Source organism: Malaclemys terrapin, chromosome 10 (genome assembly GCF_027887155.1).
Source record: "Malaclemys terrapin pileata isolate rMalTer1 chromosome 10, rMalTer1.hap1, whole genome shotgun sequence".
Classification (NCBI taxonomy): domain Eukaryota; kingdom Metazoa; phylum Chordata; order Testudines; family Emydidae; genus Malaclemys; species Malaclemys terrapin.
The window spans coordinates 75,609,088-75,749,708 of NC_071514.1; the positions used below are offsets into that span (position 1 = coordinate 75,609,088).

The window sequence follows — 140,621 nt, forward strand, 5'->3', positions numbered from 1 at the left end:
ATAGCTGGCTCTTGATAGTTGGGACAACCAGACTTCAAAGGCTGATGGTCAGATGCAGCCACAATGATCAAGACCTTGCTCACCTGAAACTCCTGTGGAAGAAGCGTAATCCTGTTCAGCTCACGGCTGCCAGAGAATCATGGCTGCACTACACCCTGCTTGTTTGTCGGCTCGGAGGAGACGTCAAAATAGACTCATGATACTGCAGTATTCAGGGCCCAGCCAAAGCCAGTACACATGGAATATTAAAGCGGAAGAGAGATCTCTTCAACCTCAGAGCACTTCTGGGGCCAATTCAAGATTTCTAGCAGGGAGAGACAGACAGGCCGGTTCGCTCTCCAAACCACCTTGCCCATCCCTAAAGAAACCCATGCCAATTTTTGTTTGTTGCTTACATAGCTCCTACAGTGGGCTAGGAGACTATAAATAGTCACTCAATAGTTTACACTGTGACCACAAAGGAGCCCAAACTCCATCCTCCAGCAACCCCAAACACATGGAATTCAGGGAGGATAAGTTACCAGCTGAGAAGAGGAGGGGAGAAGAGAAAGAGACAAATGAGTTTGTCTGCACAGACGGGGAAAGGAAATGCCCCTCCCCAAGGCTAATTTCACCCCTTCATTCCTCAGCATTAAGAGTACACTGATAGTCCTGAACATTTACTATGCTGAGGAGAGTAAAGTCCCACTTCAGAACCAATAGGTTTCCCTCTCCCCTTAGCACTGCATGGACCACCCCCTTTTTAAGAGGCTACGTCAGCCCCAAAGGAAGGAACATGGCAATCTTGACACAATTTGTACCAGACTCTGCTCCAGACGGGTCCGAAGTCACAGAAGCTGTAGAGGAAGATGCATTTCAATGGGCAGAACATTGTGAACGCTGGGATTGCTCCCTCTCCCCCCCACCCCAGCATCACCCCCATTCTCGGAGCACCTTTTCCCCACTGAAATCCTTCCCATCTTACCTGCACGGAGTGATTCAGAGATCTGGAGAAATGGCAGAGTCTTGGACAGGTGAGTTCAGGTGTACTGGAGGATTTGAGCGGTCTCTGTTAATCCAGGTATGTCCAGGAACAAAGTGGAGCCTGGTCCTCGCACTGCCCTCTTTCCCGCACCAAAAACTAATGTGAGATTCCAATTAAATTACTGGTGGTCGGGGAGGGGTCTCTGCTGACCCAGATGCGTCCAGTGAAACCTAGAGCTGGTCTGGACTTTCCCAGGTGTGTCCATGTAGGAGGCGAACTGCAGACAGAGTCTCTGATCACCCACTTGTCTCCAGCAGGTGTGAAATAAAGAAACTTCTTACCTGAAGCCTCTTTTCCAACGCTCTCCTTTCCCCTCCCCCATTCAGACACTAAATTAACTTCTTCACTTCAAAGAAACTCTTCAATCAATTAGAGGGGAGCGTGAGCCGGGATTGAATTTCCAAGTAAATATTCCCACTAATGGCTCCCTAGCAGTGACCCGGAAAAGCTGTCTCACCTGCCAGAGGAGTTCACAGAGCTCTCTCTAAACAGGAGACAGGAAGAACGGCCACCAAGATTCCAACTGAGCCAAATGAGACGGCTGAAGCTACCTCCACTTTACATGGTGTCATGTTCACTATGGAGGGAGAGCCCCAAGCTTTCCAGTCAAGAACAGATTCTCCTGTCTCCATCGCTGTCCCTCCTTTTGCACAGATTACTCTACATTTCTCCGTTGGGAACATGGAGCAAGGGAATGAAATCCCACAAAGCCAGGATAGTCTGCCTTCCAGAATTACCCCATGCCTAAAATGACTGGGCATTTCTCCTACTGTTGATTTCCAGTTGGATTTTGCTCAGCTTCTCCAACAGCTACGGTATTAATTTTGCTCTTGTGGATTTGCAGGAAGAATTAAAAAAGCAACTAACACCAGTGTGTCCAACAAGAAAGAACTATTAGTGACTAGAAATGAAGACAAGAGACAGCGGACTCCAGAGCTCATTGGAGAAAGGAGAGCAGAAACTCAGGAGTATGAATAGAGGACCGAGAGCATGGTTGGCTAGAGGAACCAGAAGCTGAGAACAGAGGTCACTGGATTACAGAGGCAAAGGCCTGGGAGCAGTTAGAGGCCAGGGCATGGGTGCAGCTACAGCCCCTGAGGTGTTTGAGACTAGAGATGGGAGACCAAAAAGCAGTAGAGAATGTGGTTTAGGCTGGCTAGGGCCAAAGACCCAGATGCAGCCCAAGTCTATGGGACAGACACATCTGGAGACAAAGGAATGGGAATGTGACCAGGAAAACAAAGCCCGTGGAAACGCTTCAAAATGCTGGGATGGCTATAGCTAAGGAATAGTGTCTTGAGCCTGAGGAACTAGGTCTTTGCACCTTAGGGAGCACAGGAGAGCCTTGGGGGCTGTCTGGTATCAATCTTCACGCTGCTATGATGACGTGCCATAGCTACCTGGACTTCTGGGGCTCCCAGCGTTCTACAGAGGGCTGGGTCCAGGGGCCGGCAGTTCAGGTTTGATTGATTATCATACAAAGAATTGCCCCTTCCTTTTATGGCGAGGGCTGTTCTCAGGGAAAGATGAGGCTCTGCGGTGACTCAGGCTTATATCTCTCAGCTGGCTCCGCTGAGCTAGAGAGTCTCTCCAGAACTGAACACAGGCCTCAGAGCCAGCAAGCAGCTTGAGAGCCTTTCCCCAGAGAGTCCCCAAGTCACGGGGAAGCACAAGGGTCTGTCTGTCTCTTGTAGCCGTCCCTTTCTGAACTGCCACGCCACCCCACCTCCCTTCAGGGTCCCTTCCTGCCAAGCTTTGAATGTGCTTGGGTCACTTCCCTGGAGCTCGGAGAGTGCCCTCGCGCTGGGGCGGAGTTTGAACTGTAACCACATCCCAAGCGGCACACAGCTGAGAGCAACTAATTCAATTACTTCCATTTACCAAATTGCTGCCTCTCCCTCCCCAGCATGGACACCCCACTGCTGACAGACGGATGGCCTTTCTCTGTCTTGCTAACTCCAGGCCACCTCAGAGCAGTACAAGACAGTACCTGCTTAGAGCACCTTCCTCCTCCCCCCATTCCAGTCCAGTTGCCAAGGAACGAATGACAGCCCTCAGCTGACCAGAGGAAGCTGGTCACTTGCCCACTCTGAGCACAGCTGCAGGGCTTCAAACATGCTAGGTGCTAAACAGCCAGGGAACAATTGATCCACCCCATCCGACTAGAGGAAATGTGTGTGGTGGCCTGAGAGGTTGGCACAAGCCAGGTTGTTAATGCAAGAGCTCTCAATTACAGAGATCTCCCCTCCCCATCTCTTGGCCCATTCCCCCGGTTGTTCACCCAACTTGGCTCCCCCACATCTTCCACTGTATTCAGAGCAACATCTGTTTTCCCGGACACCACAGGCACATAGTTGTGCTATCAGCCTCCCAGTATGTCTAAACAATCCACTTCTGGCCATGGGGTGATTAAGGTTGTACCTCATACAGGCTTGGGGAGGGGAGTGAAGGTTGGAGACCATTCCTGGACTAATTAGTCCATAGAATAGTCTCCCAAGGGAAGCATTGGGAGCTTCCTCATCTGGGAGGTTTCCAAGCAGAGAATGAACTTGGGCATGTTCTGTAGCAAAGGATCCCGCAGCAGCAGGAGGAGGAGGGGCCAGGTGCCCTAGTGGATTGTTGCCATTTCCCATGGCTAGGAGGTGGAGAACTTTGAGATTTCACTGATAAAATCAGAACAATGGATGATTTCTTCTTCCCTTCTATGGGCAAATCCCAGAAGCCAGTGCAGCCTGGAGAAGGGAGGAGCTGTAACAGCGCTCCAATGCGGGGAATACATACTATATTCTCTGCAGCCACTAGGTCAGGCCACTGGACTGATTGCAGTTTAGCTCCTTGTTCCCCCTCACGAGCCTTCTCTCTGCTAGGACAGGTGCCTTCTTCAGGCAGGAAGGGATCCCAGCTCTAGCAGAAACAAACCCTGAATGCAGAAGGCAAAGCAAAGGCCAGATAGGTGTGAGAAAACACCAAAGAGCAGAAAGTAACCGCCTCCCAAAGCGGTGGCCCTGAATGACATGGATACAAGTGGGTGGAAGAGACAAGCTTTTGAGCTTTGGTCTCTTCCACCACCAGAAGTTGGGCCAACAGAAGATATAACTTCACCCAGCTGGTCTCCTCTCATGTCCTGGGACCACCATGGCTACAACCACACTGCAATGGATGTAAATACTGAGCATGCACCATACTGCGACACCCTAACTCCACATGGGTGCTTTCAGTCAGCTGAAAGCACAGGGAAGGTGCAGAGAAAGCTCTGCTTTGAAGCCAGTAAATCTTGAAAGCTTGAGGGATCACACTCCACTCATTGGGCTTTGGAACCGGTTGGAGGGCAGTAACTGGGGCACAGGCCTGTATGGATGCTCAGTCACCAGCACATTCTGAAGTAACACTATCCAGGGCAATGCCTGAATGATTAGCCCTGGATTTTGTTTGGATCCTATTATGGGCACTACCATCTCACTCTGAAGCTGCAGTGGGAGTGAATGATCTAATAAAAACTACTGTTAGTTTTCTCGAGAGAGAAATCATCACTGTCATGGGAAGCCTTTGCTGCAGCCACCTGCTGTTTGGAGGAGGATTTGTAACCCGTCATTGCTCCAACGGTGAAGGAGCGATACCTGGTCTCCTTGAGGAGGAATTTGCCTTTCTTTGAAAGGACACAGGCTGAAAGCTGAGCTGGGCAACAGGGAGTCCTGCTAATTGGTGAGGCTTTAGAAACACTAGACAAAAGGAGCAGGAATGGGGGGAACAGAGGGCAAGACAGTCAGGCGGAAGGGGGGGATACAGCAAGAAGGAGGCCATGGCAGACTGGAAAGGACAGAGCTAGGAGAAATGGGTGGGGAAGAGGAGAGAAAAGGAGCAGAGGAAGGAGAGAATGAGAGTGAGTGAGTGAATGTGTGTGTGTGAGAGAGAGAGACTGACTAAGGGGAGTGTGCATGAACTGGCACTGGCCTGTGGGCCTCGCACTTCTCTTAGCAGCCTGTGTCCTATTGACTGGGAGGCCATGGGGGGGGAAGTGAGTCCCCGTGGAGAGTGTCTCTAATACAGGAGGGCCACTGCCAGCCTCCGCATGAAATCTCTGCCATGGCAAAGCCGAGTGCCATAGCATAGGTCTGGTTTGTTGTTAGTGTGGCTACTAGAGAAGTACAGTAGGACACCTGCCAGCAGTGATCCTGCCTCTTCTCCTCTGGCAGAGGCCCTGGCCTCTCCCAGTGCCAAGCACCAGGCTTCAATGGCCCTGTGAGAATGCGTGAGGGGATGCATCTCAAACCTGCTGCTCTTTCAACCCCCTCTGCCCTCCACATGCCACAGAACAGGGAGGGAGAGCAGGCTTCCTACATGAGCTTTTCCACTCTGGAGCCCCACACCACAGTGAGCTTTGGACACCCCACCTAGGCCCCAGCCTGCATCTGAAACCAGCCCACTAAATGCACAAGAGGGGCAGGCCTGAGGAGGGGGGGGGAGGAGGGTGCTGCAGGACAGGACTGAGGTGGATGAGCAGAGCTGGGGCAGAACTTGATGTGCTAGGCATGCAACAGGACTAGAGGAAGAGTTGAGGGGGCAGAGAATTTGCACCCGACTTTCCCTACCACCCTGGCTGCAGCCCCTCACACCACAGCTCTAAGAGGCTTTAAAAGAGAGAGGAGAGGGACAGACCCATGCCCGGCTGTGCCTGCCTCAGAGTCTATCATCAAACCTGCTGCTGTTTCCTTGTCAGTTTCTCTCACATCCTCCTTCTAAGGCTATGTCTACAGCAGCACATCAGCGCTTCAGTGCAGACACTACAGTGACGAGAGGGCGTCTCCCACTGCTGTCGCTGGGTCAATGGAAGAATTCCGTCAACCTAGCACTGTCTACACAGGGTGGTTAGGTCAGCAGAACTACAGCTCTGCGGGGTGTGGATATTTTACATCGGAGCTTTGCCAATGTAAGTTTTCCGTGTAGACCAGCTTGACTCCACCTGATCTTAGTAAATGGCCAAGAGCAGCTGTATGAGGTGTAACGATAGCTACGGGCTGTCCTTGCCCCTATCAAAGGGGTATAGGCAGAACAACGATGGGGCAGATTTCTGTAACATTACCTATCCCCCGAGGGAAAGCAGCTGGCACGGAAGCCAGGCTGGTGTGTGTCCTAGCGGACAATGAGAAAGCGCTCACCCTCCCTGCTTAATGGGTACACTAGACTGTCTCTTCCCACTAACCTGCGAAAGCAAAAAGGCCTGCAGGCTTTTATGGGATTTCTGCCAACTGCAAACAAGGAGGTTACGGGACCACACACCGAGACCCTTGTCCTGGAGCAGACACACAACCAAGTCTAGGTACACGAGTAAACTGGAGCGCTGCCCAGGAGAGATGCAGGCTGCTCAGCCCAGAGCGACAGCATGAAGGACGGGGCTGTTGTCCTGAAATCACAGGCATGGATGCAAGGACCAGAAACCCCAGGCTGGAAAGGGGGCTGGGGGAGGATGTGCAGTGGGAGACCTGCAGGGAACACGGGAGAGGGTTCTCTCAATACAGAGTCTCGCTCCTCAGACAGGAAGGCACACGGAACGTCTGGACCTGCATCCTCTTTTCCCACCATTGCCCATCGGTCCCGACTGACCACGTCCTCCCAATCCGCCTGGAAATCCTCTGGGCGCATGCAATCCTAGCTACTCAGGCTGGTGAGTGGGCGAATCCTGTTCCCGGGAGCCCTGAACCCAGGAGGGCCGTGCGTATGTGTCAGTGAGGGAGTGGGAACTGAGTGTTTCCCCAGGGCACTCGGGGCTAACGCAAGAATTGAGCTCCAGCCCCAAGGCAGAGCAGGAACTGAGCAGCAGCAGCTCTCCCCAGTGCTTAGAGGCAGGAGAGTGAAGCTCTTTCCTCCTCCTCTACCTTTTGGTGGTGTGGGAGGAGACTGGAGACCTGCACCTTGGTTCCAGTCCCTGCTGAGATCCCCGGGGAAGCAGTCGGGGGAGGCTGAGGTGTTTCTTGGCCCTTCCCCTTTGGGCAATAGTCCTGTTGGCCCCAGAGACTGGTATCCCCCTCCCTGCCACCAATGCACCTCAGTCCTGGCCTGAAGCACCCCAGCTCTGCCAGTCTGGACCCCCAGCCCTACTGCTGCTCCTCATGCCTGATCTGCTTCAGCCCCTGCTAATCCAGTCCGGGGGCTCTCCTTAGGACACTGCCAGTTCTGCAAAGCATTTGCAATGGCAGAGACTAAAACAAGACCATCACCCTCCTTAGGCTTTTACAACAGTTCCACAGTTAAACCCAGACCCCAGATCGGATGGAAGTTTAATGCATTAATTCACTGCATCAGGGAGCCCTAGGAAAGATCCTTAACCACTTCCATATCAGATCCAGCGTGGGGCTCTTCTCGAGGGGTCCCTGAATAACAGATAGTCATAGCTCTTGGAGACAGGGAAGCACTCCCAGTTGTGTGTTCTCAGACTGTCTGTAACTGGATCCCCCTCCACCGGATTGTCTGCTTTCAGTCCCGGATCATTTGCAGAGTAAAGCTGAAACATCCCTTCAAAAACCGACTGGGAGGAGGGAGTCCAAATCACTCAGGCATCAGACTTCAAAGCAGGAAACACAGCCAGCAAGGGGAGCTCACCTCCAGCAGCGCTTGGCCAGAGCAGCTCACCCCTGCTGGAGAAGAGCTAAGGCAGCACGAGGCAAAGCAGGCAGGTGTGCAGAAGGACACACACAATACCCAGCAACTTCTCCCCTGTCAGGAGGCAGCTGGTTTGCTCAGAATCACCCGTTAAGCAACTGGGCCAGTTGAAAGCCTCCTAGTCACCTGTTAGCCAGCAGTTTACACGTCACTGGTACCATAGCACCCAGCGACGGGCTGGACATAACAGACATGGGCAGACACCAAACACTCCTGCTTTCCCGGGGAAAGCAATCCAGCTTGGATTGCCTCTCACAGGACGGGCTCGGAAGGATTTATCTACTGAACAAACGTATGGTTCAGATGCAGTTTCCAGTGAAGTGTTAATGTGTACAGAGCTGGGATATACCAGGTACAATGCTAGTGGTCTGTAAGTCATTGAGCGTCTCTCTCTAGGCCTGCGTGTCTAGTGGCTGCCCCACGTGGGAGGAGAGTTCCCTTCTGTAGCTCAGACACCTCTCTCCAGGCTGGCAGCACTCAGGAGGCAGCAAACTCAGCTCTTGGGGCAAGATTGTCTATGCCACAGAGCACCAATGGACTCTCATGGGAGCCATCCAATCCTGTGGCAGTGCCTCTGTACAAGCTCAGTGCCACAGAGCAAAGGCTCAAGGATGCTGGCACCTATGCCTCTCTAGCATTTTTGCTCAGAAGAGACCCGCAGCCCAAGGCAGATGAACCATGGTCGCGATTCCACTGTGGACACCCTGGGCTCCTCCAGTAACCACCTATCTACCCCATTCCCAACAAATGAAACCATTTATAAACCTCTCCCCTCACTTCTCTACCAAGGGAGCTTTTCGCTCACTCTCCTCCAAAGCAGAGGAGGGGTTTACAAGGCCTGCAGTGGATAGCGCTGTCAGTTTAGCTCAGCTGTGCTACTCCCTCTTGGAGGAGGGGAGGAGAACACCAGCTCAGCAGGACGGAGATGAAACACAGTTATAAACAAGCACTGATTAAAAGGCGGGCCAGTGTCATTCCATCAGTAACGCCGCCGCTAACCGTTTTAGAACTGTCACTTCTCCCGTCCCAGATAAGAGGGGTTGGGCTCCAGGCCCATCATCCCTGCATTCCACTCCAGCGGCAACATACTCTCCGCCTCGAGCTGTCTCGGCACTTCAAGGTGCCTCGCCTTCAAACCTCTCACACAAAAGCCCCCAAATTAAAAGCACCGGGAACTCAACCTGAAAATTAATACTGGCATGCATTAGTGATCCTATTAGTTTCTGCCGCAGCAACCGCGCTGCATTCCCAGCCTCGACGACGGAGCGCAGCTGGAACATCGAACTCAGTAATTCTAGTAGGCTCCAAGTATTTATAATGTGTCCATCACCGTAGGATCGAGGCACGGGAGGGGTTGATTCAATGGAATGCACAGAAGGCAGCAAGTCGTAAGTGATGCCTCTTATTCAGTGAGATAAAACCAACTCCAGCTAGGCTAGAGGGGCTGCCACTGTCCTGCCAGATCAAGTGACTGCACCATTCACATCCTGGCCACCCGCGTTTCCTCTCACACTCCCTCCACCTCTGAACTAACTTGCCGGTCTCGAGAAGGAATGGTTCAAAGCCAGGCACATGCAGCGCAGCTGCCCCCACTGCACTCTACCAGCAATCTTGCTTGTCCACAGCACCAAGTCCACGCACCCATCTCTGCCAATGAACCCAGAGTGTGGCCAGGAAACACCTTCTGCTATTCCAGACTGGGACGCCTGCAACATGGCTGTTTGCCAAACACACCTGGGAGACACCTTGTTTCTTGAACAGAAGCAAACTAGCAAATGCGACCAACAACATGGTGTTTGGTTTCGCTCATTTCAATGTTTAATGCATTTGAACAAAGACTTGGAGATCCAACCCTGCATCTGGGATTTCCAGTGAAATTTGCTTTCTGCAGGGGGGTTCAGGAGCAGGGTACAAGCTGCCCCAGAGCTCGGCCAGTGCACTTCATACTCACCTCCTCTCCCTCTTGCTGTCACCGTCCCCCGACATTCCCACTCCACCTGACACAAACCACTCTGCAACGGCTGCTCAAATCCTGCCCTGCAGCCTCCTGTCTATTCCTGACCTATACCACTGGGGGAGACACCTGCTTAGTGTGATGAACCGTGTAGAGGTTTCAATGATGCTCAATAAAAGGACTAAGTTCAGAATAGCCAACAGATTTCATCTGTAACCTTGCAGATGCGAACTCAGGGCATTAATCCCACTGTCACTGAGACCCTCCGGAAAAAAACAAACTATTTTATTGACTTGATCTTCTTCGGCTGTTTCTTCACTTAATTTATTTCTAGCTAATTGTTACAGCCCCTTCATTGGTTGTAAAGCAGATGCTCTGGAAGATAGGAGCACATTGCATCATTAATTGATGGCTCTAATCTCTTTATTTAAAAGGCCAGGTAAGAGAATGATGGGCTGTGGTTAGAGTTGTTTGGGGTTTTAGATACTCCCCCTTTCTCCTTCTCTTAGTGGGTTCCCCCTTCCCTGTGAACTCCAACCAGTGAAGAGAGTTGGGGGAAAGACACCAAAGGTGCCTCACATTTTTTCCCAGGGCACATGAAAAGATGACAGACTAACAGCAGTGGAGAGCGAAGTCTTCTACTTATCCTCAGAACAGGTAGAGAAAAGGCAGTGGCAGTACAGGCTTCCCCACTGCTGCCTCAGCCCTGGCAGAGGGAGAGTAGTTTAGACGCTGTCTACACTGCAAAAAAGTGTTCTTAGCTCTGGTTAGCTCACTTGGGTTAAGAACACACTTTTCTGCAGTGTAGACATACCCTCGGGTCTTGGCTTCTCTGCTGAGAATACTAACAAATGAGCCAATTGTGAGGTGCATCCTTGTCAATGAGGAACATACTTCTCCCACCAGCGCATTTCACTGCCCAACAGCAACCAGGGCGCAATGACCATCTCTACCACCTGCAGACCTAGAGGTGAAAGGAGGCATACTTTAGTCATTACTGATTTACTGATTACACTGCATTAAGCCAAACTGCACTGACACCATTCCTGGGGTACAGCAAGAGCCCAAGGGGAAGGAAATAGGACAGCCGGCCTATTAAGCAGAGACTAAGGAGATGTGTTTAATTGAAAGGGGAGGGGGGAACCTACTAGCCTCTGCTTCTCCCACACTCCTGCTGTCACAAGTATCCACACTGAAGGACCAAGCCACATGGCCTGTCCTCCCACCTGGAGACAAGGAGTCTGTCTGCAGGGGTACTGGTGCACTGAGTAAATGGCAGAGTCCAAGGGGAAATGGTTGTTGGGTCGTCAAAGATGCTTTTTATGTATACTCTGCTACCATGGAGGTGTTTCTGTGGGTGCAGCAAGGCACCCTTTGTTGACATACAAAAATAATAATAAACAGTAATCCCGAATGTGGCAGCTCTGGCTGCCACAGCCCAAGCACGGAAGACAGACCCAGCAGATCTGGGCCCACCTCCATATCCTCCAGAATGGTTTTCTGTTTATGCAGCAGAAGGAACAAGGAGCAAACAAACCCTTCTGGCAAAGAGGAAGAGTCCGCTTTGGCTGTAGAGGGCTGCAAGTAGGTTTTCTGTAAAAGGCCTGTCTTGTGGAACAGCAGTCCAAAGGAAAGACGGTGAGAGAGCCTAGAGAAGGACGGAGCCTAACGCTGAGACGCAGTAATGCCAGCAGGGAGCAGAGAAAGGGAGCCTAATGGGAATTAGAAGAGTTTTAATTTAAAAAGGAATCACAAATAGTAACAATGAGTCTCTTGTTCTGTACAGATTTCTGTGTTCCCTCCAACGTGCAAAGGACAATCCAGAGGTCCAAGCTTAGAGAGCCCCATGGCAACTCTCCCTTTCCCTACGCCAAATGCTATGGCCTCCTGGATGTGACGTGGTGATTGAAGTCATAGCCACTACCCAACAGGAAGTGGTAAATGCCGTCCGAGATCCCAAGAAGGACATGGTCCCCTGTAATACGCCGTGCATAGAAGCCCTTTTGCTCCCACTGAAGTGATGTCCTAAGTAGGATCTATCCCTGTATTCCTTCAATCAGACCCCGGGCATGCGCTCTCCTTCTTCTGCTTAGGCTGGCCTTCCATGGTCACTCTCTCTTGTCCCCCCAGCCCGCGGGCTGGAATACAAGTGTTTCCTCACAGCGATTCAAGTCAACCGGACAAATCAGTTCCCAGGGCATCGATGTTCACATCATGGCTTCCATATGCAGAACCTTCAAGGACTCTGAAATCTGCGAGCTGGTGTCTATCTGTCCATACATCCCAACCAGAAAGGCCCTGTGCAATAATACTGCTGCATGCTCTGCGAAGGGGAAAAGAGAAGGGTAAGAGAACTGGTCTAACCAGTCCTGATTTACCAGTAACAATCATACGGCACAGAGGAAGTGCTAGGACTAGTCCCAGCAAGAGAAACGTCAGTGCAGCGAAACTAAGTTTTAAACTCTCCAGATGGGGAAAGGCAGGAACTACACACCATCACCCCCAGGCATACAATTAACACTCCAGACAAGTATCTGATGGATACAAAGCACCTTAACTCAGAGGAAAATTGCTACATGATCAGAACTATTTGAGAGAGAAGCCAAGGCTGGCAACACGAGGACTCCCTGCAATAAATCCCTTCCATGGCGTTCAGAGCAAAGCTGCCACTGGGCAGGCCAGCAAATAGCACTGAACCAAGTACCAATGTCTAGCGAGAACTTCAGTTTCCAACACAGACAAAAATAAATCCGACACTGAAAGCAGTTGAAGGAGATCCTCTGGGAAATCAGTTTCCAGCCTCTCACAGCTGAGCGTGCAGCAGTAAATGCAGAAGCCTAGACCTACCTTGGCAGAGAAGGGTGTATTCAGGCAGGTTTCTCAGCGCTGTCTGCACCACCTCAAAGTCTCGGCTGCCAAGGCAGTACATGAAAGTGGGGAGGAAGTCAGCAGCAATGCTGGGAACAAAACATAGCACCGTCACTACAATCCCCACTCTTAGCATCAAGGGTGCAAGAAAGAGTCAGAGCCGTACACAGGACAATGCATGGCACATGGCTGACAGAGGAGGAAGCGACTCAGAAGAAGCCTGGCATTCATGGATACCTCCATTTCTCACCTGGGGTTGTTCTGAATTGAGCGCAGAGCCAGGCTGAAGGCCAGATTCCGGCAGGACTCTTCTGAAGAGCTCATCAACTTTTGCAGGTTAGTCTGAGAGGAGACAAGGCTGATCAGCAAGAGATCCCATGGCGACACTGAGAACAAGCCCTTCAGACTCACATTATCACCCGTGCGGCATTGCTCCAGCCCGCCACCCATCTATCTGGCAGGTTAATGGTGAACCAGGGTCACATGCAGTGGATTTCTATCTGTAAGATCAGTCAGTTGTGAATGCTTTAAGCATCCAGAGCGTTTTTTCTCTTGCTCTACACAGGGCAATTGGATCTACATCCATTTCCCTGGTCCCTCATTAAGTTTTTCCTGCAGAACTGTTCCCCTTTCTCTCTAGACTGATATTATGGGGTGACAGGGACCCAGCATAATGAAGAGAAGGAGAGGGGAAGCGTGTGTGTGAGTGTGTGTTCGTGTATGTGTGTGAGCACACGTGTGTAAAATGCTTAGTGCACACACTCATGTGGCAGTTGAAGGCCTAAACTAATTGAGAAGGTAATTCCTCAGAACTGGCCTATCCAGAGACACCATGATAATGACCTGATAAAGCAGAAGAAAGGTAACACCTGAATAAACTGTGCAAGGTAGACTCTGCTGCACGGAATCCCCCATCACAGCAAGTGATCTTCCAATGCAACTTCTGGGCTACATATACTCACAGCAAAAAAGGAGAGAATTTCTGGTCTCCGTCTGGACATCTCATCAATGTCACTCAGCACCTCCAGGATATCTGGGGGGAAAGCCACAGATGGAAAAGGGTAACCTTCCTTCACTGATCCAACCAACACAGTGGAGTCAGCAAAGCCCCAAAAGGAACATCTGTCTCAAACACAAGAGTCCTCTGCTGAGCTATAAAGTCTTTCAACCTGGCATACAAAGCTAAAAGACAGAGATGATGCTTCAAAGAGGATCTTAGAAGGATGCTCTGTACTATGGATCAACACCTCCAGAACTGCCCCAGCAGAGGCCACATTAGCTGCTAGCATTGCTGTCTGTAGCAAGTTTCAGTTCTGGATCAATTTCTATTGTAACAGTGAGTGATCTTTATATAAGGCCTCATATCCCAACATCTTGACAAGCGAATCTGCAAACCATGCACACGCAAGGTTCACTTCCCCTATTTCCAAGTTGGCCAGCAGTGGGCTAACCCCACACAGTAATGTCACAGATCAGGATAGTGAAGAATACTGGATGTAAAGGATATTAAAAGAACCTTAGAGAAGCAAACTGTAGCTCCCTAGGATACTATGCTAACAGCCTGAACTTCTGTGGAGAGCACAAGGGGATTTTTGATAACCAAAAATGGGGGAGCTACATCTCATCCAAAAGACGGCACTTCCAGCAACACTGCACCCCAAATGCAGTGTTGACACACTGGTTCAGTACTGACCCATGGCAAAGTACCACCCAGTGAATCAACCACATCACTTCCCAGAGCACCTAAATTGCCCTGGGAGGTCTCCCATCCAAACACAGAACAGAGTCAACCTTGTTTAGCTCATGAGATGCAACAAGATCACGTTTCATCATAGTGGCTTTAGGAGACTTGCAGCTTCTCTTACAGGGACCACATGGTTTCGAAAACCATAGGCTATGGTTTCAATTCTAGATGAACTTGTCTGGCTGCGGGCGGCTTCCCTGCACAGGGCTCATGGCTGCAAGCCAGCTTCTCCTGTCCCAGCCAAATACCAGTTCAGGTGATTTTTGTCTATATGCTCCCTGTAGTTCTGGTCTAACATTCTCAGGAAGTGTGGCTGGGAGCAGCTACCATGTTCCAGCCAAGGGGAAGTGAGTAGAGTGATTCCTGTCTGTAAAGTCATGAGGTGCTCTGAGAAAGCTGTCCCCACTTACCCTCCACAGCCTGGCCCCTGGAGAGTCTCTTCATGTATGGGGCCATTTCCGCTGAAGTGAGGGGAGTGAAGAGGGACACACTGACCAGGGGCAGAGAGCCGGTGGCTGCTTCATCTGGGACAAAGAGAAATAGTTATCTCCCAGTCATTCTCTGCACATTTAAAATGAAGGCGAATCTGGCATTTCCAGCCAATGGATTACATCACTGCCTACTGTCCCCTTACCATGGCATCTGCTCAGAGAGGGAAGGGAGAGATAACGATCCTTAGCACCTGTAACATCCGCAGAATTTCCTAAGGGACAATCCTATCTGAAGTCGGGATGATGACTATGAGCAGGGAAGGAGCAGATGTATCCTTAGGAGATCTTCCTGAAGAACTAGACTAAAGACATGCAGAGGAGAGCAGACTCCCTAGCTATATATACACACACCTTTGGTGCTGCTATTCCACTGCATTGGGAAGCTCCGAGAGTTATGACAAGTGAAAAGTCAGCATTTACCCCTTCCCAGGAACTGGTTTTACTACTGCTGACCAGTTCCTCACAAGAATGTCTATGAGGACACAGCCTTCACTCTCAGTTCCTTTCCTTCCCCCTTCACTGTTCTATTAGGGCTGGGAGTGCAGAGCTCAGGATTAAGTCCACATAGAAGCAACAGAGCTCCAAAGCATAGCACAGGGGTAGGGCTCACTGATCTAGCCCAAAGAGTTACACACACTCACCATCCTTTTCTTCTGCAGAGCCTCTGTCCAAGACCCCACTCTTACTGGGCAAGCTCAGTCCAGCCAAGAGAGATTTCAGCATGACTAGGTCACTGTTATCTGATGACAGGTCACTAAGGTGAAAGAAAAGGCATCTCTGGCATAAAACAGCAACAATCAGCTCAACATCCGGGTGTGAGGAGAAGGAACAAGCTGAGGGTACATGTATGAATGTGAACGCGTGGGGAAGAGGAGCAAAGTAACTGTGGGGGAAGGAGAATAAAGGATAGAGAAGACAGAATCAAGCAGTGGACAAATAGGTGTCAGCCGACGAGACAGAAAACAGACAGTAGCCAGAACTGCTGAGGCAGCTACGGCAACTCCAGTTCCCTCACTCCAAGGGGGGCCAAAATATATTGTCCCGGGTACTTGCAGATGGGACCCTGTATCCACTAGTCCAAGGGAGAACTCTGCTGCTGCCTGCCTGGAAACGTGCAGTGTCCTAGGTGTGAGAGTTAGGAAACCTAGGTGCTATTCCTGGAGTCTGTGTGAGCTGCAGCCAGTCTCTTAATTGTCCTGTCCCTCATTTTTCCCCATCTGTAAAAGGGACACTATTGCTCGTGTACCTTTTAAAAGCACATGGAAATCTCCAGGGGAAAAGCACTGTAATAAAAGCTAAATAATAACTTTGCTCTTGTTGTTTCCTATCTGGTTAGGAGACTGTGACTCCAGCAATGTATTTATTTTTAAGGTGGACAGCAATCCCAACAGATGGCCCTGTGCCTGTGCATCAGCAAAAACGACTGACTTTGCTGGCAGACAATTAATGCCAGGTAGCTGGGCAGTCACAGATGGGAGGCACCAGAGCAATGGGAATAAGGTCAGAACAGAACACTTACTGGAGCGGGTCAGAATGTTTCTGCAGGAAAGACACAGCTGCCTGGGCATTGCACGTGATGTACTTGTGAATGAACTGGACGAACTTGGTGATGAAGGCAGCCAGATGACGTGAGGACTTCCTGTAATTCTGGAAGGATGGAGGGAAACCACACTTAACCAAAAGCACTAACACCCACTGGAAGCCTGAAAGTCCATGTGTTGTCCTTCCCCTCCCCGTTCATGCACACTGCCATGTATTTGTACAGGCACACACAGTAAACACACATGTAAACTGTGACACACAGCACTCTGAGATACCAACTTCTCTCCCTAGTGGTTGGCTGGCTGTATGTAGTCTGTAAAAGGCAATGTTCTCCTACCAGCAGCAGGCGAATGAAGGAGAGAAGACAATCCCATAGCGCCCCCTGGTGCTCACTCTGGAACACCTGTGGCTGAAGCAGCTCCAGGATCCCCAGGACATGGATGAAGAAAGTCAGGTGGTTCTGTTGTCGAAACTCCTGGAAATTAAGATGTACCCGGCCATGGAGCAGAGCTGCGATCATTGGCAAGTGTCTGAAATGCAAAAGTAAAGCATTAAATTCCAAAGCCCTCCCAGAGCAACTGGGTACCAGAATCAACCGTAAGATATTCAAGCTCATCCCTCTCCTCACCCTCTGCAAGATTTCATGCTCTGATCCCTACGTCCACGACCAGACAAATCCCCCTTCCCACCACATTTCTCTTCTCTGCTGCCCACCTCCAAGGGACTCCTTTACTAGCAGAGGCATCACCTCATTGGGAGAGACAGCCAGCAAATAGCTTGAGTGGGTCTGCTGCCCATATCATGCTCCAGGGCTATAAACAGGTTTGCAGTGGGAATGTCATTCTCGTTCTGGAGCGAGTGCTAATACTGACACAGAGTCCAGCTGAAAAGGCTCCAGCCACAGGTCTGGAGAAGAGAAGGGCCAGAAGGGCAGTACCTAAGCAGAAGGATGGGGTGAGCCACAGCTAGCTTCCTGCAGGCCATGTTGGCATCCCACACACGGCTCTCAGCGGACTTGGAATCGCTGGCTTCTGCGAGCAGGGTGATAAATCTGTGAACCAGGGCATCAAGCTAGAAAGAATCACAGTTAAGAAAACAAAGTTCAGTGGAGGAGCAAGTCTTCAGCCTATTGGTGGGGCTCCAAGTCTCCTTTTAAGTAGGGAGAGGGTTAAAACAAATTAAATTTGATTCTCAGGTAAAACTTGGGATAAGCCATCAACCTTCCAACCAGCAAGGGATCTCAAGGCTGCACATTTCTCCTTCTCAGATAACAAGGTGCCTAACATAATCTGGGAGAATGCAGGCGTGTTAATTAAGCCTTTCACACACAGGAAAAAACCTGCAGTCTTTGTATTGCCGGGGTTTAGACAAGGACAAAATGTTAAAAGTCCAGTGTGTTCTGGAGTTGAGGCAAGCGGAAGGTGGGAGCTCCACATGGGATCACGGTGAAGGCGGCTATAGTCCAAGGCAGTGTGTTCGTTCTTTTTGCCACCTGCCTATCAACTCAGCTCCCATGCTCGTCACATAGACTTAAAGAACGGAGAAGCATACTCTGTTGCCTCTACGTCCCTTTACTCCTTACTTTGCAGGTACTGCTGTCTGCAGCCCCTTCCCTGGTCAGCAGTGTCTCAGGCATGGGCACAAGGAGCTCTGGCAGCTGTAGGTAGATCTGCAGGAGAAGGTCCTGGCAGCGTTTTCCCACTGAGCTGAAAGAGAAAAGAGATGACAATACACGGTTACATCCCTAGGCCCAGGAGAGAGTGCCTGACGCGTATCAGAGGCCTTAATATCCACACTCAGCTCCTCCCCAGCTGCACATACTGACAACCACCACCATGCCGCTGTCTTACTAGCACTGCGCTCTTCAATAGCCTTCTTAGAGCTGCCTGCTTTTCAGAGCAGTTCCATGGAGCTTTTCAGTGAGACTGCCTCCGATTCCCTAGCAGAAAGCACTGCAATTGTAAAGCTGCCACTGGGCATATGGCAACCATCAAGTCCCTCTTAAAATCCCAGAAAGCAGAGTTTCCACACAACATCCGTGTTAAAAATGCAAATCCTACCATCAAAGAGCGAATCCCTCATTTAAAAAGTAATTGTAGTCAAAAGTCATTGTACAAAATGGCCCATTCTGACTCAGCACACCTGCTCTCCACGTGGCTGAGTCGCATCCTGCATCAGCAGGGGGACAGACCAGATAACCTAGAAAAGTCTTTTCCAGCTCTACTATAGAGGAGTCCAGGGTTTAGATCAGCTAGATTTACTGACGTATATGTGCTCTCTTCCTGTTAGCACTGCAGAGGCCATATCGCTACAGAGAGCGGGCTGGGCTCCATTCTGCCTTCAGCACAATCATCAAAACAGTCAGCTCGGTTCCAGCTGCAGAACGGATTACCAGTGACAATGTTCCAGGTAGAGAGAACATCACGCGACTTGCAGGGCTGGCAGCTAGAAACACAATTTTTGATTTGTAAAATGGAGCAATCTGATCTTGAATTATAGAAGAGAGAAATACAGATGCCCATAGTGTCACATTCAGAGTCAAAATGTTTCCAAGCTGACACGAAGGTAACAGATCGGGCAGTTTCTAGAGGCAATCCGAAATGCAGCAATCCTAGCAAAGCAGCCTCGGCAAGTCTCATTTGGGTCACCTGGCTGCCCAAATAGCCACCTAAATAACTGCCAAGCTGCCGTTCGTTTTGGCATCCTCACCTGCTGCCCCATTGCTGGATACAGCCCATCAGATACTCTGTTACTTTTTTAATACTCTCTAGGTCTCCATGACAACAGCTGAGCAACAGGGGTAGCCGTGATTGGATGAGCGTGCAGGAGGCTTCCTCTGTATTCTGGCTTCTGGTTTCCGCCTCAGCCAAGATCAGCTCAACCAAACTGATCAACTCTGATGCCTTTAACTGAAGCACAAACTCCTCTCGACGCTTCTGTAACACAGCACAGACACTCTCAAGGTGAGTCCCCGGGCAAGGGCTGGCTAATAACCTTAGTCACATGCTCTCAAACAGGAAGATAATCTTTTACATGACAAAAACTCCCTTGGTACCTTAAAAATTGCACCATGCCCAGGGCTGGGAAACCAGGCAAAATATAATCCCTCACCCACCCCCAAAAATGAGGGCCTTTGCACCTCCCTTCTGTACCCCAATTTTTCACAATGCATCTATTTCCATCCCTTGGCATCTGGCTAGGAAAGAACTGACAATTCATCCACTACACAAACTGGGACAAAGAGCTCCCCATTGGGGGTGGCTTGCACTCCCCAACCCAAAGGGAGAATTATTCTTTCACTCCATCTGTACTTGCCTGCTGGGCAGTTAGTTCTGCAAAGGTATAGCTATGTGGCTACATTTTCACTAAACTCCTAACAGTCTCTGCAAGAGCTACAACCAGACACTTGTTTTGCTGCAGTAAAAGTTTTACCTCTGGGCAAATTCACATTTATTTGCATCAGTTCTGAACCAAAACTGTGAATCACCATCTCCATATATAACTGTAGCACAGCAGATTACAAATGTGCTGGGGAGCAGGCAGCAAATCTGCTATTCTACCCCTGGGTCCCCCAAAACACCATGGAAAATCAGGCAGTATGAAAAGCACCTTCCCTTCTCCCATCCTGAGAGGGACTGTGCAGGATTTAAACCACTACCTGAGGAGTTCTCTGGTCCCTTCCCTGCCAGATCCGAGGGATGTGAATACAGGCCCACAAGAAATCTAAGGATGCAGTCGGGTCAAACCTGCCAGAAGACAGAAAAATGTCAATGGGTACAAGAGCAAGTTTGAGATTAGAGACGCCATAGCCCTGAGTTGATAGATTCTACAAATCACTAGTGCTTTGGAAGAATACAATATTGGTACCTGAAAGACTCACCTTTGCTCCCGGTTTTTGCAAAGCAGAATCCTGATGCACTGGTGCAGTGTTGTCCAGCTGGACTGGTGAGTGAGGAGAGCCAACAGATATGGGCGAAAAGAGGGCACCTGAGACCCAGAATAACCTTTAGTCTGGAGAGAACAGGGAGAGATGGAAATATGAATCCATTTTAGGACACTTAGGTAGAGGGGGTAGGAGTAGCACAGGAGGGCTCAGATACACTTAGAACAGAGGATACAGATTGTGCATGGAACATGGAAAATGAGGACTAGGGAGGCAGTGAAGCCTAACAGTTAGAGCAAGTGATCAGAAGCCAAGACTGATGGGTTCCAGTCTTGACTCTGGCCCTGCATGTTCCTGGGCAAGTAATCCTCTCCAAACCTCGGTTTGCCCATCTGTAAAATGGCAAGAAAGTCCACAACAGACCTGTGGCTAAGTTAAGTAACTGATATCTGTACAATGCTGAGAGAGCCTGGCAGAAGGGGGCTACAGAAATGCCAAGATTCCAGGATGGCAGTGATATGGAGTGCAAAATCCCACCCAGAGAAGAATTCACTACAGGCCCTCAGAGACAGACTGTCCTGCTCTGGAACTGGCATCACTGTGTATAGCAGTGGGCTCCAACCTTTTTATGCCCAAGATCACTTTTTGAATTTAAGGGCAACCCAGGATCTATCCCGCCCCTTCCCCGAGGGCCCTCCCACTAGGGAGATCCTCTAGGATCGACCATTCGATCGTGATTAACTGGGTGACCACTGCTGTACGGAGTGCTCTTATCAGTGGAGCAGAACAGACCATTTCTCCCACTAGCTAGTCCAGTGGAAGAGACTTGAAGGCTGCGACTCAAGAAAGGGGCTTTTGTTTAAGATTAATTCCTGGCTGAGAGATTCTTACCTTGTTCCAGGAGAACAGCAACTTTTGCTGGAGGTCTGGGCAGCTGCTGATTACTTCAGGGTCCAGCATCTCCAGCCAGTCATTGAGAAGGCCTGAGGAGGGCCCTAGACGAGCAGCTTCAGCACTAAGAGCACAGTACAAATATCAGGAAAGGTGCCACAAAACCAGACAGAGTGACCAATACCAACTACCCCAAGACTTACCTGCTGCTATCCAACTCCTTCTTCACAGGTGTCTCCTCTTTCTCCTGGAGCAGCAGAGAGCTCACCACAGCAATTGGTCTCATGGCAGGGAACCTGGCTGTGGTCTCAATCGTAACCGAGAAGAGGACAGTCAGAAGCTCCTCCAGATAAGGAGAGCGTGTTTCAATCAGACCCTGAAGGACTAACAGAGGGAGAAAGAGAGACTTCTCTCAGAGGCTTTGGGAGGCAGCAGGAAGTTGGTGAGCCAGATGATTGTACCTTTCATGAAGCCAGTTAGTATTGCACTCCCTTAGAGTGAATCTCAGTGGGAGACAAGGCAGTCTTGGAACTGCCCTCTTTCTACAGTAGTTATGGATACTCTACTATTCACTATGGAAGCAGCACCCAGCAGTATGCGGTGTTCCTCAGTTCCTGTCCCTGTCCCAAGCAGCTTATAAACCAATATGACAGAATGCAACAAAAGGAGGTAAAATGAGACAGGAGCAACCTTCCAGTAGGTCAGAACCCTTGATCCAGGAGACCAAAGGCAGTCTCCCCAGCTCTGCACTCCCACCAAGCAGTGGAGCAAGCATGCACATCTCTGTTCTGTCCTCAATACCAATCGCAGTTCCAGAAGGCAGGGCGGAAGGGTAGCCATACCTTTGCTGAGGAGTTCTGGCTCCACATTACACTTCTCTCCAGATTTCAGGGTTGCAATGATGGCTCGTACAGTGGAGCTGATCACATCAGGATCACGACGGAATGCCAGTGCTTCTGCCAGGTGCAGGAACCCACCTCGAACTGCAGGGAATCACAGCATCAGTACCACTAAGCCACACCAGGGTCCTCCTTTAATCAGTCAGCCAGCCGTGCCGTGGCTTCTTTCATACAAACGCTTCACATGACTCCTCTTTCTAAGAGCTTAACATCTGAAACCTGCACACACTAGCACTTTCAGCCCATCAACCCCCCACCCCCCGCACTGAGAGTGCTGGTGCCTGCTTCACAAGCATATATGTCTAGGAGACCCTATGGTCAACCCGAAGGCAGCTAAGTCCAAACCTCAAGCTTGTACTTTCGGCTGTGCTCTCCGGATCCCCCAGCCTTGGAACTCTGGCCAGATGATGGACAGCAAAACAAACAATGGGGTGGAACTGTGTCACCTTGCAGTCTCTTGCCAGTGTTCAATCAAGGACAACTACTTACACATCAGCAACTCTGATTTCCACAGTCCTGAGATTCCCTCCAATCCCACCAGCCTATGCTCTAAGAAGCCATCAGCTGATGGGCCTTCATCGCAAATCATCCTAATGATGAATCGTTTTGGCTGTGTCCTGTCCCTATTAATGCCGCTCGAACAACATGTGGACACGAGCACAACCTAATCTCCCCCTTTCTTTTTCAGTCTGAGGAGTTTCTATATTGCTCACCACATGCTGAAACAATGACAGTCCACCCCATTTCATTCTCAGAAAGGGGGTGGAAAAACAGCCACAATGGACTCAGGATCAGGTTCTGATTTTGACCCTTCTCTGTCCCACTTTGTCCACTCCGGGATGCACACTCTGCTTAATGCCTCTTACCATCACTGATCCTATGCCTTGAAGAGTACTGCACAGCAAAGGACTTGAGCTGAGCATGCAGAGGTCCATCTTCCACAGCAGGATTCTCCAGCCACTGCAGCATCTGCATGAGGACTTTAAAGAAGAGCGAGGAGAAGGCGGTGTCCTGGGGTACGCAGCGCTGGGGAGAGAACACCAAAAATTACAGCTGTAAAGCTAGGGAAGGTGCAGCTGGGAGTCCTGGTGGTGGGCAGTGTTTGTACGAAGGTGACTCACCTGGTACTGGCACAGCTGACGCATCAGTGGGCAGGAGATAAAGTGGTTTCGGTGCATGGCCATCACGAGAGCCCCGCTATGTGGAGAGTTCATCAAGGCTGCCACTGCCTGGAGAAGACGCACTGAAATCCCTGTCACCTGTGTGTTCCCTTGGCGGATGCGAGCCAATTCCTGACCCAGTGCCTGCTGTAACGCCAGGGAGATCGGGCGCGGGTTCGAATTCTGCCAGCGGGGATCCGGGTTCAGTGGGAACAGCTGACAGAATATTGGAAGACAGCAGGCTTGTATGAGAACAAAAACAAAAGGACCATCTGCACAACAACAGTCACTGCCTCAGGGGACTGGTTACATAGGGTTGTTCCCTGAAATGGAGAAATCACACTTGGCTCTGACCGTGTACACTAGAGGGAACCAAACGGTCCCTTCTTTCCAAATATTTTAGGGACCTAGGGAGGAACAGGCAAAGCAGTGTCTACATAGATCAAATAAGACTACTGGTACTAAGACCCTGCATTTACACAGCAACTATTGTCGAAGGATCCACAAGCACTTCAAAAATATTACCAAATTAAGCCTGTAGAGCTACACAGATAGGGAAACTGAGGCACAGAGCAGTTAAGTGACTTGCCCACAAAACTACTAGTGGAAGAACTAGGTCTCAACCTCATGCTCTAACCAGAAGATCTTTCCATCAGTAATTCCATTATCTTTAAAACAGCATGGGCCCCACCACCAAAGACTTATAACTCCCTCCCCCCAAGCACTGTGAAAGCAAGTGGTCAGAGTCAGGCTTAGAATGTAGGTGTTGGTCTGGAAAAGGCACTGCAGCTGTTGGGCCCAGGGATACAGAAGGGGAGCAGCTGCAGACAAACCTATTCTCTAAATGACAGATGCAGTAGCAATACCTGAAGAAACATGCCCGCCAGGTCATCCTCAGGACCTAGGACCCGGATCTGAGTCAAGGCCCGGATCCTGCTCTGTCCTTGTGGGGTCTCAGGACTAGTTTTGGGCTTTGGAGTGTCAGCACTGTCTGCAGGGAGATTAAAGGAACACTGTTATAGGCAAGAGTTACCAATTGGGGCCCAAATGAAGAGATTTGCCCCAGTTTTACAAACCCCAAACCAGTAGAAAGGTAAACAGCAGCCTTTTCTCCTTAGAGCAAACATGAGGAGCTAAACAACATGGAGAAAAATCCAAGGGTAGAATTTGTTGTAATAAAATCCTCCAGAGAAACCAGAATTCCTCTCCTAGCCCAGGAGTGGAGATAAGGAAGTTCTAGCTGGGGCTGGTGTCCATTGGTGGAGCAGTTTGTAGGAAGGGGACTGATCTCCTCTTTCAGCCTGGGAGCAGCCTGAAGGACAACAAAGCAACCCACACTTCAGAAAGACAGACTGGGTCTGGGTCTGACACAGGCTGAGGTGGAGGACTGGTCAGTTCTTTGTTGTGAGAGTGATTAGTGTATGTTGTGCAATACCTCGACGTGTTGGCAGGGAGGTGGTGAGCAGGGAGTGGAAGGTCTGCCCCCCCGTAGCTCCTCTCTCATGCTGAACCTCTACGAGATGAGCCATGTAATCTGAAAAAGAACAAAATATGAAGCTAGATACAAGATGCTACCATGTGGACAGCTCCCATTCTGCAGGGAATTTACACACCCCTCTGCATTCCGAGTAAGCAGAGAAACCCCAGCAAGAACAAACCCTGTTTCCAAGACAACCAGAAATCACCCCCAAACAATCCCCAATCTCTCGCGAGCCAAGCTAGAAAATGCTACACCCTTGAGAAACACATTCCAAGCCTACTCAGACAGGTCCCCATGGACAGCAATGGCTGCTAAGGTGGCCTTGGCAGAGGTCAGGCTATCTTGGCTCCTACAAGGAAGCTGCAAAATGATTCAAGCTAACAAAGGAGGTTTTAAACAGCAGGTCTACAAAGAGACAGATTCCCAGACAGCCTAATCTTAAGATCTTACTCTTGTCCATGATGTTCTGCTCCAGCGTCTGTGGGTCGTGGGACACTGCCTGATCCAGGTACTGCAGGAGTTTACTCATACTGGAGACTGGGATCCCAAAGGACTGAACAAAGAGAAGCAGTTGCTGCGGTTCCAGATCCTGCAATGCTGAAACACACACATGGCCAATCAGAATCCTCAGGTTTCTGAGTCACTCACATATAGGACGACATGTTGGTTAGCAGGTCCATGGGGTTTTGGACATGCCATCAGTAACACCTTTACTAACAGGGCTGCACAGGACCTCAAGCCAACACTGACAGCTGCTTATGGGTTTCTCTTGGCCCTATACAGACTCTGCACATATTTTCCTTCTTATTGCATTCTCCAGTTAATTCACTCCAGGGTTAATTTGATCAAAACCTCAGGAACCAAATCATTTGTATTAAAAATAACTGCCACCCTCTCTGTTGATGGCCGCAGGCAGGAATTATTGAATAATTCAATCACTGGTGAGAGAGAGCGGTCATTTAATTAGTAAGGAAGGGACAAAACCTCTGAATGCAAAGCACAGACGGCAATGAAGAGCCACCTGATGCTAAAAGATGCAGCTATCCGTTATATTATTCAGGGACTGCTACTGACATTGTAAGCGTTATCATGTGCTATGCAAGCTGTGATATGCACTCGCCCGAGTGGTCAGAGGTATGTTTTCAGCAGCTTAATTCAGTCAAAGGACTAGAAATGGATTTGGTTTAAGTAAAAGGAAGATCCTCTAATTCCACATCCTTTGCCCCCTTTAAAATAAATGGTAGGGCTCAATAGTCAAGCTGGCAGTACAATCCTAAGACGACTTTAGAGGCCGAACAGTTCCCTGGCCTGGTGCAAATGCCAAAACCACAGTCAGTGCAAGACAGGCCTGGACAGAGCTCAGAGGTAAGCAGATAGAACAGCCTGCGTTGTGCCAGGGCCCTTGATGATGGAGCGGAGAGCTGCCTAGAGAAGGCTCCCCTCACCCCCCTCAATTGAATGCTGCTGTTTATTCACCTTCCACTTGGATTGAATTGCAGGAGCCTGACGCTAGTTGGCCCCAATCCTTAAATGCTTTATACTAATTTCCATGTACCAGTGCACCCCTCCCCCCGGAAGAGAAAGAGATTGTATGTAGACAACACAGACTAGCATATAAGGGGTAAGTGAAGAGTTTACACCAGTGGTTCTCAACCTCTTTACCATTGTGGGCCGCATATGCAGTTCTCTCTGTGTTATGTGGGCTGCATCCACACAATATATATATACACTACCTGTATGGCCCTGAGGATATCACATGGGCCGCAGCTGTGTGATGATTGGGCCCCCCGCGGCCTGAGAACCACTGGTCTACACACATGTCCCCACTTGGACTGGCTCAAAGTCCGTAAGTCTCTGTTGGAGGGCAGTGGAAGCCCTTTAGCATACAGCCTAGTGAACAAAGGCAAGAGGCCTGTGCTTGGAGCCTCTCTGCTGAAAAGAAAAATTCAAATTTCCTAACAACAGACACGCCCCTCTATCCCTCCACTCATCTCTTGGGCCCCCAACAGAGGTATCTACAGCACCTATGGGATGAAAACTGCTGAGCTCTCAAAAGGAGCTGGGCTAATTTTTCAATGCAGCATTTCCAAATCTTTCATTGGCTTTGGCAACCCCACCCCCAGCACGTATCCCTTGGGCCCCACTCACCTGCATCCACTAGGCGAGGGACCTCCGAGCGGATCATGCGCAGCTTCAGCCAGTCAGGAAGCAGCAGGGCCTCCTCTGAAGTGTCAACAAGAAAGGCAGTGGGGAGGGGCTTCTTCTCTGGGAACCAAATGTCCAGCAAGGCGCAAAAGTCACCTTCCCCTGCATAGCAGAACAGTTACAAAAGTTATTCCACATGCATATTATACATGCTGATATACCCCACCCTTCTCAGCGTAAACCAGGTCACTTCCTTGCTGAGAGCCCACAAACAACCATTCTGTTTCAGCAACAAAAGACAAGCTTAAATTTGGTAAGAGGAATGTGAGTCGTATGCCAAATGGCCTGGCTCTCACGCTACACTGGGGAAGAGAGTTCCCATCAGTATCTTTAAAATTGGCTGCTGCCAATAAAAACAATGTTCAAACATAACCCGCTGAACTGAACAATGGATCTGAAATGTGCCCGACAGCTCCTAGGATATTTTGTGTTACTTGCTGAGCAGAGACAAGGTGCTTAAATCAAATAGAGAAAAAAGTAACATACATTTCTTTGTAATCTTAACAGGCTCGCAACATGTCCAGAAAAACATGTATTTGTAAGCCCTGCTCTCTCTGCCCCGTAAATCTCTGGTTGCTGCACTGAACTGTTGTCTAGTCTAGTATTTAGAATGCAAGCTCTTTGGGGGAGATCCCTCGCAAACAAGGCATGTATCTTGTACACTGCTGGGCACTCCAGTTATAACAAACAGCAACAGAGAAGAATACAGACATTCCTGGCCCCAAAAGGGCTTACAGGCAAAGAGACAGGAATGGAGAAAGGTGGGACACACTGGGATTTGAGCCCAGATAACTTTCAAAGGCCCAAAGGGAGAGCTAGTCAATGGGCACCTCCCTCCCTCTTTGAAACTTCCCACAGCATTTGGAGTGGCTAAAAGAACCCAGATGGGAGGAAGAGAGGACAACAAATAGATGATCATGGCTGGCAGAGTGGAGGGGAAGTGGAAAAAAAACAAGAAGACAGGCAAACTATAAAATCATGAGTGGTATAGAGAAAGTAAACAAGGAAGTGTTATTTACTCCTTCTCATAATACAAGAACAAGGGGCCACCAAGTGAAATTAATAGGTAGCAGGTTTAAAACAAACACAAGGAAGTATTTTTGCACGCAATGCACTGTCAACCTCTGGAACTCCTTGCCAGAGGTTGTTGTGAAGGCCAATACTATAACAGGGTTCAAAAGGGAGCTAGATAGATTCATGGAAGACAGGTCCATCAATGGCTATTAGCCAGGATGGGCAGGAATGGTGTCCCTAGCCTCTGTTTGCCAGAAGCTGGGATTGGGTGACAGGGCATGGAACACTTGATGATAACCTGTCTGTTCATTCCCTTTGGGGCACCTGGCATTGGCCACTGTCAGAGACAGGATACTCGGCTTGATGGACCTTTGGTCTGAGCCAGTATGGCTGTTCTTATATTCTTATGTTAAACTCTACGTCACACTTTTTAGTCCATGCTCCTTGGTTTCACAGCAAGCAGTGAGCTAGACATGACGGAGAGGCAACGAACCAGGGTTGGATGCAAGTTACTTCCACACATATGCCACATAGCCAGGTATTTGGAGCGTCTAGTAAAGATGTAAAAGCAGTATGCAGAATTTTGAAGAGAGGTGGGTTTTGTTATCGGCTTTGATACAGACAGCTGAGGACTCTGCAGGGGGCACCAATCAATATCAGAGATGCCTCACAAGAAGGCAATTCCTCAAGCATAGGGCACAGGTCACTTGCAGGTTTAAACTAGTGTAAATGGTGGATTCTCTGTAACTTGAAGACTTTAAACCATGATTTGAGGAGTTCAGTAACTCAGCCAGAGGCGAGGGGTCTATTTCAGGAGTGAGTAAGGTTCTGTGGCCTGCAAAGTGCGGGAAGTCACACTAGATGATCACAATGGTTCTGACTTTAAAGTCTACGAGTCTAAGTGTCCTGGCTTCCTGAGCAGTGCAGGGTGAGGACCCAACTGCCTCCTTCTCCAGGATGGTAGACGCTGGAGGAAGTTACATCCATGACTCAGAGCAGCGATTCATGTGAATCGGTTTCAATGCACATTACTAACCTTGAGGTGGTCCCAGCGTCAGCAGAATGACCATCGCATGGACCACAAGAATGTGCATGGTGGCTGTTTCCCCACTAGTCCAGCGAAGGAACACCTGATCCTGGGACTCAGACTACAGGAGGGGAAAGCAAAATAAGTAACCATGAAAGAAAGCACAGAAATATGAATGCTAGGAGAGCTAGAGAGACGCAGACAGCCGGAGGGAAGAGAAGGACCCAAAGAAGATAGCGGGAGATGCTTACCCAGCTGTACACCTCCTCCCCTTCCTTGCTCTGGCGCATGCGCTTAACGTAGCAAGAGAAGATGGAGAGCAGAGCAACCAGCACTGCCTCTGACTCAGCAGAGTACGAGAGTTTCGAGAAGAGATGAGACATGATGGTGGAGCGTTCCACTATGAGCCTGGCCACGTCCTGCAGGGAGAAGAGACCTGTGAAAATCTTCACACGGGCTCACACTGGCACTCCTGCTTCACTCCCTAGCCCCCTCCACTTTGATTGCTGGAAAAGCTATTTGCCCACCGGGCCCTACCCTGGATCAGTCCACTGTCCATCTTGCCACATAAGGGCCACGAGGATGTTATGGATGGAACTGCAATCTTTGGATAGGTGCGCAACACTGGAGCAGGTTTAGCACAAATCATCTTCCTTCCTTACAACTGACAATGCCCCCTCTGCTATGGCATATCCCAATTTCCATACACCTATAGCACAGGAAGTGTTACCAGGTTTAAGTCAGGTGGAAGATTTGTCACGGTTGTTAGAGGACTCAGCGATCCCATGATGTTTGTTATATTTTAACAACAATCGTAAGTTAAGACACCAGAGGACGCGCGCGCACAGAGCCTGGAGACCAGCCCAGGAGGCAAAGAACGATTCAATAGATTCTCCATGAGACCCACGCCCCATCACTGAGCAATCACCAAGGCAGAACAGAACCCCGACGAAACGCAAGAAAGTGCTGGCCAGGCTCCCTTTAAAATCTGTGAACAATGAAAGATGCCAAGTACCCAAGATGGCCCAAAGGATATTTTAAAAAATTCAGAACTCCTCTTTGATTACTACAAAATGTACCCGACTTGTCATGTTGTTAATGCCTCACTCCCAGTTTCCCAACATTTATCATATACCTAGGTATTAATGGCAAACACTCTCCAGCTGGGTCCAGAGACTGCGCACTCTATCAGAGTGGGGATTATATATATTTTTTTAAAACCAATCTATAGTCTCAAATTCACCATCCTATTGCGGATGGCTACCCACCTCCGAAAGTCATGTGCAGTCTGACTTCCAATGCGAGACACATGAAAGAAACAAGACACCCCCACGTGTGGCTTGTAAACTCATTAACAGTTTGTACAGGAAGGCTCTGGCTCAGTTATAACAGATCTCTAAGTTATGAGCCTGTGGTCGTTACAGTGCAGGGAGATGTGAGCTACAGTGTTTCCCTGTGATCCCTCAATCCCTTCTCTTACCAGAGAGAGGTCATTGTGCTGCCCCTGATCCTCTATGGGGGCGTGCTGGGATAGGTACACCAAATAAGCACTGATGGTCTGAGGATCGGTCTCCATGTGGATGGCCTGGAACGAGAGGTTTTCCGGTTAGTGATCATTAGACGATAGCAACAAGCAGTAACACGTTAGGGAACATCCCTTATCCCAATATATACACACATCCATTTGGTTCAGTTTAGCATCAATAGGGCAGAGAACACTCTGCCTTCAAAGCAGGCCATTCCTATCCCTGCCCCATCTCCCCAGTACCTCCAGTTGCTCCTAGTCAACTTTACCTGTTGCAAGGCAACAGATGTAGTTGCCCTAACACTGTCAAACAACGGCAGCCTCGGCAGGTCTCTTAGCAGCCACTGGTATCCCTGCAGGAGTTCAGAGTCACCAGAATCTTCCTCCATAGGGTGCTCTTTTTCCTCTCTATCACGCAATCCCCCTTCCGACAGCACCAAGGACAGACCCTGCAGGGAGATGTACAATGGACAAAGCCCATGTATATAAAGCAACAGCTGGGTTAGCATTTTCATACTGAACCATAAACCAAGAATCCCAAAGTGGAAACAGAGCTTCAAATTCCATCCACTAACAACCTGAAGGTGATGTGTATGCATCACAGAAAAAAACATGGACTCCGGGTCACTGGGACCGGCCATTTGTGTTTTAGCAGCAACCAAAAGAACTCTCTACTTAACAGTTACTCCGGGAGAGGTTTCAGACTACTGTACAGCGTCATAACAATCAACATGGAACACAGGCGAGGAGAGTACCTCTCTAGTGTCCTCGTGGTACCATGTATGTTCAGAGAAGTCTGCAGTCAATAGCAGTTTCCCCATTTACATTCTATTGGGAGTACCCCAAGGACAACAACTGATGATTTCCCCAAGAGCCCCAGGATCTGCAGTCCGGATTCTGCACGCATAGGATCTGCACCTTAATCCCAGCTTAAGTGAATATACTCAAAAGGACATAAAAAGAAAAACCAGCTTCCGAACAGAGGTGGTGTTTTAACAGCAAAGAGCAACGATCAAGTTGGTACATTTAGGGAGACCTTGAGGTAGGCCACCCAGCAAGGGTGGCCTCCAATACACATTTTACTGTATTGCACCTGGACAATCTGCTCACTTGGAAGGACAGGACTCTGCAGCCCTGCCTGAGCAAAGGTGATAGCAAAGCGCCAGTGTCATTTGTGAGGTCCAGGAAACAGGAGGGAAGAGTTCAAATGGACAAACGAGGATGGAGCAAGGTTCTTGCCTTTAGCTAAAGCAGAAAATGAGGAACAACAGCCACATTCAAAAGCCCCTCCATGTCCAAGTGCTGTCTGAAGCCATGTAAGTGAGAGACTCTGCCCATCATTCCTGGAAAACCCAAACCAGTTACTGTCTGTTCTTCTTACCTTCATGGCCAGCACTCGGGAGGCCACCTGAGAGGAACTGAGGCGCCGCAGGAAGTAGTCCAGCACCTCACATGTGGTCTGCTCATCAGCTCTGGGGCCCAAGAGCAAGTCCTGTAGGCGCCCAAGCAGCTGCCTCTGCTTCTGCTGTCTCTGGAAAGAGAAGGTATCCGTCCAATGAGATCATATCAGAACCAGGCCACTCAAATACCTGAAGCAACCAACCCAGGAGGCCACTTACCTGGCGTTTCTTGGCACGCTGCTCTTTACTTTCTCCCTCCTCCTCTTCCTCGCCTGAGGCAGATTCATCAGCAGCATCATGCAGTAGGAACTCACAAAGACATTGCACCGGAAGAACATCCAAGGAGCCCTCACTGGACTGAACCAGGTCTGCTAGCCATGGCATTGATTGGGACGAGGCCTAGGGAACAGGACAGATACAATGAAGGGCTGGAAAATCCAGGATCTCCTGCACGTTTACCATTGCACTGACTGGTGAGGGTCTCCCATTAGTTCTCAAGCAGCAGAAAGAAATCCCCCCTGCCCCTCCGGGGGAAGAGAAATAAGCCACTTTTCCTTGCATCTGATTCATCTCCTGCTTTCTGCCCCCACAGGTCCCATAAACCCAGGCTTCAGGCCCCTGCATTACTGGGATACCTCCCTGCAGAAGCTCCCATGCTCCCTCCAAGCTACAGAGAGGCCAATTCCAGTCTCCCACATCCTCAGGAAACCCACCTGCCTCTGAATGATGTTGAGTAGAAAGTCTGGGTGGCGGCTGCGGCAAAGGAGGTGTCCTAAGCGGAGGGACTGATTTAGGCTTTTCACCTGCTCCAGGACATGTGGCGGAGGTCTGCGTGGGGGGCCCCTGCCAGAGAAACAAGGAGGCTTTACACACAGCTAATCCCACCCTCACAGAGATACAGACATGCACTGACTCAACAATGCATAAAACCCACACATGTGACAGAAGGGGTAGGAAGTGGTCCAAATGGAGAGGGCACATCTCATTTGCGTTACACGGCCACCGAATCCTCTCTCACCTCGGCCAGTCACCTCTACCCTACCTTCGCCCACCTGAAGGCCTCTGCTTGGGGCTCTCTTCCGCCAAGTGAGATCTTCAGCCTTGTTTCTTCCTGTCTGAGGATGCCACTACAAGGGTGGGAACTCCCTGATTGTACCAGAATGGAGAAGACGACTCACTGGGGGTCCAGACTGGTGAGCTGGGACAGCAAGAGGCTGCTGCTCTCTGTAATAGTCTGCTTTGTAGATGCAGCAGCCAGATGACCCTCAAATGCAAGAATCTCCTGCTTTTCCCGCTGGGATATTTGGAGCTCACGATTAATCATCTCTGTGCGGGTCTCCTCATCCGTCAGAGTGCAGGGGGGATAGGAGTAATTACTGCGAAGAAGAGGCACAACAATTATTTGACCTTTGGTGCTATAAATTCTGCACTGACCAAAGAGTCCAAATGCCAGACGGCATTTCTTGGTTCAACCAGACAGCATGAAAATACTAATGGACCTTCTGAATGTGGATGAAAAGCCAAGCCCTTTCCAACAAAACATGTCCATGCATCCCTTGCTCTTACAGAGCCTGGCTTCACTGCCCATCAGGGACAGCTGAGGGAGGTGCCCTCGCTCTTTCTAGACTCCGCCACAGCTACTGCCCAGCTAGTTTCACTTCCGTAAGCTTTGTGCCAAACCTTCTCTCCCCCTACCCCTCAGACAGAGAAAGGAAGAAGCCATCAGGTGCAAACTTGGTTCAGAAATCCGCTCTCTTCAGGAGTGGGATGAAATGGAAAGAGCTGAACAACACTCACTTAGTCATGACCATTTCCATGAGCATCTTTAGCGTGGGATACTCCTCCCAGGCAGCCAACCCTGCAACCCAGGAGAAAAGGGCAGTCAGAGGATTAGACACCCAGTCAGGATATTTGCCTAGATGTGTGTGCACGGAGCATACCACACTCCCTCCCCATCCCCCTCAGACTCGTTCCCTCACACAAACAGAACAGGGGCACTCACAACTAGTCCCACTGCTCACACTATGCTCCACCTGATCCAAATTCCTTCTAGACACGCCCCCAACCTGCAGAGCTCTGCTTACGCAGCGCATATGCGTCAGCGTGGAGTCATGCAACAACAACATCTAGCCATCCTCATGTGCATCTTCAGCTGAGACAGCAGAGCCCCCTCTTGTGACACACTTCAGCTGCGCTGGTGCTCTGAGAAGTGCTCATAACTCACCAATGTTTTCAGGGTTGAATGCGGCCACTACCAGGAGGAGAGGCCAAGCCTTCCAGTAGAGGGTAGAGATGGCTAGATTTGGAGGCTGATACCTGAAAAAGCCATTGGCAGAACCAAGTTATTTGTATTCAGAGTTGCCTGTTCTAACCACTAGACCAGTGGTTCTCAACTTATTACACATTGTGGGCCGCATATGTGGCTCACAATGTGTTACCTGGGCTGCAGGGGCCAGGTGGCAGGGAAGCGGGAGCCCGGACCCCGACCCTGGACCCCGTGGGGCTGGCCAGCCAGCAGCCCTGACCCCAGAACCGGTGTGGTGGGTCGGCTGTCCTGACACTGACCCTGCCAGGAGGCGGGGCAACCAGGAACCTGGCGGATCCCTGGTGGGCCTTTATCACACAGCTGAGCCGGGCCACAGTTATGTGCTAACTGGGCCGCATGAGGCCCGCGGGTTGAGAACCGCTGCACTGGACACATTGCTTCTCTGCTTAGTTTTTCGTTGTTTGCATTCAGCATTGTCAGAGTCCTGCAGATATATCAGGTGAATACCCTTCTCAAGTGAGTGTGCACAGAGACCTGGAAGGATCATCTGCAAATACCCACACAGACCAGAGGAAAGTCCCTATCAAGCCCAGTCACTGGGAATCAGCTCCAGGGTACAGATCCCACCCTCTGCTCCCCATAAATTCCCACCAAATCAAGACATTATTACAAGCTTACTCTAGGGAAGGGTTCCAGTACTCTCGGAAACAAGGTGAGCAGGGGCTAGAACTTTGCAACTAAGAGTTTTGCATCTACAAGCCTTACCCTGGGGGAAGCTGGATGTTCTCCGGATGATGATAAGTACACAGATTTAGGACTGCATCAATCAGTTGGATTCTCTCCACCCTCAGGACCTCTACATCTACAGTGGGAAGAGAACAAACAGGTTATAGACATGGGTACTTAGCTGATAGTTAAGGAAACATGCTAATAAGCTGTACTGAAAGGCTAACCTCAAATGATTCTACTATCACAGGCTTTGGGAACAATCATAATGATTATGGAGAAATTAGGATCAGCTCTATAATTAAATATATATTGAGTTTTTCAGCTAAAGATGAGTTTTAAGTTCTTTGATTAGGGAGAACATTTTTCAAACCTAACAAGCACTACACTATTTACTTCTAGGGAACAGGTTTAGAAGAAAATTAGCAGTAAATCCATTCAGTAGTTTAGGAGTTCAGAGACATGAAAAATGCCCTTTTTCAGTCCAGGTCTGCTGTCTAACCCTTCTGGGCCCCTCTAACTTACAAACAACTATTTCAACACTTGAAACAATGCAGCAGTTAGAGCATTAATACCACATTTTCACTGGTGTATCTAACAACAGAGTCTAGTTTTTTCACTTTTTAGACTTGTGTGTTTACTGCTCAATGCCCAGAGTATGCTATGTGCTTTAGAGACATGCTTTAACACCACCCTGAACTCTGCCCCAGACACACTTATAAACAATCAACACATACAGCTCAAATCACATGGTTATATTCGTCTGAGTGACAGCCACACTGACAGAGTTCATAACTACACCTGGTTGGCCAGGTGATTTGTGAAGGAGATCTGTCACAAGTCAATATTGAATATAAGTTGTAAGGCCAAAAGAATACTTTAGTCAATCACCTTAACTCATTTTTTTTAGGGTTTAGAATATTTTTAATTGACTTTTATGCTCTACGTAAGTGTTAAATTACTGACTGTAAAAACGTTCGTTTTCTCTGGGTAATAACGATCGCATTACTTAGCCCTTATACAGCCAGTAATTAGCAAATAATAACCCACTGTGCAGGTGTATTTAGCTCAATTTCGCGGTGGCAGGGAGATGAGTGACTTGCCCAAAGACAGAGAGAGAGCCAGTGGCAGAAAGTTCCTGGCTCCTAGTCGTGTGCTTCAACAACTAGATCAAAACGCTCTTCCCCAGTCTAATGCAGATGGACTTACTAACTGCTCCAACCATTCTGAGGTGTATCGGGGGAGCAGTGGTACACATGCACTGGAGACTCTCTCGGAGCCACGTGGAGGAGAGACAGGAGTGCAACAGGCTACCCGCTCTCAACAGGGCAGGAATTGCTACGTCACCAGATCATTTTCACGCAGCCCTGCGCAGCATTCCTACCGTCTGCTTGCACAGCCGCCGCCCGCTTCACCAAGTGGTCAGCAAGCTCCATGGCGTCGGCAGGGCCGAGGGGTGACCGTGACAAACCAATGACAAGGATCCGCATGAGCGTGTCTTCAAGGATAGGCACCTCCGAGCAGAGGCGCAGGAAGAAGCTGGGAATGAGAAATAGAGAGAAGTCCGTGACCCAGTGCCCAAAGAAAGGGGAACCTTTCCGGATGACAGCCTGGGGCTGAGCTCGTATTGCTTGGACACGGAACCAGTGAGAGCAGAGGAGAGCCACGACAGCCCACGTTAAAGCCACGGAAAATGCTTGCATCCCCCAGCTTAGTCACATACAAGAACAAGCCCCCTTCCAGAACATGGTTTAGTTTGACCCCTGCAATTGAATTTTACAGACTCAGACAGGCAGGCTTCAGCTCCCCAGCACCACACACAATGCAGGCCCATTCTCCCTGCAGCCACAGCACCAACCAGTGTGGGAATGGGGGGAGGAGGAAGAGGGGCAGGGGAAGACTGGAGAAACCCAATCTTCTGTGAGAACCGACAGGGACAATGAAAACCTCAGCAGAGCAGATGTCTCCAACACAGAGGTATAAAACATCCTTATGGGGAGCTTAGTTAAGCACCAGAAATGTCTGATTTCTCCTCTCCTTGCTGCCACAGCTCTGCCCATGGAAACCCAATTGCAGGCGAGGTGCATGCACTTACTTGCGGTCGCTCTCAGGGGGCCAGTTGTCCCATTTGTAGTAGGTCTCTGGCTGCTCTGTGAACAGCACCTTGTGGAGACTGCAGAGAGAAACAATACTAAACTCTTAACTCTCATTGAAACCCAGTGCATCTTTCCCCGGTGTGTGAACTGAGAGCCCTGGAGACCGGAGCGCAATACAATCCACAGAAGAATATACGATACAGGCAGCAGCCAGGTGAGCCTCCCCACACTGCTAACATGCCCCAACCCTGACTCGGAAGGACTCCCTCCTCAGGCAAGAGGAAAGTTCTGCCAAGACTAACCAGGGGAACAGCTAGTACCAATTGCAATGGTGATGGGTGGTGCGATATGCCCGCCATCTTCAGTACTTCCAAGGAGACCCCAATAGCCATCAGGTGGGAACAGATTTCAGTTATTACTGACCTCGGCTGACCTGACTGATCTTTTGGTCCCATTACCAATGCCTCAAACCATCTAATCCCCTGTAGTATACTCTTGCCTGCAAGGGCAGAAAGTCTCGGAGACAGAGCTCTATCTGGTCTCCACTCTACAAGAACATCCCTATCTAGGGACCTTTCCCTCCATTATCAGATCAGATCAAAACACAGGTCCAAAGGGGCTGTTTCCTTGACAGCATAATTGGGATGTGAATACTGTGGAAATACTATCTAAAGCCTTTGGCATTAAAGTTTGTACAGAAGTGCCTGTGAAATCCCGAAGGGAAAGCAAATCCATCTCCCTACCGCTAGGGCAGAGCGTTCCTGCTGCTTGGCTGTTAGGAGGGGAGACACTCCAGTTGCTCTCAGGAGCACACTCACTGTCTCTACATAGCATGTTTAGTAGAGTCAGTGATGTGACTGGGAGTATGGGGGGGGATTTCCAGCGCAGGTTTGCTAGGAACCACTCCATTCAACCGAACCTCATACCAGTGCACGTAGTCCTTCGGAGCCAGTTTGCTGATAGATGGAACCACCGTGTGGAGCCACCAGACAGCATCGCGCTGGATGGCGGCAATCTGGTTCTGGAAGGAACGCAGCACCTCCAAGTCTGAAACAGACATACACTCAGGTCAGGAACTCTGCACGTATTTCACAGCCCCCTGGGAAGCTGGGGGGTGGCTGATATGAACAGCCATCTCACAAGCAGATGACTCCAGGGAGTCAGCAGTGACTAACCTGGAGAGAGGCCCAGCACACTAGACCAGCTAACCATCCGCACCCACCACTCCGAACAGCACACACATTTGGTAGCAGAGGGGGCTTTCTGGCACCACCCTTGGGAACTAGAATAAACCCTGGGACATTTTAGCGGAAAGGCAAGGCTGAGACAAGGACACACACAGGCAGCAGCTTTCCTGTTAGTCCAAATAGTTGGCTCTCAGGTGTTTTACAATTCTCACAGCTGCTCCATCATACAAAAGCCAGGTTTCTGAACTGTCCCCCACATCCCAACTCAGTCCCTCTTTCCCCCTGCTAGTACAGGTCTCCCAGCCACTGTTTTCTATGGCTATTACAAGCACCTCTGCTCTGAGTGATTCTCAGTGTTGACTGTGCATCCTGAGATGCTGGTAGATTTATTAAGATGTGGCCCATCACACCCCAACACCACCAGACAGGATTCTAGGGATCCTCTCCGAGACTCAGCCTCACTACTCCCAGCTGCAATGTTCCCCCGATGTTCTCTACCCCACATGTCCGATGTTCAAAGGAATCCAGGTTAGGAGGCTTACTCTTTTTCTCTCCTTTGTCCCACGCAATCCCAGCCTCCTTCACCTGAGCCGTGATGCCGAGCATCATGGAGACAGCCAGCAGGTCAGTTATGTGCATGACAAACCGCTCCTAAAAAAAGATCACGACAGTTGATATCCCAACTGCATCTGGAGGAGGAGTGCCCATCATCCAAAGGTGCACCCGCTGCCAGAGATGCCTGTAAAATCATGCAGGGTGCAGAGGTAACGCCAAGGGTGCCAATGTGGGGGTATTAGGACAGGAGACAGGCAGGAGGGCTCATAAGTCCAAACAGTGTGGACAGGGAAGAGGGACTGGAACATGGCCACTAAACTGCAAGGAGCAATAGCCAAGCCATACAGACAAGGAGGAAAGGGGATGAAGCATGTCCCCCTGAGCAATGTCATGGAGGAAATAAGCAAGAAAAGAGAGCAGGTAAGCCACATAGAATAGAAGGGAGAGCAAGAAAGCACTGCATGGAGGGGGTTAAGCCATCAGAGAAGCAGAATGCCACAGAGTCCCTCAGGATACCAGTTGGAGTGCTGGGATGAGAAGCAGAGGTGGTATGGCAAGATGAGGTGGTACCTTGAATTCCATGTCTGTATATTGGGCCTCCTTCCGCTCCTGCATGAGCCCCAAGCAGAAAGCCTGGAAGTTGATCTCATGTTTTGTCTGTTTGATGATCTCTCGCAGCAGCGCCCGCGAAGCCCGCAGATAATCATCCTTATTAGTCAGCAGATCCTGGAACACCATGGCCAGGAACTGAGGCCACAAAAGAGAAGCCCTTTAGTGCCCAATATTCAGCACCAACATCCATGGACAGAGACTAGATACATCGAGTCCCTGCTGGCGTTATCGCCACACCGAGGCCTGAATGAATTCACTGGGGAGCTCTAATGGGACAGCCACAGTCACGGGGGGTTTCTCCTGAAGACGACAGCACCAGTGATTACAAAGGCACACACCCAAAGGGTTCGGGAGTCTGACAATGCCCGTGCACGTTTGTTTCAGACAAACACTGTACACAGATTTCCAAACCAAAGGAAATACCCGTGCAGTTGGGGAGACTCCATAAAAATAAAGATCGAGTTCAGCCACTCCCCCCCCGCAGGTATGTACTGATCACACACACAACACCTGCAAGGCCACGGTCCCTACCTTGGGTGCTAGCTCGGAGCTGTGCTGTAGCACTGTGTAGAGAATCTGCATGTTGTTGGGGTTTCTTGCATTTGAAAGTTCATTGAAAATCACAAACTTGACCATGGTGCCCAGGTTGTCCCTGTGAGCATTCAGCAGCTCCCTGCAAGGGGAATCCAGAGTTAGCAGAGCATCCCAGGGACTAGGGATTTCTTACTATTGGGCATACAGTTCTAGTCTCTAAGCTCCCGTAACAAAGACAAGAAGGGAAGACACCATGTCCTCCAGCAGAGAGAAAGGACTGTCTGCCAATCAATCACTCGGTGACACTCAGAACTCCACATGCCCTCAAGAGGGGATGCTGAGAGACTGCATTCAACCAGCCCTCCCTTCCAGTTCTTTAAACAGAAGCTGGGCCCCTTTGAAAACACTGCACTGCATTCAGACTGACACACGCTCCCATTAACTTGCTTACCTGACACACAGCATGTAGTGGTTGAGAAGGACTTTGGGTTTGAGACGGATTTTGATCAGGTTGGAAATGACCTCCATGTCCTCAGAGCCATGTGTGTTGCAGTTCATACAGACTGACATGAGCAAGTCCTGGGCTGGTCTGGTCAGCTACACAATAAGACCAGAAAGAATCAACAACCAACCGCTATCACAGACAAAGTCAGAAATTCCTGGTCCTACTGGCCTGGCCTCCAGACAAGTTACAGTGTAATTACAGCCTCGATCGTCAGGAGAAAATGCCTCCAACACTCTTACCTTTGGGTTCTGCAACCACATCTCAAGCCTCTGAACAGCCATCAGCCGGACCTCTTTATAGCCACAAGTAGCTGTCAGCAGTCGAAGGAGGTTCCTGGAGACGTTATCCATTGGCTGGCGCCGGTTGAGCTGGTCCCGTAGCATGTCCAAGACATACTCTTCCACACTCTCTGCGAGGTCTTCATATCTGAGGCACAATAATCCCATGTTTGCTCACGTCCAAACTCTTCCTTTACCTAGTATCTGCTGAAACACCTCCCACACATAACCAAGCCCTGGAGAGCACAGGCCACTCAACAGCACGGACAACAAACCACTCTGGTCTCCAGGAGTTGGCACAAACCATTCCAACGTCACTGGGCTGTATCTAGGGGAGACTATCTCTCTAGGGTGTGCCATAGGAGAGCTGGTTGGGGGACGCTAGAAGCTTTGCGAGAGTGGTTTCTGGATTAGGAGTCTGCACAGAGAGCTGCAATGCCAAAAGGCTCTGCAATTGGGGAGGGAAGGGGCACTGTACCTGGGCATAAGCTGTCCCTCCTGCTCTGGACTCATCTTCTCCTCTGCAATCAGCAGTTCACTCTGGCTGTCTTCCTCCTCTGCCATGGCAGGGTGGGGGCTGCTCCCTACAGATAGACCAACACACAGTCATGAATGGATGTAACAACTCCTCAGCAACACGCCTTCCAAGAGACCCTTCACTAGCACTGAGGGATTCTGCTTCACGTAGCGACCTGCAACAGCCTCCTCCCCAGAAGTCCTCTTACCAGCGCCCCTGCACTGGTGTTCAGCCACACCTTGTCACTGCTTCCCCCACAATCTTCTAGGTGGACCTTTCAGGGCGTTGCAGTACTTAGAGGAGCACACAAATCCCATCCATTCCTCCTGAAAAGTGACCTTCTTCCCCGGTGGTCCTTGCATCTCTCAAGGGGAGGAGTGGGCACTAGAGAGCAATGAGAGGTGCCCCATCTCACCAAACAGGAGCGTGCTTCCCAAACCGTGTAAGCCCTAACTGGGATCCCCTCTGATGAGCTGTTACTAGACTATCAGGCTAAAAATATCTCTAGGCTCCGATCCTCTTCTCAACCACCTTGGCTCCATTGCCCAGGCACCTCCTTACCTGCACTAAGATCACCTCCACTGCGGCCAACCTCCCCATGTAACAGCATGCTCTTTGGAGGCATCTTTGTACTGAAGGCTGTCTGGATGTTATCCACAAACGTCTTGCAGTGAGGGCTGTCCACCCAGATGCGCTCTCCAAGCGAGTCCTCAATGTAAACCTGCCGGAGGGCAACAAGCAGAGTATAAATGGGAGCAATGCTGACATCTATCCATCTTCGGTACTTACGTGGCCCAGTCACTGAGACACTTGCGCACTTGACAATCTTTCACGTATTTATCCTCCCCACAGCCCTGTAAAGTAGGGCAGGGCTATTATCCCTGTTGCATGATGGGGAACTGAGGCCCAGAGAGACTTGCTCAAGGTCACACAGGGAACTTCTGAGGGGGCAGGGAACTGAATCCAGGTATCCCGAACCCCAGGCTAGTATCCTAACCACTGGGAAATCCTTCTTCCCCAAAACTGTGGGTCTCCCCCGTTTCATAGCTAGATCACTTCAAAATATTTCAGTCAGCTACTGCTGCAGAACTAACAAACCTGGCTCTGTAACTCTAGCAGCAGAATCTCATGCTTTCAGACCCAGAGATCAAGCCCCACAGATGAACCATCCAGGAACAGCACTGCACAAGGATACGCTGGCTCCTGATTGTGCATCTCAGAAGGGAGAATATGAAGGCTAGAGAGAGGCACAGGAGGCAGCAGCATCTCAGTGTTGAATGAAAACCGAGCTGCAGACCTTCGTTTGAGAAACAGGGACTTCATCTCCCACAATCTTCCAACACAGCCACTGGTCCTGTTGCTTATCTGCCCCCACCTCAGACAGCGACCTCCTTTTTTCCAGTCTCCCCACAGCAATAACGCACTCTCCCCTCTACAGCATCACAGAGTAACAGCAACAAGGCCTCTGCTCCTCTCCAATGTCACCTTGCCCTCCCCTACATGGTGACAAGCACAATGACGTTGGCCAGCTCCTCTTGCCCCGCCCACCATGGCATCACCCAGTGGGAGAGCTCTCCCCATAGCTACCATGTACCTTGACAAAGATCTCCGGCCAGTTCTCATCCTCTTCGTAAGCCGCCATAAGAAGATTACAGGCCAAAACGGACACCAGGCTGTTCCCTTTGGCTTTGAAGTTGATGGAGGCATCTCTCCGGAGGAGGCTGCACAGTGCCTGGAAGATGTCAGACAAGAATCAATCCCTCAAAAGATGAAGACAAGGGAACACCTGTGGGTGACACTACAATGTTCGGTAACACTTGAGAGTTGTATAGTCAAAACCTAAAGAGAACCTTAGGCTACTGCCTCTGTATTAGTCAGTGACTAACACTCCTGCAGTAAACTAAGGGGGGGAGGTGCAACACCCTGGCACCCCCTTATTCACCACTATCCTACAATTAGGCTATGTTTAGTACAAAGTATGCCTTGTTAGGTATCAGTCTAAAAGTCTTGATCTACTAGACACTGTCTCGTTGGATTGTATGTGCTATCACTGTATGTGAAGTTACGAGGTTTGGCTCTGTATGTGCTACTGAAACATGTTGTGAGGTAGAGAACACCCACAAGCAGTCTTTCAGGTAGAACAACAGAAAGTCCAAACAACGTTAATGGCTTATTGAGGAAATACACACAAGCACAAGGACTACCCCAGGAACTGTGTACCACAGAAACCTCTCAGAGACAGCACACTACACAACAGGAACTGTTTGACCCAGGTCACAGCAAAAGAGCTTTCCACCAAATTGGAAGAAGATATTAAAGGGGGAAATTATCTCATGGCTGCACCTCACTCTCCCTACAACAACACACCTGAAAGTACCGGAGGAAAAAGTACTGAACTGCAGGGGGAAGTGCTAGTCCCAGGCTAAAGGGATTTCTAGCCTGTGTATAGAAACTTGGTGGAAGGCTTGTATCATCAGTCAGGATGAGAGATTACTGATTCAGACCCTAATACTGCAGACTTAGTTTGTGTTTTGTGCTATTTCTTCTGGTAACCTACTTCGATCTGTTTGCTATCATTTATAATCACTGAAAAGCTATCCTTCTCCAGTTACTAAATCTATTTTATATTTTACCCAAAACACTGTGTGGTGCTTGAAGTGCAGAGAAGATAAATCTCAGCTCAGGAACAAGAGTTGGTGCACATCCACTTTCCTTTGAAGAAGTGGCAGACTGAGTTATAAATTCATACTGGCTGCGTTTTGACCAGGGCAGGATGGTAGAGCTCTGGGGTCTTAGGCTGGGGAGCTGGGAGTATTTTGGCTGTAGCCTCTCTATTGTGGATTCATGAGTGGCTGGCCAGAGCATTCATGAACACAGCTGGGTGTGGTCCCTGCCTGTGGAGGTTGGTATGAGTGCAAGCTTGGAGGGCTTTGCAGTTTGTCACAACGTCACAGTGCAAGAGGGAACCTAGATTGGTGAGACAGAGGGCTCAGCTGTACCTCAGTTCCAGATGGCATCCCCCAGAACCCAGTCACAGTACAGGATTGAGAGAAGGAAGGCACAGAGGAACCCACCATAAAGGTCACAGTTACAGCTGTGTTAATTCAGCCCAATTCCTGGCACCGAGGCAAATGCCACTGTGCTCAGAGGCTCGCAGAGCCAATCCCAGCACTAGTAGGTCAGTGTCGGGAGCCCATGGTGCTCAAAAGTTGACAGCACAGTGAGGTGACATCTCATCACACTTGTTAATCAAAACAAACACAGTCTCACCTCAATAACCCCCTCGGTGGCAAATATATTGGGCTTGATTTTTGCCAGATACATCAGACTCAAGTACAACGTGGGGTCAGGCTTGGCTCTATTCATTTTCAGCTGCTTCGCCGCTCCACACAGCACCCCCTCAATGCGGTCGTCATTGCCTTCTGCCTCAGCTGCTTCAATCTCATCCACCAGCACAGTGGGGACAACTGCAATCACAGACAAACAGCTGTCAATACTGATCCCCATCCAGCAAAGACGGGCCCTGGGAGACTTGAACAGAGTGGAACGGCACCCTGGTTGCTTTTCCCCACCCATGAAAGCTCTGCTGAAGACTCCTGTCCCCTTTTGCTTGTATTCCTTGATCTCTCTCATTTTGGATCGATCTAAGTTACGCAACTTCAGCGTCGACGTACTTAGATCACACTTATCGTGGTGTCTTCACCGTGGTGAGTCAACGGCTGCCACTCCCCCATCGACTGTGCCCGCGCCTCTCACGGCAGTGGAGTACAGGAGTCGACAGGAGAGCAGTCGGGGGTCAATTTATCGCGTCTAGATTAGACGCAATAAATTGATCCCCGCTGAATCAATTGCTGCCTGCCAATTCCGCGGGCAGTGTAGATATACCCTTTGTCTGTCTTTCTTTCTGCTAGAATTTAACCCCATTATTATATCAAACACCAGGGAGCGGAAAAACATTCTACAAAATGACATGCAACATGCAGACCCTCAGAGCTTTCATTAAAATGCACAGTTGCCCCCACCCCCACACATTAGTTACACAACAAAGAGTTAAAGAGCTTTAACATGGGGACAATGACTTCCCAAGGAAGAGACCTTTCAAGTGCTGGTATTGGATATCCACCTGAAGTGAAAAACTAGATGGAGCAGTAGAGAGAGGGAAAAGGAGGAGGGCCAAAAGCAAAACACTATGCCCGGATGAGAGGGGAAGGATGGGAGAGTGTTCAGGAGAGGGAATCCCGCCCGGCACTACAATATCAGGGTGGGAAGCCTGCGGAGAAAGTGTGCCTGCTTTGCACTGAACACAGGAGGATGCTAGCGTTACACTCCCCATGAGCCTTACGCCAACAGTGGCATTACTGGGGAAGCACACGGAATTCCCCAAGCACCAGCATACAGACCCCAGAGAAAAGGTTCCTCAGCTCAAATGCTGCGTAGAAGAGCTGGATGCTACTATACCCCCTCTCACAATCACACAACTCGGAGCAGAAACCAGAATGTTGCTTTACCTTCGATTGGAATCACAGACGGTTCCTTTATGGAGGGTGAAATGGCCCGTTTCTCAGCCACTGCGGCCTCTGCCAGACGTCCCAGGGCACTCAGGGGAGGCGTGGAGCAGAGTTTGGGGCGTTTGGTCAATCCCGTCAGGCTGGATGCACTAGATAAAGCAGCGGACCCCTCCCGTTTACGCTCAGAGGGCAATCCAGCTGGCGCTGGCTTGAGCAGTGTGACAGCAGCTTTAGAATCATTGGTCTGGCCTTTCGACCCCAAGGCAATAAAATCTCCCGGTGGAGGATGAGCTACGAAAGGAAAACAGAAATAAGACCACAAAGTCAGAAGTCTCCATCCCCTCCCTTGAGCCACAAACCCACCCAGTGCTCTGGGCACCCCAGGCCTTAGGACAAAACAATGCAGAGACAAAGCCAAGGCAGATTTCACTTGGAGGCTGGCACCAGGGGGCAGGGCTCACAAGCAGCTGCCAGCCCTACTGGGTGGCCTGGGGGATGGGCACCAACAGCCCCACTGAGCACCAGCCAACTGGCCAGGCTCGGGGCACTATAAGAGCCTCCCCTTCTCCCTCCCAAGTTAGTGGCCAATGGTCCCGCTCAACCCAGGCTACCCTGGGGGGCCAAGGTCTGCCCGACCCCTCTCGCAGCCCTCCACTGCCAGGGGCTGGGACTCACCCGAGGGCTTGGGCACCGCACTGGGACGGCGAACCGTGGCCGGCTTCGGGCGATTCATGCCGACGGGGTCTCCGCGCCGCAGCGTCACCTGCAGGGTCAGGGAGAGGAGACATGGGATGGGCAGGGAGCGAGGCCGTGCCTGATATAGCCTCACCGTCCCCCCGCAGCTAACCCGTCCCCGCCCCCGCGCGCGCCCCTCCGCAAACCCAGCCCCCACCGCTCACCCAATCCCCACCCGTAAACCTGGGCTCCCCACACTCATCCAACCCCCCGGTAACCCTGGCATTTACCGCCCCTCTCCCCCGCTAACACCAGCCCCTCCCCCCCGGTAACCAGCCCCTCCCCCCGCTACTCACCCAGCCCCCCCGTAACCCCGGCATTCACCACCCCCCAACACCGCCCCTCCCCCCGCTACTCACCCAGCCCCCCCGTAACCCCGGCATTCACCGCCCCCCAACACCGCCCCTCCCCCCGCTACTCACCCAGCCCCCCGGTAACCCCGGCATTCACCGCCCCCCAATACCGGCCCCTCCCCCCGCTACTCACCCAGCCCCCCGGTAACCCCGGCATTCACCGCCCCCCAACACCGCCCCTCCCCCCGCTACTCACCCAGCCCCCCGGTAACCCCGGCATTCACCGCCCCCCAATACTGGCCCCTCCCCCCGCTACTCACCCAGCCCCCCCGTAACCCCGGCATTCACCGCCCCCCAATACCGGCCCCTCCCCCCGCTACTCCCCCAGCCCCCCCGTAACCCCGGCATTCACCGCCCCCCAACACCGCCCCTCCCCCCGCTACTCACCCAGCCCCCCGGTAACCCCGGCATTCACCGCCCCCCAACACCGCCCCTCCCCCCGCTACTCACCCTGCCCCCCCGTAACCCCGGCATTCACCGCCCCCCAATACCGGCCCCTCCCCCCGCTACTCCCCCAGCCCCCCCGTAACCCCGGCATTCACCGCCCCCCAACACCGCCCCTCCCCCCGCTACTCACCCAGCCCCCCGGTAACCCCGGCATTCGCCGCCCCCCAACACCGCCCCTCCCCCCGCTACTCCCCCAGCCCCCCGGTAACCCCGGCATTCACCGCCCCCCAACACCGCCCCTCCCCCCGCTACTCCCCCAGCCCCCCCGTAACCCCGGCATTCACCGCCCCCCAACACCGCCCCTCCCCCCGCTACTCCCCCAGCCCCCCCGTAACCCCGGCATTCACCGCCCCCCAACACCGCCCCTCCCCCCGCTACTCCCCCAGCCCCCCCGGTAACCCCGGCATTCACCGCCCCCCAACACCGCCCCTCCCCCCGCTACTCACCCAGCCCCCCCGTAATCCCGGCATTCACCGCCCCCCAACACCGCCCCTCCCCCCGCTACTCCCCCAGCCCCCCCGTAACCCCGGCATTCACCGCCCCCCAACACCGCCCCTCCCCCCGCTACTCCCCCAGCCCCCCCGTAACCCCGGCATTCACCGCCCCCCAACACCGCCCCTCCCCCCGCTACTCACCCAGCCCCCCGGTAACCCCGGCATTCGCCGCCCCCCAATACCGGCCCCTCCCCCCGCTACTCACCCAGCCCCCCGGTAACCCCGGCATTCACCGCCCCCCAACACCGCCCCTCCCCCCGCTACTCACCCTGCCCCCCCGTAACCCCGGCATTCACCGCCCCCCAAATACCGGCCCCTCCCCCCGCTACTCACCCAGCCCCCCCGTAACCCCGGCATTCACCGCCCCCCAATACCGCCCCTCCCCCCGCTACTCACCCAGCCCCCCGGTAACCCCGGCATTCACCGCCCCCCAGCCCCACGCTGCTCCCCGGGGCGGGGGACCCGGGTCGCACCCACCTACCACTCAAAGCCGGGCCCGCTAACACCGGAACCAGAAACTGCTACTGTCGCCCTGTGCTTGACCCGGAACCAAAACGGAGCCTGCCCCGGTCCAACGACTCAAAGGCTCCGGAGGGGGCTGGGCGCCACCTGGTGGCGTGACGGGGGAACGGTACCCGCGCGTCGCCATCCGGCGTCCAGCAACGGGAACTGCATCCGCAGCCACTAACCGTCCCCCAGCCGTCACAAGGGCTGCCCGTAGGTGACACCACCTGACCTACACCTCGCCGGGCCGCGAGCCCAGGCCAGCCCCCACCCGCCAGCTCTGCAGCGCCACCTGGTGGGCAACCGGAGGAACCGCCCCCTGCTGCTGGGCAGCTCCAACCCACGGGACCTGGACGGGGGTCCCCTCCCTGGGCACCCACCTGAGGCTGGGCAGGACAGCAGCCGGGGCCAGGGAGCCCATGCATGGCCCAGCACCAGCTGCACCGCAGCCAGAGCCCGCCCCTGAAATAGTAGGGTTACCATATTTCAACAAGCAAAAAAGAGGACGGGAGGAGCCCCGCCCTAGCCCCGCCCCTGCCCCTCCCACTTCCCGCCCCCCCAGAACCCCCAACCCTCCCCCCGTTCCTTGTCCCCTGACTGCCCCCTCCTGGGACCCCTGCCCCTAACTGCCCCCCAGGACTCCACTCCCTATCTAAGCCTCCTTGCCTCTTGTCCCCTGACTGCCCCAACCCTTATCCACACCCCCACCCCCAGACAGACCCCTGGGACTCCCATGCCCCATCCAACCACTCCCCACCCCCTGACAGCCCCCCCCAGAACTCCCAACCCATCTAAACCCCTCTGCTCCCTGTCCCCTGACTGCTCCGATCCCTCTCCCCACTCCTGCCCCCGGACAGCTCCCCCCCAGAACTCCCAGCCCCCTACCCCCCACTCCTTGTCCCCTGACTGCCCCCTCCTGGGACCCCTGCTCCTAACTGCCCTCCAGAACCCCACCCCCTACCTAAGACTCCCTGTTCCTTGTCCCCTAACTGCCCTCTCCTAAGACCCCCCCCCAACTGCCCCCCAGGACCCTACCCCCTACCTGTACCCTGACTGCCCAAAACTTTCTCCACTCCCCTCCAAAAGCCCCCCCCCGTTTCTTGACTGCCCCCTCCAGAACCTCCCTGGCCCCCTTACCCTGCTGCTCAGAACAGGGTGTTGGGCTCTGTGCCAGCCGGACACATGGCTGAGCTCCCCTGCACAACACAAAACCCGGTCCCTGGCCCTGCACAGGGTTGCCGGAGCGGGCTGCAGGAGGAGGAGCTGCCGGCCGGCTCAGAATGCAGGGAGGGGGGGGTGGGAGGAGGAAGCTGCTCCGGAGTCCAGCCCGGGACTTTCCTGCAGCCCTCCCAGCCGCTCGCTCTGCCGGGGGAGGGGGAAATCCCGGACATTGTGAGTGCTTTACAAATTCCCCCCGGACGCTATTTTTAGCACACAAAAGGAGGACATGTGCGGGTAAATCCGGACGAATGGTAACCCTATGAAATAGTAGACGCATTAGCCACTGTGAGATGCTCAATCCTCAGTCCCCCTCCCAGACGGGGGGCAGGGCAGCCCCGTTGTCCCCAGTTTACAGAGGGGCTAGGGTTACCATACGTCCTCTTTTTCCCGGACATGTCCGGCTTTTCGGCAATCAAACCCCCGTCCCGGGGGAATGGCCAAAAAGCCGAACATGTCCGGGAAAATGGCGGCTCTGCTCCTTCCCGACTCTTCGGCTCTGTTTAAGAGCCGGGCTACCCGAGCGCTACCAGCTTCGGGCAGCCCTGTGCCTCCGGACCCTGCGCCGCTGGAGCCCGGGAGGGGAAGTGCCCGGCTGGGGGCGCAGGGTCCCGAGGCATAGGGGCTGCCCAAAGCCAGAGCGCTACCGGCTTCATGGTTTGCCAGGCAGCCTCCAGACCCTGTGCCCCCGGCTGGGCACTTCCCCTCCCAGGCTCCAGCTGCGCTGGGGAAGCGCCGGCTGGGGGCGCAGGGTCTGGGGGCTGCCTGGCAAACCCTGAAGCTAGTAGCACTGGGGCAGCCCTTTCCCCCTGGCTGGGAGTGGAAGGGAGGAGGGGCGAAGTTAGGGTGGGGAAGGGGCAGAGTTGGGGCGGGGCTAGGGGTGGGGAAATGGGCGGGGCCAGGGCCCGTGGAGGGTCCTCTTTTTTTATTTATGAGCTATGGTAACCCTAAGAGGGGCTCAGCTATGGGGTGGGCCGGGGTGTCATTCCCAGCTCGGGTAGACCTACAGGTGCTAGCTCTGCTCCAGGGAGCGGGCTAAAAATAGCAGTGTGAGGGGGAGGGGGCTTGGGCTCTCCCCGCCTACAATCCCATCCAAGGTCGGGACGTACTCCAGTGGCTAACCAGGCTGTCCTGGCCCTGCTGCTGTTTTTAGTGGGCTAGCATGAGCAGTGCTCTCCCATGTACATCTGCTCCCACGAGGAATTGCGCCTCTCCGCTGCAGAGCAGCCGTGCCCTAAATGACTTACCCAGGATCCCTCAGGGATTGTGTGAGAGCAGGGAAGTGAACCCCCAGTCTGGCCTAGTCTGGCCCCAGTGGGGCTGGCAGGGGAGCTTGCTAGGGTGCATAGCACAGTAGTGCTGAATGAATCTCTTTCTCCCATCATTTCCCCTGCTCTGATTGTGGCACATGTTGCACAGGGTAGAGTCTGTTACATGCAGCCTCAGGCCAGGCAACCCCACTGGCTCAGGGGTTTTATTATTATTGGTATCAAGGTCCTACCAACACCCCTGTCAAGGATCAGGCCCCATTGTGCTGGCACCAGCCAGACCTGCACTAGAGACAGCCCTACCCCAGGGAATGCACCATCTGCATCATGACAACACACAACAGGCAGAGGGGACATACCAAAGGGGGCAGGAGGGGAGGCCACGGGAACAGGGAAGTGAACAGGTCTCCGTCATGGGATGGACACTGCAGGCAGGTAGCGTGTGCAGTGAATGCCAGGACAGACTCACCCTGCCCCGGAAACAACAGCCAGACAGCAGTCACCTCCACTCGCCTTTATTCATCTCAGACAGAGCAGCACCAACAGGAGCGGTCGGGGCCTTTCCCTAACCTCTCCCAGCACCACCACCCAGGTCACAGCCAGACCCGGCTCTGGGCAGCTCTCAGCTTCCTTCTGAAAATCTCACTACTGTCGCTAGCGCTGAGGCTGCTCCCACAGTGTCATGTGGGTCTGGTGGGCCAAGGGGTGGAGACCCAGGACCCCCATGGAGCCCTGTGTACGCTGGCACTGCCAGCAGTGCTTCCTTCCCCAGCCCCCGTGTGCTGCAGTACTGTCTGTGACGCAGGGACATGTGGCTGGAGAAAGGTCAGCGCTGACACAGCCTGCTGGTTGTGCAGCACAGCACCACCCCCACCTCCCAGCATGCTGACGCCATCCGGGATGCACCGTGCCAGCAGGTTGTGAAAGCTGGGGCAGGGGAGACATTGGTGTGCTGGGGTCGGGAGACAGGCGAACAGACTCGCTGACCAGAGCCTCTCACCAGCCCCCCAGAGCCACAGTCCTGGGCATGGGACAGCCGAGTCTTTAAACATAAACCCTGTGTCAAAGGCCAAGGCAGAGAGCATCTTCAGCGGAGCTCGGGGGCATTGGCAGGGCAGAGTTTTTGGCTCTCACTGCCCTGCAGGTGTAGTCCCGTGGGGAAAGGCGAAGGCAGGACAGGGAGAGCTAGGAAAGGCAGGCTGTGCAGGCCGGCTGAGCTCGGGCACGAAGCAGCTGTGGAATCCAGAGACTATGTCCAAACCGATGTGGGCAGGAGGCAGCCCTGAGCTGGGACACAGAGCCAGCCAGCAGTGGCCCAGAGCGGCACCCCGCAGCCGGGGCCTTGGTGTGTGTGCGCACGCACACCCATGCACAGAAGCACACCTCTATCCCCACCCCCCACACAGACACACATGGACGGATGGAGAAGCCTCCAGAGCCCAGCTCCAGCTCAGCCATCCCAGGCGTGTGCGGTGGTCACAACCAGCGGATGGAAAATCCCTGGCTGAGGTTGAGGTTGAGGTCGCTCACAGTGAGAACCTGCAGTAGAGGGAGAAACTCAAGCTCAAAGTGGGACGCGGGGGCCCCATGCAGCACACAGCGCCGGGCTGGGCGCACACCCCCATCACAGCTGGAGCACGCGCCGTGCTGCCCCATGACGTGACAGCCGATGGTCGGGAGGGGGGCAGAACAGACTGGCGCTAAGGGGAGCCCCGAGCTAAGGGGCAGAGCAGGGCAGGGTAATGGGCTAGAACAACCTTCAGCATCTGCATCTGCCCGTTCAGTGAGCACCTCCAAGTGCTGTGCAAACAACGAGCTGAGCTCACAGCTCCGCTGGAGAGGGGCCCATGCAACTAGCCCCCTGGGGCACGGGAATGGAACCCAGGTGTCCTGACTCCCACTGCCCTGCTCTAACCACTAACAGCCCTTCCCCTCTCCCAGTTCCCTCCGCTCGGCGCACAGGCCCAGTGCAGAGCAGGGAGCAGCACCAGGCGCTCTCTGGGTAACTCCCAGACTGGGGGCTCGGAGGGCAGGGCGAGGCCAGCTGCCAATGGGCGGCAGAGGAGGAGGCTGGAGTGCCTGCGCTTCTGCACGGCACAGCCAGAGAGCCTGAGAGCAACAAACTCACGACCGCAGGACAGAGCCGTGACCCTGCCAGAGCAGAGCGTGTGGCTTGGGGAAGGAGCCGGTCGTCGCTGGGCGGGGGAGGGGAATACCAGGCACTGGCGGGGGCTGGGTTACCTGGTTGTCCAGGTAGGAGAAGGGATTCTCTTTGCCGTTGACAGTGACCCTGCTGGGCTTCTCCCGGACCCCATAGACACTCAGCACGTCCACAGTGATGTAGGTGGCTTCCACGTTGGCGTGAAGGACAGTGGAGGTGAAGACGTTCTAGGCGAGATGCCGAAAGGTGGGGCCTGCTGTCGCCCAGACTACGTGGGCACCAGTAGCCACGGCTACAGCACCCGCCCCCACGCCCAAGGGCAGCCCCAGCCCTCCACTGCTCCTGTTGGCCACGGCCTGGCTATCACATAGTCCCCGCCCCCACGTGTGCAATTCCGGCTGCTCTGGCCCCCAGCCCCTCGGGCACTGAGCCCAGCACTCTCCAGCAGAGGGCACCGGCCACAGGCCCCAATCCCAGCTCCCCCGGCTGGCCAGGTCCAGAGACCCGAGTCCACACCATAGCCCCATTCAGGCAGGAGGATGCTGTACCATCTGCACCCCCACAGTGGGCCAGGCAGCTCCAGCTGTCTGGGGCCAGAGCAAGCCTGTGGCTCGGGGGGAGGGGGAGGGGAGGGACACAGCGCATTCCACCCCCGAGACGGGGGCCCCCTACCTGCGTGACATTGAACACCAGGTAGGAGTAGTCACCCCTCTCGAAGGTGTCCAGGCTCTCGCCGTCATCCCAGAAGAGGTCCCCCCAGGCGCTGGCATTCTGGGACAGGGCTGCGATCAGGCGCAGGGGGTTCCCGCTGCTCACCCAGCTGGTGCTCCCGGGTTTCTGGGGTTCAAGAGAGCACCTGCTGAGACCAGGCACTCCGCTGAGGGCTCCAGGTGTAGAGGACCGGGCATGGGGCAGGCCATGGCAGTGAATACACCATGGAGTGGAGACAATGGCCCAGACAGCACGGATCCTGCCCCCGCCCTCCCACCAGTTTGTGCCAAGGGAGGCTCCTCAGGAAAGCTCCTGACCCAGACCCCTTAGGAGCGTCACCTCCTCAGCTGCAGCACGGAGACCAGCCCTGTCAGGGCAGCCTTCCGGTGCTGCAGACGGTCCCAAGCCTCCTGGGCGGGGCGAGCCACTCTCCTGACGTGCCCCGGAGCTGGGCAGCAGGCAGCCAGATGCAGGGATCTGGAGTGTGGGACAAGGGTTATTCCTGTACTCCGGATGCAGCAGGGGGAGCAGCCTCACCTGGGTGGGGAGAATGGCGCCCTCCCGGACGTGCAGGTTGATGTGGTCCAGCGGAGCAGCCATCTTCAGGCTCTCCCCACTGCTGTTCAAAGAGGAGCCCTGCGGAGGCAGCGACAGACACACGGGGTGTGGGCAGCAGGGTGGGCAAGAGGGAGAGGCCGTCTGCCCACGGGTCTGGAGAACCACCCTCCCCACCCCCCGAGGCCACGGGCACCAGCCAGGCCCATATCCACCACACACAGGTGGCAGGGGGAGAGCAGGCCACAGGCCCTGGGACTCATACACAGCACAGGCCATGGGCACTGGCACATCCCACACCCACCACACACAGGGCATGGGGAGCACAGGGCATGGGCACCAATCCAGGGGAGCACAGACACAGTCATGCAGAGGAGGGGGAGCGCAGACCATGGGCACCAGCCCGGGGCTCAGACACACACAGGGCTGGGGGAGCGCAGAGGCCAGAATCCAGAGGCGGAAGCACGGAGGCAGAAGCAGAGGCGCACGGGGCAGAGGCGGGAGCACAGACACACACAGGGCAGGAGGGCATGCTCAGAAACGAGGCTGTGGCCATAACCGTTTCCTGCAGTCTCTGATGGTGGCAATAGTGCCCACCTGCTCGTCTGTGGGTGACTGTCTGGGAAGGACCTTCTCTGACCCTCTGATTCCTGCTCTCCTCAATGGCCAAGCCCAGAGGACAGGACAGGAGGCTATTGTGAGCTTCCATCCCAGGGAAGAGCAGATCGACAGGCAGGGCAGGTTGGAGGTGCACTGGCCACTCCTGCCCCGCTCCCTCCCCACAGCCCACCCCATCCCTTCTGGCACAGAGACCCATGCCTGCTCTGATTTCTGATGCAGACGGCACCCCGGTTGCTTTCACAGGCTGCAGAGCTCTGTCAGGTGAGGGGCCCTTTGCAGCCGGGGTCTCCATACCCCTTGGGTAGGGGAATGCACAAATCCACCTTGTCCCGCCTCCCAGCATGCACTGCTCCTTACCGTGTAGTAATCGTACCACACCCCTCTGGGGAAGTAGCCAATCACAGAGTCCACTCCAGGCTCCAGCACGGGCGTCACCAACAGGCTCTGCCCCCACAGAAACTGCTTGTCAATCGAGTACGTGATCACGTCCTGGGGAAACCTACAACGGGAAGAGGGCACCTCGGAGCTGAGCTGCTGATGCCACTGACCTCTGGGCCCTGCAGTCTGAACTGGACCAGTACCCCCAAACTGGCATTCAAGCCACAGCACAGTCACTTTCCACTTGCTGCCTGCACCTCAGCACCAACGGGGTGGCACCTGCCTGTAGATTAGTGGCACCATGGTCTGTGACTTCATGCCTGCTTGTAGATCCATGGCATCAGCTCTCAGGATCCTGCCTGTGGGTCAGAAGGGAGGGGCCAGGCCCACGCACAGAAAGGAGTGGAGGGGCCCACGGATCAGAGGGTGCCTGCCAGGGGAAGGGAGGCGGGCTGTGCTCCCCTGGGGGAGGGGAAGGAGGCAGGCATGCCCACCAGGAGTCTGGGGGCCATGCCCCCCCGTGGATCACCCGTCGGGCAGGAAACCATCCATAGCTGTAAGAGGAGTTTCTTACTCAAAGAACAAGGCTCGAGCGACGGTGTGGCCCTGCAGGTGTGCCCGGTGGAAGAGCGTGTAGAGGAAGGGCAGCAGGGCGTAGCGCGTCAGCAGCACCTCCTTCATGGCCGTCCGCGCCACCGAGCCGAACGCCACCGGATCCTGGGCCTGGGCAGGCCAGACAACCAGAGTGTAAACAGGCAGGACAGATGGACAAACGGGCTCTACCAAGAGTCTGTCCCAGGGAGCTGCGGAGAACGGACGACCAACACCCCTTGCCCACTCCCAGCAGCAACCATCCCCCTGTCCCCACCTAACAGTGACCTCTCCGTACTGCTCTGGGCCCTTCCCCCATTTGAATGCAGCCCTCTGGGGACAGCATCAGCCCTGGAGCCCCCACAGGTGCTGCCATCCCTTGGAAGGGGCCTCCCTGTTACCTTTTCATTCTGGGTGTTGTGGTTTCGGGAGAAGGGGTAGAAGGCTCCAAGCTGCATCCAGCGGGTGCATAGCTCCTCCGAGGTGGTGCCTGAGAACCCACAGATGTCCGCCCCAACCAGCGGGATCCCAAAGAGATTGAAGCTCAGCACCCCTGCACACACAGAGGCATGGAGTCCAGAAGCAGCCAGGGACACCTGGAGAGGATCTCTCCTGATCCTCCTCGGGACAACACTCAGACCAATGCCCCGTGCTGTTTCCTTGTACAGACTGTGTCACGTACACGCCTGGGGACATGCCTGGGAGGAGGGGCTACATCTCACTCACCACAGGACCAAAAGCTGCCACGATGCCTGCGAGCTGGCAGCCGGCTCCCATCACAGCCAGTCCTGGAGCTGGGAGCAGGCTCCAGACCCTCAGCTGGCCTCCCAGACAGTAACAGGGAAAGGCCCCATCTCAATTACAGGCCAGCAATAAGGTGCAATTTCCCGTGGCTCTTTAATGGAGGAGCCGCTGCCCAGCACGTGGGAAGGGAGGAGCCATCATGACCAGGGAAGACGCAGGCCAGTCTCTGAGGGTGAAGGTTAGTATCTGTGAGAGGCCTGCCTGTTGCCGGGAGAGCCACTCACCTGGGACTGACCAGTACATGTCCTTCCACTTGCTCCTGTTGTCACCGAGCCAGTGTCCCGAGTACCTGCCCTGGCTGGGGAAGGTGGAGCGAGAAATCACAAGCGGGCGTTTCCCTCGGATCTGGATCAAGGCGCTGGAAGACAAGGAGGAGACTTGGGCACCGGGACCAGGCAGGGGCAGCTGTGAGACTCAAAACCAAGGGCATAGCCAATGCAGTGACTCAGGGCAGCAGCCAGCCCCTGCTCCACACCCGGTGCAGCTCTGAGACCCAGCCACAGCTTGGCAAGGCGAGGGAACCCGGATCAGGGGTTCAAACCTCAGCTTGGAGCCATTGCGCTGGGGACAGACCAGCCCCTGCGGGCGGGACGCCTCACGCTGGTGTCTCGGACACAGTTCTGTGGAGCCGTTCATTGACGCGGGGCTTGAACCTGCTCACTGGAGGCGCTGGGCCAACACACGCCCAGCAAGCGCTGGCCATTACCTAGCTGTGGCTTTGGCTTCCATCAGCCCGTAGAGGTTGTGGAGGTTGTAGTGCATGGAGGCGCTCTGCTTCGCCGAGGCACACACGGTCTTTGCAGAGAGGGACCCGCCCAGCACGGCTGATGGGGAGGGAGAGAGGCTGTGAGAAGAAGTGTTGTGCAGCCTGGGAGCCAGCGAACACCTGCACCCAGACACAACTACCTGTGCCTCACACACTATTCAGTAGCCTCGGGGCCAGATCTCCAGGCTGCTCATATCCCATCCCATCTCCTAGAACTGGAAGGGACCTTGAAAGGTCATCGAGTCCAGCCCCCTGCCTTCACTAGCAGGACCAAGTACTGATTTTGCCCCAGATCCCCAAGTGGCCCCCTCAAGGATTGAACTCACAACCCTGGGTTTAGCAGGCCAATGCTCAAACCACTGAGCTATCCCTCCCCCGAGGGAGGTACAAAGGAGCTAGATTCTGGCCATCAGCAGCCAGTGAGGAGCCCCGCACGGGCATAAAGCCGACAGAGCTAGTAATGGTTCCTGTGCCAGCTGTCTCCCTGGGCGGGTATATCAATGGTTAGGTTCCTTAGTCAACACTTAAGGGCTAAAACTGGTCATGCAGGTGTCTGAATACACAGTTAGGTTCCTGGGTTTGAAACCTGAGCCCATGTGCTAGGAATGCTGTGCTAAAGGCATGTCAGAGAACAGACAGCACACACGCATATGTACACTTACACACCTGTACACATATACAGAGGCTAAAACCTGTGGGTCAGATGCAGCCATGGTGTAGGTAGGCCCAGCTCCCAGTGGCACCAAAGGAAGTTACACCTGCTTACACCAGCACAGCCGATATTTTATTTCCCCTCTTACCAGGCACGTAGGGAGGGTTATCAAGTTCCCCTGGGGAACAGCCATCCACTGACCCGTCCTTGAAGTCGGAGGGTTCATTCATGTCCTAGACAGAGAAAGTCAAGTTGAAATTTCATTCATAGGGTTTTGGTGATTATCAAGCTGGGAGCTGATCTCTTCTCAGAGACCAGACACTGCTCACCTACACCCCCATGGGACCAACCACGTGGCCAAAGCCACAAGGAGCCAGTGGGACTGCTCCATGGTTGTCTTTGCTTCTTGAGCCATTCAGCTGGAGTCCTAATCCACCCCTGGACTTGGGAAGCTAACTGCATCATGGTCCTGACCTGTTAAACTCCAGCATGTTCAGTACCTGGAACAAGGTGCAGCCTAGCGCCCTTTTATCCAGCGTAGTGAAAGTTTACACTGGACGCACATGACACGTGTCTCCCAGTGTATATGTGCCTTCAGGGACACAGAGCTTGTCAAGGACAAGGAAACTGGAAAAACAGGAGCTCAGAATGGTACAAAAACTTCAGGGATAAGTGAGACATACACTATGCTGGGGGGAACATGAGGGAGTAGCTTGGAGAGCCCCTGCCTTTGTAGCTCAGACCCAGCAGAGGTAAGGAGGAACTTACGATCCAAAGCCCATCAAAGGGGACACGAGCATGGAACCGGTTCAGATTCTCCAGCCACCACTGGTAAGTGTCTGGGTTGGAGAAGTCAGGGAAAGCAGTGAGGCCAGGCCACACCTATGGAAAGGCCAGAAAATAACACATTCTGTGAACCTCTCATTGGCCAACTGCACCAAGGAACAGAGCGCGTTCAGGGAATCACAGCCTATTGTACACCTGCAAAGCTGGCAGTCCAGCCGCCCTCCACCTGTTAACGCACCACTGACCTTCCTACCGGCCACTGGTGGCTGGGGCTGGAGACTTAGCCTGGTCCACTTTTGAAATTCCACCTTCTCCCCTGCAGAGAAGGTGGAATTTAAAATGCAGATGGTGGACGGGCAGCACTGCTGCTGAAAAGCCCATTTGATTTTTCCGGTTCAGCTTGAATATTCTAAGGTGCCAGTAGTAACAATGGGACCGATGGTTCTTTAAATATGGGGCCCGATTCTTCCCTGCCTTGCACCCTGGGTAATTCTTTACACATGTGCAGAGCAAGCACAAACCAGGTGTAAAGTACCACCCTGCTCAGAGGGAGGGAAGGGTCTGGATTTCACAGCACTTTACACCCATGGGGAATCAGGCCCATAATTTTTAGCATAACGATCATCTGTTTTTCCCAGTGCTTTTCAAACTTTCTTGAAGTATTGAAGAGAGACTGAGAGGTGTGCCGTAGGAGCCCATAATTTAGAAGCCTAGGGTGAGTTGGATCAGAAATCACACTGGATTGTGGGTAATAAATGGAGCAACACACTGGGGGCTATTTTTCATCATTCCGGAAATAGGGAGAAATTCAGAAAAATCAGACTGACAGATTCTGACTTCACTTGTGTTCACGTGACTCCACTGATCCCAAGAGGTCACTCTGGGGTCACACAGGGGTGAGATCAGAATCTGGCTCAGTATTTTCCCCACACAGCCTATTCAGCCCTCTTTACAGAAATGAAATTCCCAGTGATGTCAATACACTTAAGGAGAGACTCAGGCCCAGAGCACACAGGACAGAAAGGTCACTTGACCATTATTTTTATGATTTTACCCTTAACAACTCTAGGGGTGAAATCTTGGTCTCACGGAAGCCAATGGCAAAACTCCCATAGATTTCTGTGGGGTCAGGATTTCACCCGAGTGGCTCCCCCCATCTTACCTGTCCAATCAGCGTTTGCCCCTGAGTGGTATTTATGAATATGCCACGTCTCAAGCCTTCATCGTAAGGCCAATAAGAACCAGGAGGATTAGTGCTGCTGATCCCAGGATCCTGGAAACATATGGGACAGGTTACATTCTCCCCCCAGTGTCCATGAAGCCTCACCGATATACCCCAGGTAACTCAGAGAATAGCTTACTGGTCCTGGGAGCCCTGGCCCACCAAACTAGGGTTGACTAAAGCTCACATGTTACTGCCAAATTGACCAAGAGGAACAGAAACTTGCTGCAGCATTTCCACTTGTGAGAAAGAATGTTGTATAAAGTGTCACTTCTCCAAGAATCAAGGGTTGGGTTAGAGAGATAGATTTTTTTTTTGTGGAGGGGGAGGGAGGAAAAGAGGGGGAAGGCACCAGAAGTCCAAGGACAGGAAGCATCATCTCACAGCAATGCTGAGTATATGGCCAATGGAACAGCAATGAGTGGAATCACTCCATTAGACAAGGGGTTCTCAACCTTTTCCATTCCAGGACCCCCTCTTCCATCAAGCTGGGGTCTCGATGGAACCTGCCTCCCATTTACCAGTATAGGAGGGGCAGGGAGGCGATGACCTGGTCACAAACCCAAGGTTGAGAACCCATGAATCAGACTGATTGACAGATAACTGCATCGGTTTCTCCTTGTGTGATTGAGACATGGGGAGGTTTACACGCAGAGCAGACAGGAAGGCAGCGGGATAACGCTGGACCTGTCGCTAGAGCTCGCCTGCAGAAAAGGGGGAAATTCCAAAGGCCATGCTCATGGATTCCAGCAGGGGTCCTAGCCACTCCTCCCAAGCAGAGGCCTGTGTGAGGCCAAAGCAGAGAGGGATAAAGGGGTGGGGAAGGAGATAAAGAGAAGGTCACAAAAGTACCTGATGCTCTTTCAGGCTATTGCTCAAAGCCAAGCATCATACTTGTTCAGAGGGTAAGGCATATGCTAAAAACCAAAGGGCTATATCCTCAGCTGGTGTAAATCAGCATAGCTCTGTTGGCATCAGCACCAGCGGAGGCTCTGTGCCAAAATGTTTCTCACTGAAATAGACAGAAGCAACTCGTATGGTGGGGAGCCTGACCCCTCATGGAGCAGCGAGTAGCTCCTGCTCTTGTTTGTATTTGCACGGCGAACGCGTCTCACATACCGACTGTGGCTGCATCTGCCTGAAGTTTTAGAAACGAAAACAGCCCTAGCATATAATTCAGGAAGAAGGTCAGAGAAGTCAGTATACCAGGATCATGACGTAGTACTGGCCGTGCTTGTGAAGGTCTTCAACCAACTGCGGGAGGGTGTCAAACTTCTCGGGATCAAAGGTGAAGTCCCGGTACCCTTCCATGTAATCAATATCATTCCACTGAGCATCCTGCAAAGAAGAGATGCAGAATTGCATGGTGTGGAAATGCTTCTGCGGAGCCGCCTAGCCTCCTCTGGACAGCAGGTATTTATTTTACCTGTGGTATCTGATAATTCCTCATGGCTTTCACAATCTGCCAGGTTGCATTGCTTGTCCCATAGCCCCAGCGGCACAGATGGAACCCCAGCCCCCAGAAAGGTGGCATGGCAGGGAAACCTGGAACAACACAATTGGAATGGAGACAATGATGAACTTGGCAACCCTGATGGAGGCGGTAATGACTAGGGCAATTCTGAATGAGAGGGAGGATCTGGTGGAGATGAGGAAGAGGCAACACCCCTGGTGGCGTAGGACATCACGCTGAATCTGGTGAGACAGGTGCTAATGTATAAATGTGAGGGTGATGGCAGTGGATGGAGATGCTGGGCATGTCTAAGCATACAAAGGAATGGTTATTCAACAGGCTGTCTTGGGGGTGAGATGCACAGAGAATGGCTGGGGTACTGATATTTACCTATCACCTGCTGGTACTGTTGGATGACCATGTTGGGATCTGGACCCAAGAAGATGTAAAAATCCAGAACTCCTCCAATGGTTCTCCAGGTCAAGGCAGGAGCTGGCTGCAGAGCCACCTCTTTGGAAAGTGACAGAATAGAGACAATGAAACAGTGGTCCAATGTCTAAAGCATGAAACGGGGTCAGAAGTCCTGACTTCAAATCATGGCTCTCCCACAGACATATGTGACCATAGGCAAAAATATATAGCCCTGTGCCTCAATTCCCCATCTGTAAAGTGGGAGTAATAGCACCTCCATATCGCACAGGGTTCTGAAGGCTTAAAGGCTGCAGCGTGATTTGATATCACTGGATTTCAGGTGCAACAGACGTGCAAAGGATTATTACAAAATGTTTTCTAGACCTGATAAGTGTGGCGTTCTCACCGTTTCCATTCCAGAACTAAGCCCAATAGTGCTTTCTGTCTCTGTAGTGTAGAACCCATTCCAGAGCCCACAGAACTGAATGATAAATGAAGAGCTGAACGTGAGAGCGAGTTTCTGTTGGACTAAGGGCTTTGCTGGAAAGGGTGCATTGCATGCGGGAGTTCTCACACCTCCGATACAGTTGGCACGTTTTCACAGCACTTCCCTGCACAGTTATTCTTGGGAGTTTTATTGCAATAAAAACGTACACAGCTGGAACGAACATGGCACTGGCGTGAGGCGCCTCATAACATCAGGGTCCCAGATGGCACTAACAGGGCACTGGTGTAAAGAACCTCATGATGTCTGTGTCCTTGCTGACATTGGCCTGGCGCTACCATCAGGAAGCTCACCCTACTGGAGTCCTGGCTCGTACCAATATGCCATCAGTGAGAGGACGCTCACAGTCCTGGAGTCCCAGCTGGCATCAACAGCTTTATAGCAGCTCCCCGTGGAAGCCACAGCTGGCATCAGCAGGGTACAACTGCGAGAAAAGCAGCCAGCAGATTTATATCCCTGCTGCGCCAGAAGTCGCACTCTCCATAGTTAAAGGGCAGAGATATCAGAGGAGAACCGGGCTGGACCAGGGGCGTGAGAGAAGCTGGCTTTTCAGACTACAATCCAGCAGCTGCCTGTGTGGTTAAACCGCTTGACAGTTGCTAAAGAGCCTAAGTTTAGCCAGGAAACAGATGTCTGGCTCAATAAAGGGGCCACGAAACCACATCTTTCTCTTTTACTGCTTCTCTTTGCCACGAGTTCCTGAACTGCCACTTCAGGTCAGTCCCCCCGCACCCGGTCAGCTCCAGCTCCCAAAGCCAGCAGGCCCCTTTTCTAGTGATTAGGAATAGCACCAAAATCTATGAGATGCCACCGTCAGGGCATGCAGGCTGGTGAAGCAGGGGGCTTCCCTCGGCAGGTCCTGAACACCAGCTCCACCCCAATGTAGCATAAGAAAGCACGTACCCATTGCATTGCTATTCAGGAGGAAAACACCATGAGCAGCTCCCTCTTCCTCCATCAGCAGGTAAAATGGGTGAGCTCCATAGAGGTTGTATGACTCCTGCACACAGAAGTTGTCTGATAAGAGACTTGTTTTCAATATGTCAGGGTCACCCAAAGGAAAGCGGAATGGATAACAAGGGAGGTGTCTAAGGAAGGAGAGTTATGAGCCATGGGGAGCAGTTGTCAGATGCCTTCTGGACCCTCTTGGCTCAGTGTAATTTAGATCTATCTTGACTAGGCATGTCAGTTCTGGTCACCCATATGTAGGACAGTCGTGATCAGCCTGGAGAGAGAGGGGCAATGGGCAGCCAGGATCATTGCAAAGTTTGCATCTGAAGGCCAAAGGGGCTTGGCGTATTCTCAGCAAAGAAGAGCAAAAAAAGAAAAAAAAACGGAAGCTACTGTAATAGAAGGGATCGGTGATGGAGTGGAACAGGATGAGCTACAAAGGGCCTTCTAGAAGGCATCTTAAAGCAAGGGAATTATGCAGAAGTAGGGCAGCCAGGCACAACTACCATACTTCTCTCAAAGTGGCAAAGACACAAATGGCTGCCATGTGAGCCCATGGCAACAGATTAAATAAATCCATGTATGGGACACAGTCATCTTTAAACAGAGCTAGAGGGGAGTGAAGGACACAAAGGTAAAACAGGGCGAGAGAAACCCAAAGGGAAGAGATGTTTCCTTCCTATGTGACCCAAGTTTGCTGGGTCTCAGCTCCATCCCCAACGGCCCGTTTCCCACTCCGAAAGGAACTCTGCTCAGATGGGGAGTGTCTATTAACACAGACCCCAGACTAAGCTGGTGAGGTGTTTCAATAGCCTGTGGGGATTCAAGAGTCCTCTGCTGCTGAGTGGAGAGGTCGCCTTTGAACCTGATCAAAGGTAAGGAAGATTTCATATCCCAGCATGGCCTTCCTGTAACCCCTCACGTTAACCACAGAGAGGGGCAGGGAGAAGCCCATGTACCGAGGGCTTCCTTTGCATGTTAAAGACTTAACAGACACCATAACATTCTTGGCCTGCCCACATCTCAGTTACTCTGGGTCTAAAACACTCAGAGCTCTGTCTTCCTCCGAGACTCACCCAGCTCTGCTGAAGGAGTTGCCAGTAGTCAGACTCCACCCATCACACTCCCGAAGGAACTGGGAAGAGGTAAAACCTCTGTGCACCAGAGTGGCACAGAGCCATTCCCAGAAGAGGGGCATTCTCTGCTCTAGAGGGGAGAGGATGGGCTGCCAAACCAGCACAGGAGGGGACTCGCTACACCAGAGCACAGAGGGGTCATGTGTCTGTTCAGAAATAACCTGATGCCGGGTTCTGACCTGGGCTATGGAAGGAAGCAAACACAGTTCTTCTATGTAAGGCAGCTGTGCAGGTTGGACCTGTTACACTAAGGGGAACCTTTGACGGGCAACAGTGGAGTTGAAATAGCAAGACTCTGGCCCTGCACGCATCAGCGAGGGGACAATGGTACCGTGGGAGGGACATCCCGGGCCCACAGCGTCAGGGTGCTCCAGTCCAGGCTGTGCAGGAAGCTACTCCGATGCTCCCCGAGGCCATAGAGGAATTTGGAAGGGAGGATGGTCGAAATCTGGAGAAACTGGTCAGCGAAGATCAAGGGAGCCACGGTCGTGTTTAACCTGGACGGGTGGCGGGAGGGGAGTGAGAGAAGATACAAAAGTGAGCAAGAAGCAGGATGAGGGACAGAGCAGGAGCAAGGGAAGGACAGAGCACGAGAGGACAAATATCATTAAAACAATGTCAGTCTGCTCCTCTGCTGCTGCTAAGAGCAATCACGGCACCTTCCTTCCAGGATCTCAAACTTCTGCACAAACTAGAGATCACCCACCCCTGGCGCACAGACTCCTAGATTCTGTTACAAATTCCATGGCTCAGCAATTTGAGTGAACTCTCCTATCCCAGCCAAATGCAGAGCCAGGGCACAACCTGGCCCAAAGGTCAGCATGACTCAGTCTGATCCAGAGGTTAGGTTTCAAGTCAAGGTGCCAAGAAAAGTCTCCTCAGAGATTATATGTAACCCTCTACGCAACAGAAACAACACAGGAGTGAGATTTCCTGATTGTCTAATCACCAGCAAACTACTCCCAAGAGGACCAGGTTAGCAAACGCACAAAGTTTTAAACAACAGTAAAATAAGGAAAGGGTGGTGTATCTGAGCTCTTCTCTACATACCCCGTCCTACCAGAACTGGCTACATGCTTAAGGGTGTGGGCACAATGCCACTGAATGGATCTGTACATACTTACACCGGGACGGCATTTGGCCCTTCCTTCAGCAAATCCTGTGTGAGTGTGAGAGAAAAGAGCCAAATTTACAGCCCTCACACTGATTTCTTCGCCAGCATATTTGGCCCCAGTCCAAACTTGCACCCCACATGCCACCTGGTGTGCAGCGTAAAAACAATACCACTTAGCACTTACACAATGCTTTGCACTTGGAAGGCACCAGACAATCACTAAGTCATTAACACATTACGCAAATAAGCACATGGTAAATGCAGAAGGACAGACTCTTCTCCTCTCCGTGCCAAGCCACATCAAGACCACGTTAACCAAGTTCCCAGAGTCAACCCTGCATTCTTTCTACCCAGGCCCAGGAAGTGCCCATCCCCACGGTATCTGAAACCTCAGTTCTTGAGGAAGAGGGAGAACAGCTGTCTCCCCCAGCCTACAGGGCATGCTGACACAGCAAAGCTCATGCTCTTCCCGCCCAAACCCAGGTGAATAAACCAAGCAGGTGGGAGTCTTGGGCTTAGGAGAGGAGAGAGACAGTTCCCTCCTCCCTGCTAGCTTCAGCTCTGTGGTGCCCCCACAGGTGGAGCTAACGGGCGGGGTCAGCTGCTGAAGTTGGAGAGAGAGAAGAGGAGGGTGAACTCTTACAGCACAGCGCCAGAGGCTCTCCGCCTCAGCAGCAGACCAAAAGGCTCCTTGGAGAACTCCAGGCTGTATACAGGATTCTCTGCTTTCTTCATTGCCTGAGGAACCTCCAGGGGGACTTCAAATCGAGGGCTTGTGGAATCCGTGATCTACAAAAGGAAGAAAACATGTCTTAAAAACACCAAAGCAGGAGGCAAAGGAGTGTTTAATTGCCTCAGAGGGGCGACCTGACAGCAAGCTAAACTCAGCAACAGATAGTGCCGGGGGATACGGCTGCCATGTCTGGCTTGACATGATGGGACCCTAGACTGAGACATAAGATGGGTTCTACTGCTTGTCAGGGGCTAGTGTTAGCCAGCAGAGACCAGAGGATTTAGTTAGCCGGACTGAGAGGCCCTACCTGGGACCCTTCTAAGCATGGAGGCCTTGGCGGGAAGGGACACAGACCAGAGAAGGCAGCTCACCTTGATGTGTAACCGAGTGTCTGTTTCAAACTCCACACTCAGCTGCAGCCTCTCAATGTCTCTGGGATAATAGGCCTTCACCTTCCTCCTCAGCAAACCCACCATTCCCAGCTCAGTCTGGTTCAGGCTCTCCAGAATGTAGCTGGGGAAGTCAGGGGGGTAAAAGCACCAGGGCACTCCGCTCCTGCTCCCCAAAGACTGGTCACGTTCAATAAAGCAGCACCCCCTGCTCTCACAGAGCTCTCTTGTCACCACCACGTTCCTCTCAGGGTAGCAGTCAAAGCGGAGAGGCTCAGCGACAGTGCTGCATTTCTCCAGGGGCGTCTGTCCATGCTGGCTCCCAGACACCTGTCTGAGCATCCACATGGTGACTCCACTCAGCAGGCCAGCTACAATCATCAGCAGGCCAACACCCAGCCACCAAGTGGACAACTTCCAAAGGCAGGGCGGCTTCCCATCAATGCTCTCTTCTTCAGCATAGGATTCTGTAGGCTGTGGGATGTCTGTTGCCAGCTTTTGGTAGGACTTCATCTTCCATGTGCTAAAATGAGGGAGGGAATAAGCACCAAATGAAGGAACTGGCAGAGAAAATCCTACCCTACTGATGAGGAGATTCTTCCATAGGAGAATAATCATCATGAAGAATAAGCGATATCAGACCATGCCATAGCCCTGAGGTTGAATTTCCCTGCCTTGTCTTGCTGCCTGCTCACTGTTTTTCACAATAATGTTAGTGCAACATACAATCACAGCAGCTCTGGTCATTGGTCCCTTTGCCGTAATACTTGCATTGTGCAGAACATACAGAATAACTCTTGACTCTGGAAACGGGTTTGAAGGTGGAAAACAGGACCCTGCCCTACTTGATCTGCTGCTCAGTCCTCTGCCTAATATAGGGCCAGGCCCTGCACAGGTTCACAGGGTTGGGAGAATCTACCAAGAGCTCTCCCGTACACATTGTACAAGGAACAGCTGCTGTTTAAGTCTGCATTCTCACGGAGCACCTTGAGCACTACCAGCAGAGGTAGCTAGCCTCCTGCACCAGCTAACAGACCAAAGCCAGAGAAGTGGCGGGACACACACACACACACTCACTCACTCTCTCTTCTAAGGATGTTGCAGCTGTTACTCCAATGTGTGCTCTCCAGAGATATTCCGGCTATTTCTGAGTTTAGGGAGCCATAATGTTTCCAGGATCTGTTATATGGGCTGAGCCCAGCTCCACCCACCCTACCACAGCTGTGGTTTCTGAGCCACATGAGATCCTTGTGAGGTGCTGAGCATGCTCAACTCTTACTGAAAACAATTGGCGTTGAGGATCTCCAGCCACCTGGAGTACTGGACCTTTACATTGTAAAATCTTTGGGGCAGGGAACGTGCCTTAGCTCCATCCCATTATAAATGACTAAAGAACTATTTTGGAAATCTCGCATACAAACATCTTCTCTGGGGCCTCCTTGCAAACAAAGGGCTTTTCTGAGCTGCTACTGCCACTGCAGGAAAGGGAGAGATCTCCCAACACCTTCAACTACAGCCATTATTTCTCTAAACCGTAGATATGCATATATACTAATTCAAATGCTTTTCACACCAAATCTGCATTCTGCAGGCAAAACAAAGGCACGGAGAAATTACTTTTCTTGATGTACAATCAAATATTTTATGTAATATATACACTGCAGTAGCACCAAGATGCCTCAATCAAGTCGGGCCCCAGTTTGCTAGGTGCTGTACAACCGTATAATAAAAGACAGTCCCTGCCCCGTAAAGCTAAGCAGCTTTATTTAATGCATATTCCCCAAGACACTCAGGGCCACCTTGTCTATTGACTCCGTTAATACAGTCATATGCCAATGCAAAACTCTGCAGCTGCACGTGCAGATATTGGCATGAACAAACAGGTTGCTAAAATGCGGTAACCTGATCCATGCACCAAATGCCCCTGGACATGTATAAGCGCAGGGGTTCACCGGTGCAAACAGACTTTGCCTGCCACCTCAGTGGAGGCTGGTGGAACACAGGACCCCAAATTGTTATTTGAACGGATCACTATGAACATTTGGTATTAAAAATCCCCCCTGCCAATGCACTGGACCACCATTTCTCTCTCTGGAAATCTCTGCTGAACATACTTAGCTATTTTGCTCTCCCCGCCTCTGATCCGGTGAGAGCCAAGAAGCTTACACACACCTGTCTCCTCTTGACATTGTGGTTTCAGGAAGACAGTGAGGTCTCCCAGCTTGCAGCACTTCATGCCTGCTGTACCATAAACCTCCTAAAATAAGCCCAGCACATGGTTTCTACCACTTCAGTCTATTAGCAGCGCAAGAGTCCTAACTTCCTGTACATGCCTTGGGTACCTAAGAAAGTTAGATTATTAGAACTTTGAATATAAACAAAAAGCATTCAGTAGAAATAAAGCCATATTCTTATCAATTATGTCATACCAAAGTTTATTAGGAGCTTTTCCCTTGTCTGAGTTCAGTGGGAACTTTTAGAAAGGATTTCAAAGCCTATTACAAAAATGGCTAGGCATTATTATCCGCATTTCACAGAGAAGTCGTGGCTTACCCAAGGCCACATAGTGAGTGACAATACCAGGAATAAAATCCAGGTTTCCTGACTCCTAGCCCAACATCTTATCCATAGGACCTTGCTGCCTCCCCTATATAAATAAGATAGACAGATATAGACTGTGACAGAATATACCTGTGTGTGTCCACACCCCACGCACTACTGTAATCATCCTTGTGAGGTTTCATTTAAAAACTCATAATTTGCTGGTCATTATGGCCCCACAGGTAGGGTGACCAGACAGCAAATGTGAAAAATTGGGACGGGGGTGGAGGGTAATAGGAGCCTATATAAGAAAAAGATCCAAAAATCGGGACTGTCCCTATAAAATCAGGACATCTGGTCACCCTACCCACAGGCCTCTGGAAGTCAGCATAATTTAGATCGGCCCAACACACAATGGCCCCATGATGTGAGAGCACAAAGATGACTAAAAACCTGCCTTTGAAACCTCATCTCGAGCTGTATGTTGGCTCTTTAGACCTCTTTAGCTGTATGTGTGCCCTTGGACCATGGTCCGTAGCACGGTAGTTAGTCTATTGCAGATTTTGAACACGCTTTGTAAATTTGTGAGGTTTGACAGAAAGCAACACTGATCCTGTTAGACAGTAGCTTTATTTTAGCAGTACTGCAGCTTTAGCCAGCCTAGCTAAGTCAGTTCAAAAAGGATGTGATTCTTAAAGTCATGGGATACCCAGGAGAGGGAAAGAGGAGAAGCTGAGAACCAGCTCCCTGATTTTTCCGCCTCAGCAAAGGATAGAGTAGCCTAGGGATGCTGTAATTTGTACTTCCTGACTATGGTTCCATAGGGACCACATATCAGCAGGGGGATAGCCAGAGCACTGTGTGGTCCAGCCATTTCCCCACCCTGCTCTCAATATGTCCCCTAAAATAGGGCTGTGAGGAGGGGAGATGTAGGAGCTGGGTACACTGGCTCTGCACCAGAGGAATCCCCAACGGGAAATTAAAGGTGCTCCTTTGCACCGCCTGGGTAGCGCAAAGGGAGTGGCACAAAGCAAAGAGTCTGTCTTAAAATATTGATTGCAGCCCCTAGATCTTTTTTTGAAATAATATGTTTGGCCCACAGGTTGAAAAGGATTAATATCACTAGCTTAGACAGAGACAGTTTCAAACATCGTTACAAGACCAAGTGCAGAGACAGACTGAAAGTCTGGTTTTAAAACACCCAGCCTTTCCTATGTTCTAGTTCAGGGATTCTCAGCCTTTTTTGTTCTAAGGCCCCACACAACATGCAATAAAAACTCCATGGCCCACCTGTGCCACAATAACTGCTTTTCTGCATCCAAAAGCCAGCGCCAGTGTTAAGGGATAGCAAGCAAGGCAGTTGCCTGAGGCCCCTTGCCACAGGGCCCCACACAAAACTACATTGCTCAAGCTTCGGCTTCAGCCCTGAGTGACGGGGCTGAGGGCCCTGGGCTTCAGCCCCAGGTGGTGGGGCTTCTGCTTTCTGCCCAGGGCCACAATGAGTCTAATTCTGGCCCTGCTTGGTTGCACCCCCTGAAACCTGCTCGCGGCCCCCTGGTTGAGAACCACTGTTCTAGTTAAAAGAACAGGAGTACTTGTGGCACCTTAGAGACTAACAAATTTATTTGAGCATAAGCTTTCATGGGCTAAAGCCCACTTCATCAGATGCATGCAGTGGAAAATACAGTAGGAAGGTTTTTTTTATATATACACACACACACACAGAACATGAAAAAATGGGGGTTGCCCTATCAACTCTAACGAAACTAATCGATTAAGGTGGGCTATTATCAGCAGGAGAAAAAAAAACTTTTGTAGTGATAATCAGGATGGCCCATTTCAAACAGTTGACAAGAAGGTATGAGTAACAGTTGGGGGAAATTAGCATGGGGAAATCGTTTTTAGTTTGTGTAATGACACATCCACTCCCAGTCTTTATTCAAGCTTAATAGTCTCTAAGGTGCCACAAGTATTCCTCGTTCTTTAAAGTCATTGACTACATGAGACTCTCGCTTCTTTAAAATGAAAGCTGTTTCTAGCCCTCATGGTTACAAAGAAAAACTTAACATGGATCTTAACGGTTCAAAAAGCTGAAGACAAATCAAAATAACCCAACATTTATTATATATTAAAAATCTCATGATTTTTGAGACTTGATTTATAATTTTTTGAACACTAGGAATTGGCAATATTGATGACATTGCTACAGGATAACTGGATTAACCCTGCTGGCCACCATTGGCATTTCAGAGTCTCTTGACTCCAGCAAATAAAGAAAACAATCAATTGTAAAATTTCACCCCTTTCTATTATTGCTGTCCCAGATTGTATCTTGTCTCTCTCTGCTGCAGTAGTTGCTCATAAGAGGAAGGAACTTAAAGTTTTCTAAGAACTATGTAAACTAAGATCTCATATTCTCTTACTAGACTCCGGTCTGATATATACGTAGTTAGGCTTGACAGAATTCAATGTTTTTAATATAATTTCAATGGATAATATCAATATTTATTTTTAAGCATTTTTAAATCTTTTTATTAGCTTAATTTTCACAGTAGCACAAATTGTGGGTTTCATGCTTTTTGTTTCAAATTTTATCAATTTAAATCTTCCCAGTTGTGGGAAATTCAGGTGAAGACAATTATCTAATGACAGTAAGCACTGACATTCAAAAACTTAAAGCTTTATAACTATTAAAACATAAATTGTCAACATCAAATGTCAAACTATATGAAGTAAATATCCTTAAATCAAACTCTAAATTCTCAAGCAGCATTTTTCTTCCTTTGCCTATCTGTACATTTCAATTACTTGTGGAATTTTTTTTTTGTCGGTGTTTGTACCATGATATCGATGTTTACCAACACTAACTGATAAAAAAAAATAATCCTTCCAAGCCTAAATATAGTGTTATATGGTAATTGGACACTTGCATTCTCCTCTTGTGGACTTTAGCATTACATTAAAGTCACAATGAAACTCAAGGAAGAAGTATTTTGAAATCCACGTGACTGAGAAAAAATTGAAACTGAAAGACATTTTCTATTCCACTGCCAAAAATATAAATATAATGTACATCACAAGATATAAATAATATGAGAAACTTCTATTAAAAAGCAAGGAAGAAAAATTGCTGAATTCTAAAAGAGGTGAAAGATATTATTATTATTATTTGACTAGGTGCTTGGTGCTGTACAAAACACAAAAATAAAGACAGTCTGTTCCCTCTGGACCTTGCAGTCTAAAAGATAGATGACAAGAGGCATTGGAAAACCCAGATGGGAATAATTTAAAGGGAACCCCCTTCTCCATACTGAAGGTAAACTCAATTATTGGTAATGTGGAAAAAGAGATGGTGAGAACAGCTTCACAACATATGACAATCAGCCACTACTTTAGAAATGAACAGTGCTCCTAAATATTTTACAGAAGCCCAATACTGCTGTGCAGGTGTATCCTAGATTCTTGAAATTGTAGCCTTCCTTTGGCACCACTTACCTACCCTGTCGTGCCCGTAAAGCTATCTTGAACACAGCCCCTCTAGGCTGCCAAAGGGGATGATGATCAGCACTCTAAAGGTTGCATCTGAAATGTCCCAAGCTCCCTGGAGTCTGCAAGAAGTTAGGTAGAGCAGGCACCCTGCAGTTTACTGTGGGGGGGCTTTTCAGGCAAGATCTTGTATACCCGGGTTCTGCCAGAACGTTAGGGTGCCCAGGGCATTTTTTGTACAAGACAGAGTTTGAAGCAATTGCTTGTCTCTGACCACCCTGTAAAGCTGCTACCCCCCACCCCAGAGGTGGCTGCACCTCAGCAGTGAGGGGTGTGTAGAGAGTCAGGGATGTTGCTCGTGGGGGTGAGCAATCCAAGATAGAAGTTAAACAGCACACTCATTATGCCCCGCACTACTACGGGAAGGATGGATGCCCCACCCCACTCTCCTGTCTCCACTGCCCCTCCTGTACCAACTGCACCTCCTCCTCCTCCTCCGGCCCGGCCCCTTCCCTGTGCGCCCCCGCCGCCTCCTCCCCCTACCGTGTCTGCGCTCCATGAATGAACACGGTGGGCGTGACCAGATGACGCGTTATGACGAGGGGGCGTGGCCACGTGACGCGGGGAATGATGCGCGATCCCGGAAGCGGCCCGGCCCCTGGTTGGTCGGCTCCGGGGCGGGGGGGGGGCCCGCGCTTGTTGTTGTTCCCGGGACTCGCACACACAGGGAGGGAGGCTGAGAAGCGCGTCCCCGCCACCATTCCCCCGCGCCGCGCGCGTCCCCGCCTCCGCCGCCACCTCCCCCCCGCGCGCTCCTGACAGGCCCAGGTAAGACGCAGCCCCCGGGGTGCGGCAGTCGGGTCCGGCTCGGCGGGGTGGGGCAGGGTCCGGCCCGGCCCGCGCGGAGCCGGGCAAGGAGGGGCCGGGCACCTTGTAGCAGGGGCTGGAAATTTGCTGAGTCACCATCGCGTGGGACACGTGGTGTCCATCCCGGACCGGACTGGACCGGGGGGTGATGCCGCGGCCGGCTCCGCGCCGGGAGGGGGGGCGGTGCTCACACACGTGGCTGCCCCGGACGGGGGCCCCACCACGCGCTCGGCGCCGGCGGGCGGCTGGGCGGGCTGAGGAGCAGGTGGGGGGCGCTGCGGCTCGGAGAATGGCAAATCGGGGGGCAGGGAGCGGTGTGGGGCACTGCCATGGGGCGCCCGCCCAGGCTGCGCGGTGAGGGGCGGGAGCCGGGGTGGTTCTGATCAGAGGGCACTGGGGCTCAGGGCGGGGTGCGAGAAGCGGAGCTGGCAGGCTTGGCATTGGGATGAGAAGCAGGAACTAGAGGGGCTGGGTGCCTGGAGTGTGGCATGAGGGAGAGAAGTAGGATCTGGGCCATTAATAAGGAGGCTTGGTGAGGAGTCGGGGATGCTGCCCACATCTCTTGGGGATAGGAGGTGAGACGAGAAGGCCAGAGATTAAGCTGAGTGACTGTGGAGAGGTACAAGGAGCACCGGGGATCTGAGGGGCAGGAATGGCTCATACACTGCAGATGGCATAAGGGTCTTGGGGAGACGAGTGCAGAAGTATATGGGATTAGCACTCTCCTGGTGGGACTCTGTCAATGGCGCATTGGAGCAGGAAATCTGAGCAGAGAGGAGAGGTAAATGCAATGGATCAGAAAGGTTGGGAGGGTTTTAGGACCAGAGTTTCAGGCAAGATGAATAGCGGAGTCTGGAATGGTCTTTTAACTGAGGAGAGGGTGCCTAGCCAAAGGGGCATTGGGACAGGAGGCTTGAGTCGAGAGGAGGTATGGGCATTAACTAGGCCAGAGACCCCAATCCTCCACCTATCCTCTCCAGTATGGAATGGGGGAGAGAGAGAGCGAGCCTGGGCACGCATGAAGGAGAGTAGAGAGGGATGGTGGTTGGGAGTGACGCTATGTCTACATTGCACTTTCAGCATTAAAACTTTTGTCGCTCAGGGGTGTGAAAAGCACCAGTGTGGAGAAAATGGTTTGTTAGAGGGAGAATGTCTCCTGCTGACCACACTACCACCCCTCATTGGTGATGGTTTTATCCTGTCCTCCGGAGAGCTCCCTCCTGGCGACAAAGAGCGGCTACACTGTGTACCTGCCATTGTAAGGTGCTCAGTGTAGACATAGCCAGAGTGAACATGGATAGCCTGAAGGGAGTTAATGGTTGGGCTGGAAGGATTGTATCCACTAGAACAAGTAGAGTTAGCAAGCTGTATGATTCAGCAAAGCAACTTTTCAGTTAAATCCTTCTGAATTTAGATAGTGCATGCTGGTGTAACGTCTCCAAGTTGTGATGCTTTTTCTGAATTTAGCATTTGTGCATAGCTCCTCTCTGAATGATTTTATTCTGTCCCCTTAAAGAATCCATGCAGCCCCATCACCAAGCATTCGAATAACATGCAGAGGAATCTGTATGCATGCATGTTGGTGGCACACAGCAAGTACCTGAGGAAGGGCGACTGCTAGAATTCAGACGCTCCTGCAAACCCTTCTACTATGACATTAAAGGAAATTGCATATCCCTAGATTTTTTTTGTAATTCTTTGCATTGTGTTAGCCATGACAAATGGACACACCTTCATATGACATCCTGGGGTGTTGAAACCCTGTGTAAAGCACATGTTGCTTAATCACCTGCTCCACATGGCCACCCATGAGACTGAAAGAGCCTCCTGGTTTAAACATGGTCTTGGTAACGTAAGATGCCTTGCATTTTGAATCAGAACAGCCACCAGTCCTTGCTAGAGACACTGGCATGTTTTCGATCACTGGGAAGGCCAAAAGTTTAAGATGGTGGAGGAGGGGACCCTGAACCCACATTGTAGTGGTGGTTCTCATTAGCTTGCGCTATAGGACAAGCGTACAGATTGTGTCTAGTTTTGAATGGTTCTTGAAAACAGTTCTAGCAAACCTGTGCCCTGTGACTCTGAGTTCTAAATATGACTGACTTTGAAGTGTAAAGAGAGCCTTGAGAATTCTGGATAAAATCAGTATGGGTCCACAGTTCTGAGTGGAGCACTGAGGTTCTGGAAACACTGATAAGCAGGCATCCCTACTACTGGCAGTTTGCATCTCAGTGGCCTTTATCCTCCCTACAAAATACACTAGTTTGCGTAGAAAAGAGTTTCTCTGGACTAACAGTAACATTCTGTGCTGATGTGAGAAATGCAGGTTTGGTTTCCTGGTCCACTCTTTTCCTAGACTGGCTGAGAATGGAAATTCTGAGGAGACAAAATGTTTCCCTTCTGAGGGGAAGGAGATGCTTATTGACAAACCCCACAAACCTTCTTTAGATACATAGAGGTGTGAATAGTCTCACGTGACGAGGGGCTACCCCTGGAAGGGGGAAACATCTGAAAATGGTCAGATGGGTCTCCAGCAGTTCAGAGACCGCACCCTTGATGAAAAGGGAGGGGGGAGGGGGCTTTAACATTCAGAGCGTCTGCTCTGCGGGTAGATTTGCCTGGTGACTGTGCAGGATATGGATCACTTTGGATTTTCAGACTGAGATAAGGGTGGGGAAACCTTATTCCTCTATCTTCTTCAGACAGGGAAGGAGATAGCACAAGCTAGAGAAACATCCCTGCTGGGGGAGACAAAGGAGGGGGAATGGAGGTGTCTCTAAACCTTAAAAAACATTTCATAGTCAACTTTAGAGAGATCTTTTGCTGCTGCAAAGGGCCGTTTCTCTATTTTCCCCATACACACACACACACCCATTCCTCTGTGTGTTGCTCAGTGGAGGAGGGGCCCTGTTCTGGGATCCCAGCAGAAAACAGGCCATGAAATCTCAAATTGTGAACAAACACTTTTGGGCAAAGGGGCTTTGCAGAAAATGGGAAGGGCTCCATTAACTGTCTTGACCTGTCTGCCCCCTGGGTAGCTCCTCACTAGAGCAAAGCTGGGTGTGGGAAGAAGAACAGAGAGGTAGTGAGCAAATGCTCCTGTCCCACACAGTAGAAAACTGCATCCCATTTTATGGGATTTGGGGCCTTGTGTCTTTGGAAAAGGTGCAGCCCTGCTCCCAACACCAGCCCAGCCAGTATGTTCGGTTATACAGCTGCCATGGTTTAGTATTTAATTTATTTACCTTGCTGCTTTCGCACTGATGGAGCGTGCTTGTCGCCTGGTCTCTTTCTCTCCCCTTCCGTGTGTAAACTAATGCAAAGGAGCCTGCCTCCTCTCGTCTCTGCCTAAACGTGATGGACACTTTTATGATCCAATGACAGTGCATAGAATAGGCAGGACCAAGGGGGAGGGAGAATTAACCCTGTTTGTACCTAAGAGACTCTCAGAGAGAATGGGGAGGATAATTATTAATGAGGATATGGTTACAGAGTGCAGGGGCTGTGCTGAATCCCATTAGCAGGACACTTGGCAAAATTTGTCAGAGCTTTGCACTCACACTTTAGCTTAATTGTGTTAAATGTTCTTTGAAACATTAGGGTTAACTCAGACCCCACTGCAAAAGTACAGCGTCTAAAAAATATGGAAGCAGAAATCCGCAAACTCAGTTTCTAGTATCTGAAGGCCGTGCACTTTGCAAGTTTCCCTAATTTCGGTGCCTTAGTCTCCATTGTTTCTGAAACAGATTGGAAGTCTTAGACATTTTGTAATGTCTATGTCTTTATTGAATTAACTGTAAACGACCGGTTGGTCAGTGTTCAGGTGCTCTGTTGAAAACATGCAACTATATTGGAGGTTTGAGAACTGGAGGTGGGACGCCTGGGGCTTTGGCTGCTGAGGTGGCATGGTGTGCAGTGCTTTATCCCACAAACACACCTGTACTTTTAGCAGGCATCTAGCTGTGAAATACTGGAACAGTGCTAACGCTCTACGTTCTCAAGAAATCCCAAGCTCAGCACCCTATTGAGATGAACAAGCCTCTCACACTTTTTGCTGAGCTATTGTTTCAGGCTGTCTAAAGACTCAGGCAGGTAATACTCCATTGGTTCATGTTTGGACGATATTCTTGTGACTGTAAAGCCTAGAAACTCTCCGTAATGAAAGCAATGATCCTGCTGCTTGGTTCTGAAGCAAGGGGCAGATCTGTGGCAAATTCCACTGGCTTGCAACATCTGGGACACTGCATAACAGTACTGTTATCTTTCCTCCTTAATAACTATATAAGCTGAGAAAGATGGGATATAATAGTTGGAGCATAGGATGACTAAGAGCTATGAATTCATGAATCCTAATCCCAGTTCTGCCATTAAATCCCAGTGTGGCTGTGCGCAAATCACTTCACTGTGCAGGGCCTCAGTTTCAGTGTCTGTAAAATGGAATCTTTATTTGCCACTGGAGCTGGTGTGAGATTTAACTGATATTAGTATAACATTGTTTATCACTAGATTTTATAAATGCACATGAGATCAGAGCTCTGTACCCTCTCTATATCAGAAGCTGTCTGCAGTACATCAGACCTCAGTAGCTCCCAGTCTCCCCTTCCTGAAACTCCAAGGTCTCTGTAGTGTGACCCACAGGCATGCACTCATGATCCCCTGAATCCTCTGCTCTGTAACCACAAGGGCTCTGCAGCATCTGACTCGGTTGTTTACTAAACCACTGAAGACTGTCTGATCCCTGTCCAGGCTTCCCCAGAGAGAGCCTCAGAGTCCTGTCCTGACAGCATTCTGATTCAGTCCGAAGGTTTCTGAATCTGTTCTTTGCTGCTGGATGCTGGTTCTGATCCATAAGAGAATTGGAAAACTGGCTAGCTGGGTGAGTGTTCTGTGTATAGCTTCTCTCTAGAACAGTACACACGGTGACTCACCCCTCCTCTGTGTCTTCTCTCCATTCACGTAGAAGTTATTGCCTCACGTATGCTTGCTCTCTGTGTGATTCACATCATTGGGGTATCCTTCCCCCCTTCTCTGTTACAGATGAATGACAAGTGTCAGTCTGCCTCTCAATGTGTGTGAGGATTGTTAGAGCAGGAGGAGGACTTGTGAATGATGGAAGGGAAGATATTCTCTGCATTCCATACTGCAGTGTCTTGGGAATCCATGCTGTGTCTCCAAGGGACAGAGGCACAGAGCTTAGGGTTTAAGCATCCGCCGTTCCCTCATCTGTCAGACCTGATGTCCTCCTTGGTGGACGTGTCATGTGCCAGCTTTGTAGGCATGGTTAACTGACTTGACCGTCTTGCAGGTGTCTCACGTATGGCACGTGGAGGTGTGACGATAGGGATTGGGTAAGTGTGCGCTTCTCACCGGATGAGAACAGTTGTCAAATTGAAATGCTCTGCAGGGGCCAGGAATAGCGTGGCTATTCCATTTCTCACAGCAGCAGCCAGGGCAGTCTGTCTGGCCTCTGACATAAGGGTAGGCTGTTGGCTATGGATTACTCATTCATGGTGACCAGCCACACTCCAGCTCCAAGGAGCCAGCCTTTTAAATCTTAAAGGAAACTTACAGGCAGAAGCAGGAAGAAGGGTACCAAGAATTGAAAATAGCTTGTGGATAAACAGAAAGTTTGGGTAAGTGACAGAACAATTTCATTGGAAATGATCTAGCTGGATTTTAGTATGGCTGGACAGGGTGTATTCCTAGCATAATCTTCTATGCTTAATTGAGACTATTGATGATTAATAGTCAGATAAAATTGAGAATTCCTTCCTGCTTAAACTGCCCTCCTCTGTCTGCTCCTTAGGAGGGGAAAAGTTGTTGCAGGCTTGCTTGGGGAGATGGTCATATAGTCTCAGGTTACTGTACATGCTGCTTCGTGTGTGAATGGAAGCTAAAGAACTGTGGTGCTTCCTACTGGATCATTTATGTCCTTGCCAATGTTTCCTTTTGTAGTAAAATCAGTTTTAACATCCAAGGCTGTGTATGAACTACAAACAAGTGCATCCGTGGCTGCTGTTAGCTACACAGTAGCTGCTGGTATCTAACACTGTCCTCTGGAAAGTGCTTTGGGAGCACTGGAGTGTGAAAAGTGCTACTAAAACCAAATTCTGATCTCCTCTGCTGTGCTCTTTTCTTCTCACACAGCAGTGCTGCCCCACCTCATCCCACTAGTAAGGGTTGTCTTGGTTGAGTGGGTGGGGAAGAGGAGAGCCCCAAAGAAAAATAGTGGGTAGTGCTGGGTGTGCCAAACTGAAACCATCAAACTTGTGATCCTGGGCTGAATAAGCAGAGCGCTTCACGTTCTCATGAGGATGCTATAAGTCAGATAGAAGCCATCTGGGGGTCAACTGCAAGGGTGTTGACAGAAGCAGGACCGGATTTCCAATTAGGCACAGAAGGTACATGCCTAAGGGCGCAGGCCTTCTGGGGGCAACTTACCTCTCTAAAACTGTGTGCCAGACAAAGGTCAGCTGTAGGCGGGGGGCGCTGAAGATGCTCTGCCTAGGAGCACATAAGGTGTAAATCCGACCCTGGACAGAAGTGGTGTCAGATAACCTTATAAAAACACTAGCACTAGGGTTCTTTGTATCTTTCCAATAAAAACACTTGTTTTAAATATAAATGGGAAACACAACCTTATAGAAACACTTGTTCCTTTACCAGGGGCATAATAATACTCAGTACATATTTATCTATCGCTCAGCAATGTGCCATGTGGCTTACAGAATAAAAGTAACATAGTCCCTGCTCCAAAAAGCTTGCAGTCTAGCTTTAGACATGAGGCTGCAAATGCTGTTAACAAGGAATAGGTAAAGAAAATCTTTATAGTAATAAGATCACACATTTATATAGAGCCTTGCAGACACCCCTATAAGGTATGTGCACTGGGCACCATTAAAAATTGAATGTTTGCAGCACTGTGTACCTTTTTACTTAGGGGTTTTCTGTTTTTTTGCAGTCTGTGTACAGGAAATGTCACATACTGTAGTATATTTAACCACTTGTAGGTGGTAAATGGATAGTCATAAACAGCACCAACTGTGTAAGTATTTTTATCCCCACCTTACAGCAGGGGACATTGAGTCAGAAGTTAAGTAACTTGCTCAAGGCCTAAGACTGCATAATTGTCTGTCAGGATTACAACCAAATTCATGGTACTAAGTCTTGCTCAGACCACACCTCATGATGATCCCCGGCATAAAATAAATTTATCATGGGATATTCAGTCACTTGAGTGATCTTATCTTGGTGGTTTTAACAGTATTATATTAAACTCTGGAGTAGGAGTCTGTTCTCAAATAGCAGTGGACCTTCACTCCAGTGTCTGTGCGTAAGCCAGTATTTGAGAATTGATGCTTATGCAAGAACCAAATTCCTGCATGGGGTCTTCTTCCAGATGCTGATTTTGCTCATTATTTACAGCTGATTTAGTGACCACCACCTGTGTATTGAGTTCTCCCCACCCCCAGCCCTTCATCTTAATCCCACTAGTGACTCTGGTGTTCTGCCTGTCTTTGTGCCTGGACCCCTATAATGGGAGCTGATCCTAAAAGACTTCAGAGGACATGCTGGTTTCTTCTAGAATATACCGATTTATAAGCCAGGCTGCCATTTATTTAATGAATAGGAGGCATCCTGTGTTAATACTGACCCCCAACTATGAAGGATGGCATGTTAGAGCTCCTACACCTCTAATTTCTATAACACTTGTAACAACCTGGGCCCTTGTTAAATTGTTGTGTGCCTGGTCTGGCACCAAACATGGAGGAGTCTAGGACCTTCCTCTGAGCAGTGTGGAATGTAAATAGACATCCCTTCAGCAGACATCAGAGCACAAAGCAACAGGTGACCAGAAGGGGGGTTCATCACACAGAGTCGCAGGAGGCTTTTAAAAATAAGCAGAGTTACTTTGGGTGGCAGATTACCCCCGACAGTGACCCCCGAGGGAGTCTCCACCCTCAGCACTTGCTTTCCACAATATTCCACATTTCTTCCCCTCTCTGAGCAGCCAGCGGAGTGTTCAGTTTTTCCATCGACTGGTGTAGAAAGTGCTTTGAAGACTCACTGGGTGAGGATCAAAAGCCTTTTTGTGTAATCGGTGGGTGTGACCGAGTCATGTTCTCTCCCCCCCCCCCCCTTCCTTTCTTGACTTCCCTTTTCCGTTTTCAGTGGGCCAGGTGCCGACAGCAGGACTGTGGTGTGCCCCTTTCCCTGCAGGGGTGGGGGGGATGCGGAGGGAAGGAAGGAAGGGTTTCTGGGTCTATGGGAATCTGAGCTCTAGCTCTCCAACTCTGTAAACAGCTGGTGACTCACTACATAGCTATGGCACCAACTGACTGCCAGGCCTGAGGCTGTGTGTGTGTGTGTGTGTGCGCGCACATGAAGGGAGGGGGCTGCAGTGTGTTTCCTTTATACACGGGCGACTCGCTGCTCCTTTTACTCATTGGGACTGTTTGAGTAGGGCTAGGAGCCCTTTCTTCTTCCTGTCTGTGCTTATGATGTGTGTTTGTGCCTCTGACTTGAGCAGGAACATGCTCCTAGACGTAGTTAGTGAATACCAAGTGTGACTGGGAAGTGAGGGAGAGGAGAACTGCAAAGAGGGAGAAGTGATGTCTGGACAGATGTCTGTGTGTGTCTCAGGCTTCTTAGTTGTGCTGCAAGTTTTGTATTTCACATAGAAGAGAGGTCAGACTCCAGCTCCACACCCATCCCTTTTCCCCCTCAGTAAGTGGTGAGGTGCCCTCCCAGGTGGGTTTGTGCTACTCAGACTGTGGTGAATAATGACCGTTTGTCCATGGCATTTTAGTGGACTTAGCTGCGTCTGCTCATGCTGCCGGGGAGGAGGTGAGGGTAGCTGGCACTGCTGTGAGGATGGGGTGGAATACGACACAATGCACCACCCTGTGTGGTGCCGCACAAAAGACACTGCGTACCAGTCGCTTTAAGTGGCCCATTCATCATGAAGCATCTCTCGCTGGTCTGGCTCATGTACTGCGTGATAGGAGGCAGTCGGGTGGGGGCGAGACATGCAGATGGAGAGATGGAAAGCTACCATCTCTGTCTCAGGCTGACAAAGAGATGAGGTGCATTATTGAGAACATTCTGCAATCCAGGGAAATGCCTTTACTTTGTGATTCTGTTCTTTGTCTTTCCTCTACCTCAATTGTGTGCATGTCACATGATGAAGTATCTTGACTGGTACAATTAAAGTAAAAGCAGCCTGAACTGAGCCAGCCTCCTTTACCCACACAACTCCCTGTCACCCCCTGCATCCCACTTTCATATGCCCTTGGACCTCCCACCTCCAGGGTTGTTTGCAGATATGAATGAGTTTGTTTACTCTCTGACGACCTCATGATGTCTTTGCACAGACATGACCTGAAGTCATTATTGCTTTTGGGCTTCTCTGTTTCCATGGTTACTGGCTCAGGGTTGGCTACTTTCCCAAGGTCACCATGGCAACTATCAGAAGGGAATCATGCTTGGGATGCTTTGGCTGTATTTTTCATGAATGATTAGAATGTGTGACACGATGCAGACGTGGAAATGGGATGGGGAGGGGGGCAGAACTCCCGCCAGACAGTCTGTGTGTTCTGTCACCCAGCACCACTGCAGCCTTTGAAATCCACTACAGCCGCTCCTTGGGAGGGACAGACTCTGTGTCAGAGCTGGAGCCCTCGCACCCTCCCCAGCTTGTGTAGCCAAGATGCTGGGGAAAGTATAGGCAGATGCTGTGACATCACAGCTGCAGTGCCCTCTTCTGTGGTAGGTACATCACGAACAATCACTCTGGCAATGTCATCTCTCCAACTTGGTGGGTGTGAAGGTTCTGGAACAAGGTCCCCCTGGACGGATTCTCTAAAGTGCTGATTGAAGGGGAGAAGTTAGCAGCGAAGGTGAGAGTGAAGGGCAGCTTCCCAGCAGAGGACATTCTTTATGTCAATGGATACTCCTCTAGGAATATCAGACAGGTGACTTCTTGCAGCCTTAGGGTGAGATGTGAAGCAACAGTCCTGATCTACCGGGAGGCACAGAAACTCGCCCTGTGTCTTAATAATCGGTTTTGCCTGCTTTTTCAAAAGTGATATATTTGCGGTGTCTGTGGCTAAGGGTTAGTAATGGAATACCTTTTTTCCCCAGGCTGCTGGTTCAAAGACAGTCCAGGTCAGTAATGACCAAAATGGGAGGGGAGCAGCGGCAACGTTACTGTCTGGTGGCTTTTCCGTGTCTTTTGTGAAATGAGTTGATAGTCTTAGTACAGTCCCTACCGGCTGGATCTGTATATCTCAAAATCCTCCACAAAAACTGACTGGCTCATGGAGACTGAACTCCCCTCTAGCCCTTAGAGGTGAAATAGCACATTGCCACAGTAGTATATGGTAGCCAGCAAAATTGCTAATTGAGGATGGAATCCAGTATTGATCCACTTCCTCGCACTTTTTCTCAGCAAAAATAATATCAAGAATTTAAAACAAGCCCCATTTAACTTCAAAAAACCCAAACAAGCTGTATTTACAAGTGGCACTTGCTGGCAATACAAAGACCCTCCCATATGTGGCTGAAGGAAGACACTCCTCTCTGAATCCTTTTGGTGGTCCTAAAGGCTGATGGTTTTTGTTAGTGAGTGGTTACATAGCCCCAAAACGTCGCATGGTGCTGTAGAGAATGGGTCACTATGTCTTGAATGTTGGGTCTGTTTCCTTCCCCATTCCCTTTGAAAATCTTGTTGTGTTGTTTTTTCCAGTTGCAATTTCTGACCAGTTCTGTCCAGGAGACTGTGCCCAGGTTATGACGACTAATCCCAAACCGAACAAGGCATTAAAGGTAAGGCTGTGGTGGGAGCCTGACTGATCTGATTCTGGGTAAATGGGATGGGTCAAGGAGCCGCGCCAATAGTGCCAAAAGCCATTTATTCTCTGAGGGGTTCTGTTTGCAAATTAGTGTGTCAGAATGCTTCTCTGGTATCAGCTGGGAAGCACTTGTGAAGAAAGGATAGGGGACACTGATGACATAATGGGGGGGAAGACCAGAGTCTCTGGGATTGTGCATAGACTAGAGTATCCCTGTTGGTATTAAGGAGACACTTCTAAACAGGTGGGGGTTGAGGTGTATTGACAGTTATGCGGGTGTGAGAGATTGCTGCTGCTAAGGGCATATGCACTTAGATAAGGAAGACACAGATTTGCAGATATCTTACCTATAGATCTGTGTAGGCAGTGAACTCTTCATAGACACCCTTGCCTCATGGCTTTGATGGCACATTTTGCTGATGAGCCTGTTAGAAATCCCTTCTAGTGTCTTGGATCTCTCCTCCAGGTGTCCTGCATTCTCTGTAAATGTTCTTTTTACCCCTTCAAAGTTCTGCAAATAACTGTGGCTAGAGACCAAACAAATAACCTCTTAAAGGTTGAGAGAGGGAGAGTTCCTCTGTCTGCCCCATCTAACCTCCCTGTACTGTGGCCCAATAAATGGGCTTACAGCCTTACCACTTCAGGATGTGATCTTATGAGCTAAGTACTGTTGGGTTTGGACAGTACATGGGTGAGAGACCTTCAGAAAAGAAATGCACAAGATGCAGTAAGTGGTGGTGTTTCTTTTGGATCAGTACTGAACCAATGCCTCAGCATAATCCCACAAGGCACTGTGCTGCTGGAGAGGAGATGAAAAGCTATGGTCCTGACCCCTTGCGATAAAGATTCCATGGCATGTTTCAGCTCAAACAATTTTACTCCAGTCTCCTTAAAATTCTCCTTGTAGTATCCTGAAGATACTATGCCGAAATATCTGCCATGCACCACCCAGAGGTGGCTGCATTTCTGTGGCATGCGTAGCCTGTAAAGTGCTTTGGAATCGTTCTGTCGGAGAGCCGCTATCTGAATATAGTTACATTACTGCAGGGTAGCATAGTTGCTTTCTTGCTTTAGCCAGGATGGCTGCTCAGTACCTGTTCATGTTGTTGTTGTTGACTGTTATCTATGTGACATTGATACTTGTAGGTAAAGGAGGAGTCAGGAGAGAACGCCCCAGTGCTGAGTGACGATGAACTCGTGTCAATGTCCGTCCGGGAGCTGAACCAGCACCTGAGAGGGCTCACGAAAGAAGAGGTCATCCGCCTGAAGCAGCGGAGGCGCACGCTCAAGAACCGGGGCTATGCTGCCAGCTGCCGCATCAAGCGTGTGACACAGAAGGAGGAGCTGGAGAGGCAGCGGGTTGAGCTGCAGCAAGAGGTGGAGAAGCTGGCCCGAGAAAACAGCAGCATGAAGCTAGAGCTGGACGCCCTGCGCTCCAAGTACGAGGCATTGCAGACCTTTGCTCGTACCGTTGCACGGGGGCCTATTACCCCGACCAAAGTCGCCACCACTAGTGTCATCACCATTGTGAAATCAGCTGAAATCTCATCCAGTTCTGTGCCATTTTCAGCAGCATCCTAGTGCCCTAGATGGGGGAACTACAGCCTTTCGGAGGGATGGGGAAAGGGCTCTTATGCACCGTTCCAGAGTCCTTGGTCACTTCAAGAATTGGCATTTTAACAATTCCTTCTCTTTCAAAAGTGCAAAAAAAAAAAAAAATCTACAAAGGGAACGTAACTGGCTGCTCCTCTGTGAACTTAGTGGTTCCATGAAGCTCTTGTGGCTGGGATTTGAGCTCTGTACCTAGTATGAGCTTTCTCTTCCTCCTCCCCCTGCCTCCCCAACCCCCTTTAGGCTGTGGGCAGCTTCCCAATTGGGAGAAGATACCGGAGGAGCCTTTGTGAATAATGTTCAAGAGCCAGGTAACAGATGGACTGTCGAAATCATGTGAGATGAATGTATAGAGAAGAGTTTCCTTCAGTGGCATCCAACTCCCATTAAGAAGTTACCTCACCCCACCACCACGTTCCACTGTCATAGCAGTGGCAGAGAAATAAACTCTGAAGCAGAGTCCATTCCGCCATGCACTGGGGGGAGGAGAGGAGGGTTGGTCATACAGAGAGGGAATATGTTTGGGTCAGACCACACCAGTTAGGAAAAACCTTCCTGTCTTCAGCCCATACCGGTTACCAGTTTACATGTTTTAATACACCCCATACCTGTGTGGCCTATAAAGCTAAATTGCAGCCTCCCTTATACAAAGCCAAGTCTACCAAGAGCTCCTTCCCCAAGATGTGCCTGTAAATTGGGTATATTTATGCAGTTTATTTCTTCCAGATGATCCACAGGTTTGTAATAGTGGCTTATTCAGGGTTCCTTGAAGCTCAAGGGAGGAAGGCACAGTAAAATTCAAGAAGGGAGGTATGTTGCGGGGCATAGAGAGAAATACTAGAAGTATTACCGGCCTGAGGCAGAATTGGTTGCCATGGTGGGAAGTTGTTGTCCTGGAAATCAGCACTGTGAAAAGGTGTTTATGTAGAGCATGTTAGAAAGATGTGTTAAAAGCACTGAAGTAAAAAGAGGGCCCATAGTGTATGTGCAAGAAGATCAAAGCCAGCAGAAACTCCTGGATAACAGAGGTAGTGGTGGTTAAGGCCTTTGCCTGTTAGAACAGTGGCCATCCCAACCTAAGGGGCCATGTACACTGATCTTTGCCAACAAGAGATAGGGTATGGGATGCCGGGTGGAAGCTGAAAAAGGGAAGAAAGATTCTTAACCCAATCTCAGTCATTAAAGCTGGGTTCCAAAGAGTAGAAAAACCTATAGTGTTTTGTGTTGAGAGGGTTGAGAGAATCTGTCTGACGACAATCCTGAAACTGAACATTTCTTGGGGGTGTGAATTATCCCTAGAGATGCATGGAGGGCAGGATTGGAATCGGTGGCTTTTGGGGGATGGTAAAATTGGGGTCAATAAGTAGGGCTTATGGTTCTGAAGGATAGTTGGGAAGAGGTAACCGTGGCTCAGCAGTGGGCAGGAAAGGGGAAGCCAAAGGGAGAAGAGTCTATTCTTTAACAGGACTGAAAAGACATTCTAAGTTTCCAGGTCTGAGTAAAAATAGCTATGTTCATGTTTGTGTGTGTTTGAAGTAGGAAAGAAAAGGGATTGCCTGGTGTTCCAGAGTAGGTCAAAGAATTGTGGGCTGTCAGATGCCTGCTCTAAAGCAGGTGAGAAGAGGTTGAGACTCCTGAAGTTCAAGATGACTGGAGGAGATGGCTAATGTTCATATTCAGAAGAGTTTGGTAGACCGGTGTTCCAGAGTAAGGTACAAAGGAGAAGATGGAGAAGAATGACTGGTGGTCTAGTTTAACTGAAAAGGATAAAGGAAGATGCTCCTATCGTTGAAGAGGACAGAAAATTAGCATCCTAGGCCAGTGTAGGATATTGTTTGTGAAGTTATCTTGTGTCTTGAATTGCAAGAAGAATGCACAAGTTTAGTGAAGCCCTGTCTTTCTTCTAAAGACAAACACAAGTTGTTGTTGGCTCACTTTTTCCCAGTCACTGGAGTCTCTTGGTTTCCCAAGAAGGTACTTAAGTCAAGTAGTTGGAGAGGCAGAACCTGGTTCTCATTCAGTCCTAAACCTCTACACTGATGACTTTCCTGAGCCATAGGATGTGTAAGAGTAATACTTCCTTGATGGCTTTTACCCCACCAGATTCATCTCCTCCTGGAGGAGGCAAACAGGAAGTTACCAACAAATATAGTTTGGAGGTATTTAACTCCACTTCTCCTCCACTTCCTTACCATCTCCTAACAGGCAGATTGATGTCTTGCGTATCAGTACCAGTTATTGGCTCCCCCAGCAGAAGCTGAGGAAGAGAAGACCCTAATTCCTTTTCATGTTCTGTAACTCAAAAGTACTTGGAAATCTTCCCAGATCTCTGAGGTGCAACCATTAACACAGGCAATGTCTAGATTCCTAGCACTGTTGGGACTTTAAAAGAGAAACAGAAAAATATCCAGTGGACTTGGAAATGACTGAATGTTCCCCATTTCTAAAATAGCTCCATGAAAGTCTTGACATTCCTGAACAAATAAGACCACCCCCTCCACCTGGGGAATCCTTCACTGCACCAAGGAAATGAAATCAACTAGACAGGAGAGTAATGGGAATTTAAACATAATTCGGTGGGGTTCAGTTGCTGTTGGAATGAGATGAGGAATAGATCTGAGTTCTTTACTAGTACTTCCATTGTGGCTGAGCATTTTCCAATTCTCGGAAATGTGCCAAAGGCTTGTCCAAGTGATTGCTGGTTTAGTGCTAGAAGGCGCGTAGTCTCTGATTACTCAATCAAGAATGAGGCCTGGGTGTTATTAAAGCTGTTGATACCATAACCATGGTAGGTAATCCATATTGGATATCCATAAGGACCACGTGGAAATATTTAAAAAGAGAAATATATATATATATATATATATATATATATATATATATATAAATATATTATATACATTTTATCATATAGATTTTTCGTAATTTTTTTTTCCAAGTTTGATACTGTAAATCTTTACTAAAAGAAATTGCCAGTCCAGGGCTCCTTGGGTGGTGATTTGGGGGGAAAGGAGGCATGCTGGCTAACTTCAACTGGTGGATCAGAATTGCAAGGTAATACAGAGGGAGGAACAATCTGAAAGCTGCTCACCACATTGGAGAGACAACTCCCTCTCCCTTCTTCCTCTGGGGTTTGTTTCTGTTCCGTCCTGCACTTGCAAATCTGATGCCCAGGGCAAAAGCCAATGAGGGGAATTGGGCCACTGCTTGCAGAATCACTAGGGGAGCCCTTTTGAAAAGGAGTGCTTATCTCTCTTCCAACCCTCCTCCCACTCCCTCTTGTCTCTCCTTACTGCAGTAACTAGGGCTCCTTTCTCCCCCCTCTTATCTTGTCACACCACCGCTAGAGGGAAGCAATGAGTCTTAATTTCATGAGGATTAGGCTCCACTTCTGAACCCCAGGCCCAGCATTTTCCTCTGATACCACCCTGTGCATAGGAACCACGGTATGAAGGTGGGGACATTAGAAGCAGCCAGCGGTATGTCCCCTGACCCACAATTGGGGCATTGTGGGATGTTTACATGGGGCAATAACAGGTCCTTCTTATCAGGGGCTTCTCTGTGCTCCTGACTGGGAATAGTTTCCCACTAGGGAAGCTTCAGAGCCCTTTGAAGCAAGTTAGTGTCTCTGACCTTGCCTAACTATATCCTCTGCCTGAGGAAACAACATATAACGTGTTTTGTAATGCCACATCTCTCTGGGACAAGTGAGGGAGGGCGGCAGGCAAAATGAATAATGGGTGGGACGGGAGAGTGAGTGGCAAGTTTATGTATTGCTGGGATCGTGGGGCATTCAAGCTACTGTGCGACTCAAAGCCCAAGGAGGAGGAGGCATTTTTTCTCTCTCAGATCATTTAAACTTTGTCATGATTGTTTTCATTTAAAGAAAAAAAACTTTTGTAATGTGGGTTTGTTTTCCTCTGTCATCTGTATTCCAGTCTGCTGGGGTGTTTCCGTAGATGGTGGATCTTTTGCTTTCATTTCTTTTTTTTTAATGGTAGATCTTCTGTTAAGTTTTTATCACCAACTCATGCTATCCTCCGTGGTCATTCAGTAATTTCATTTCAATATTTATTTTTGTGCTGCTTTTTTTATTATAAAATAAATTATTGATATACCGAGTAATGTGGATTCCTGTTTGTAAGGCGTATAGCCCTGTGTATGTGTCCATCACTTTCTCTTGACAGCCACAACGTAATTTATTGCTGTAAATTTAGCTGCAGTGACTGTTTTTTTGTACCTTTCCAATAAAGCATTTTCTGGTTTCAGAGTTGTGCTGGTGTATGGTCAGCATTTTGGAGCCTGAATTAATCTTCAGTAGAGCACTTTCCTTAACCAAATCTTTTATTTCAGCCTGTCCATTATATGGCTCGTTGGGGCCTGCTATTAGAAAAAACAAACAAAAAAACCCTGTGTCTTTAAAAGGCAGGCTGGGCATGTGCAGGTGTCACTCTGCTAAGGCCTGGTGAGGAGCTGCAAGAGAGCTGGGTTTCTTGGCCATGTAGCAGCAAACTGTTAAAACAGCAGCTTAGCACAGGGGTAGTCAACTCACCCCATCTCAAAGCCTTGATTTAGGTGCTTCAGGGAGCTAGCATGAACTCCGCTCCCTTCATAACAGGCTTCCCCACTGACAATTTTTGGTGCCCTAGTCATTTTGAAGTGGCATCTGCTTGTTCAGTGGTTCAGCATCTTCCCTGGCCCACTTGCTCTCTCTCAGGGGAGGGGGGGGTAGTGGGGTGTGTGTGTGTTTTTTCTCCTCTACACTAAGCTTCACTTTTTGCATATTCACAGTGGTCTCTAGCCAGGCACAGGCAGTCTCTACTATAGTCAATAGGCATTGTTTGTACTTTGATGGGAAGCCCCCCTGGAACCTGCATGTGCTAGCACTGCAGTAGGTTGTATTCTTCTGTCTCAGTCAACAGGGTCCCAATTAAAGTGCTGACAGTACGTTAGCTCCTCTACAAGACAGCTCCTATCCTGGAGAGCTTATACCGTAGAACGGTTTTTCCTCAAAAATGCGTGTGTTCCACCTTCCCTGTCTGTTTGTGATCATGTAATGGCAGCACTTGCAGACGGGGAAAATATGGATGAATGTTTTAAATGTCAATATGATGTCGTGTGTGTGCTTTCTTTTCCCCTTTCCTGTCTGTTTCTCTCAGTGTGAAACAGAGCTGGTACCCTAAGCACTAGCTTCCATGGGTCACAGACCACATTTTAGGAACTGCAGTTACAGAAAACGGGGTGACTGTGGCAGTACATTTAATCCCTTACTTAATTATTTGTAGGTAGCCTTCGGAGAGAGTTGAATGGAGGTTAGGCACTCATTGCATGGGGCTGAGGCACATGTTTAATAGACACAGGGCATTAATTAAAGAGGGGAGATTGATCAAGTCAGAAGGAAACTGAAGCAGAGGAATCAAGGAGGGTAAAGCTGCATAGGGGCTTTAGGCCAGGATAAGCAGGTTAAACATGCTAGTGGGTAAAGGTACTTCAGTGGTGTGGCTGAAAGACGTGTGATGTGGCCTGAATGAGCAAAGCTTAGTTTTCAGTAAGACCCATAGGAGCACTGGAGGAGCCAGAGTGGCTGTGGTGGTTGATGTAAAAGTAGATTCCCAGCCCCCCAAACTGCTCTTCTTCTAACCCAACTGTTATGTTGCAAAGACAAGGACTAGATTCAGTGACAGTTCAGTGTAGGAGGAGGATGCAAGCCTGAGAGGATGGCTGTGACATTCAAGGAGTTAGACTTTAGAGGACCTAACTTGCTGCTAGAATACCAGGCAGAAGTCCAGCTCCTGCAAAAGATAGACTAGCCCATTCCCCTGAGAATTACAGGGAAACTGCTACAACCTGCAGGAGAGAACCTTAAGTAGAACAGGGATGAAAGGTGGCTGCCCTGCTCTGTAGGGACCACTCTGGCTTTTAGTGGAGTGTAGCGCTCTCTCTCTGCCCCACTGTGGTAGTCCAATCATACAAAGCCACACTTAAAAACCTCCCTTAATTCTCTTAATATTGTGGTAGCACCCTAGGCTCCTGGTCCATGACTAGCACTTCTATGTGCTAGGCACTGAACAAACAGAGCAAAACTATGTCCCTGCCCTGAAGAGCATACAGTCTAAACAGAGAAGGTGAGACAATAGATGGAACCAGGCATGGGAGAGCATAAGGGACTACCCATCTTGGATGTGCTGGAGCTGTAACCACACTTCTTGCTATGCACCTGGGGGGGATTCCACTATCAAAACTGTGATGTATAAAGTTATGGGCAAATACCTCATAGGACTTGAAAAAGGGGGTAGCTCTTAATGAGGTCTGCTGTAGAGAATATTCACACACGGCTCTGATTGTGTTGATACCTAGCCCTGGTGGGTAAAACACCAGCAGACTGAGCTGTAGTCCATCTCTTCTTTTGGAAGAGGCAGTAAAAGTACCCCAAAAGCTAGGAGGAAACAAGTCTTGCAGCTCTGGTAGTCATTGTCAGCAACAAGGTGCCCTCTCTGGAACCTGCCTCTGGCTTTCTTCCAGTCCCCAAGACAAACTGACACATTGGCCAAGCCTGTGATTCAGCTCTAGATTCATTTAGGGCAGGGGTGGCCAACCTGTGGTCCGGAGCCACATGCGGCTCCTTGCATAGGCACCGACTCCGGGGCTGGAGCTACAGGCGCCAACTTTCCAATGTGCTGGGGGTGCTCACTGCTCAACCCCTGGCTCTGCCACAGGCCCTGACCCCTCTTCACCCCTTCCCTCCCCTGAGCCTACCAGGCCCTCACTCCTCCCACTCCCCCTCTGAGCCTCCTGCATGCCACAAAACAGCTGATCGGGAGGTGTGGGGATGGAAGGGGAGGCACTGATCAGCTGGGCTGTGGGTGGGTAGGAGGCTCTGGGAGCTGATGTGGGGCTGCTGACATTACTGTTGCTCTTTGGCAATGTACATTGGTAAATTCTGGCTCCTTCTCAGGCTCAGGTTGGCCACCCCGAGAGAGGGATTGTTTATTAGCACAAGAGCCTAGGACTCATTTGTGAGCAGAGGCAGCTTTCTGTTTAAGATAGTTCCTAGGTCTTTGTTCTCCAGGCATATTCACCACTGACATTAGGTCACCCTAATGAAAGAGCAGCAAAGAGTCCAGACAGACCCCAAGCATTGTAAGCAGTGGGTCATGCCTGCTGTTTAAGGGCACAGCAGCCAGTCTTACACACAGGGCTGCTGGCACACTCTTGCCTTTGGTGGTACATTAGAGTGACTTCTTTGAGAACAAGAGCTGGCCTACATCTAATAAATGAGGGCTTGGCTACAGTACATAGTTATTGTCTGTGGCAGGACTTGCACCTGCTGTCAATAGAGATGAATGCCCTGAAGTTCAGACTCCATACAGGGATGTAAGTTACATTAAGTTTATAGTCTTGTGCAAGTCTTTATCCTAGCACATTAGGCAAGTGCTTTAACAGCTGTGCTACAGTCACCTTTGCTATCTGTCCTCACCCCAGTGGTTGAAGCAACCTCTGTCCCAGCTCTGACATGATTACTCCCCAGGCAGCTGGGGTAGGAAAGACCAATGTGTTCAGCTCACGCGACTTCCTTGCTCATGTTGCTTCTTTGCTGTCTGTGCTGTAAAGCTTTGTCAGTATCTGCACAGGGCACCTTGGCATGCTTGGCAGCTGCTCTCTTGTCATGGAGATAGACCTAGCCAGGCAGCAGAATGCTCCTGCCCCTCCCAAGACTAGATTTGCTGCATGCATGAGTCCTGCACAGGGCTCTAGTTATACCTCCAAACAGGCAGCCTCTTCTTCAGCTGACCAGGCAGAAGCAGTGCTGGAGATAATCGGAGGGAGCCACCAGACGGTCTCAGCTACACGCTGCTGTTAGAGTATTGCTATCACAGGCTTTCAGTAGGACGGGGAAGCTTCTCAAGTCTGCTTACTACGGTCCTGGCACTGCTGCAAAACACTCAGCCCAGTTTGAGGCTGGCCTTAAGGTGGGTGTAACCTCTCTGAAAACTCCACAGCACAAGAAAGGAGGTAGAAGGGCTGCAGAGGAGAGCACTGTGTTCTTCCAGCCTAGAAGAGGTGGTGTGAAAACCAACGAGATGGGAGGACACCCCCGCAGAGCCAGGGCATCATGGTACATTTTGTCCATGCAGGCGTTTCTGGTGCCCCAGTTGCCATAGTGTCAAGAGGCCCATGTGGTGCTTCTGAATTTACGAGTGTCAGTGTTGGATGGCAGAGAGCTGCTGGATCACATCAGAGGCCCTCCTCACCGGCTGGGTAACAAGGCTTTGCCAAATGAAGTGCTCATTGGAGCGGTAATAGAAACACCCATTTATTAGGAAAAACAACAACCTTATAAATAGTAAAATGTGGGATTGTTAAATTACAATTTCCACTTCTCAGGCTCAAGGGATCTCAGAGCTGGGAAAACAGCTGGATTTTTAAAAAAAAGGGTCCACTTCTAAACAGAACCATAAGCGTTAACTGTACATTTATTACATGGCAGCAACTTTGAGGCACTATAGGTCCTTTTAAGACACACAAACTGCCCCCCCCACAAACTAAGACAAAGCGATGCCAACACCCGAATGAGTTTCCAGCAGGCATTCCGGTAGGAGAGAGCGGGTATGGACAGAAATTAGTAAGGTTCTCTTCAAATATCAAGGTTCACAGAATGAGGTGCACTATCCACTGGTGTTCAACACAGGGGAATTAATCCAGCTGAAGCCATATTAGGACATTTGTCTCCCAGAAATGGCATTGTTCAGGTCAACAGCAAAAGGGCACGGGCCTATTTATATTTCACTCACCAGCTATCTTAGAACAGAGCCCCTCTGTCATTTTAGGTTCCCACCTCTGTTCACATAGAGGACATGGCCTCTTTTAAAAAGGTGCACGTGACCCTAGCAATAGATCGGTATGTGATCAGCGTAACCCCAGCAGGGCAGGGGTTTGCACACACACTTCCCACTTATGAACTTGGGTTTGTGGTATTTAATTTTTTTTTTTTTTTAAATAGTCCTGGTTCTCTCCCGTCTAAATGAAGCCAAGTGCTAGGCATTAATATAAAGCTGTTTCTTACATTTAAGGAGGGTTGCTTAATAGCAAATGTTTTCAAGAAGAATAGTTTCCAGTAAGTGAATTCCTAACCCTGCCAGTCACAGTCGTGACAGTTCAATTCCCTGAAAAGCAATGTAATACGCCAATTGGAATCCATTTCAATTTTTGATCCACTCCAAGGTGGATCATAGTCCTTTTACGACACAAATAAAGAGGTTCCCCCTCCCAGAAGCAGTACAGGTAGCAGCAGTTTAATTTCATTTTAGCCTCTTCCTTGGGGATTATTAAATTTTAGGCAGGTAGGTACCAGAAAATAGCTCATTAATTCTCCCTCCCTCCCTTTCCTGCAAGATTACTGAGATTTTTCTCTCCTTAAGTTTTAACCAAAAAAACCTTTGGTAACTTTCAAAATGTCAGAGCAGGAGGCGATGTCAGCTGACTTCCCAGTCTGCTCTTCTCCCCGGAGGCCTAAGTAAAAAGATGAACGGCTCTCAAGCCAAGAGTCACTAGAGCAGAGCCGTTCTCTTCCCCTCCTTGTCCTTGTTCATAGGCGAGAGGACGAGCTGGACTCCAGCCTCCATCTTGCAGCACTGGTAGGAACTCTCAGGAGTCCTGGTTGCTTCCTGTCACATCATTCCCACAGTACGGATACAGATGCCAGTCGTGCATCAGAACACTGGCAGTGGGGCAGGTTGGTGGACAGGAACCACTGAATGACAAAAGTATAGGGGCCTAATGGGAATAGAGAAGAACCAATCTCCAACATCAGCAGGGACAGGACAGCAGAAGTCAAGCACAGTTCAGCCTCCCACCCCTCTCTGGTTCTTGCTTCTTTCCTTCCAAAGCAACAGCTGGTTTTAGCTTCTCTGGTCCAGGTCTGTTGCTCTCTCTTGGCTCCAGTCAGATTGCAGAGACAATGAGTTTTTAAACCATCTCCCGTGCCGCTGTCCTCTCAGCTCTCACCTACAGTTCATCGTCTGAGAGCATCAGCACTCTTTTCTCAATGTTTTTGCTTCTTTTGCTAGTTTGCCCGTCAGCTTTGGGTGCCGGGTGCCCAATCTGCCCAGGAGCTTTTGTCCCCGCCTCCTGCATGGACTGCTGGGTGTACTGCTGGTATGTGGGGGAGAAATTGTGGATGGCATCCTGGACAATGTCCTGAGGGCTCATTGTCTCCTTCAGCCCACTAGAGATGCTCTGCATTGGGGCCACGTTTGCTGAAAGCAGAGAGAATTGTTATGAGTGATCCACTTTTAAAAGGAAGTGCCTCGCTAGACAAGGCAATCAAAGCACACTGGACACGTTTGATTTTTTGAGTGGTTACGTTTTGATATGCTCTTGTAGAATTTGAGATGAGTGAGTGGGTAACGTGCAACAGAAATCCATTGCCATCTAAATCCATCCACAGATGAAAAGTTGTGTCATGGTTAAATGGACAACTAGAAATGTGGACCAAGGTTTCCCACCCCTGTTCTATACTCCAATCCTAGCAAAAAATTAAAGTTTAGTGCTTTTCTTCAAGTCATGAGCAAGTACAGCCTACATGGAAGCTAGCAGGTGGGCAGCATGCAGAGATACAGCACGGTCCAGATACGAAGGGTGAAACACCTTTTCCAACAAAGGGATAAAATCCATCTCCTTGCATACTGCCCACACCGAACCAACTGCTCTGACTCTCAGGAGCTCAGAGATCACAGGCAGGTCAATAGTCAGTGAGAGGAAAGGATGCTCTGAGCAGAGTAAACCTTTCTCTAAGTTTCCTAGGGAGGCCATCCCTGCAGGATGCACATCCCACAGCACCATTTAGGTGAAGGGTTTTGTTGTTCCTCTCCCCTAGGAATGGCCAAGAGGCCAAACTAGTCCCTTCCCCAACTCCCCCCTTTTCATTCTCTTGCACATTCAGCCTTTGGAGTTTGCAAAGGACCCAAGGCCACAGAGCACACGAAGGACCAGCCAGATACCTCCCCATTATAATGAGTCCAACTCCTTGAAACCACTGCCACCTACACCACAGGACCCCAGGGCACGGAGACCCTGCTCCAACAGCAAGGGCTGCATGGGAAGTCCTCTAAGGCCATGCTGCTCCTCCATCAGCAATGCCGGTCCTTACTGGAGTAACACAAGGCTTCCCTGTTCCCATGGGAACCCAGTGTAGTAACTGCAACATTCCCATCTCTGGAGACAGAGGCCAGTCATGGGATTTGAAGTGAAATTTGGTGCTTGGCAGGAGATAACTCACCAGCTTGGATGAAATATCCCTTAAAGAGGATGCTATTACAGAGAACAACTGTCAGCATGATTACAGCAGCACCCAGGGGCCACACTCTATATCAGGGCTCTGTTGTGAGCAGCAACCAGGTCTTCATAACACAAGAGCGGGCAGCCTAGTTCAAGGCAAGAAGCCAGGACAACGAGCAGTGGGGGGGGATGGGAGAGGGACTCCACGACACATTTCATGAGGTCAGCTACATGCACAACTGGATGGTTCTGAATCCTTTTTGACACCGGGTGTTTCCTGACAACGTTAGCTGTAATATTGGCAATCCTCTGTCCCAGCAATCCCTCCTGAGAGGGCTCTTCCCAGCCATTAGCAGCTGCCTGAAGGCACTTTGGGGAAAAGAGCCTAAAGGGAGGATTTAACAGCAGAGAGCCAAGTGGCTTTTAAGGCTCTTTACTGTTCAACTGAGAACAGGATCCCCTCATTGCTTACATGCCTGGGGACCCTGGAATGTAGATGGCTTCAGAGGGTAGTTACCTGTTGAGTTTTCCTTCTTCTCTCTGTATACCTGGCAGGTAAAGGCATAGCGCAGAGCAATGGCAGCAAATAGCATTTCAATGCAGATTATGAAGTTCTGGTAGCCGGCAGCTACTGTCCCAGCTCCCACCTCCTTCCCATCAATGATCTGGACCTCAGGGATCACCCCACACTTCTCCAGGATGGCCAACAGCATCCCTGTAAAGAGACGCAGAAAGGGGGTCAGTTCTGGTTCAGGGCATCTAGTAGGTTGTACGGCTACCACGGGTCCTTCTGCCGACTCCCAACTCGTTGGGTGGAGGGATCAGGTGCTGGGAGAGAAGAAGGGCCGTTCTCCTGGAAACCCCAAGCCCTAGGACCCACCTTGCCAGAAGGAGAGGAAGATGACGGCCTTGATGGTGAGGAACTTGAGGACTGGCTCAAAGGGGCGCAGGAGCTCCAGGGTGGCAAAGTAGAAAAGGAAGAGCGCGTAGAGGGCCATGCTGACAGAGAAGTTGTAGATGATGGTGATGTAGAGGTATCCGCTGTGAATGCTGAAGAGAGGGAGTTACTAAGCTGGGCTGCTGGAACTACGCCCAACCAGAGATCACACTGGCAAGTCGCCAGGAACCTAAATGGAACAGGCTGCAGCCACTCCTCATCTGCAACACAGAGGCTACATGGAGCCTACAGAGACCCAGATCAAGAGGGAGTGTTACATACTGGAACTTATTCTCTCCAGCTGCAGCATCTCCTCCCCACTTCGGATAAAGGCACCTGCAGCCCTATTGCAAGGGGCTGCTTTTGGCCAGGTGACAAGTAGCATACAGAAACACAGGAAATTGCTACCATGGTGGTTCACTAGGCTAAGGGCTCCTTGGTAGCAGGATGGGAGGTTAGAGGCCCAGAAAGATCTTGGTCCAAAAATTAAAGTGCACAACTAGAGTAAATACAGTGGGTGGAAACCAGCCACAGTCTAGCCCTGGAGTTGGAGGAAGGACGGTAGAGCCCAAAGTTTGTGTATCTTCCCTTGATTCTGAGGCCTCGCCCCCTATTGCAGATTGTGGAAGGCATGCAAAGCCCTCCTCACCCCAGTACACCCCCCACCCGTGGCCATGGTTACAATCACAGGGCTTAGAGCCCTTAGTCATACCATTTCAAGTTCACGCACAGGAAAGGGCCCATCTCTCCCCATTCCAAGGCTTGTCTGGGCCCTGTTGCTCCTGGGAGCTAAGATTACCATAGACTGCAACCCCCTTGAGCATTCGCTGTGCTAGGGCGCAATGGAAGAGCGGGGAGGGGGGTCCCCAGTAGAGCACAGTGCTGATCCAGCAGCCCCAAGGAAGAGTATTTAATTTCCCCATATCTGGTTTTCTTGTCCCCACCACTCTCAGAGCAGCTCCCTTTGAGGAAGAGTGCCCTGGGGATTTGGGAGGGGGAGGGGAAATGCCTCTGCCTGTTCTTAGAGGAGAGGACTGATGCAGCCATCTCAGCCCAGGAGGAATGGGCTGTCCCATAGTCCTCGCAGTCTCACTTGAAGTCGCCGTCATGGTATTTCCCGAATGCCTGCAGGACAATGGTGACGATCGCCATGAGGGGCTTCACAATGCAGAACTGCAGTGTCGCCTGCAGCAAGAGAGGAAAAGACACCGCGCTATTTCCAGCTCTGCGTTGGAGAGAGATCCCACCCCACTCCCACCGGAGACACTCGCTGTCCTCCCAAGGGCTGCTGGGACTGCAATACGCACATTCCCACTCCACCTGATCCCAAGAGAAAGGAACTGAGTGTGAACCGGCCCCTGCCGCCCCCAAGATGGAGAGCAAGGAGCTCTGGCATTCGGGGGGAAAGAAAGAAAGATTCCTCCCTATGGAGCAAGCACTTACACCACTAGCAAGGGTGGCCAGCGATACGGAGTGAAATAGACCAGCCCCGAGCAAGTGGCATGTCTGCAGCCACAGTGCGCCTTACTGGCGGGATCCCTTCCCCACATGCATCCAGCCTTCCCTGGCATCCCAATGAAGTGCTCCAATCCAACCAATCCTCTCCCACCTGCCAGGTCTCTCTGTGGCCTTCCTGTGTCAAGAAATCCAGTCCTGTCAGCTAAAGCCTGCCCCTCATCAACCCCTCCCCACCCAATACCACCCTCCAGGTGCTCTGCAGCTGTGGCAAGTCTGTCTGTGCTGTACATGCCGTACTTTGCACAGGGCCCCTAGCCCAGAGGTTAAATGTTCTTAAGGAGCTTCCCCCGGGCTCATTCATGAGCAGGGCTGTAGCCCCATGGGATTGTCATGAATAGCAGCAAACCCATTTAGGATACATAACTGAAGTTACCCTCCCCTCCAGCCCAGGACAGCACCCGTACAGATACGTGCCAGAACTTGCCTGGTGGTAGGCACCTTGGGTAATCAGTACCAATGGCTAAAGGAGATTGGGAGGATTAAAACAGGAACTAGGCACCCCAGCGGGAGGGGACCCTGACTCAGCAATGAGTCAAGAGGCAGTGCACATGACATCAAGCAAAGCTGATTGCTACTGGAGATGCTGCCTCACCTTGGAGGAAAAAAAATCAAGAACTCAGGAGCAGGAGGGAAGCATGATCGCCTCCAAAAGGCAGCAGGGGAGAACAGCCTGCCCAGAAAGACCCCTGCAATTTGATGGACCAGGGCTCTCGTTTAGCCTTAATCTAGGAGCTAAACAGTCCAGGCCAGAGACCAACCTGCTTGCAGAATCGGAGGAACCCAATGGAATAGGACATTCCTTGCAGGCAGCAGGTCCCATAAAGGCAACTGGACCTAGAATCAGAACACAGTGAGAACTGGTGATGTTGGGCCTAGAGAGAAAGCCAGTGAAGGGGGCCAAAGAACGCGATAGGGACTCTGACTTACGCGATGGGCTTCCCCCGGATCTCAGACATGATGGTGCTCTCCCCTCCAAGGTACTCAAAGCAGAGACTCAGGAAACTGTAGATTACAAATGCTGACAAGACCAAGATGGGCCCGTGAACAGTGGATTGACAAGGCAGGGAGGTACTCATGGAAGGGCTACATACATGCTACACATAAGTATTATTAGTTGCTTTCTGGTAGTTAACCATGTCCTGCCTTCTGGGGAGGAGTCAGGGAGAGTTTGTTCTGATGGTGTAACAATCGCAGTGGGAGCGCTCTGTGGGTGGAGCTTCCTGAACTAGTCTGACCTGTAATCAGCTCGTTTCCTTGGCAGCTTGATCATCTAGTTGAATTAAGTTTCATTAACAAACCCAATTTGTTATTTTTCCTCATTCACTTTCAGACTCTTACTCCAAACAGTATAAAATGCAATGGTGTCAACCAACCACTTGAACTCCAGTGGGCTTAGGGCTCAAAACGACACAGTGTCACCTACTTCTTGGCTGGGTCCATCCGTTTCTGAACAACTCAAACCTTCACTTTCAAAATATTGCATTTCTGCCACAAATGGTTGGATTAAAAAAAAAATTCCTTCCCAATACAATGTGGAGAGACAGTGCTGTGTTCCTAGGGTGACCAGACAGGAAGTGTGAAAAATCAGGACAGTGGGGGGGGGGGGGTAATAGGAGCCTATATAAGAAAAAGAACCAAAAAAATCAGGACATCTGGTCACCCTATGTGTTCCTGAGCCTGCAGACAAACTATAGCTCTGCGAGGTGTGATCAGTCCCTGTTCATAGGCCTTTTTGCTCCCTGGCTGGACTTCCATTGGGCTCTCTCCACCTGGGATTTTATTTTATTTAGATTCATGCAAATGCTAAAAGACGGTGCCTGTTCATACATACCGGGTGCCGTTGTACTTAAATCATCATACACAAAATCCCCAACGCCCGTAAGTGCAGCAGTACCATTTAACATAACCCATTCCCAGAGACCCAAGCAATTTAAAAACCTCAACTCCCATCCCCTGGCAGAGCCAGCCAGTTAATAAGCACATGCAGCGTGACTGGGTATCTCAGACGTTGCAGATGAGAAAGACCCTAGCAGCTCATCTAATCAGGCCAGTCAGCTAACCTGGGAGGGACTGCACAGTATACTCCTGTTGAAACTGATCACTGAAGAGGGAGGCAGCGTCCCCCCACCCCCCCCAGGCAAACATCTATTAAACTGCTGGAAACACAGACTTTGCTCTTGACATATTGATTGCATTGCAGGGAGTCTGACCTCTGGGATTTGACATGAAGGGGGGCGGCTGGCGGTATCCACCCTTGGAAAAGGATTGGAAATATTTGCTGTTTGATGAAACCTAGCGCAATCCAGAGACAAAAATTCTGTTCTTCTGAAGTATTTGAGCCACAGGGATAATGAGGGCTATGGCTGTTTTATTCTGTTTTACTCTTAGCCATCTCTGGCAAGGTACTGCTAGCTGCCCCAGGTGGGACTCCAGAGGCAAGTAGTCACCTCAACTCTCCCCTTCAGTTTGGTGATGGAATTTTACCAGGGGTTCCCAGGAACATTCATTTTCCCACCCCCACTCTCAAGAGCCTTCTCCAGTGCATCACTGCAGCTTAAGGGCCCATCTCAATTCAGCATCAGTTTTGGAGACAGGGCGAGGAGTGGATGTTGATTGTTTCCATTGATCTCTAGGACGACAAACCCAAGAGTTACTATCAGGCAGCCTGAAAACTCTCCCTGGGTTCCCTCTCGGACCCTGAAACACTGAGATCTGATTTGTGGATGGGGTGGAGGGGGAGATGCCGAGTCACGCTGATGTGGCATCTTGTCTAGCTTCCACTGGAAGGGAGACATAGACAAAATCCTTGTGCCCTCCATCACAGGTTCCTCCTGCACCATTCTCCTCCCCACCTCTACCATAGACGCCTCCCCGCCTTGCTCACCTTCATAGCAGTCACGCACAGAGTTGAAGTACACATAATACTGGTGACTTCCAATGAGGAGGAGGCTGAGCCAGGAGTCGAAGGCGTAGATAGGCACAATGAAGAGGATGCGGATGATGTAGCGCTGCTCGTTAGGAATGGTGTAGTTCCTCAGGTGCATGTAGATCTGGGGAAAGGGAGAGAGTCCGGGCAATGTAGCGACATTAAGAGATACCTGCCGAAGAGAAGCCTAGAAGCAGACCTGGCAACAGGCCATCAGACCTCTGCTTTGCGGGGGCAGAAAGGAGCATCCCTAGGCGGTTTTCCAGTCTTCATCTCCCTCCTGCCCACTTCTGACTGTAGATCTGTTTCAGGGAGCAAGATCTCTTGACACCTGAATCAGAATCCATCCAGATACCCTGCCAGACTCCACCCGCCACCACATGGTCCTTGCAACCTGCAGGAAGCACATAACATATACTGCCAAGACATCATGCCGAGGAAATCAGAGACTAGCATTCCTGCAGGGAGCAAGTACAAGCGTGGGAGGATTAATCCCATTGGCTAGAGGCATAAAATCTCCACACAAAGTACTGCCCACACCTCAGTCCTACCACCAAGCACCCTGCTATTCCCGTCCCAGGCCCTCTACAGCTTTGCCAATGCATTTTAAGTCCTGACCTGTCGCATAGAATATAGAAGATTAGGGTTGGAGCACATCTCCTACTCTTTCAGCTTGGGATTCCTAAGCAACAATTATCAAGAGTACAGAATACAAGAACTTTGCTGTTACATGGGAGGGGGAGGGGGGGATTCCACACCACAAAACAAGTGGGCTGAGATCAAATAACTCATTTAATTTGTGACCCCAACCAAATTTTAAATTTGGGTTTGTAGGATGAAGAGTCAGTGTGTCTACCCCACTGCACCACCTGGCCCAAGAGTTAACTGCCATATGAATACTAACGCTGGGCTAATTCATTCTGCTTTCAGCCACACCAGTGTAAATCTGGCGTAATTCTACTGGTTTCAGTGGAGTTACTCCAGATTTACACCTGCATACCGAGAATTGGGCTCTGCGGACAAATATTTCAGTTAAACCCACAGAGGAGACACGGCCTCAGCCAGCCGGTTTCACGTGTTAAGTGGGGAATGAGGACATTAGGAAATTCAGACTCCCCAGAAAGAAGAATGGAGGACACTCCCTTAACCTCAGAACTGCTGACGCTCTAGGAACTGTTACAGCTCCCCTCTGGGGTAAGCACTTCAGATAAACACAGCGAGGAAGGGCGTGCAGGCAGCCGCTCCGGGGAGCTGAAGGACAAAGTCTGCTCTATCAAGCTGTTAGCATCAGGTTTGAAAAGGCTGGACTCATCCCTCCCTGTAACATGCTGGTCTGAAATTGGCAGAGGCACCTGCCATAGACACTATAATAGATGGGAGGCCACAGCCAGGAGATGGAGATGTTGGCTGGAAGTAAGGGAAGCAGTTAGAGACAAGGAAATAGTCTGTAACTAGCACAGGCATGGAGGCATTCAAGAATCCTGAGATTCAGTTGAGGCCCTGAGCAATGCTCAGCAGCTCCCCTTCCCTACCTCCTCACCCACCCCAATGTGTGCATGCACCCAGGTAACAGGGCGCACCCAGATCCAGGGGAACACCCTTCTCCCTGCAGAGCCCTGCCCTTACCTGGTGGATGGTGAGAATCAGTGCTGACCACACAAAGATTCCGGAGATCACCTGCGCTGCCGAAGTGGTCAGGAAAATTTGCTGGCCATCTCGGGAGTAGTTCTGGAGGGCCCTCAGTGGGGAGTCATCTTCAGGGGAGAGATGGCTGGAGTCGGTCAGAGGGAAGATCCTGGTCTGCAGCATGCTGCCAGCCATGCTAGTCACACCTACCCCACCCTCGGTGGAAGAGGACAGGTCGGTGTGCGTGGTATTGCTCATCTGGCAGAGAGGAGAGAGCAAAGGTAAATACAGCAAGGAAGGCGGTTCGAGAACAAAGCAGCAGACAGAGAGGGGGCAATGAGCAAAGGTAGAGCAGTGAGCAGTAGGAATACCAGGAGTCAGTATGAACTGAGCACAGAGGGGCCGGTGGAGCAAGGGGCGGGGAAGCACTAGAGGAGAGGAGAGAGGGAAACCGCAGGGGAAGCACAAAGACGAATAGATGTTTTGATCCCCGACAAGGTCTCGGGCGTTAGCCCTAGAACCCGCGATGGGCAGACAGGTTGGGCTAACATTAGAACCTTTTCCCAGTAGCCTTCCTCTCGAAGCAGGGATTTACTGAAATGCACAAGAATCTCTCAGAGCGTCTTTCCTAGACTCTGCCCATGGAAGGGGTAAATATTGCCCACAAGGCAGTTCTCCGGACACTTCCAGACAGACTCTCATGGGCATCCCGGGGCTCTTACAAGAAAACTGGTTCCCATCAGACTGCCAGGCCCATGTGGCCCAGAGAAGCAGCAGCTTTTGGGTTCTTCTCCAACATGGAGGGTCACGCACCATCACTCGAGTGTCTCTTAAAAACCAACCAATCACTACATCATCTGCTTCTTTGCTCCTACTGGGGAGGATGCCCACAAAACCCCCATGAGCTCAGTAGAACCACCTTCAAGAGCGGAGCCTCCTGTACACAAGAGTCAGCTTGGTTCCCTGTCTGTCCATCCCTACTTCATGTGCACACTTCCTGGTCTTTCCTCCTACTCTTCCCCGGCAGGGGCTTGTCACACATTAAGGAAGGAAAAAGGTCTCCTTGCACCGGTGCCCACAGGAATTAGTCTCTGACTTGCTGCTCAGGGTCCCCTATGATCCATTTCCCTTGCCAGTCAGGATCAGCGATTTAAGGGAGGGAGCAATGACTCGTCTCAGTCAATCAATAGAACCTCAACCCTTTCCCACTCAGAGACAGAGGTAGAACCTTGCCAATAAATCATAAAGGCACCGATTGCCCAAGCAGAAATTCCCGCTTACATGCTGTGCACATATCACCGTTGCCTTGGGAATGCACAGGCTGTGGCTGCCTGAAATATTGGCTTCCCTTCTCCTCGGTGGTTTAGCGCCAGGAGCAAACACTGGTGCTACCCTAGAAGCCAGAGGACTAGCGCTGCCCACAGCTCCCAGAGCCACAAGACAAGCAAGAATAAAAGCTGCAACCATTTCACGGTAGGATGTGAGAACAGGAATCTCTGGCAAACTACCAACCATTTCCCGCAAGATTCAGAGGGCACAGAAGATCAGGGAGCTGACATGAGCTCTCTGTTCAATCTCTGCCCATCTCAGATGGTTTCAAGACAGCAGCCTTAGGGCCAGGTGACGCATAGAAAAACCTCAGGGAAAGCGAAGTGGCCTCATTCCACTACAGTTCTAAGACACAAAGGGCACCTTGATTCTGCCCTTGGCTGCAATTCCCACTGTGTCTATGTATCCAAGATCAAACTGGAATCCATGTCTCATTTTTAACACTTAAAATAGCTGTTCTACCTAGCTGCGTGGTCAGTGTACCATGCACCAGCCCATGACCTCCAACGCAGAGGCAGCTGCATTTCAGTAGTGCTGCATCTCATAGCTTGCCAAGCACTTTGGGATGCATGTAAAAATTCTATTTTGCCAACCCTGAAGCATAGCAGAAATCTCTCAAGCCTAGAGTCCTGCAGTCCAGTTGGGGCCTATCAGCCCTTTAGGAAATCTCCACCACCACCAGTCACCACAATAGAGTCAGTGCAGTGTCTGGTAGGGTTCCTCTTCTCAAGCCAGATCTCATAAAGGCAAAGAGCAACGTATTTCCAGAGCAAACAATGGTCAGCATGTTCTGGGCACCACATCTCATGTCTGGACACACAGAGAGGACCGATCTCACAATACACCTCAGACCCAAAGGTCTCCAGACAACCAAGCTGCCATCTTTGGCCTTTCATTTCTTCAGCTAAACTGCTTGTGTAGCACCCTGTATTCCAGGAATCCAAACAGTTTAACAACACTTAGCTTTTAAAAAAGTCTTTAACAAGTTTCTCCTGTAAATGGATAAATTAATAGATTTCTCCATTTTCCCCATTAACTAACTGCATCTCCCTGAAGCTAACCCAGAAGTTTTGTTTGCCCAAACTCCCACAGGCTAGTGGGAGGAAGGTTCCGTGTTAGAGGTTGATCCCCGCTATTAATAACTATTTAAATAATGATAAAAGCAAGAATTCTCCACGCAACTTCCTTTTCCACTCTCTGGACAATTCCTACCTTGCAGGAGAGGAAATTCAGATGGTGTCAAGCCAACAGCCAGATGCACCAGTGACTAAAAATATCTCTTCCCCCACATTGACAGGGGAAGGGCTGGGTGAGAAGAATTCACATGTAAGTCGAGAGGTCCCAACTGCAGGCGGTGTTGCCACTCACGTTGGCAAAGGCTCAGAGTTCACGCCCAGAACATCTGTACCTGGGAGAGGGAAAGAAAGACAGGTGGAGTGAAGGAGAAGATCGAGTTACCAAGCAGTCACCTGACTGCCAGCTTTCTCTGTGCTGGTCCACACTAACCCCCCACTTCGAACTAAGATACGCAACTTCAGCTACATGAATAACGTAGCTGAAGTCGAAGTATCTTAGTTCGAACTTACCGCGGGTCCAGACGCGGCAGGCAGGCTCCCCCGTCGACTCCGCGTACTCCTCTCGCCGAGCAGGAGTACCGGCGTCGACGGCGAGCACTTCCAGGATCGATCTGGGATCAATTTATCACATCTAGACAAGACGCGATAAATCGATCCCAGAAAATCAATTGCTTCCCGCCGGACCCGGAGGCAAGTATAGACGTACCCTGTGTAACAAATACATTGTTGGAGTCACAGCTCATTCCTAGCCCCCAGGGTCCAGGAAGTAGGATTCAAGGGAGAGCAGGGAGCTGTCTGTCCTTTAGACAGACTGATACACCAGAGACCCTGCCATATAAACATTAACAGGATGGCACAGATAGCACAGGGTTCATGGAAACGGGGAGGAGGGAGTAAAGATTGTGTTTTGTTTTTAACAGCTATGCCCTTCCTTATTTGCTTTGTGATCAGCCCTGGAACAGCCTGGTACAGTAGCTGTGTGTTAGTGCTTGGACAGCTGGTGGTGACCAGGCTGGGTCCAACCCCTCCTGCTTCCTCTGGGAAGGGGTGAAGCAGTTTTATGAAGCAATCCAAACGCAGACAATATTCCACCTCAGGGAGGGAAAGCCTTAGTGCCTAATCTATGAGGCATTGGTATATCTAGCAGGTTGTGATGACACAGGGAAGCAAGAGAGCCATATTACTAACTAGTCCTGTTTCTTCTATCTGCAGTGAGTCAAAGGAGGAGATGCACTGTAGAGATCTCGACTCAGAAGCTGTGCCCATTAAAGCTGTGTCAGGGGAAGGACAAAGTGGTAATGATTTATGGACTGTATTGTAGTACCTAGGAGCCCCATTCAAGGGCCAGGACCCCAGCGTGCTAAGCGCTGTACAAACACAGAGCAAGAATGGCAGTGTGCACAGATCCTCTCCCCTAAGCAGCTCCCCCGCCTTTACGTGAACACATGTCTGAGGCAGGAAGGCCATACGGGATGGAGAGCCATTTCACAACCCAATGCCTGCTGGGAATCTGTATGGACAGCCTCAGCTCCACCAAGTACGGTGCTGAGAGCTTTGCCAGATACGTGCGGATGCTAAAAGCAGTCTTGAGGCACAGAGAGCGCCTGCTCCACCAATTGTGCTGGTGAGTTTCCGCCTATTTATTTGAAAACTGCACACCGTTAGAGAGTCTCAGGGCTGCTCTATAGCGTTTTTACTTTGGTCACTGAGTCGCACGCTCCGTGGAGGGGGGGGGGGGAACCTCCACTCTCCAAAACTAAACAGGATGCTACCTTTAAGGCCAACTGACCCTAGGCACTTTGGCCCAGATCCTTAAGGCATTTAGGCTCCTACCTTCCATTGATCTCAATGGAAGGTAGGAGCCTAAATACTTTTGAGACTCTGGGCCTCCATCTTCCTGCCTGTTCTCCAAACACTCAGCTTCTTCGATTCTGCTCTTTATTGATCCAGAGCCAACTGAAGTCGGGGGGAGTCTTCCCATTGTCTTTGGCTCAGGCCCACAGACCTTTCAGGATAATGGAATCCTTTCTAATAGATGACTGGGCACCCATGTAGGGCCGTACAAATGAAGAGAGTTCTACCGTTCAATCTGAAGAGCACCATAACACGGAGCACATGGGTGCACATTCCATCACAGTTCATCAGACTCCTAGGGAGAGCGAGGAAAACTTCTGAAGCTTCTTATTTAAAAGCCAAGATGACTCATTCTGATAACACCATTAATCAAGAGAGATGCATCTCCCCAGCAAGCAGGGAAGGAATAGCTAGGGTTACCATTCGTCCGGATTCCCCCGGACATGTCCGGCTTTTTCGGGTTAAAAATAGCGTCCGGGGGGAATTTGTCAATGTCCGGACTTCCCCTCCTCTCCCTCCCCCCCCCCCCCCCCCATGCAGAGCGTGCGCGCGCTTACAAAGCAGCCGGTGCTCCGACAGCCAGAGCCAGAGCTCGGACAGCCAGAGCCAGAGCCCTGCTTGCACTTCCCCCTCCTCCCTCCTGAAACTTGACACCCCCCCTCCTCTCCCTCCCTCCACTCACAGATCGCCGGCTCCGACACTGCTGCCCTCCCCCGCTGTCGAGCACGCTGCTCTGCAGCACAGTAAGGGGGCCGGGGGCCAGAGAAGCGGCAGGGAGGTTGGGGGGGGGGGTAGTCAAGAGACAGGGAGCAGGGGGGAGGGTTGAATGGGTCAGGGAGTTCGGGGGGGGCTGTCTGGGGGTTGGGGGTGTAAGGTTTTGGGTAGTCAGGGTACAGGTGGGGGGTCTCAGGAGGGGGCAGTTAGGGGACAAGGAGCGGGGGGGTGTTTGGGAGTTCTGGGGGGGGCTGTCTGGGGGTTGGGGGTGTAAGGTTTTGGGCAGTCAGGGTACAGGTAGGGGGTAGGGTCCTGGGGGGCAGTTAGGGAGAGGGGTCTTAGGAAGGGGCAGTTAGGGGACAAGGAACAGGGAGGCTTAGGTAGGGGGTGGGGTTCTGGAGGGCAGTTAGGAGCAGGGGTCCCAGGAGGGGGCAGTCAGGGGACAGGGAGCGGGGGAGGGTTGGGAGTTCGGGGGGGGCTTTCTGGGGGCTTTCTGGTGGATAAGGTTTTGGGCAGTCAGGGTACAGGTAGGGGGTAGGGTCCTGGGGGGCAGTTAGGGGATAAGGAACAGGGAGGCTTAGGTAGGGGGTGGGGTTCTGGAGGGCAGTTAGGAGCAGGGGTCCCAGGAGGGGGGAGTCAGGGGACAGGGAGCAGAGGGGTTTAGATGGGTCAGGAGTTCTGGGGGGGGCTGTCAGGGGGTGGGGGTGTGGATAAGGGTTGGGGCAGTCAGGGGACAGGTAGGAGGTAGGGTCCTAGGGGGCCAGTTAGGATGTGGGGAAGGTCTCAGGAGGAGGCAGTCAGGGGACAAGAGGCAGGGAGGCTTAGGGAGGGGGTGGAGTCCTGGGGGGCAGTCAGGGGACAAGGAGTGGGGGGGAGGGTTGGGGGTTCTGAGGGGGCAGGAAGTGGGAGGGAGTGGAAGGGGCAGGGGCGGGGCTAGGACAGGACGGGGGCAGGGCTAGGACAGGGGCGGGGCTCCTCCCGTCCTCTTTTTTGATTGTTGAAATATGGTAACCCTAGGAATAGCACCATGTGCGGCCTGAAGAAGAGACAAAACACAACAAGAGACTCTTAAGAAAATAGTAGAGGAAAATGTTGCTGCCAGGCCTCTAGACAACACAACATGCCCCTCCCAATCCTCAAGAACATTTGGGAGACAAAGCTGTAGGTATGAGAGCAATTAACACATTGGCACACCAGATGTGTTTCTACTCTGAAAAACAACTCTCAAAATGGCATGGAGGGGCTCCATACTTGTATCTCAATCAAATCTGATCACTTTATTTTTCTAACAGCCAGTACCACAAACTCATCCAAGGCCCAGGCAGTCCAGCTGGGTTATTTCCTGCTCATGAATCACCTCCTTTAACAAACATTATGCAGATCACATCCTGTGTTCACACCTTTGCAACCTCTGCTGCCCCAATTAGTCTTTGTTACAGGTGCATAGGTGAAGCATGGCTGCAGAGGAGTAACGGAGCAGAATTGGACCTGTATTATCAGCATCACGGGCAAGGATGGGTGAGAAGGAAAGAACCCAGCCTGCCGTATGTCAAAGTGATCTGGGTAAGACTATCAGATCCTGGGTTCATTGGGCTGGTAATGAACGGATTGGGGGAGGGGAGGTGAAGGAGGCACTTTTCACTTGTAAGATGAGAAAAAAAAAAAGATTTGGAATCGTTGACATGTGACAACAATGGGACCCCCCCTCCCCATTCCATTTTAACAGATACTTAGAGCAGAATCACACTTTCAGAGGATACAGCTCTTGCTCCAGCCCCCAGCATCAGTAAAATAATTAAGGCCTACATAAATGCAGTGGCCTTTTCAGCCCTTCAAGGATGGTTAGGTTATAAGTAAAATGTGTTTGGTCTCATCCTACTAACCATCTGCACACACCTCACAACTGATTTGACACAATTAGCAGACTGCGCCTCAGGACTGAAACACCCAGTGCGAGTGGCAGCTTTCCGTCTGCCCTGGGGGCCTGCACTGAAGCAACCCCCTTGGTGCCTCCGCTATCCATTGCTTGAATCAGGGCAAGTCTCCAAAGCAGACAGGCCTTTAGTCCCAACTCTATCACCACAGGCCAGCCCCTATCTACATCCACTGTGTCAAGTCCATTCCTCCATTCACTCACTTCCAACTTTTCTTTCCTAAACTGAAGGCTGGCCCAGGCCATGGAGCCAAATGGAAGCCACAGGAGGCCCTTGCCTCAGAAGTTTCATCCAACAACAGGCTGAAATGCAACATGATATTTAGTGCTCATGCCCCAGTGCCATAGGCTGTGGAGAATGAACTGAGCTCTGTGGAGACAGTAGTACGTACCCCTGAGACATCAGGCCAACTCTCTCTTGTATTCAGCCCTCACTGGAGCCTATTGTAGAGTCCTGCTCCCCCGCTTTAACAGGAAACGTTTCTCTACCATCCCACAAAACATACATCGCTTCTTAGCCCTTTCCCTATTCTCCCCCAATCCCTCCTCTCTAAACTGTGTGGAACTGAACTCCTCTGGCTGCTCTGGTTTAACAGTGAGGATATGACTCCTCCCTACCCCACAGCTTGCACCACACAGCCAGAGGCCCAATCAAATGGCTTTGGGGGATGGGAAATGGTTGGGCCAAATCGCCTATTCTTAGCAGCTGCACCCTGGCACATCAGCAGCTCTCTGGCTTTGATCTTAGCCAGCTGATGGAAAATGTTGTTATCAATAGGTTTTATTAGCTTTCCTAGCCCAGGCTGAAAAGGAGTAGGAGCGACAATCAGGAATAGCTATGATTACATAGCCGTCAATCCTGCTGAGATTACTGCTGTTGTAGGACTTAACTAACAGTTTATAACAACACTCATTAAAAATAAAAACCTCTGCATAGTGCTGAGTTAGAATTCCCAGCTCTGGAATGTAATTAGATACCAGCTGTGCTGGGTAACTGGTCATTTCCAAGCAGCTAAAGACCCATTTGCTTCCAAAACAGAACACAAAACAGCAGGAGAGTTTGGGAAGAAGAGAACTGATACAGCAACTAAGCAACTCATACCCTTGACAGACCATATTAAAGCCCACATCTAATGGAGGCTAGAGCTTAAACATGTCAAGCTATGTTACACTGAATCAAAAATTCCTTCAGTGTAAGACCACCACTTTATGGAAAGCAGGAGATGATGATACTGCACACCCCAGTGTTCAATCACAACTAATATCACACGGCAGCTAACTCATCCCAGAACAAACAAATCCAAAATACAGGTAACTTCAATTACTGGGATGACCCAAGGACAGAATTTTCTCTTAATCCTAACTAGGAGGCGCTCCTTGAAGTGTGGTCTAGTATCTTGAACATGGGATTGTGAGCCAGGGTTTGTGGGTTCTATTCCCAGCTCTGCTTCTAACGCACATGGCCTTGATCATCTGTAAGATGATTATAAGACAGGTTTCACCTACCGCATCAGGCTGCTGTGAGACAAAGTTAGGGTTTGAGACACTCCAAAAGGAAGCATGACATATTATTCAAAGTCATCCCATAGATACCTTCTGGTTCTGATGAGTCAGTGCAACTGAGTTTCAGCTTTGAAATTTCAATCTCTTTTATACTGTACATTAAAATGAAGTCTACACGGAACACAGCATATCAAGGCAGGATATTACTCATGCCTGCAGCTTGCACCTTAATTGCACCTTTCAGAGTTGGGAAGGATAACAGAACTCCCATCAATAAGCATCGCACAACTGAGCTGTTCCTCGCTCAAGCAGGCACTTTTTACAACGTATCCTACCACTGAATGGAGAAAAACCAGTCCTACTTCCCACGGAACAAAGCAGACACTTTCCACTGATGAAAAAGAACATGCCATTCACCTGCATCAGTCTTGCTACACTGCCATCACATGACCTAGAAGGAAGTGCCCTTTAACCTACCACTAGACAAACACCAATGTAAGTGAGGCACTAGATATGCCCCACCCCAAGCCTATGTTTGCTGTAGGATAGGATTGGAAAGCTCCTATCAAGCCAGTCACCAGCAGAAGCACAGATCTCTCCTCTTAGCACACAGGTCGAGTTAGCTGGGTTTCCATGCTAGAGTCTCTGCCATCATTTTCAGGGCAGACCGCCACGTCTTCATCCCTAAACAGATCCCATGCTTGACTGGTGAATGGCATAAGATTTTAGGGGATTGTCTTCCCCAAAGTGCTGATTGCAGAGGCAAATTCATCTCAGCCACGGGGATCATCATCCAAAAGGAAGCCAGCTCTCAGGACTGGGTGCATCATAGAGCTGTGTGGGGACTGTAGACCAGGCATAGGTAACCCTGACAGATCTGCATGAGGGGCCCTGCAATGGTGTTGTGGAGAAGGTTGCTGCAGATTAGAAGCGAGGGGCCAGCACTGGACATAGGGGCCGGGTACAGGTCTGGACTCAGGGGCATTGGCGGAGCTGCATGCAGCCCTGAGGAGCTGGAGAGCGCTGCAAGTCAGGATGGAAGGTCTCTGCTATCAGGGTACGGGCTCCCTGCATCCCCCAGGTGGTTAGTTTCCAGGCCCCAGAGGCATCCAGCTCAGGCCAGACTGCACACAGGCCCCCACCCCTAGGCCGCAGAGCCAGGGCGTCCAGCTATGCCATGGCCCAACCACTTTTTGGCTGGTCCACACCTGAGGGGCGCTGTGCCCCAGCTCATAACGCCACTCACTGGGCTTTGGGGCTCACGGGCCAGGCTGCTGGGGCAGGGCCCTGAAGGAAGAAGAGGAGGGTCAGGCGCTGGTCGGGGTGTGTGTGTGTGTGTGTAATCTGTGCCCCCCGTTCCAGCCTGCACTATCTCGGGGCAGCGCCTGCCTCCCTCCCCCATGCGCGCTAGATCCGGGAGGAGGACGGGGACTCACCGTGCCAGCTGCTGCTGCTGCTCCCGCCCCGCGCCGGGCCAGGGCTGAGCCTGGCGCCTCCACTTCCCCCGCCCGAGCCCCCACGCGCCCGCCCAGCGCCCTGCTCCGGGAACCGATGCTCTTCGGACTCGCCCTGCGGGGTCCCTTGGCACCTGCCCCATCCCACTGAGCACCTCCCTCTCCGGCACCTCCACCTGCCTTCCCCCGGAGACTCCTCCCCCCGGGTCCGGTCACCGCCCTCTGCCCTCCGGCTCAGCTTCTCCTCTTCGCTGCACTTTCGGGGAAGTTCGGCGGGGTCTCCTCCAGCCCCCCAACTTCGCTCCCGCGGTGCCTGCAGCCTTCCAGAAACTCCAGCCGTGCACAGATCCTGGCCGGGCTCCCGCCTGCCTTGCCCCATACTGAGACAAAGCCCCCGTTATCGCTACTCGTTCCCCCCTCCTTCCGCGCCCAGATCCCTTGATAGCAGACAAGGCAGGTTTGGTTTCCAGACTCCTATTTACAGAGTTGCAGAACTTACGTTTCACTCTGCCACGCTTCCCTGCTGTTTCATTTCACTCCTGGCTCACAGCTCCTCCCCTCCAAACACCTTGGCAATCATCATCCCTGCCCAGCCCCACGGTTGCTACACCCAGCAACCCCAGCCTAGGACTGCCCCTTCGTTGTTCCCATGCTCGCCTACCGTATTTTGCAACAGTTGGGATCTCGTAGTAGATCAGTGCATGATAACTACCGAATCCTCTGGCTACTACCTAGGAAACCAAACGGAAGTGCCACTTGCATAGAGGCCAACGAATAAACACCATCTTCACTCCGTAGGCTGGCACTATGGCTTGGAAAAGTTGGAATTCGTTTGGAGAAGCACAATTCTTGGCCCTCGCAGGGAATGGAATGACAAGCAGGGAGCCTGCCTTGCCGAAAGGGCCAGGGCCTTGCTCAGTTTATTGGGGTACACACCTGCCTTTGCGTCACAGCAGTGCATAAAGCCCCCATGGATTTGTTCACACCGGTCACCTGTCTCTAACTTAAAACATGTAGGGAGATGGTAAAATACCAGCCTAGTGGACTGCCGCTTTAAGGACCAGCCAGTTGGCTTCCAGCTTCGGTCTGCCTGCAGAGGTGCAGATGTGGTGATAAACAGCATCTCTTAATACCTATGGTGGTTGGCCCTTGTAGCTTCTAGGCAATTAGAACTGATTCTCTTCAGAGGATAGTGGTACTATTGTGTATTGTCATGGTTGGTGGTGCAATTCAGGTTCAATTTGCATGATGTCTTTATTCCCTGAGCTGGTAGGAGCTGCAAGTACAGTAGGGGCACAATGTTCAAATGTTCACTACTGGAAATTGATTTGTATTTTTCAGTGGAAATCCCTAAATCAATACAGAAATAATATTGACAGACTTTAGCAGATCTTCCAGGACTCCTTGGTCAGAACAATAGGAAGGGAATGCGAGTGGGGAATGTAAAATGGGGGTGGGGGGGAATCTTAGGATTATGACACAGATGCAAACCCCATGGCGCTGGGAAATAAAAGTCTGAAAAATGCAATTAATTGCATTTCGCGTAAGGGGACGCTACAAGCCTGAAGCTTTTAAACCTAACTTTTAAAATTACACTTTCTGATACACAATCCTTTCAATAGTATGTCCTGATATTTGAAAAAAAAATATTAAAAGTGTGTAAGGTTTTCCTACTCCTCCACTGATGTTTATATTTATAAGGGTCCTTTCAGCCAGGGAGAAACAGGCTAGAGCCCCTCTCTTGCAACTGGATCTAGGTAGTAAGCCCTTGTGTCTGTATGGAGCCCGACTGAAGTCAATGGGGCTTCAAGCAGACACAAGCATTCACCAGTGAGGATCCAACTGCAGGATCAGGGCTTGACCTATTCAGTGAGGCTCATCATCACAAAATAAACAAACTGAAAAAAAGAGACTAATATTTTGGTTTGATAATTTCTTTCAGCGACAGCGATGTTAAGTGTTACCCGTCACTACAGTGGGTACTATATTTCAAACAAGTCTAATTTTCAAGTTGATGGTTTCTCTTTAGTGGCAGAAGACAGGGTACCCCACTATGGTATTAACTCACTCACACTGTCAACACTTACAACTCTTTCCCAGGGACCCTAGTCAAGTGTCAACATTTTAAACTGCATACAATTACCACTGACTTTATTCTGACTCCAAATATTGAATTTAAACTGATCATCATGGGGAATAAACAGGTAACATTAAGCATTTGCCAATGTGTATTTTTATTCATTCTACATCACATTTTACACTTTGCAGCACAGCGTTTCATTGTGACGTTGCTTGAAGCCATTCACTTCTCTGGACACTGCTGCAAAGCCACATGCAGGTTTCCAAATATACATCCCCCACCCAATGTGATGGAAATGAAATTTCATTTTGTATTGAGAAAAATGTTCTAACTTCACTGCTTAACGGCATGGGCTCCAAACCCACCAACAACAGCAAAATCTCCCAAAGTTCTACGTGGTAGAGAAAATTCATGAAATCTTCAACAGGATCCAAAACCAGCATAAAAGCATGTTTTGTCCTTTTAAATAAACAGTGGTAGGTCACTGACCCAGGATCCCTTCCTTGCATCCAGACAGCACAGCTTCACCACACTTGGCAACTTCGGATCAACTCCTGCAGCGCTTTTATTCCTTCCATGCTCTTGTCCTTCAAAGCTAGAGCCAGGAGAACAGGTTTGTTCCCAGCTTCCTGAGACACAAATGTCACCAGGTTTTTAGCACAAACATGGATGAGGGGCTGAAAAGCAAAAAAACACAGTCCTTCAGTTCAGAGAATCTTCCCACCCTATTCATTCACTACTAATGGAATGCACCTGGAGTATCTTTTTACTAAGCATATTAAGGATTTATCTATACTGGACTGAAACTGGATTTGCTGACATGTAAATGTAAAGACAGGCAGGTCTTTACATTCACCACAGACTTTGAAATGGTATTATAGCCCTTGGTTAAAGCCACATAGTGATTTTGATAGAATAATGTAGACTTTAAAAAAAAAAAGGTGAGGCTAAGGGCATTAGCAGGAGAAAAGGGATACAATTCCCTTTAATTGGGGTTTCTCTAACAAGTATGCCCAATTTGTCCAAATTTTACTTACATCCATCTTGCTACATATATTTATCTGAAGTTTAATTTTGTTTGGTTTTGTTTCAACACTGGTTTGTGGGTTTTGGCAGCATGCATCGCCACGAAAGGCTAGACAGGAAGTACTTCAATCTCATGTTAATCAAAGTTTTCCTCAAGGTTGTTTAGATTAATTATTTAACATACAATACAAAGGAGCAGATAATGGACATACATGCAAGACTCGAGGAAATGATTTCTCCCATATGTAACAGGAAGAGCCACTAATTAACATAAGGTAATATCAAGAAGAACAGGAGTACTTGTGGCACCTTAGAGACTAACAAATTTATTAGAGCATAAGCTCTAATAATAATTATAGATGCATCCGAAGAAGTGGGCTGTAGTCCACGAAAGCTTATGCTCTAATAAATTTGTTAGTCTCTAAGGTGCCACAAGTACTCCTGTTCTTCTTTTTGCGGATACAGACTAACACGGCTGTTACTCTGAAAGGTAATATCAGAAACTGAATATGCTCTTCTGCTCCATTTTGACAAGTGCACATCACCCCAAGGCTGTAACCATCCTGTCTACAGGCAGACACACAGGTGAGAACTACATAAAGACGAGCTGCTAAGAGGATCAGGAACCTGTCACATTGCTGAGGTTTTTTTGTTTTTGTTTTTTCCTGTTTGGGGTTAGCAAGCAACACAAGACAGTTCTAACTGCACTGTAAAACCAGGTAATCTTGCAGTATTCGGTAACTTTATATTTAGTTCCTGTCTAATTGATGTTTTCCAAAATATATTATTGTTTTCTCTTGTTTCTGTAAAATAGTCAATGAGAACTCATTTTAAGCCAAAAAGAATTGCATAACTGACTTATCTAGGGCAACTGGTGGCAAGCACAGTTGGGGGGGGGAAGCTGAAGTCAATTATGGGAGTGGCAAAGGTTTGGAGAAAAAGAAGTGGTGGGATGGGAAAACTGACTGGGACAAGCACCTGAGAAAGGTTAGTGAAAGCCATTACACTTGCTCCTGCACCACTGAAGTCAATGGGAGCTGCAAAGCACCGTAAGAATAACCGGGTATGAAGTGACAGATCCCATATATGCCTTGAGTGTAGATTCAATTAGACATTTGTTATGTTAAATGCCAGTTGAATGCCCAAGCTTTACTGATGACCCACTCCTCTCCTAGTACAGGATTCTTTAATCGTACCACTGCACAACTACACATCAGCTGCTTAGCAGGCTCAAATTTTGAATTCCCCTTCAATCTTCAGGACCACATGCTCTGCTTTGTACCTCATCTGTGCCCAGCAGCACTTTTGTGGTGAGTGAAGGTTTGCTGACGTCATTGGCTATTGTGCTGGGGTCCACAGAGACAAGCGTTCCCATCTTCCCATACTGCGTCACCACCACAAGAATGGAGTTGGAGAAGGCCGTGCACACCACCTCTGTTGGGACACCCCTCACCACCTCCTCTCTCTGCTTCGAAGTCACAATCGGTTTTGCTGCCATGGCAGAGGTCTTAATTGCTGAGTAAAATAATATATTTTTTATTAGTATTAGATATAAAAACAGTAACTAAGGGCCATAAAAAGGCTTAATATTTTCATTAAATTTAAAATACCTGTTAAGTTGTTTTAATGATATAAATATGCCCAGAGATGTACGTAACAGGTGCAGCTGTATATAAATAATCAGGAACATCTGATGCCTGGGTGTATCTGACTCAGAAGTGAATTTTAACTGCCCATCATTAGAGAGCTACACTTAGGCTACACATACAAGTTGCTATTTATAGGTTTTTATGCCATTCATAGTTTGACACTGATTACAACTGTTTTTGTGTCACATACAGCAGATCATATAGTCCTATTAGGCTTGGGTCCTGACTCCCAGAGCGAGGTCTCCTGGTCCCTGCTAGAACACGGTTTCTCTCAAGCAGTGGTGTAGCCAGCATGGGATATTTGGGTGGGTTCCAATTTTGGGTAAGGAGGGCAATTATGGGAGGGAGGGGGACGGAGAGGGCATGAGGGATGGGGGCCCACCTTCCCTTACCCCCTGCAGCTGGGTGATGGACGGACCTTTGGCCAGGGGCTCCCCGGGGACACACCCAGCTCCGCTCTCCAGCGCACACAGCTCCCGGCTCCCTTCCAGGTCCCACTGCCAGGCCTGGCTACCCCAGGCAGTGGGCCTACCTTTTTTGAAGATCTCTTCTACCACTGCCGGATGCCCACTTGTTTGCCCTCCTCCCATTGGCAGACTAGCCATTGGGCCAACCCAGGGCCCTGGAAAAATGGGCACTCCCGCGCCCCCATCCACTCTGCCCATCCAACGCTCCTGCCAGGGAGCAGGATGGGAACACCAGGGCTTTCCCTGTTCTACCCAGCCCCGGCAGGAGTGCCAGGCAGGCAGAGTGGGGCAAGACCCGTGCCCCAACCTTGACAGGAGTGCAGGGCAGGTGGGCGGAGTGGGGCAAGCACTGGGGCCAGAGCAGAGCCGGGGGGAGGGGGAGTCCTGAATGTTAAGTGGGTGGGCTAAGTGTCTACACCCCTGCTCTCAAGATGGACCAAATCCAGAACCATTTTGCCAAACTTCCCTACCCAAATGTTGAGGATTGGGATAAAACGGGGCTAGTAGAACCACCCGGCTTGTGCTTAAGGGCACCCCTTCTTTGGAGCCTGGCGTTCCCGGGCCAGTGATTCCCATTCTACATCCGTTTTACCTTGACCGAAATCCCGGGGGAAGACTTGGGCTGATCACTCAGAGCCACCATTCGCCCAGTGTCTCCTCTGTTCTCCTAACACCCATTGCTCCCCCCGCGGGCGGACGGACCGAGGCTGGGTCGGGATCACACCCCGATCCCAACCCCCAACTAGACCCTGGAGCCAGGCGCAGGCTCACACCGTGATCCCACCCCCAGACTCAGGGCAGGGTCAGAGTCACACCAAGATCCGGCCCCGAGGCCTGGCCGTGGAGCCCTGGGCTGGGCCGCGCCCACCACGATCCCACCCCTGGGCTGGGCCGGGCCGGGCCGGGCCATGCCGTGCCATGGAGCCCTGGGCGGGGTCGCGCCCGCCATGGGCCCAACTAGCTCCAGCTCCCGCCCCGCCTCCAGGCCCAGGAAACCGGGCGCCATAGTAGGGGCCTGGGCCGGGCCCGCCTGGGAGGCGAGACCAGCCCGGGGCCCGCCCGGGAGAAGGCGGCGACCGAGACCAGGGCCTAGCCCGCACCGGCCTCACCCTGGCAGTTCCGCCGCGTCCTCCCCTCTCCTGCCCGGCGGCTCCCTCGGTCATCGGCCGCCGCTGCTCCAGCCGAGCCCGCTCTCCGCGCTGGGCGCCGCCGCTGAGTCACTCTGAGCCCGCCCCGGCCTGGGCGTCACCGCGCCCCCCCCCCCCACGGACCCCTCCGAGCGGGGAGCCTCCCCCATGCGGCCCCATGGAGCGGGGAGCCCCCCCTGTATCCGGCCCCTCCGAGCGGGGAGCCTCCCCCGTACCCCTTCCGCCCCCCCGCCTCCCCGCCGGCGCCTCTCCAGCCCCACCGAGATGGGAGTCCCCCCGCATCTCTCCTGCCCCACCAAACGGAGAGCCCCTCCTGCATCCAGGCTCCATCAGAGCAGGGACCCCCCCATCCCCTCCGGTCTCCCCAGCATCCTGGCCCCAATAAGCAGAGAGTGCCCCTCACTCCCATCTCTCCCCAGCTACACAGAGTGGGGAAGATGTCCATGCACCCAGCTCACTCTAACCCCCTCACTTATCTCTCCCAGCCTCCCAGAGCAGGGAAGTCCCCTCCGCACCCTGCTCCCCACATACCCGCTGTCCCCACAGAGTAGGAGTCGCCTGAACACCGCACTTCCTCCAGGTCCCACCAGCCCCATACACAGGGACGGTCCTCCAGAACCCTGCTCACCCCATTCCCCATGGCCTCACTGAGCGGGGGAGACCCTTCCACATCCCTGCCCTACAGAACTAGGCAGTCCCCTTTTCAACCAGCCCACTCCTTACTTCCCGCAGTCCTACAGACCATTAGGGACACTCATACTCCAAAGCAAATGGGGAGGAACCCCAGCTAACCTGACAGCCATAGCCCCATCTCTGGCTCGCCTTGCCCAGTGCCTATGAGGGAGGGTGGTGAGAAGGAAGAAGTCTCTGAGCCAACAGATTCAATCCCTCTGAATATAGGCACAGCACTTTCTCCAGGTTTAGTAACATCATTCTTCAACTACGAGAAAGGGACCAAGAGACTTTCTCCGTTGGATCATGTGAACTGGAACCATAAACTCCCTGAACATTAAATCTCACCGAATGAGGGTCAATCCATCCTCCTCCTCATATCCACTCATTATACTCCACACCTGAACATAGCCATTATATGAATATCATACCCTCATATCTCAATGTCTATACTTTGACCCATCAACCTTTTACCCCCAATGGGGGATATTGCGGATTATGTATTCCTTACAACACCCGATCTTAAACCGAACTTCGCATCCCTCGATAATCTGTACGTTATTCCCTGATAACCAGAAACTACTGTGCTTAAACTCTGTACCATTCACTTTTTTTTTAAACATCATCTTAATAAAATTTTTAAATTGAAAGCGTTCCCTCTGGGAGTGCGTTGGGGGCCCTCAGAGCCTGCTTTCCACCCTGGCAAGCCAGCTTTGGTAGCTGCTTTGACCCAACTGTTGAAATGCTGATGTTCCTAGTCATTTAAACATCTCTAAGGCATCGACTGTATAAACTCCAAGGACATTCTGAAATGGCCTTGACTTCCTTTTGAGCTACTGTCTGCATGTTTTAAATTCTTTAATTGCTCTCTTGGGATGTTTCCATCTATTCACCAGCTAGAGCACAATTCATGCTGCAGAAAAGTTGCCCGCTCTCTCCAAAGAATCCCAGCTTCCCATCTGTGACCAGAATGTGAAGGTCTGTTTGGAGAGATGGAGGTTGGAATAAGGTGAATCATAGCTCCAAAGCAGAGAATAGCAGTTCAGAAATGGCTTGGTTCCCTGTTTCCATATGTGGTTCTGAACATCCCTGGCTCTTCTCTCAGCATGTTGGTACCCAAAATGTTAAAGGCCTGACTGAAACTGGCAAACAAGAAGGAACTCAAAACCAGGCCTGTCATATTTGAGTGGAAGGACTCTTCTTGGTGTAAGTCCAATGCTCCGTAGTGTTTGCATCCTTGGCCGTGTACATTGTAATGGCTGTTTCCTGTAGATTTGAATGAGTCATTGAGATCAGATGGCAGGGGCTCTCTTTTGGCCATTGAACTCTTTGGGAATGTTTTCAGATATAGGATGCTGGGCAGAGTGAGGGATCAGGCCACAAATTGGGTAAATCCCGCCTTTTGGCTTGTCATGGTAGGCAGCATGGCTGATGTTATAATTATGTATTATTTGCATTATTCTAGTGCCTAGGGGTCTCAGTGTATGATCCTGTAATGCAGGGGTTGGCAACGTTCGGCAAGCGGCTCGCCAGGGTAAGCACCCTGGCGGGCCGAGCCAGTTTTATTTACCTACTGACGCAGCAGGTTCAGCCCATCGCGGCCCCCACTGGCCGCGGTTCGTCGTCCCGGGCCAATGGGGGCGGCGAGAAGCTGCGGCCAGCACATCTGGCGAGCCGCGTGCCGAACGTTGCCGACCCCTGCTGTAATGCAAACAGTTACTGTACATCCTTTTCAGCAGTTCCATGTTCTTCATGTGCCCTAATTCATTTTTTAATCAAAAACGTAATTTAAAGTAGCTTGTCTAAAGTGGCAGTGTGGTCTAATGGGAAGAGCCCTGGACTGGTTCTATTCCCAGGCCTAACAGGTGACCTTGGGCAACTTACATCAGCCTCTGTGACTCAGTTTCCCCATCTGTAAAATGGGGATATATGATTTAACCTCCTTTGTAAAGGGCTTTGAGATCTACTGATGAAAAGCACTATATAAGAGTGGGGTATTATTGATAGAAAACAGGCATCTGTTTGACAGTTCAAAAAAGAAATACTAAAAATGTAATATATATATAATAAATATCTTAAAAACTTCAGTTTTTTTGTTTTCCCCAAATTCTTGACCTTTGCTAAGCCTGGAATAACATTTTTGGCCTAGATACACATCCCTAAAAATTAGGATTTCTTAAAGAATACCCAGTGCAACCTTCAGCACTGTTGTATGTAATACTATTAATTATATAAAGCTATATATAATGCTAAAATAAATGTCCCCAAACCTTTATTTCCATTTCCCCCCTCACATTCTGCCCTTCCACCACACACACCAATCTTGGCAACAAGAATTCTGAATTTCAGATCATCTGTCCAATCATCTTCTTTTTAAAGGCCCAGTGTTCTGAAGTGTTTTTGCATGAGAAGTTTAAATGAAACTTTAAATGAAGTTAAAACTGTTAGTCATAACGTTGAGAGTGCCTTAATAGAACTCCAGAGGGCAACAGAGTTCCATGGAAAGGCTCCGAACAGACTAAAGTTGCTGCCTTTGCTTGATACACAGAAGGGGGAGTCTTGATACCTTATCATCTGGTAAATCTCCTGCTTTCTGTGAAGAACCGACATTTCTCTCCTGTTTACTACAAGCATTCAAGGGGTTGCCTGTGTGACTGAGATAATGGCAGATGCTGTCAATAAGTCCTCCTGCCACCTCAAGAATGAAGTTTATTTCCACTATACCTTCCTTGGAGGAGAATTTCATCTTATGAAAATAAAGGGCCAGATCCTTCCTGGCATCCTTTTTTTGCTGTGTCCCTGCTAACCTCTCTGGTCTCCTTTGTAGATGACTGGAGCACAAGGGGATCCATTTGATCTCAGCTCATAGGGAAACAGCACTCCGACCTGCACCTGAGGGACAAGCATGACTTTAGGAAGTAGGGAAACTTTTACTCCTTGAATCAAATGCTAATGCCGCCCTGTCAAGGGCCTGTGGAAAGTCTCCGAGTATAACAACCTGTGACCACATACCGGCAGACACCAGCAGGTGTTTGAACCTTGCATCTTCAGCACCAAAACCCCATAATCCCTTGTCGTGTATCCTAAAGAAGTACTTGTCAGTAAGTAGCAGGCTCTTATACTTGATGTGAGCCAGCCACTACAGGAGACATAACATACACCAAGCCAGTGTTGGGAGACAATTGTGAGCTTTCTTTGTCTCTTTGCCTCTCATTCTGCCTGTACTTGGATAGCTTTGGTGCTGACAGGGATACTTGTCTCCGCAGATGATACTTTGCACTTGTATATCACTTTTCATCCAAAAATTTCCAACCACTTCATGAACATTAGTGAATTAGCCTTCAGAAGCACCCCTATGAGGCAGGAAATTAGCACCCCCATTGTACGGAGAGGGAAACCAAAGCACAGAGACATTCAGCAATTCACATAAGTCATTTATAGAGGCTAAGATAGAATCCAGGAGTCCTTCCCTCCTCCCAGTTTCCTGCTCTAATTACTCAAGAAATATGAACCACTGTCTCAGAGACTGCAGAGAATTGGTGAGACTGCTGCCCAATACTCCCCCAGGGAAAACTGCCCACCATATTGCAGTTTTACATATTTGTTATTATTTATCTGAATCATTTCTTCTCAGGATAATTCTTTTAAAGACAATTAAGCGTCTGTGTGCTTTTAGATTGGAAGAGGGTTGCTTTTGATTATTATTTATTGTTTGTATTACTGTAGTGCCTTGGAGCCCTTGATGATCATCTCTCTATTTATATGAAGTGGTATGCAACCTCATGGAGCAGACACCCAGGCTCCAGAGCGCCCTAACATTTATTCCCTTTTCACTAGAAAACTACGCACCTGATGTTTCAGGACAACCATTAATAATCTCCGCTCTTGGGGGAGCCTCGCTATCAAAGCATCTGGTTGGTTTATTAGTTTACGGTTTATTAGTTTACAGGTTATTACTTCTGTGGTTTAGATTTCTGTCTTGTATTTCTGTGCTGCAGAATATAGACTATGGGCCAGAACCTCCGCAAAACTCTGCAAAACAGAAGCGTGGGGAGAGGAATTACTCTGCCCCCATGATCCTGAGGCTGTTGGGGGTGGTTTGGGCCCCTGGCATAGATAAGTTAATGGGTGGGACACTCCTGTGATACCACTCTGCTGGCCAAGGAGTGCCCAAGTGCTCTGTTCATCAGCTTGCTATCACTGAGAGATTCCCTTCGGCTGGGGGAAGCCCCCGCTTCCCGGTTAGGAAGCTTTCTGGCTACCCCATGCTGCCTGAGCACTGCAAAGTAGCCAGAGGACAAGCCAAGGAGCGGGCCCAATGATTTTTCCAAGATGATTCATTCTCCAGCTGTTAGTTTGTGTTGTGGGTATGGTATTTTTCTGAACTGGGAGTGCAAACAAAGCCTAAGGGCCACCTTCTTCCTTTTAAATAACAGCTTGTGACCATCACTATTGCTGAGCAAACAGGGATCCCCTTATTTTTCTCATTTTGGGCCCAACTATGCCCTTTCTGCTGGGAGCAGTGCTGGAGGGCAGCAGAACTGTGATAACCAAGTGAAGCTGGCCGGAGGCTATTGGTGTGGGGCAGACATGGTGAGTATACCTCATAGCACTCCCCTTACCTAATGAGGAAAGTAGGGGAGGGCACGCTTCATGGCATCTACTGCCAGAGGCTAGCAGGCATGTGGAGAGTGGGGCCCTGCCATACCCCCAGCCCAACTGGTCATGTCTCCCTGGGGCAATGGAGCACTCTACACATGCCATGCACAGAGGATGGCAACCGCCTGGAGCCAGTGGGAGGTCCAAGTGTGGAGGAATAGGCCCTTTGTGTCACTGAGGCATCTGGTGACCTAGGCCCCTACAAGGACCAGGAGAAGAGAGCTGGTAGAATTCAAGCTCTGTCAGGACCCACTGAGGCCAGGGTCAAATGGGACTGTGGAAGAGGAATTGGACTGGCACTGGCCGGTGAGTTGTGTGTGTGTGATGTGGCACCTCATGTGGTCACACAGGTTGCGTAGGCACAAGGCTGCCCCAGTGTTTCGTTTCTCAACGATAGTGGCCAAATGGAACAGTAAATCCCACAGGCTTCTAACGTGGGGTGATGGCCTCTGGCGTTGATTTGACTTGGTAGCATGTACAGGATCCAGCTTGGGTACAGGGAACCCACCTGGAGGATACGTTCTAGTGGCAAAATCCTGGCTCCATGAAAGTCATTGGCAAAACTGCCATTGACCTCCATGGGGCCAGGATTCCAGGTTAGCAATATTGAGGTATCCAGGTCTTCGTGTAACCATGACCGTTTATGCACATGTGAATTGGAGGGTGTCTCTGTTTGTGCTCACTGGAGAAAGGAAGGTCGATGTGATGCCATCTTGTTAAACATTTTCTTGGAAATTAGGTTTGAATTCCCCACCAGGAAATCAATAGCATGTTTTTATTTTCTCTTCTGTGCCTGTAAAAAGTGACTCCTCACCCCTACTCTATGCTTACATGTCGCTTTGTTTCTCCGGGCAACTCTGGGGTGCACTGCTGCTGTTGTTACTAATATGATGTGACCCTCCTTTCCAGGTCCCACAAGAGCACTTTAGAAGAGGTTTGACCTAAACCCTGAGATCAGAGAAGAACACTGGGGCATTAGATTTAAACTTGTTAAATTGAATTAAGCCTCCCACCAAATGATTGTGGCCTGCTCCAGTCCTTCTAATCTTCTTCCGAGTTTAGGATAATTTGTTTAGTTGTGCTGATCAGCTGGAGGTTAATTCAATTGGACTTCAGTTATTTATTCATGCCCGGATTTGCTAAGTGTCACATTAGATACATGAGGTCTCCATTACAGTTATGAGACAGCTTCATTAGTGTGACAGAGATTCCATCTGGATCACTTCTCCCTTTCGGTCCAGTGACTGGCTGTCAGAGCTCTCTCTTGTGGGAGGAATCCTTACAGCTTTCCACTTTCATTTGTATCATAAATGGACGCCGTTGGCTATTGTGCATTGATTATAGCAAAAACACACTTCTGTATGTTGATTGGCTGAGAATGTCTCACCAATAGCCTGAGAAACTTCAGTCATTTTCTAGCTCTACATTTGAAACTGAGAGCATAGTTGAAAAAAGTAAAAGCAAATAACCTATACAAGCAATTTATTAATAACGTAGGCTTGTATAGCGCCTTTCGTCTCAAAGACTCCCATGGTGATTTAGGGATCACTTTATCCACCAGTGAAATGCAGTCACTTCTGGGGTGGAACATAGTAGCTGTTTAATAGTGCACAGCAATACTGCACATGCATTTAGGACAAAACTGAAGGAGAATACTGCAGTTAGCTGAAACCACTGGAGGAATTCAGGTTGGCAGAAAGTCATTGCTCACATTGGAATGTGGAATGTGGATTAACTCTTGCAAAATGTGTCACTCAATTACAAGTGTTTGGGTAACCTTGGATGTAGGTTTTATTCCAAAAGCAAGCTCCCCTAGCAACACAACCCTCCCATTATCATGATGGGACATTGGTTCAGAGATGAGTCAGGGAATTTTGCCGTTGTCTTCAATGGACCAGAGTCAGATCTTTAGAGGAAAGAGTGCCACCTCTTGAATCACTAACAGACCCTGAAGAAAAGAAAAGCACCCCCCTGATTAGCTCATAGTTCTACAGAAAATATTGTGATTATGTCTCCCAATCATACAATGCAAACACTGCAAGTAAAGGCCGACAGATTCACTTTTATGTAGCTTGTGGGAGAGGGGCTTAGGAATCGACTGGTGGGACACGTGTGCATTATAGAGAAGGCCCTGGGTCAGATTCTGCTCGCACTGACACTAGGGTGGAGTAATTGTGTTGATGTCAATGCATGAACTCCAGATTTACCCCAATGTAAACGAGAACACAATTTGGCCTCCTGTCTGTTTTTTTCCCAATGTCTTTTTCCTATCATTCCTCCAGTATCTGTGTTACTGGCTGGTCAGGATGACACCATCAAGCATTAGCACAGGCCCTAGATACTGCTGCGAGCAGTCCTGGTGATTAATGACATTATTCATCATCATATCTTCTCCTTCTCTCCATTTTTCAATGAAATTGTAAACCTGTGCTGAGGATCAGTCATTAGCTTTCAAGGAGTGAGAAATGTTCCCTCACGTTTGGCCTCCTTCAGAAAACACTGTCGCGGCTACACACCGTGAAATATGGTTTCAAACAGAACAATGCTCCAGAAAGCGGCTGGGATCCACATTACAACTCAGCCTGCTTTTTTAGAAAGTTTATTTGTTATTGGTTTGGACGCCAAGTTAGTGCTTGTGAAAGGAAATGTCTATTTGTTTCCAGGACAAGTATATCTTTTGGCATCTGCAGTCCAAGCTTCCATGAGCAGTAGGAAAGAGGGTAGTGCAGCGTCCATCTTTGTCACAAAGTAAGAAGCTGGCCCTTTGGGGGGGAGGGGGTAAGGGTTGGGACTCAACTGCACCTATGCCAGACTTAGTGCACCTTCCCAGGTGAATGGAATGAGTCCAGGGATCACGTGATGGGAGCAAGTGACTCGGTGTCAGGCCTGCTGGGAGTTATAAAGGGCAGCCTGTGACCAATTAGGGTGTTTTTCCTTAGCTCTAGAGTTAAAAAGCCAGAGGAGTGCTACCTGCAGGAGTTGGCTAGGAAGGCTGGTGTTCAGAAAGAGCGCCCCCTGGGAAGACGGCAGGTGAAGACTCTTTAAAGTTCTGAAGCCCTAGGTCTGGTAGTCTTGAAAAGGACTGTGATTCTGAATGGAGGGAAGCTGATGCAGCAGCCAGACCAGGTAGGTTCCTGCTACAATCACCACTATAAGTGCTGACCTCTCTGGTGAGGTTGCAACTAGGCTGCTAACGGTGGTGATGGATTTTTGTTAGGGAGACTCTTATGAACTACTGGACTGAGACCAACACTCCACTTCACAGAGACCACCTGATAGAAACAACGCTCTGTGCTGGACTGGATTTGGTGAGCTAAAGGTGCAAAGCTCCATTTTCAGTATCAGTCCTGAGTCATCTGCTCCCTTTTGTGAAAAAACCCTGGAAATGAGGGGCTCTGACAAGCCTTCCCATGTTGCTCTGTGACTGTATCTCAGCTCTCATCTCTGCCACACCTTGCTGTTTCCCTCTTAGGCCCTTACACTGTCCTGACCTAAATCTTCCTAGCTGTAGAAGAGTCTGGTTTTGCCATTGAGTTGAATGGGCAGAGGCTCCAAGCGGTGAATCACACCAGCATGTGATGTGATTTGAGCTGAGATGATCACTAGAGTCTAGGCTGAGACCACCAAACCTGCAGCCTGATCTGAAGCCAGGTCTCCAGAGGTGAAAGGCCACCTGCATCCCTGAACTCTACTCTGCTCTTGGGCTAGAACATCCCTGGCAGTGAGCAAGGAGCAGGAAAGCAAGATGGAGACCTGGAATAACTAGGAGGGCATTGGTGTGTTTGTGCAAGAGGGAATGCTTACAAAGAACCTACACACCCCTCCCCTATTTATGAAGCTACATCAGGGAGCTCGTTGATTAAGTTTATTTTGCTGCTCCTCTCCAAAGTAGAGGGCAAAATCCACCCTGGTTTTAGCCCCATGGATTTCACTGCAGTTACCCTAGAGATGTATTTGGCCCAGGCTGTCTAATAAATGAAGCTATTACCCATCCTATTTGGAGCAAGAGACTTCCTAGATTCTTCTTCTTTCACTGTGGGAGCTACTGAGCCTCTCCTTTTCCTCCAGCCCAGTCTTCCGTTCCTCTTCTGCAGCATCTCTGGCTTGTGTATGAGCTAAATTTTGATTCCCCTAAGCATTCACTTCATTTAATATTCCTCTTCCCTGGCTTCATCATTTTTCATTTGTAGGTTAAGCTGCACCTGGGATTCTCAAAGCTTCCTCTAACTTTTCTCTGACTGGTTAAACTTTTAAATAAACCACTTTCACCTTTTCTCTTCTGTTGTGGGGCTCTATTATCATTCCAGATTTTTTAAAAGCAGCAAACATGGAAATGATCACAGATTGCATTTATCTGTGGAGAAACAGATGGACTCGCGTAGCGGATCAGACCTGTTACTACACAGACATAATCTGCATCAGGCACAATGGGCCAAATTCATTCCTCATGTAACTCCACTAGAAATACACTAGGGACAAATATGACCTTGTGCTGTGCCCACAGAGACCGAGCAGGCGGAAATTTGCAGTCAGTTATGTCCATGGTGAGTTAATGGAAGCTAGCCTGTGTAATTAGGAACAGAATTAAGCATGTGATGTGCAGGCTTAGCATCATTTTACACACATGGTGTGTGCTTACAGAATGTCCACCTCATGCATAATCAGTGTTTGCATATGTATATCCTACAGCCATACTGAATTTAGTCATATATCCTTTCACACACACCTTCCTGCTATGTCCAGTATCATCAAACACAAGATCACATGCACTGTGCATAGATACATACAATATCATCTCACATACAAAGCCAGACAAATACAAACCAATAGCTACAGGTGTAAACCAACACTCATAAATATCCCCCTATGCCCATATAAACCGTCTTATACATGGAGGGCCAGAGCCTTGGTCACAGCCAAAATGGAGAGCGCAAATCAGTGTGTGGTGGGGGCAAAGTTGGTTTAAAACCTTCCTTGGAACAGCTCTGATCCATGTGCTGTGGGGTACATGGCCTTCCCCTGGTGCAGTGTTAAAGCAGCCTTGAAACTTATGTAGTCCAGGATCGGTATGGCATAGGGGCAAGGGTGGGATGCCCCAATATTTGCAGGGGGTGTGCGTGGGAGATATACTCCTATGTTGGCTCTGTGTTGCTGAAAGAAAGAACACTGTTGCTGATCTTCCTGGGCTGGTTAAATGGCCTTGGCAATGCAATGCAAAGTGGTAGCACCATGCCCAAGGGGCTGGCTCAGAAGCTCTCCCTTTTGCATAGGAACAGATATAGGTGTCTTGTACTGCAATGTGTTCACAGCTGTCTAGCCAGCACACCCATGAATCCTTGGTGAAAGCATGCTGCCACTGTTGTGCCCTCAAAAAGTCAGGAATCCTTGGCAGGGACCATGTAAGAAGCAGAAGATCTTGGCGTTTAACCTTAGGGGAAGCTGGCACCCTGTACAATTAATCCTTAGGGAAGGCTGGCTGGTGTCCTTGACAGGTAGCTTAAAGGGACAAAGAAGCCCTATTTGGTGGGTAGCTTCCAGGGAAAGCATTCTTGGTAGTTAGCCTTTATGGAAGGCAAGCTCTCTGCAATTTGCCTTTAGAGAAGGGAAGCAAGATTAATTAGTAGGGCAGAATAACCACAGCTGCTTGAATCCCATTCCCAGGGTATTGGGTTCCATGGGACTTCCCATGTGGCTTTAGCAGACTAGAGTAGATTGTTACATGCCCTGTTCTCTGGTCTTCGGGCTCTCCCTAGTCTAACTAGGGAGCCAGTCTCCATTCAGTGTTAGTTCACTCATAGCAGGCAGCTGTTGGGAAGGGAAAGGCCTCTGAAGGCCTTCCTGAGAGGAAGGGAGGACAAGACATCTGGATGGTAGCCCTCCAAAGAAGGGAAGCAGGAACAACTGGCAGGTAACTCTCAGAGGAATGGAAGCAACCCCCTTTGGTAAGAAGCCCTCAAGGTAAAGGAGGCAGGTGGCTCCTGGAGGAATGGAAGCGGTAACATTGGCAGGTAGCCCTGTATGCATAGGCAGAAACAATGAGATTCTGCTCAGAGCTTTGAGTTTTAAATCCTGCTCGTTAATGATGGAAGGCTAAGCTGGTCTGAGGAATGTGTCTGTAAGGTATGAAAATGCTCATCAATCACTGAGCTCAGAGCTCTGAAAATTGGTGATGCAGACACACTGAATAGGAAATAGAGCAGCCATTTAGAGCAGGAAAGATTAAAGCGCTGTCATTCCACTGACTGTTGGCACATCACAGGGTATCAGGCAGTCAAAGCTGCTCTAGCATTCGGACACAGTTGAGATGATGATGTCCCACAGAGCATGCTCAGCTAATGCAGAATTCACAGGCACTTTTACAAATGGATTCCAGTCCCTAAAGTACTTGGAAGATTTCTTTTTTCCCTCTATTTGTATATTTCAGGCTGGGTCAATTGTGTGACGTGGGAAATATTTCCCTCTTCTCCTTTCTGACCCCCCTCCACTTTTTCGTCAGTCTTGCCACAATCTTCTCCATGTTATTCAAGTAAATAAAGAATTAAGTACATTAAAATGGAATCTTTTATCTCCTGGGTAAAGAAAATCTTGCACTCCAAAAAAACAAAACAAAACAAAAAAACCCCTAAACTCTGGAATTCAGTCAAATCCTCCCAGGAGAGGGATGCAAAATATCTTTCCAATAAAAAAATATGTTGATGCCATAAATATAAGACCAAATTCTCCTGTACAATCCCACTAGAGTCACACACCATGTATCAGAAGAAAATCTGGACCTTGCTTTGTACCAGCTTTCCCCTCAAGAGCTCAACAGACCCTCTAGATTTGAAATGGTTTAATTTCCAGCTGTTGCATGAAATCAGTTTGACTCTCTTCCACCAGACAAGAGGAAGATGGAGGTTTTTAATATCCTTTTGGTGATATAATGGGGTGTCCATGTCCTAAATCTTGTCCTGCACAGCTGGTGAGTAGGCAAGCATTTGCAGATTAATAGAGGAGACTGCAGATATGGAGTAAGGGAGAATCCCAGTCTGCACTGATTGTGGAAAAGGGCAGGGGGCGTGCTCTGAGGGGAAAGTTGCTAGTGGGTCAATGTAGTCCTTACTCAGTTGATGAGTTCTGGTTGTCCATGCTCAGCAGCAGGATCTCTCGACTGCTAAGTCAGCACTTCCACCCTTGGGTGACTGTAGTTACTCATGTCTCTAATTAGGTTACCCAAATGCATGGGCTGACTTCTGGGAGTGGTGGGCACCCAGAACTCCAATTAGGCATCTGTTCCTTTGCAAAGCTTATCTGCTCAGTCAACTGCTGATTCCTTTCCCTGGACGCTCTGAATTTCTTCTGGGGGGCACTAGGATGAAGTCTGCAGACACTACCAAGATGGGAGAGGTTGCAAGTGCATTGGAGGATAGGATTAAAATTCAAAATGATCTGGACAAATTGGAGAAATGATCTGAAATAAATAGGATGAAATTCAATAAGGACAAATGCAAAGTACTCCACTTAGGAAGGAACAATCAGTTGCCCATGTACAAAATGGGAAATGACTGCATAGGAAGGAGTACTGCGGAAAGGGATCTGGGGATCATAGTGGATCACAAGCTAAATTTGAGTCAGCAGTGTTACCTGTGGCAAAAATAGCAAAGATCATTCTGGGATGTATTAGCAGGAGTATTGTAAGTTAGACACAAGAGGTAATTCTTCTGGTCTACTCTATGCTGATATGGTCTCAACTGGAGTATTGTGTCCAGTTCTGGATTCCACATTTCCGAAAAGATGTGGACAAATTGGAGAAAGTCCAGAGGAGAGCAACAAAAATGATTAAAGGTCTAGAAAACATGACCTATGAGGGAAGATTGGAAACAATTGGGTTTGTTTAGTCTGGAGAAGAGAAGACCAAGGCAGGGCCTGACACCTGAGGCAGGGAGCTCAAATGCCCCCTCGCTTGGGCCAAAACTTTGAAAGGTCTCAATTCTGCCTTCTTCCTGTTCTACTCTCATGGTACTGCTCTGCTACCTACCCCAATAAAGGAGAACTAACAAATTAAAATGCCTTGTTCAAAAATTTTAAGTAACACTTAACTTTCAAAGGCCTGAACAGCAAATGTAACTTTTCTTGTCTGCATAGTAAACACTGGCATTTTTATCTGTTTGAATAATCAAAGTGGTGCTTTCCGTGCCTTCTTGGTTGCAAAGATTTGAACTGCTTCCTGCTGAAGGTCCACAGTCTGGGCCAGCTCATGCTCTGTTGAGATGGTTGCAAGGCCAACCAGCCTCTCCTGTGTCATTGTGGAGCGTAGATGTGTTTTTATTAACTTCAGCTTGGAGAAGCTGCGTTCTCCACTGACAACTGTTACACGAAGTGTTAGAAGTATGCGCAGAGCAAAAAAAGCATTTGGAAAGAGGGTGATCCTCTTATTTGTGCACATATATTCCAGAACAGCCTTTTGAGTTGATCCTGCTGAAATGTATCTTGAAAGGGCTTTCAGTTCATCACTTAAATCATTCGCATCAATATAGCGCATGTCATCATGTATCAACACAGTATCTGGTGCCCTGCATTGCTGGTGTAGGTCTTCTTCAGGTATAGTGAGGAGTTTTGGAATATCATACAACATCCCAAATGTACTGCTGTGTTCCTTGAGCTGCATGAAACGTTCTTCAACTGACTGTATTGCACAATCTAGCACCTGGTTAAAGAATTCAACTTTGAATTGTTGTTTGGGGTCTCTCATGGGATTATCCCGTGCCTTGTAATCAAAATGTTGTCTTCTTCGGTGACTCTTGTATTCTTGAATGGGTGGGAAAATAGCTTCAGTGTGAAGTTCCTCTGCCAACTTCTGTGCACTCTTCAGAATGTTTTGAAATCCCTCATCTGACCGGTAAGACTGTAGGTATGACTTTGCTTTGTCTAGTTGTGGATCTCTACTGCCCTCAACACAGGCCAATGCCTAAATGGTACCGAGCAGCCAGCAAATCACATAAAGGAATGCCACATACATGAGGGCTGTGCGTGGAGGAGGAGAACCTGTAATCTTAACAGTGTAGCTTAAAGGCAAACAAAATCCATACTGCAGCCAGCTGCAGAGGGAGAGGTTTGCTTGAAACGTGAACAAGAAAATATATTTGGGGGCAAGAAGGAGGGAAACTGCAAGTGCTAAGAAAATAAAATGAGCAAGCGGAATGTACGAATTACTAACTGATCAAGTAGGAGCTGTGGATCTGCCAGGAAATACAAGCTATGCTATATTACCAGGTTGTATTGTACATTTGGAACAACAAGGATCATGCTTGTTTGAAATTAAGAATAACCCAGAGGAGGTGAAAATCTACCACTGCACCACAGTTGAGAGACAGACCATTTCTATTTGACATTAATCAATACTTGTGCACCTCTTCTAATTGAGTCGGCCCAGCTTTTCTCCAGGATCTGACAACAATCACCTAGCTCCTTTTCCTCTGGGAAGATGTGATTGCATTGCTGCAGTAAGTATAGAATACACTGTATATCAATCTGATTTCTTCCGAACATTTGTGCACAAATTGCATTGGGTACAGAGCTGTAGTATGTCCAGGCAGGATACTTTAGTAGCTACCTTTGCTGTGTGATCTTGAGTAAGAAACTTAAGGCTAGATTTCCCCCCACCCCCAAGTTCTCACTACCCACAGCTGGGGCCATGTTCTGAAAAGGGCTGAGCTCTCATTCAGATGCTTAAATAAGGGGCTGACTTTCCGAAATACTCAGAATCCAACCGCTTCCATTGTGACCGAGACAGCCTGATATTCAAAAGAGTGCGTCACCCTACGTGCTGAGCTGTTCTGAAAGTTGGAACATGTATTTTGGTGCCTGAGAGATGCACCCCTTTGAAAACCCAGCTCTTGTGCAAGCTGACATGCACAGAGGTTATCAGTAAAATTAGGATTTAAAAAATCTACCTTGCAGAAGGCATTGTGGGGATTACTTAACTAATGTTTGTAAAGTACTTTGAGAGCCTCAGATTAAAGCACTCTAGATGTGCAATATGTGTGTTGTTTAACTCTGGATTCTCACTCACATTCACAGGTTTGAAGTGGTGGCCAGATTTAAGATCAGAAAAGCTTACTGCAGGGAAAACGGTGGGATTTTAATCTAACTTCCACTAGTAGCTAGCAGGGCCAGCTCTGGCTTTTTGGCCGCCCCAAGCAGCAGCAGCAACAACAACCACCACCACCACCACCTGCGGCGCGGCCGGAGCGCGGGTGCAGGGGGACCGGCTAGCGGAGGGGAGGGAGAAGGAGCGGGCGGGAGAGAGAGAGAAGGGGGGCGGCCAGGGCTACAGCCAGGCGCTGCCACGCGGCCCCTCCCGCCGCGCCGCTGCGGTCGGCAGGGAGGGAAGGACGAGGACTGCCCTGCCGGGCTTGCTGCAGGGCGCTCCCGTCCTCTGCGCCGCCGCCCCCTATAGGGCGGCTGGAGCATAACCAAAAAAAAAAAATAGGCGGCCGTGCCGCCCTAGGATTGGGCGGAATGCCCCCTCGTTCAATCTGCCGCCCCAAGCACCAGCTTGCTCGGCTGGTGCCTGGAACCAGCCCTGGTAGCTGGAGTCTGGTCTCTTAATAACTCTGTTATTACAGGGCCCAGCTCTTTTCCTTTTTTTCCCCTTTGTCAGAGATAAGCTTCACTATTTTCTGGATGTGACCCGGCTGCCTGAGGTTTCTCAGTCTGTGCTGTGGGATACTATGAAATCTTCCCTCCAAGGCAGCGTGCTGAGAGGAAATATACCAGGGAAGCTGTAACTCGAGCAGAAATTGCAATTAAAGATCTGGAGCAGAAGCTGCTGTTACAAAAGGCCCAGCGGTGTTTAAAGACTCCAGGCAGAAAGGCAAAAGCACAGACCTTTTAACCACTGAGAAGGCTCAATGGAGTTCTAGACATTAAAGATCTGGAATGTGTGAATGAGGGCCACAGAGCTGAGCGGCTCTCAACATTCAAGCGAGGAGATACAGCTGGAAATGGCTGAATAGCATGTACAGCGGATTGGAGGCTCATCAGTGGGGAATTTGTTAAACTTTAAAGATCGCTGCATTCTTCTGAACCTGTGAGGCTGTGGAATATTTAATGATTTTCTGGAAGGGCTGAATCTGAATGAAGGAAATGAGGAGGGAAATACTTGACTCTCCTACTACCGTGAATGAGCTTAAAGAGGCTGCTAGGTCCCTGTCATCATGAAAAGCTCCTTGTTTTGATGGGGCCTTAATGGGTTTTTCAAAAGACTCTTTGAATGCCTCTCCCTGCTCTATTGGAAACGGTTATTTTTGAAACTGGAACTTTGCCACCTCTCTTTCTGTTCACTACTTTATTCAAAAATAACCTCAATTACATCTTCCCAACGTTCAGAGCAGCTCTGGTTACACTAGAAACAGGAGCCAGCGCTGCCCACACAGACACTAGGCGAAAGGCTCTCCAAAAGGAGAAACTCTACGACTGGGGAGCAACAAATCTGCTCTTGCTGCAAGTTTAAGGCCCACATAAAAGACTGAGCAGCGCATTTGCACGAGGGGACCATTTCTATCAGATCTGGACCCATTGTCACAGTAGCCAGGGTGTCAATGATTTGATGCTGCAGTGATCTACCTAATATTCTGGAAAACTAAATTGGGTGTGAGCTGCAAACTTCATCTGAAGATCTGGGTCTGACCTTCCTAGAGCTTGGAAATGTTCAGGTCCAGAATGTGTGTTTGGCCCCCATCTCTACTAGGATAAACATCCAGTCTCTTCTGTATCCCTTTCCTTGACTGCCTCTCCTGGAATAGCTTGACGGCCTCAGTGCTGAAGGTACCACATAGCAAGGTGACAAAGGCTGTAAGCAGTCCTCATTCTTGCCAAGAAAGGGGGATCCTCCAACCAGGCCCAGTCCTGCTCCCACTGAGAGATCTGCCACCTACTTCAATGAGAGCAGTGTGAGACCCACCATGTGGTCTGGAGCTAAGGCTTGGTCTATGCTACCAACTTATGTCAGTATAGCTATGTTGCTCGGGGTCTGGATTGTCCACGCCTCTGTGTGATGTAGTTATACTGACCTAATCCCTAGTGTAGACAGCGCTACATCCCTGGGAGGCCTTCTCCCGTTGCCATAGCTACTGCCTCTAGGAGAGATGGAGTACCTATGCCAGTGGGAGAAGCTCTTCGGTCGGCGTAGGTAGCATCTTCACTAAGCACTACAGCAGTACAACTGCACCAATGCTGCACTGTAAGTGTAGACAAGCCCAAAACCATTGCTCTTCGCTATTCAGAACAGAGACCGAACATCATAACCCAACAAAACATACAAACCATTGGGTTGATTTTAAGAAGCATCAAGGCTGCAGTACAGTGGCTAATATAGAGCATAGCTGACGAGGGCAAAAGCGGGTTTCCAGAGCCCTTTCCCCCTTAAGCTAGTACAATGCACCTCATCCTACAATATCATTTGGCCCATAGTACAAGGAAGATACGAAGTCATGGTCTGATGCCTGAAAAGTCAATTGCTGTGGACCCTTTTTTTTTTTTTTCCTTCCTAAAATTGTCTGACTTCTGCAATTGCTAACCTCTTATCTGTCCCCCTGCCAAATTCTCTCTAAAGAGGTTTATCCAGCTTTTCCGGCATGGCTTAGCATTGTCCAGCCAGTCCAGCCAGAAACGAGCCTTTATTTTTCTAACATAATTAATAGCAATAAGCTGTCCATGGTGCATGGCGATAATGGGATTGATGTTCTAATGCCCTGCAGATAGTCTGGATTTAGTGCAAGTTGCATGCTAAGTATGGTGTTACTTATCTAGCCTGCTCCCTTCCAGAATGATTTCTCTTCTTACAATCCCACCTCCTGTTCTGGAACCACACCTCCTGCTGGTCATGTTAACCCAGGTATTCCACACTTTAAAAACATGTTCTATATTTTTGGCAAGAGAAAGTTCCTCTGTGTAACAGAAGCTGTGACTGTTCTACTATCACCATTGCTGTTTAATGTAGCAGGATTAGTTTCTCTAATGCAAAGCTGGAGATTGGGCTCTGGTAAATATTCCTCCTCCTAGCCAATTTCTTCATCTGTATCCATGGTTAAGTGGATTGGCATATGAACTACCACATCACCCAGCTGACATATCAAAATGACAGAGTCTCCTCTGTTAGCCTTCTCCAGTGATTTAGTTCAAATACACACAAGAGTTAAGGAAATTTAAAATCCATTATTTAAAAAAAAAATAATCCTGTAGCACACGTTTGGTAATATTAGTATGAATATTTCTGGTAGGTAATAATTGTCTGAGTATTTACGGCACTTGGTAATGCCAGGGCTGGGGAATATGCAGAGTTTATAAACTACACCTCTACCCCGATATAACGCGACCTGATTTAACACAAATTCGGATATAACGCGGTAAAGCAGTGCTCCGGGCGGGCGGGGCTGTGCACTCCAATGGATCAAAGCAAGTTCGATATAGCGCGGTTTCACCTATAACACGGTAAGATTTTTTTGGCTCCCGTTCTATCGGGGTAGAGCTGTACCAGGAGAAGAGAGAGCCACAGGATCGAAGAGAATACAGGATTTATCATGTCTGCACCTGGAGGCATCGTGACTTCAGATGCTCCATGCTGTCTGACAGTTCTATAAATAAGCCCCGGAAGGCTTTTCTATGGCATTCACAGTTATGGTATCTTAGCACCTCACTGTACAAACTGTCAATGTGGTTGTGCCAGGAATTAAACCCACAGCTCCCGAGAATGGTGCTTTAAACACAGAGAGATCCATCCTCTCATCTATGTAAGTTGATCTGAAAGAAAGAATGCAAATACAAAATGGGCAACCAGTCATAGCTGGTAGCAATGCTGAAAAAGCTCTGGATGTAATTGTTTAGCGTATTCAATGCAATGATGTGGGTTAAAAGGCAAATGCAGTCATGGGATATACAACTAGTGATATTGCATGTTACCCCAGGAGATAACTTTCCCCTTTACACAACATTAGATAGATCATTGCTGAACTGCACACAGTTTGGGGCCCTGGCTGTACGACTGACAGAATAGTGCAAAAATGGAGACAATAAAGAGCTACAAGAAGAGAGATTCAAGAGAATTAAATATATGCAGCCTGGGAACGTGGAGATGGGGAGTGAGGAGGAGTCGGAGGAGGGGGATACAATCCTGAGATATATGTATATAAAGGAATGCTACAGAGAGGAGATGGAGAAATTGTTCTCCTTAATTAGCATAGGGTAATGATAAGGCTAGAGATAAGGACCTAAACTGGAAGAGGAAAAATTCAATTTAAGTAACAGAAAAGCCCTTTTTAATGGTAAGATCAACCAGGGATTGAGCCAGCTTTAGAAATAAGCAGTGGAATCAAAATCACTAGAAATGCGCCACTTACGGCTTGTTCAGCATGTAGTGGAGATGGTCAAGAGATGATACTGATCAGTGACTGACATTGCTTCTGCGTTTTCATACAATGCTCCCAAAGCACTTCACAAGCTATGCAGGGGGTTTAACTTCTTCAGCACTGCTCTACAGTTCTCTCTCTGGTGGAAGTGGCAGCTGTTTAGCAGTGGCCACAATACTATTACAGCCCTTCAGGAAGTAAAATGAAGGTGACTATCTCATCAAAGTGAATTATTAAAGAGACTTGGTAGGGGAGGTGGTCTCTTTTATTGGACCAACTTCTGCTGATGAAAGAGACAAGCTTTCCAACTGTAGGCTTGGTCGACACTACATACTTCAGTAGAACTACATCACTAAGGGGGGTGAAAAATCCACACCCAGGAGCGGTGTAGTTATACAAATCTTAACCCCCCATGTAGACAGCGCTATGTTAGCAGGACAGCTTCTCCCACCGGCATAGCTACCGCCTCTCACGGAGGTGGAGTTATTAAACTGATGGGAGAGCCACCGGTTCAGTTGCACC

At 50.1% G+C, this 140,621-nt stretch overlaps 5 protein-coding genes across 16 annotated transcripts; 1 reads left to right on the forward strand and 4 right to left on the reverse strand.

Moving 5' to 3' along the window:
* Positions 1–11,353: 11,353 nt before the first annotated feature.
* INTS1 (integrator complex subunit 1) lies at positions 11,354–48,107 on the reverse strand. Its single transcript, XM_054042494.1, has 48 exons — positions 48,059–48,107; positions 46,224–46,311; positions 45,549–45,839; positions 44,311–44,507; positions 42,635–42,772; positions 41,602–41,761; positions 41,002–41,107; positions 40,485–40,671; positions 40,192–40,337; positions 39,738–39,879; positions 39,165–39,341; positions 38,582–38,690; positions 37,779–37,899; positions 36,852–36,929; positions 36,141–36,295; positions 34,796–34,892; positions 33,989–34,080; positions 33,562–33,622; positions 32,943–33,140; positions 32,478–32,607; positions 31,984–32,163; positions 31,746–31,895; positions 30,634–30,813; positions 30,320–30,424; positions 29,091–29,258; positions 28,849–28,960; positions 26,742–26,900; positions 25,044–25,190; positions 24,549–24,647; positions 23,980–24,104; positions 23,075–23,329; positions 22,820–22,979; positions 21,897–22,037; positions 21,258–21,438; positions 21,055–21,178; positions 20,161–20,291; positions 19,939–20,026; positions 18,990–19,216; positions 17,863–17,986; positions 17,218–17,351; positions 16,618–16,810; positions 16,258–16,385; positions 15,380–15,492; positions 14,658–14,771; positions 13,466–13,536; positions 12,754–12,845; positions 12,483–12,592; positions 11,354–11,958 (listed from the first exon to the last, which is right to left on the reverse strand). The coding sequence occupies exons 2-48, from the start codon at positions 46,279–46,281 to the stop codon at positions 11,843–11,845; spliced, it is 6,570 nt and encodes a 2,189-aa protein (XP_053898469.1). The 5' UTR covers positions 46,282–46,311; positions 48,059–48,107; the 3' UTR covers positions 11,354–11,842.
* Positions 48,108–51,066: 2,959 nt separating this feature from the next.
* LOC128844097 (lysosomal alpha-glucosidase-like) lies at positions 51,067–76,742 on the reverse strand. Of its 3 annotated transcripts, none has more exons than XM_054041476.1 (20): positions 76,646–76,742; positions 66,489–67,029; positions 66,028–66,173; positions 64,602–64,767; positions 63,087–63,183; positions 61,658–61,777; positions 61,241–61,359; positions 61,021–61,152; positions 59,755–59,865; positions 58,575–58,688; positions 57,955–58,039; positions 57,095–57,212; positions 56,613–56,746; positions 55,986–56,137; positions 55,568–55,716; positions 54,973–55,114; positions 53,977–54,075; positions 53,401–53,565; positions 52,809–52,955; positions 51,067–52,106 (listed from the first exon to the last, which is right to left on the reverse strand). In XM_054041476.1, exons 2-20 carry the CDS (start codon positions 67,017–67,019, stop codon positions 52,044–52,046), a joined length of 2,790 nt encoding a protein of 929 aa, XP_053897451.1. In that variant the 5' UTR covers positions 67,020–67,029; positions 76,646–76,742; the 3' UTR covers positions 51,067–52,043. The 3 variants fall into 3 exon arrangements, with proteins under 3 accessions (XP_053897451.1, XP_053897449.1, XP_053897450.1); XM_054041474.1 differs by lacking the exon at positions 76,646–76,742 and adding an exon at positions 73,077–73,355; XM_054041475.1 differs by lacking the exon at positions 76,646–76,742 and adding an exon at positions 68,621–68,742.
* MAFK (MAF bZIP transcription factor K) lies at positions 73,283–88,731 on the forward strand. Of its 5 annotated transcripts, none has more exons than XM_054041479.1 (3): positions 73,283–73,361; positions 84,148–84,227; positions 85,400–88,731. In XM_054041479.1, the coding sequence occupies exons 2-3, from the start codon at positions 84,192–84,194 to the stop codon at positions 85,832–85,834; spliced, it is 471 nt and encodes a 156-aa protein (XP_053897454.1). In that variant the 5' UTR covers positions 73,283–73,361; positions 84,148–84,191; the 3' UTR covers positions 85,835–88,731. The 5 variants fall into 5 exon arrangements, with proteins under 5 accessions (XP_053897454.1, XP_053897456.1, XP_053897455.1 ...); XM_054041481.1 differs by lacking the exon at positions 73,283–73,361 and adding an exon at positions 78,483–78,748; XM_054041480.1 differs by lacking the exon at positions 73,283–73,361 and adding an exon at positions 81,121–81,471.
* Positions 88,732–94,165: 5,434 nt separating this feature from the next.
* TMEM184A (transmembrane protein 184A) lies at positions 94,166–114,566 on the reverse strand. Of its 5 annotated transcripts, none has more exons than XM_054042804.1 (10): positions 114,511–114,566; positions 106,690–106,885; positions 104,149–104,406; positions 102,481–102,646; positions 100,524–100,614; positions 100,355–100,430; positions 99,172–99,263; positions 98,022–98,191; positions 97,659–97,856; positions 94,166–96,120 (listed from the first exon to the last, which is right to left on the reverse strand). In XM_054042804.1, the coding sequence occupies exons 3-10, from the start codon at positions 104,404–104,406 to the stop codon at positions 95,870–95,872; spliced, it is 1,302 nt and encodes a 433-aa protein (XP_053898779.1). In that variant the 5' UTR covers positions 106,690–106,885; positions 114,511–114,566; the 3' UTR covers positions 94,166–95,869. The 5 variants fall into 5 exon arrangements, with proteins under 5 accessions (XP_053898779.1, XP_053898780.1, XP_053898781.1 ...); XM_054042805.1 differs by lacking the exon at positions 114,511–114,566 and adding an exon at positions 113,994–114,012; XM_054042806.1 differs by lacking the exon at positions 114,511–114,566 and adding an exon at positions 111,447–111,467.
* A 1,660-nt stretch (positions 114,567–116,226) lies between these two features.
* PSMG3 (proteasome assembly chaperone 3) lies at positions 116,227–120,455 on the reverse strand. Of its 2 annotated transcripts, none has more exons than XM_054041734.1 (3): positions 120,343–120,455; positions 118,400–118,632; positions 116,227–116,768 (listed from the first exon to the last, which is right to left on the reverse strand). In XM_054041734.1, exons 2-3 carry the CDS (start codon positions 118,613–118,615, stop codon positions 116,616–116,618), a joined length of 369 nt encoding a protein of 122 aa, XP_053897709.1. In that variant the 5' UTR covers positions 118,616–118,632; positions 120,343–120,455; the 3' UTR covers positions 116,227–116,615. The 2 variants fall into 2 exon arrangements, with proteins under 2 accessions (XP_053897709.1, XP_053897710.1); XM_054041735.1 differs by lacking the exon at positions 120,343–120,455 and adding an exon at positions 119,826–120,029.
* Positions 120,456–140,621: the final 20,166 nt, after the last annotated feature.

Excerpts from the sequence above, each read along its gene's own strand:
- LOC128844097 (XM_054041474.1), bottom strand. The coding sequence starts at position 73,294 with ATGGTGGCGGGGACGCGCTTCTCAGCCTCCCTCCCTGTGTGTGCGAGT. Across the intron at positions 67,030-73,076 it reads ATTCATGGAGCGCAGACACG|CACATGGAAGATGAAGTCCT; the intron begins GTAGGGGGAGGA and ends CCCTCATTTTAG. Across the intron at positions 64,768-66,027 it reads AGAGCCTCTGGCGCTGTGCT|GTTAAACACGACCGTGGCTC; the intron begins GTAAGAGTTCAC and ends CCACCCGTCCAG.
- INTS1 (XM_054042494.1), bottom strand. The coding sequence starts at position 46,281 with ATGAATCGCCCGAAGCCGGCCACGGTTCGCCGTCCCAGTGCGGTGCCC. Across the intron at positions 42,773-44,310 it reads CCACCGAGGGGGTTATTGAG|GCACTGTGCAGCCTCCTCCG; the intron begins GTGAGACTGTGT and ends GACATCTTCCAG. Across the intron at positions 13,537-14,657 it reads CAGGGGCCAGGCTGTGGAGG|ATATCCTGGAGGTGCTGAGT; the intron begins GTAAGTGGGGAC and ends CTTTCCCCCCAG.
- PSMG3 (XM_054041734.1), bottom strand. The coding sequence starts at position 118,615 with ATGGCAGCAAAACCGATTGTGACTTCGAAGCAGAGAGAGGAGGTGGTG. Across the intron at positions 116,769-118,399 it reads TGCTGCTGGGCACAGATGAG|CCCCTCATCCATGTTTGTGC; the intron begins GTACAAAGCAGA and ends TTTGCTTTTCAG.
- TMEM184A (XM_054042804.1), bottom strand. The coding sequence starts at position 104,406 with ATGAGCAATACCACGCACACCGACCTGTCCTCTTCCACCGAGGGTGGG. Across the intron at positions 98,192-99,171 it reads TACCATGACGGCGACTTCAA|CATTCACAGCGGATACCTCT; the intron begins GTGAGACTGCGA and ends CCCTCTCTTCAG. Across the intron at positions 97,857-98,021 it reads CTTCCTCTCCTTCTGGCAAG|GGATGCTGTTGGCCATCCTG; the intron begins GTGGGTCCTAGG and ends GTCTCTTTACAG.
- MAFK (XM_054041477.1), top strand. The coding sequence starts at position 84,069 with ATGGGTCACTATGTCTTGAATGTTGGGTCTGTTTCCTTCCCCATTCCC. Across the intron at positions 84,228-85,399 it reads AACCGAACAAGGCATTAAAG|GTAAAGGAGGAGTCAGGAGA; the intron begins GTAAGGCTGTGG and ends TGATACTTGTAG.